Here is a 138,980-nt window from a genome sequence, read left to right as displayed (position 1 = left end):
CACTTAACTCCCTTGACTTGGGAAGATAAACACATCTAAACAAATGGTTGTTGTTTTGTATAGCATAGTACATATGGTTTGGACAATAACATAATATAAGCACATAGAGTAACAGGTTTAACAAATTTCATAATTTCACCATAGTTAATCAAAATAGTGTTTTGTAGAAATATACAGATATTAACATATGATGTACTTGTCTAAAGTCTAACATGCATCAAGATTGACAGCCAGAATGCACTTTGCACAGGTGACAAGACAACTGTTTGGGGTTTCTTCTAGTACCGTAGTTTGTCCAATCAGAGAATCTTCCATAATTTCATCCAAGCTTGGAACTTCACGTCTTATTAGGATAGACTAAATCAAGAGCCGTAAGCAGTGATCGAAAATAAGCATGAAAGCCAAGGTCCTTGCCATAAGCCTAATGTTACAAGTTAAGCTACAGAGAGCCACGAGCTTCATACCACTCAAGTGAATCTCATTTGCATTTGGTGTATCTCTTGATCATATAATGCTAATATTATCGATGCGATAAACTAATCTGATAAACTTGGTATCATCATCCAATAAATATGCAAATGAGGTCGCCTAGCAGTAAATTACTTTCAAGTTCCATACATCAATGGGATGCTTTGTTTGTCAATAAACTAAATGCTTCTAAGGATGGCGTGCTCTCCCAGTGTACTTGTGTTTCTGTAGACAAACATGGCTGCAAATCGCCATACACTTACATAATACAACTGTTAGTCCTAACTTATATTTATGAAAACACACAAGGGTATCGCTTAAGCAAGTATTCTGAGCCAGTGGAATAAACTTGCTCTCGGCTAATCATTGTCTGGAATAATATTAAGGCTACATTCTACAGAAAAAGATGCCAAGAGAAAAGTTCAGTTCTTAAACATCTCTGGCACACAATTTTATCACTGAAACAATTTCATGTATCTAATTTCTATTGTTGGTTCCACTCCTGCCATCCCCACGGTCAACAGTTTTGTCCAGCCTTTGTTTCCCTCCTTCATAGTAAAAACACATTCCCATCAAATAATGCACTTCCTTAAAGTTGTTGATTTTAATAAAGTGGAACTTGGACAACAATCCATACACTCAGTGTTTGAAATAATTCTAAAACCCAACAAGACCGTCAGGCAGGTGACATAAGTGTTCCCTGCCCGCTGTCATACAATATAAATATTGAAAAACCGAAAGAAACTAAGAGACAAAAAATCACATCTTGATTTAGTTGAAATAATGAAAAAAAATTCTTGAGAATCTACAAGGAGTCATAATAAAACTGAATATGTAAGTAGCCTTAAAATTATCTGACAGGAGGAAAATTTCACAGACTAATTACCAGCCACAGGCAGGTGGTCAGGCAGTTATTACAGACCCTGCATATACTGAAAGCTAATCATGCATTCCACAAGCCTAATGTTCAAAATAAAGATTTCTGGGATCTGAGATTCAAATACTATAGAGCAAACCTCAAGGACCCCAGGTTCCCCTTATTTCGAACACTGCAACATTATTGACCAAGTTTACTCACTCAACGATTTCCAACTCTCAAATCTTGAAAGAGTCTCTGCATATATAGAATTCTCTGATAATCCCATGAGTTGTGACTAGAACAAGACTTCTACCTCAGGCAAGCCAGCATGACAAGCCAGCATGACAAGCCAACACGACAAGCCAACACAACTGTCAAGACCCCTGCAGATGATTGCATATACCCATCCATAAATACATGTACACTATGTCCAACAGCCTACATTACGCTCCTAATCCACACAATACAAACAAACCACTCTTAGCATGTTAAGCCTGGCAAATTTGAGGTATTTATTCAAATTCCTGAAATTAATGATTTCTTGGTGATGTATACTGTATGGTACTACAGTTACCATGGTTACCATGTGTAAATGATGTAAGTTCTACGATCAGTGTGATTACTTGGCAACACAGACAAATGTACGTTTACGTTGCTTGAAACCTTGGAGTATATATATTCATATTTCTTCTTTGATGAAAACACTTTGAATGAGGTTGAAGTCATACAAAAGAAAAGATCAGAATAATAATAAACAAAGAATGAAACATAAACATGATATATAAAAATATCAAGAATATTTAGTGGTTATGCTGTGCACATATATATCTGTTGAGGCTATTATGAATTGTCACAATCTCACTAAAATCAGATATTTTACTCCGATATGATACCTCTATGCATGAAGACAGAAGGTTGTGTTAGCTGAACCAAGAGCAAACTTTGACCGTCCAATCAAATTAAAGGATGCACAGGTTTGTGAGCCAATCGGACACTAGCTTTCTAAAACTATTTAGCCTAGATTCACCTCAATTCAGAAATTTTGATTGTGCCAAAGAACACTGCCATAACACATAAACATACCCTCCATAGTAACCCTTTTGGTTGTAGATGCCGTGGCTAAAAAAAACAGCAGTATGCATGTCCACTGTATTAAAGCATAGTGTTATTTTTTCGCATTAGGATTTCCTCGATCATATTTGAGATAGAGAAATCAGATATGTTATCTGAATGCTTTGGTCACTCATACTGAGAATTAAGAAGACTTGACACTGACAGGCTGACTAGAAAGTTCACCTTACACAACCTCCTATGGAGGATCTCCGATCCACAGAGAGGTATTGTATCGGTATAAAAGATCTGGTTTTAATGAGATCAGAATTATTACATTCACATTCATTTCTGACAAAATTTGGTACACATACCAGCATAGAGTACCATAGAGTTTCAAAGTTAATCTGAAGCCAAAATGAAAGTTGATTCATCATGTTCATTGTCATAAATGAAAATGCAATAATTCATTAATACCCTACAACATTTAAAAGAGAAATTTTACAAATCCCAAATAAAATCATGAATCTATGTATCAAGATGATGTGCTATACACCAGCAGCATGGCATTACAGCCATGGCAATATGTGACTGTTCCAAAAAGATCTGCATGACGTGAATGCATCAGTGAAGTCCTTGAGTCTTGTGAAAAAAATTTTTTCCCATAGAAGTTTCATGTCAAGCATGACACACAATCAGGGACCATCTCAAATTGTCCTGTTATCCCAAAACACTGGATCAACATCTTAAAAAACTCTTAATAACCAACATATTGAAAAACACAAAAAAAGTAACAAGATTCATATTCACATATCCTGCATCACTTATTGCAAAAGACAATTTGAATTAGTAGCTTGATAAATTTTGTGACAGTCCCTCATCAAAATGACATGCTTCTCAGTTTGTGCAATGGGAAGGACAGACACTGATAAGATCACAACACTATTGATGTCTGTTGTCCTTCTCCTGACAGACAGAATTCAGAGGTCCGTTCGTGTGTACCACGGTGTGCGCTGGTAGACCATAAGACTTGTCCGTCACACTGTTAACAGGGTCATATAAGGGTGTCTTCCACGACCCTGAGTCCCCAACATCTTCCGTCACCACCAGCAGGAGTTCCTTGTCGCCATCCTCCAGCTGGTCCTGAAGGAACTCCTTGACCGCTGACTCATCACCAATCAGCTCTGGACAGTCCAGCTTTGAGTCCAGGTTGAGGTATTGGTCTTGCACTTTCCGAACAGAAATCCAGTGTTTCCTGTGAAGGGGCAATCGCACAAAGCCCCACTTATAGTCTGTAGGAATATTCAAGATGAAGCCCATGATGTTCTCTATTTTCAAGCAGTCGATGGTCCTGCAACAAAATACATGAAAGGCGTCTTATCTTTCTTTACTCGGTCCAACCCAATTTACCAGGAATGTCATGGATGTCATATGCTTCAAACTCAACCTGCCTGGCTAGCAGACAGCAGAGACAAATAACAAATTTTTCGGGGGCCTGCGGCACAAAACAATCTTAATGCTAAGACTAGCATATATAGGAGTTAGATTGTTATAGCACTAAGATGGCTTTGTGCAAGTGGACCCTGACAAATATTGGTTCAACTTCATAAATTTCTGTGGTGTCCATTTTGCCAATTGATTGACACATTTTTCTAACATGGCATTGAGAAAAAAAATTAGTTTTCAAGAAAAGTATTCATACACAGTGAAAAGTCAAGAGGATTTCCAGAAACCAATCTCATCTAAAGTTTTTCAACCAGATTGTACCACAAACTCCAATTCATTTCCTAATCATGCTAATGGCCCATTTCTCCTGTTCCTGATGTTTTTTCAGGCCAGTCAATCAAAGACATAGATTATCCATGTATACAGCATAGTCAAAATTTCCTGATCACATATAGTGATGTACCTGGGTCTATCAATGTTCAAGTCCTGGGAACTCGCAGTAATACATTGAGGGGTGAAGGTGTGGAAAAGGGGGGTCCAGGCTGGGACAATGGCACGCTTTACTTTCCATGAATTTTTCAGATGTTATATAATGTTAAGCCAATTATAAATTGGGATTTCAAGACTGAAGAAAATCTACCATTGACACCATGATCTTTGAGCGTACTTCATACCAGAATAGAAATGTCAGTTATCAGTGGTCATATGCATGCTGCAATCTACAATTTTGATAAAATTATTTATTAAAAAATTATTTATTAAAACAGCCTTACAGCATCCCATAGGAAATGCAGCATAAATTATAGGGCTATAACGATTCATTGATACCTACAAAACCATCAATACTTAGGTACACATGATACATGAATCATCAGTTTCTGAGATCGAGATACACTATAAATAGAACAGGAACTTATAGAGTTACCTCCTGAAGAGAAGCTGCATTGCACCACCTGTTAGCATGGCTGAACACAAGGATGTGGTAGGTGAGGACGTGCTGACTAACTGTTAACTTTAATAACTATCCCTTCATTTTAAACAGTTCTTTGCTAAAGGTTTTGAGATAACAATAAATAAATGTATGAAGGAAGAGATTTTAGAGCTGTAATTCAGTGATTTAATCATTTCTTACTAACTGATGTGGTGTGTTGTGATACCAGTAGTATCGTCAGTCCGTATCTTGATAAGAATCATATTGCACCTATTCTACCACGGATCATCACGGGTGAGCAAAGTCTGCCGTAGTGAAGGGGGACGTAATGAAGATGTATAAGGCATATACTTACTTTCTTTTATCGAACCAGATAGTGTCATATCCTTTTCTCTGAAGTGCCGCCATGATAACGTTTACATCATAGTTACCAAGTCCCAACAAACTTCGATGAGGATTGATGAAACTTGAAGGTGAGAGCCTGTGAAAAATCAAACTTAAAACAGAAGTGGGAATAAAGTTGATAGCTGAAGTTCTACTCTAATTCAGCTACACACTACTGATCATGCTGTTTATGCTTGCAATCAAAAGAAGAGCAGGACACAGTAACAATAAGTTAGTTCATCCCTGATTATCCAATTTCTACCTCTCAATCCTATTTTGATAAATATTCTAGACTCATTTGTTTCAGAAGTGGCATCACTGCCCCCAGCTCTCCTTCCTCTAACTTAGGAGACACTTTCTCTTGCTCCCCTGTGTGATTTGCCTGGACAGCTATTTCTAGCATCATGCCATTCGATTTATGCCCAAAATAATAGCAAATGGGTCTAGGGTATTTATCATAATCGAGGATATAATCGAGGATGAACTAACAGCTGCATAATTGTAACCATGTTCTGCTCTGCTTCTTCTTTCAATAACATATTTCTCTCTCATACATAGTTTTGAATCACTCCTACAATAAGTTTAGTAACTTCTCATCAGCTGTTCCCTGTGTTTGATGCTGATGCTGCAAAGCCAAAGTTACATCTTCATCCTAGATTGAAAATTTGTCCAATTTCAATATACACAAAAAACTTTACTTCCACCACATACCAGCTGCATAACATATTTCTTACTGATTAACAGTTAGCAGGGTAAAAAGTTAGCATACATAAAAAAGATATTAAATGTCATACTGCATACCACATAGTATGGCCAAAAATCATGTGAAATTCATGTTTCATGTAGATCTTCACGATCTTTAGACTCTAAATTCAAGCACTTTTTAAGCAGTTTCTAAGCATGCTAAGGAAAAACATTTGTTTTCAAGGACCTCTTTTATTCATCCAAAAGAACATCCTGAATACACAATAGCACAAAAGTGGGATATGTTTAGCACTTTAAACTGAGATTTGGCAATAACATTTTAACACCAACACAAAATAATGAAGCTAACTTTCTGCCCTCTGCTACCATGGTTGACATAACGTTCATGACCTACTTTCGTTTTCATGTGATAAATAAACTACCGATATATTCAGTCATACAGTAGGCAAAGAATTTAGCACACATAACCCATAATAGGCAGTGACAGGAAGTAACCAACGCATTATAATTTTCAGTAGTGATTTTGTCATATCTAGCCTGACATTATTTACATTCTCGCACTTTTCATACACTGTCAATGAGATTTGAGCACTTTTCCAGCACTTTGATGGTATAACAGCAGAATTATGTACTTTTCCCCTGACATGGTGAAATTCAAACACTTTCCAAATCAGTGCAAACCCTGAACATGCTGAATGGGGAAAAAGAACATATCCAATATGCAGATAAACACACTGCACGGACTAACTCCTTGGGTGGAAGCTGAAATCAGATATGTTTTCATACAATTGATTTATGAAAACAGCCTTAGTTTTGTAAGTCATAGTAACCATGGTAAAAACAAACTAAATATAATTGCCTTATATTCATATGTTGATTCAAGTTTTCTATACAAAATTTTTATTCATAAAATTTGTTTATGGAAGGTAGATCATATGATAACAATGATAAAGAGACAATATGCCATTATTCAGTTGAACTGGTATTAACCTGAAACCATAACACTTTTTCTGGATAGTATCTTCTTTATTTTAGTATTCATCTGATGAAGGAGCAAGAAGTGGCTAAGGAGCAAGAAGTAGCTATGATATGTCATGACAAAGAATATAAGAAGTTGCTATCCATAAAAGTGTCATGTATTCATGGTCTTCCAACTTCTAAATGCCTGTCAAAGACTTTGGTACTACCCTATGCTAAATTATAGTCTACATTCTTGATATTGTCATTGCTATTTAAGGGTACGGCTACATTATTTTCATGATGCAGTTCAGGCTTACTGTAAGCATTCACATTAATTCATGAGTTCCAGTTTTCAAACTTTGTTCTTGTCAAGAGATATCTCAACACGGTTAGAAATTAATCATTACTTTCACTACTTAGCAAAAATCATCTGTGACAGAGTTGCCACCAACCTAAAAGTTAAAGTGGTAGACCACAGTGTTAGAAATTGGAACTCGTCCTATGGTCCTTGCCAAACTGCCCAATAAGGACTAGTAGAAATTTGCCATTTTTAAGGGTTTGCTATATGTTATCATTATAACTGAAAATGTTAGTTTCTACCACTGAGACCACAAGGACAAGTCATCAGTCCTTCCTGAATTGTACTAGTCTCAGACAAGCAATCTTCTGTTAATTTCGACCCATGTTATCAAGGTAAAGTTAAATCCTTAGTTTGTTGTCTAATTCTTTACAACATCAACATAATCAAAATGGTCTTAAATAATTACCTTGTACAAATTTCATCCAGGTCCTTCTTGGTGAATGCATTTTTCTGCTGGAAGAGGTTGTTCAAGGCATGCATTGCACACAGCTCCTTTATTTGGCGTTCATGGTAAACCCCTGTGTCAACTTCTTCTGGCTCCCCCATTGTGCCGCACCTTGCAATATGCAGGCCCATGCCAAGTACCCCACATTCAATCTACCACCCCCCAGACAATGGCACTGTAACATAGAGAAACACATTCTTCAGAACCTTAAACATGAAAATTAGTGTCTAATTACCATGGTTACCATGTCAAAAAGAAAAGCGTGAGTGAGTGAGTATGGTTTTACGTCGCTTTTAGCAATATTCCAGCAATATCACGGCGGGGGGACACCAGAAATGGGCTCCACACATTGTACCCATGTCGGGAATCGAACCCAGGTCTTCGGCGTGACGAGCGAACGCTTTAACCACTGGGCTACCCCATCGCCCCCAAAAAGAAAAGAGGAAATGAGAGTTGAAAAAGTATCAACATGATAAAAAAAATCAATCAATAGTGGAATCTGTCAAAACATGCCTCAGACAAATCCAGATTTCTGTAAATACCAAACCTCATTCAGTCCCAAATTCACTTTGACAGATAACTATTAATATTTCATTCAACTAAAGACCTATATGGATGAATGTACATCTTTCTTTCAACCTCAATTATATTTCTTATTTCTTTATCTCTGCTGAAGTTCCACTGGGGTGGTGGGGTAGCCTAGTGGTTAAAGTGTTTGCTCATCACGCCAAAGGTCCGGGTTTGATTCCCATATGGGTGCAATGTGTGAAGCACATTTCTGGTGTCACCCGCCGTGATATTGCTGGCATATTGCTGAAAGCAGCGTCAAATTCAACTCACGCACTTACTATAGTCCCACTGATCCGAACCTCTGTCTAAACAGGACTAACCTTTCAATTCCTCAGAAGTATTAAAAGACATGGTAAGCATGGTACTGTAAGCCTTGTGGGCTAACATCAATCTCCCTTTCTTTCTTACACATTTTACACTGAACAATGAACAAGGTGAGGTGAGGTGAAATCACTGCACTTATATCTTGCATATAGCGACGTGCATGTACGTGTGTGTTTGTGTGGCTCATTGTACTAGTCCGCACTGATGCCAATTAATAGTGCTAGCTCACTGAGATACCATGCCGCAGTTAATTATAAATACCCAACTCAGACACAGTATACTGACTCCGAGCCAACCAGTCCTTGTTTTAGCCCCTTAATGCCGAGCGCCAGAACCCTGGACCTTCCGCTCTCCGGGCGGACGCTCTACCACTAGACCACGGAGGCGGTCGATCAATCAACAAGATAAGATTCTTTTTCAGATTTATAAAAATAAACAAATCATTCTGCAAATCAATCTCTCAAGGGGAAACAACACTCCATGTTTGAAAATATTGAAATGAGGATCGGCTTTTTCTTTGCGGATTCAAAATTTGCTAATTATGGACTATTATTTCGTTTGGTTTGATATGTGTTCGGCAGTATTCTCGCTGTGCTAACCAATCAGAATCAAGCATTCATCAATGTCATGGTAGAATTTCAAATAGGCACTCCACGCCCAGATATGGGTGTATTCCGTCTGCTTTAGCATGTTTAGTATACCTAAACACTAACTTTTGAAAAATCCACTGAGCAAGATAACAGTGATTAATCAATCAACGGATAATCGGTTAATCCTTTGATCTATCTTTTCCGCAACTCAACTGACCATTCCTCTCTTGCTGCACTGGCATATTACATAACAAGTAATACATTCACCACATCAGACTTCAATTTATAACCCAATCTTAGATTAATTAATCACCCAAGACAAGAGAAATGCCAATCATGAACCACTGATTCAACTATTGCTATATATCCTTGACACCCTCAGAGGCAGGGGTGAAAGGTATTGAGTTATCGTTGTCTGCCAATCCGCATGGTTCTAGCACTAATCTGCTAATTGTACCTGTACAAAGTCAGTAACAGGCATCAAGTAAATGACGACAAATACACACGTGTAGGTCATGCCATAAAGTACGAATGACAAGAAGGGAGTAGTAATTGTACTACATGCAATTTGCTTGAAAAATAAGGGCTACTGCTATTTTGAGTGTGCGAAATGAATTTCATTTTTACATACATATTAATTACACGCATTTGCTGTACATTAACCTCATAACTGCACATACACATTTACACAGACAGATTTGCAAGGTGAAAGGTTATAGTAAGCATCATTGCATCAAATGCAAGGATTCAAGGGAATTACCCCTTGCTGTCAACTAAGTCCCACAATTGCACCCTCGGTGGTCCAAAGCCCAGTCGTTGGGTCGCGGATGCTATTTGGCATCTAAACAACTGAGAGTTGGGGTGTTGTTTCTCTTAAGTTCGGTGCATAAGTTTAGACTACACTCACCAAATCAACCAATGCATACTTTCTATATTTCTCAGAACTTTCATCTTTTCATGCTAAGAATGACAGAACACTTGAATCGTTTTTTCAGTTACTAACACAATATCAGTTAGGCTAATTTACATCAAATACTATGTGCACCGACGTAAATTCATTCAATATACATCTAATAAACGCTTTTTTGTAAATATTAATCACAAATCAAACTTCATTATCAAAAGGGCCCCAGCAACACACATGCTTCAACTTATGTTTTGTAAACGGCATAATCATATTGTTCACAAACAATGGGCTTTGGTGGGGTCTCATAATTACCAAGAATGATGTAATGTGTCGTAAATCGGTCGAACATAATCGTATTGACAGTTCAAATGTCACAAAATGAGAGCACAACAAATCCAATCACTAAACCGGAAGCGGTAACGATTGTAGGATCGCAAGGAATATAAAAATTCATTTTCGTCTCATAATAGTTATAACGTTATTGTCGTATTCCTTTAACATACATTATAATTCTACAAGATCATATGTGCAATTCTAGGTGCCTGAAATATTTCTTTTACATTGATATGCAATCGAGCTCACCACTGCCGAACAATTTAATTGTTACTTCCGGTTGTAAAATAGTGATGACATGGTGGTGAAAGCAGACAGCGACAAAAGTTATTGAGTGTTTCTGTTGCAACCATAAGCAAGGTATGTTTCAGTACTATTGCACCAGCAGCAAAGTTCGCCAGACAACATACATAGTCTGATCGTTTTGTAGTACAGGGCAGTTTAATGTATGAAGCCTTCGTAGTAGCAAAGAAGCCAAGACAAACTTGGTCGCTTGATTCGATGTGGACAGAGACGATATATGCACCATACGTGTTTGGGGATGTGACATGAATTTCTAAAAAGGAAATTTAATTGTGTAGATAGTGAAATGTGAAGAACGGTCATCAAAGTCAATGATTTACACCTGACAGTAAATAATCAGGTATGCGTTCGTCCATACATGGCCAGTAAGCAGCTGCTAAGTGGTCCAATTATGGTAGTCGAGCCACATGCGTTCAACAGCTGTCGTGACAATGTACATTCATCATTAACATGATTAAGAAAATAGTGATTTATTAGAAATCTTTTAACACCTGTTTTTTGTATACGTATTTAAGAAATGTTGAAGTGATTTACTTGCAGCATTTGTGGTCAAATGAAAATGCAAACTATATATGTTCTTGTGTATATTGATGAAGTCTGTTTACTTTCAACTCTTATCTATCATGCCAATGTATCGAAATATTCTGTTATATATATTAAGTCACTAATCATGTCAATATTCATTCCACCATGTTCTCTTAGGTAAGGAAATTATATATCTAATAATATGTGTATGTGATTTTACATTTTCTTCATTTCAGACTGTTTTGTTGATTGACTTATTTTATGACAATTCTTAATAGTTTATTCACTTTTCTTCAGGTCTGACCACTTCACAGGTGTTTCTTCAACACCTATCAGTAACAAACATGATTTTAAGGATATGAAAAGAACTTATGTTAATGAAGAACACTTTTTGCCTACATTTTAATCCATCAATCATACAGTCTACTTCCTGATTAAGTGCACACCTTATCCCTTGAAAGTGAAGAGGATATTCTGATCAAGAAACTGATTTGTTTGTAACTGTTGAAAGAGAAGAGCTAGTATTTGCCAATAGCATCATGGCATTTGCAGTTGATTGCAATGGTCGTGACTCTCCAAGTTTGGAGAATGGAGAGAATCTGTTTGGACCAGAAGAGGAAGTTGATATTGATATGGAAATTGCACCATTGGTATCAAAGGTATGTATCAATCAGTGATGGATATTTTAGATTTTTTAGAATGTATAATGACAATAATGTAAGAAGTTCTTATGACGTGATACTGATACCTATTTTGGCTATGGTCATGATGATCAGTACAGGATGTAACCGTGGTAACACTGACAATGACTTCAAATTATATTAAAGTTATAATGGTGATGATGAATCATACAGGGTTTGCTGCAATCTTAGTAGAAAATATGCAACCTTTTTTCCCCACTCAATATTCTTCCTCAGTTGTGATGCAGATTGTTCAGTCTATCAAAATCAATAAGTTGATTGCACTATACAGTCAGAATATTAAAATCTGAAACAGACGTAAAATACAACCAATATCAGCTTTATTTAAAACTGGAAAACCCAACGCCAATAAACAGAACAACCTTCCTGGCAAGCTATCAGTGGCAGCCACTCAGAATTAACCACCAATTCTTGCCCACTAGTGTGCTTGTATTTGCTACAGCACTTGGAACTCCCACAACAAGCCAATCAAGAAAGTACACATAAAAAAATATCAAGTCCAAAATTATGCAGTATAAAGCTGACACAAAAAGATGCAAGTATTGCATTCCGTTTAATGATAATTAATTTTCAGAAGTTTTCCATCACACAATAGTATCACATTGACAAAATCTAAAATCTAGCTTTGATCATGCTGATGTTATTTGGTTTCAAATAAACAAGGGATCATACTACCTCAAAGTGCGAGACAGCAGGCTAACAGTAATGAGTTGATGTTTGCAACTCAATTTAATTTGTTATTGTTTCAGATAACCCTTTGTGGTTAAAAAAAACTAAAAAACATATAATTTTTTGTTCGTACAGTACTGACCAGCAAGTCACATATGAATAGTTATAATATTATATAGCAGATGCTTCCTTAGTTATGTCATTTTCTTAGTTTATGTCAATAAGAAAATGAAATAACAAATACACTACCATTTACTTAGATCAACAACTGTGCAGATAGTAGATAAGTATGTGCAATATAATTTAAAAGCAGCATTAGTGAAAGAAGATAATGTTTTAGATTAAGAAAATAATGTGAGTTGGTGAGTCCGGTTTAACATCACCTTGAATAGTATTCCGGTTATTGCAAGGCGTGTCAGCTTAATGGGGGGGGGAGTGATGCCGGTCTTAGACATTTACCATTTTGGTGAAACCCACAGGCATGGGTATGGTTCTAGCAAATCTAGAAACAGGATTCAAACATATGATCATAAATTTCTGGCATGCCCAAGGGACCTAACTCTGCACAAACGAATTGCGGTGCATTAGATGACTGGGTCACCCGTGCCCAGTCTAAGTTGGTAAACAGAACCTTAATCCATAAGTAAATCAAGCCCCCAGTTTTAACATGCTTTGGCACTGAGCATTACTAGGATGCTAATTAGTAGATTCACAATAATTCACAAGCTAATTCTTTTGTCATTCTGCAACATGCAAGCTCCAACTAGATGTGACGTCAATATTTTGGGTCATTGCACTCCTAGTTATCACCCCACCTTTGTTCATTTTCTATGCTAATATTAATAATAAATGTTGTATTTCTCATGTTTATTGGTGTTTGCCTGGGCATAACATCAGTTATTACCATATTGTCATGAATTTGGAAGGCCTTTAGTTACCATGGTTACAATATGTACAATTTTGGAATTTTTATTAATATTTGTTTCAAACTTGGGGTCAAATGTAAAACATGCAAGATGACTATTTACTGCTCATAAATACTGCCGATGTCCAGTAGAGAGATGGAATGATTTTAATCGCCATGTCACAAATTTGAAAGAGTTTGTTTTTGTTGCAAACCGACAGGTTTCTGTACCAGCCAGGTCAAACTATATCGCAGCCACGTTTCATTCGATTTGTCGTTCACTGAAGCATAAACCTGGTGTGTGTCTTTAGTAGGATGACTTTTGACTCAACATTCACTCACCTACTTTTAACATGTTTAATGAGAATGTCAATTAGACCCTCTGGGCTTATGCCTAAAGGATTATGATAATGAGAATCCATCATGTTCATGGTACTGTCATGTTGGTCTGTTTTGGTTTATACTTGCTGTCACCAATAGTTTAGCTCACCAAGGCTTGCTAAATACAATGGTTATTCCTAATACAGGATATCTACCATCCTAAAACACACTCACATGATAACCTCTATTTATCCATTCTAACATTAAATAGATTGACACAATAGCAGATAACAGCATGAAGACATCCATCATAGTATATAGGTCAAAACTGTAAGCTTACATACAAAGCAATCAGCATGATCAGGAAGTGGAGGTCACCATTTTATTAATTTTTACGTGAAGTTTACATGATAATTAATATGGCATGCCAGACACCTTTGATCATGAGAGTGAATCATAGTTTGCTCTGATTATGTTCTAGGCTCTATCACTGTAATCAGCACAATGCTCATGCTTGTAGGTCTGAGACCTGCTTCACATCGGCATCGGTAGAAACCAACATTGTTAGTCCACTAGTCCTTATAATGATAACATACAGAAAAACCCTTTAAAATGACAATTTCTTTACTAGTCCTTATGATACCTTAAGTATTGGACTACAGGACTAGTGCCAATTTCTGACTCTGCATCAGGCTTTTCCCCCCACATCAAATTGTCACTCTATGATATAACTGAAATACAGTTCATAGCGGCATTTCACCCTCTTCATAAAACTTTCTTGTTGTGTAGAATGCCCTTGTGAGCCCTACCAATGAGGAATATGAGTCTCTCCTGGAAGAGATCAAATCTCGGGCAGAGGATGGACAGGGAGAGACGATATTTGAGATTGGGACTGGAGGTATGTGAAAAGTTTAATGATGCTGTTTGCACAACAAATGCATATTACCTGAAATATTTTATTATGTGTCTCTGAGCATGCAGAGAGGAGAAACTTCCAACTAAGATTATGATATTTTGAAAATTTATCATTAATTTCATTATGTTTGTGTGGATTTCAGTTTTAAAGAATACTTAAAATAGGTAAAGTTATGACATCACACCAAAGTTAATCATATTTGTCTTTTCTGTTTGTTGTTTAACGCCACACTCAGCTATATTCCAGCCATATGACGGTGGTCTGTAAATAATCAAGTCTGGCCCAAACAATCCAGTGATTGACATCATGAGCATCAATCTAAACAATTGAGATAAGATGAAATGCATATACCAAGTCAGCAAGCCTGACAACCCGATCCCGTTAGTCGCCTTTTACAACAAGTTGCCTCTTGCTGAAGACCTATTCTAACCCGGATCTTCACGGGTCTTATCAGTACTTACCATATCGATAAACTCACACCCTGAACAGAAATGATTCTTGCTTGGGCTAATGTAAATTGGGTATGTAAGTGGATATTAGGATGTAGGAACAGCTGGTTTCAGAGTGTTATCATAAGGGCCACCAAATTAGCAGCAATATCACAGCACACAAAGCTTTCATCAAGCTGTTCATGTTTCCTGTTTGTGGGGTAGCTTAGTGGTTAAAGTGTTCGCTCGTCATGCTGAAGACACGGGTTCCATTCACTGCATGGGTACAGTGAGTGGAGCCCATTTTCTGGTGTCCCCTGCCGTGGCATTGCTGGAATGTTGCTAAAAGCCGCATAAAGCACAACACTCACTCAACTCTTTCATGTGTGTTGCAATTGGTGAAAATTAGCCCAGGGCTGTTATACTACAGGTATGTACAACCAGCAGTTTAAGATGTATGTAAAAAGTTACCTGAAGCCATGTAAATGTTATGTCTTGACCCCTACAGAGGGAGAGAAGCCTGGGTTGAATGACCCCGACTTCCAGGCGTCTGCAGCCACTCTGAAGAGCATTGCTGAAACACTACAGATGGAAATTGTACCACTAAGGGAGAGAACTGCTGCAGAGGGGAAAACAGCTGAATTCCTTCTCAGGAAAAGATTAGACTCTGAGGATTTCATGGAAGTCAGGTGAGCTTTTATTTTTACTGAATGAGTATTCTTTTTCTGAGTCTGTTTCTATGAGTCAGTGATGTGTATTTTAGGTTTTCATGATTCACAGATGTATCAATGCATCACAAACTTACACCTGCCAATAGGATACATGATACATGATATGTGTCAATGTTTTAATTATGTATCAAAGAAATATTAAAACTTTTGCAACTACTCAGGGGACCTTGCAGCTACCACACACAATTACACCACTCAAAAGGAAGTTAATGAACACATTTTTTCATGTGACTAAAGTTAATCTGTCATCTGTACAGATTAAGTATAGTCATATGAAAAAGTCAAGGGTTCTTTAGCTGCTTTTGAGTAGTATATATACTCAATCTAATTGCATAATGTTATTAGGACAAGCTTAGATTATCCAGTCATGCAGGTTTTGATGGTGCAAACCGTTGGTTAGCCTGTCCACAGGGAACATGTGCATTATGTTGATAAACACTAGTAGACAGTGCAATAATATCATGATACATGCCGTACACGGCTGCAAGAATCATGATATGTATGAATGATATTGCAACACCCCCATTGTGTTTATAGTTGTATACCTGTAACATGCTGCTTGTCACTCAATTCTCCAGGGTAGTTAGCAGGAGGGAGGGTTTGACTTCTTTGCAATGGGGAATTGGGTACAGAGTCAGTCTATTATTTAGCCACTAGTCTTAAGCCCGAGTTTACTAACATTCTGTTCCGTCTAGTATGCTCAGGTTATAGCAAACCATATGATAACACTCAGCTTTGCTGAAAATGAAGGCTGGTAAAAGATGGTACTTGTTGTTACCCTGCCTGGCACTAGGCAGTAAGGAGATAAAACAAGGACTGGTAGGTCCGGAGTCTGTAACCTGGGTCTGAGTTGTTTATCCCTTGTTAAACTGCAGTTATCTCTGTGTCCTAGCACTAATGTTAGTTAAAAACCAGCATTATTCCAGAAAGGTAGAAGCAGCCACACCCACATGTGTGTATGTCGCTATATAAGTGTAATAATCTTGAACATGATGTTAAACCCCTTTTCACTTCACCTCACAGATGTGTCTTTCTGTTTCAGAGTGGCAGTTGTGGGGAATGTAGATGCCGGGAAGAGCACCCTCCTGGGTGTGTTGACCCACGGGGAGCTGGACAATGGTAGGGGTGTGGCCCGACAGAAACTGTTCCGACACAAGCACGAGATGGAGTCCGGCAGAACCAGCAGCGTCGGCAACGACATTCTGGGCTTCGACACAACAGGAAACGTTGTCAACAAGCCCGACCATGGGCATCTAGACTGGATCAAGATATGTGAAGAAGCAGCTAAAGTATGTACACAGGGTGATAGGCAGGATGTTGAGAAGGATTTATGTACATGATGTACTAGCAATGCTAGAGGCATTTGTTTAATGAGGGATCATTTTGTGATATCATGACAAAAGAACACCTTGGATAAAACGAAACACAATACACGTAACTGCAGCATTGACTTGTATTAGCAGTGATCACTTCATAGCATTCAATTGATAACATTTCATAACATTCATTTAAGTATAATAAAGTTGATCTGTCACTGCTGATTGTGTTGATTCGCCACAATTGTGTTGATTCACCGCTGATTGCGTACGGCCAATTGTCAGTGACACTTGACACTGAGTGAGATTTCTCAGTTCGTTATACACGTCATCAATTAGTGATAGATGGGCTTGTCAGTGATCAGATATCAGTTCGCTATATCTGTTAGTTTGCTGTTGAGAGTTTGTTATGTATGTAAATTGTATATGATACATATGTATTATCATGATATGATTATCATGATTATGTAGGAGATAAATCAGGGAATTTTTAACAGTTCGTTGTATCGGTTTGTTCGCTCTATCCGTGTTTGTTATATTCTGTTAATGTACACCAACCAATACCCTTTATACAACAGTGATGCTCAAGCTACAAAAATAAGATTTACACAAGATAAATGGCCTTGGTTTGTGGGGTTTTGACCTGGCCGTCAGTTGTGGCCTTGAACAGGAAGTGAAAAGTGATGTTTGATGAATTGTTCACTTTCTTCAAGTGTGTGAGATACTTGGGACTCTAGTATTTATTTGGCTGTGCTCTGATACAGACCTTTGACAAATATTCTGTCCTTGATCATTAGTATACAGAAGTAAGTTCACTCATAGTGATGGTGGAGTTAGATCACTTTGATTTCAGGTTTACAAATATTGAAATAGTTTTTATGAATTATAAATTTCAACAGACATGTTTCAAGATTAACATTAGCAAACTGTAGTATGAATGGTTAACTACAGTTGTGAGTCACAAATATTGACAACTGGATTGTCTGGTCCAAACTTGATTACTTGTAGACCGCTGTCATGTAGCTGTTTGGCATTAAACAAGAAACAAACAAATATTTATGAAGACTGATAATGTTTCACCCACATTTTCTTCCAGGTTATTACTTTCATAGATCTTGCTGGGCACGAGAAATACCTGAAGACTACTGTGTTTGGGATGACTGGTCATGCCCCTGACTTTGCCATGTTGATGGTAGGTACTAGGGCTTGCTGTAGTGTTGATTCACACCATGCAGGGTTAGAACTTAACACTAACCCACTAGCCCAGGCCTAGTACAAATTCCTTCAGGCAAATAAAAATTTCCACATTGTTTTAACATTTCAAGACCATTTTATCTTTACCCGGGTTTAGTAAAGCTTTTGAGTTTAGTATCAAACCTGGATATTACAGTAATAACCAATGCATGTCTATATTGCACTCTGTCTATCCAATTTATGGACAAAAGCATGTTTATTATAAATGCCTGTGCTCATGGGTTTCACAGAAATGGTTAACGTCTGAGACCTTCCTCACTTCAGGCTTTCCTCCCACATCAAGCTGACACACTGTGATATAACTTGAATACTGTTATAGAGTTGTTAAACCCAACTCACTCACTTAATATTGTAATATAAATGCATCAGTGTGCATTCAAATGACTTTCTCAGCAGAGCTGCCTTGGAAATACAAGTATAACTGAAGCTGCCTTTCAGGTGCTAGAAAGGGAATTCCGTTGTAACATACTTAGGTCACATGTTACTTTAGGTCCTCCAGCCTTTGGGTATCTCTTGATGGCTTCCTTTAATTTGAGATTGGGCTCACATTCTTAAGTCTACAAACTATGTGTTTATCATGTCTAAAGTTCTGTATCATGTATATAAACGATGTGTTTATCGTGTCTTAAGTTCTGTATGAACCATGTGTTTATCGTGTCTTAAGTTCTGTATGAACCATGTGTTTATCGTGTTTTAAGTTCTGTATGAACCATTTGTTTATCATGTCTTAAGTTCTGTATGAACCATGTGTTTATCCTGTCTTAAGTTCTGTATGAACCATGTGTTTATCCTGTCTTAAGTTCTGTATGAACCATGTGTTTATCCTGTCTTAAGTTCTGTATGAACCGTGTGTTTATCGTGTCTTAAGTTCTGTATGAACCGTGTGTTTATCGTGTCTTAAGTTCTGTATGAACCATGTGTTTATCATGTCTTAAGTTCTGTATGAACCATGTGTTTATCCTGTCTTAAGTTCTGTATGAACCATGTGTTTATCCTGTCTTAAGTTCTGTATGAACCATGTGTATATCATGTCTTAAGTTCTGTATGAACCACATGTTTATCCTGTCTTAAGTTCTGTATGAACCATGTGTTTATCATGTCTTAAGTTCTGTATGAACCATGTGTTTATCATGTCTTAAGTTCTGTATGAACCATGTGTTTATCATGTCTTAAGTTCTGTATGAACCATGTGTTTATCCTGTCTTAAGTTCTGTATGAACCATGTGTTTATCATGTCTTAAGATCTGTCCAAACCTCGGTTCATTATGTCTTAAGTTCATAGTTGAGTATGCACCATGTGTTTATCATGTCTTAAATTCTGTATGGACCATTTGTGTATCATGTCTTAAGTTCTGTATGAACCATGTGTTTATCATGTCTTAAGTTCTGTGTGAACCATGTGTTTATCCTGTCTTAAGTTCTGTATGAATCATGTGTTTATCATGTCTTAAGTTCTGTATGAACCATGTGTTTATCATGTCTTAAGTTCTGTATGAACCATGTGTTTATCATGTCTTAAGTTCTGTATGAACCATGTGTTTATCATGTCTTAAGTTCTGTATGAACCATGTGTTTATCCTGTCTTAAGTTCTGTATGAACCATGTGTTTATCATGTCTTAAGTTCTGTATGAACCATGTGTTTATCATGTCTTAAGATCTGTCCAAACCTCGGTTCATTATGTCTTAAGTTCATAGTTGAGTATGCACCATGTGTTTATCATGTCTTAAATTCTGTATGGACCATTTGTGTATCATGTCTTTAGCATGTTAAGGTCTGTCCAAACTATGTGTTTATCATGTCTTAAGTCCTGTATGAACCATGTGTTTATCATGTTTACAGGTCGGCTCCAATGCTGGAGTCATCGGCATGACAAAGGAACACCTCGGTCTTGCACTTGCTCTCAACGTTCCCGTGTTTGTCGTCGTCACAAAGATCGACATGTGTCCTCCCAATGTGTTACAAGACACACTCAAGTTGTTACAGAGAATATTGAAATCACCAGGATGTCGGAAGATACCAGTTCTTGTTCAAAACCGAGATGATGTAGTTTGTTCAGCAACCAACTTCACATCTGAAAGGTACGTTACTTGGGTAATAAGTCTTGAAATCATGACATTGTTACCTTAATCAGTTTGGTCTGAAGTATTGCTAAATGCAGCATGAAACAAAAAAACAAGCAATAGGAAAACCAGAGCAAGTTCTTACTAATGGGGGAGCATGGATGGCCCAGTTGTCTTAGGTGCTGCAATTCACTGTGCAGAGTTACAACCCATGAGTGTGGGTTCAAATCCCAGTTTGCCCCAATTATGTTTCTAGGTTTGTCAGCACCATACCTGTGCTTGTGGGTTTCACCAAAGTTGTAACACCTGGCCCACTACTGGCTTTCCTCCCACATCCAGTGATATAACTGGAATACTGTTCGAAGCAGCGTTATACTTAACTCACTCACACTCACACTGACTAATGGGGTTTCAGCTTACATCTCACTGTAATATTTTTCATGCAACATGTGCCATAGCCCATCTTCCCGAGACAAGAGCGTTAACTGACTTTTAAATGTCCAGTTTCCACCCTTGCCAAACTAGGCTGGAATTACTGGACTCAATCGTAGCGCCACCAGTGGCTATTACCAGTTACGTCCCTTCTAAGCCTCTCCTATGGACCAATCAGATTCCACTGCTCGTATCACTTGCGTTTCCGCCCAGTCAGAACGATCTGATCGATAATCAAAGTCTATACTGTGATAAAACGGGTCTTACATCGCGAAATGCATCAAACCATGTGAGCACCTTGATTGAAAACATTTGGAATATATCTGCTGACAACAAGTTGGCGGTGCACATGCTTTGCAAATCCTGCAATCGTCGTAATCTGCACTACAGTTTACGAACCAAATTTCGATTTTGGTGCACAATTTTTATTGGACTATGCATAGACTCATTAGTCCAGCCAAAATGTAACTCCATAATACCAGTCTAGTTCAGCAAGAGTGGAAACTGGACTTTTATTGTCAGTTAACTCTCTTGCTTCGGGAAGATGGCCATAGCCTTGCGACCATCTACTCACACATTGTCTCAATATCAGGCAATAGTAGCATTCACACAGAATTAATGCCAGGAGTATGGCTCTTATGTCTTCAAGGAGTTGCACACAGCCTCTTTTCATTGCAACCCATGCTTGTCGTAAGAGGCGACTTACAGGATCGGGTTGTCAGACTTGCTGACTTGGTTGATACATGTCAAACCCATGAACCTGGTGTTGCTTCTGTTCATCATGTTCATGATACACATTATATGTTGTTTCATCTTTATTCAGGATGTGCCCAATCTTCCAAGTATCCAATGTCACAGGGGAAAATCTAGATTTGTTAAAAATGTTCCTCAACTTGTTATCAACGCGAGTGAAATGTGACATGCAGAAGCCAGCTGAGTTCCAGATAGACGACACATTCTCAGTACCTGTAAGTAGCCCTAGGGGAAATAGCCATGGTTATTTATCATGGAAAATGATGCTGAACAATAGGATGAAAATGATGCTGAAGATTTAACCTGTTTAAAGTAAAACAATATCAAGTTCCAAGATACAATTAAATATTCCTTCCTTGGTCAGCCACAAAGTTTTTACCAAAAGAAATTAAAATACCAAAAGACGTTAAAAGATAGTACTTGTTGTTAACCTGCATGGCGCTCAGCATTAAGGGGCTAAAACAAGGACTGGTCGGCTTGGAGTCAGTATACTGTGTCTGAGTGGGGTATTCATGTATAACTGCGACATCGGCCCGGACAAGTACAATGAGCCACACACACGTGTATGCACATCGCTATATAAGTCTAATAATCAATGTTAAACCCTATTTCACCTCAGCTACGGGGTGATGTACATAATGAATATGTAATATTGTCTCTTGTATATTGTTCTGAACAATGATTGTCTGGAAGGTTGGGTTTCTGGACTAACAGGATCCTGCCTCACAATTCACTGGACTTGTTTACTGGCAATGTTTTTGTGACAGAATTGGCTCGGAGTTAGTATACTGTATTCATGTTTAACTAAGGGTTGCCTCAGTTATGTTTTGGCTGTCATATCTTCTATAACTTAGACCATGTCACTGACACTGTTAGTTTGGTTGCAGGGTGTAGGGACAGTGGTTTCAGGGACGTTACTCCAAGGCTACATACGACTGAATGACACATTACTCCTGGGGCCCGATGCACTAGGGCAGTTCATGCCTATTGTTGTCAAGAGCATACACAGGAAGAGGATGCCGGTGAAAGAGGTCAGAGGAGGTCAGACTGCATCATTTGCCCTAAAAAAGGTGAGGAAATGTTTCATGTCACACGCAGCAGTATTCCACCAGTAACAGCAGCCTGTAAATATTCAAGTCAGGACAAGACAAACCAGTGATTGATATTATGAGCAACAGTCAGTGATGTCTGGGTACAATGGCCGCAAACAACCATGTCACCCAAACTGACCACCACCCATTGAGTTGCGAGGCGGTCGGGTAGCCTTGTGGTTAAAGCGTTTGCTCGTCATGCCAAAGATCCGGGTTCAATTCCCGACATGGGTACTATGAGTGAAGCCCATTTCTGGTGTCCCCCGCCATGATTTTGCTGGAATATTGCGAAAATCGGCGTAAAACCATACTCACTCACTCACTCCTTTAAGTTGCCTCTTAACGACCAGCATAGGTTGCTGGGGATTAGTGATAATCAAAGTGTTTGTGTCACTTTGGAAGTCACAACAGTACATTTGTTGTGCATCTGACTTATTTGAAGTGTGAATTGTTTCTTTCATCTGTTTCCATGAGGTGGTGTTTGAGTTTGAATCTCAACATTTTTCATTGTGTGAATCCCACTTTTTGTGTCACCCACATGATATTTCTAGAATATTGCTAAACGTGGAGTAAACCACATTCACAGAAGAATCCTGTCTTCCTGTGTATAATTTAAATGTGAAATTTGTAACCTTGTGAAATGACCATTGAGAAATTGATGCTTTCACACTTGGTAATTCACATAAAAATAAAAAAACAATCTTAAAACGTTCAGTTTAACAATATTGTCATTGGTTTTAGATTAAGAGGTCGTCAATACGAAAAGGAATGGTGATGGTAGCACCCCGACTAGAGCCCAAGGCATGCTGGGAGTTTGAGGGAGAGATTCTTGTTCTACATCATCCGACAACAATAAGTGTTCGTTATCAAGCAATGGGTAAGCGTTTTGTTACGTTTATTTATCATACCTCAAATAAGAATCTTGCAGTTCTATTGATTAATCTGTACCATGTGACGAAACCTAACATTTCAATGTTGAACCCAAATCCTGTTACTCACACTGACCTCGGATATTTACGTACATAATCAGTATTAACCTGTGACAGGATGAATATTGAAACTTTCATGGTTCGAAGCTAAGTATCTGTAATAAAACAGAGCACGGTCTCAAGGTTTCTTAAACTTTAAAGTACACAACAAATGATTACTCTTGACGAAATCAATATGTGAAAACAAGGAGGCCCGCCCCCTTTGGCGGTCTGATCACTGCGGCCTAGGTCAGTTCAGAAACAAAACCTGTTTGTTGTTTAACGCCGCACTCAGCAATATTCCAGCTATATGACAGCGGTCTGTAAATAATCGAGTCTGGACCCGACAATCTAGTGATTGATATCATGAGCATCGATCCATGCAATTAGGATATGATGACATGCATAAACCAAGTCAACGAGCCTGACCACTCGATCCTGTCTGTCACCTCTTACGACAAGCATGGTTTGCTGAAGACCAATTCTAACCCGGATCTTCATGGGTCGAACAGATGATGTACACAGATACCGTGATCAGTTTGTTTTAACCAAGTAAAATATACAAAATAAGATGCCTCCTTCCCAACTTAGTTTTATATTTGTTGATGAAAATGTAATAACTAATATCTTGCTATGGTCTGACATTCAGTTTTCAGAGTATTGTAGCTGCTTTCGAATAACTTTCCATATTTTTCAAAGTGACTAGGGTAAAATTGAGATGTTTGTGTAGCTACACATGTACCCTATATATCTAATCTTCATATATATCACTAATCTCACTTTAACATGTTTAAAGAAACCTTTTTGATGGATATCTAAATAGTTAATTTATTGTGACCCATAGTTATCATTGAGGTGGGGGGGGGGGGGGGGGGGGGGCATGCGTGACCCAGTCGTCTAAGGCGCAGCTATTCGCTGTGAAGAGTTACGTCCCATGGGCATACCAGAAACCTATGATTGTGGGTTTAAATCCTGATTTGCCCCGATTATGTTTCTCGTGGGTTTAATCAAAGTAGTAAACGTCTGTGATCTGCATCACTTCGGGCTTCCCTCCCAGGTCAAGCTGACATGCCGTGATATGCTTGGAATACTGTTCAAAGCAGCATTAACCAAAGTAATTTGCTTGCTCAGAAACCCTTGATAGGGTTCGGATCCCATCTCACCCTGAGTTTGTTTCTAGGTTTGTCAGCACCATACCCATGCTCTCAGATTTCCCTGAAGTGGTCTGAAACCTGCTTCACTTCGGGCTTTCCCCTGGCATGAAGTTAACATTCTGTGATAAAACTGATATACTGTTCAAAGAGCTGTTTAACTGAACTCACACACTCACACATCGTTGTCATATTTCTCTATGTTATTTTCAGTCCATGTAGGGAGTGTAAGACAGACAGCCACAATATTAACAATGACTGGAGACCACTTAAGAACAGGAGACAAAGCCATTGTCCGGTTCCGCTTCATCAAGAACCCGGAGTACCTGAAGACTGACATGCGGATGGTGTTCCGTGAGGGCAGAACAAAGGCAGTCGGGAACATCACCAAGCTGTTCCCCCACATCAGCGCAGTTGCACAGAACACGCGGCAACAGAGGGCAACCAAAAAGGCGCAAGAGAGCAAACACCAGATTAATCCTCAGAACGAGCCTCAGAAACCTAGCAAACGGAACCGAAGATCAAGACATCGGCATGACGATCACCATGACGACGGGAAGGAGAACACAGACCATGGGAGTCCAATTGTGAATGCCAGTGTAGTGAATGCCACCTCTGCAGCAAGCACATCCAAAGCACCATGAACAGTTAGCACAATTGGTGATGGCCATATTTTATAAGTTGATACACATTGGTATGACATGAGTTTGTGCATCTGCTGATCACATAAATGAAATTTAACTAAGGAATCTATGTGTACAGATGAGAAGTATTTATACATTGTGTGGTATATCCTTGAAATTATTGTTTTTAATTAATTGTGATAACTAACAAGAAAAACAAGACCTAAACGTGTGACTATCCTTGGACAGATTAGGGTAAAACAGCATCCCTATGTGGCAGCAATACTAACTATGAATATTTATTCTTTCCTTTACAGTCTTCACTCTTCACTCTTTACATGTACATGTTCTGTTAACCTCCCTACAGCTTGCTTTATTTTTAGCGATGGTATTATGAGCAGAATAATTTGCCTGTTACAATCATCATCAAAAATGAAAGTAACTGAGACCATTGTCTTATTTAATTAATATGTTTTTACCCCCGAATTAAAGGGTTGGTGGTCAAAATAAAGTAATAATACTTTCTTAAAACATTGGATTTTATTAACAACTTTTTAGGAGTGTAAGGTAGGGAAGTAAATGTGGGAGTGTTTTAATGAAGTGTAAAGGGATACTCTCCTTCCAATTTTGATCTACATACACTTCGAATTTTATTTTGCATTACAGAAATTAGTTCACTAGCATGGTTAAAAGGAATGCATGCATTTAAGAAATTTGTGAAATTTCACCTTTGGATATCCACTAATTAACAAATTTCTGAAAACCCCTGCCTCAAATGGGATCTCTCGCAAGCTTGACTGATACAGTGTGTTATCGCACTCTTATGACACAGACTAGTGGTGGAATTATCTCCCCTTGGCTGCTTGTTACTGTCCTGCTCACCAGGCCAGTGTGATGAAGCTGAGATGATGCTGACCACAAGCCCTACTCACTCTGGACAGTGCCTGGCATGTTTCCTATATTAATGAAGTCTCAAAGAGCAGAATTTATGATGTTTTGCAGACATCAGAGATAATTCTGTCCTTTGTCTTCGTAATTGACGTGATGGCGCTTGAGGTATATTATTCATTGAAATGAAATTTTATCCTCGTCTTATAATCAAAGAGTGGGCACGGATGGCACAGTCATTGTCAGTGTGCAGAGCTACATCCCTTAGGCGTGTTGTGATCCTATAATTTTGGGTTTGAATTCCAGATTTGTGCTCATGATGATAATTGATTTTTCAGCTCCAAACCTATGTGGGTTTCACCAAAACTGTAAACGTCTGAAAACTGCATGATATTGGGCTTTTCTCTCTCAGAAAACTGACACTGATTTAAATGAAACACTGTTTAAATCTGCAGACAACCACAATTCACTAAATAATGAAAATGAGATGGGCATTTTGTTTATGACAATTACGTGTTTGGATGAATCATTTGAGATGAGATTTGTTTAGAAGTTTTAAGGAAGACATACTTGTAATGTTCTGATAGTTTGCCATATTGTCTGAGTGGTATTTGTTAATTGAAACATTTTTATAAATGACAGCATTGAGAGTTACATGTGTCAGTATCCTGCATCTTCCCCAGGCAAGGGAGTTAACTGACTGTAAGTGTAAAAGTCCAGTTTCCACCCTTGCAGAACTGGAATGGAATGGGCTTGTACACCACGAGACCAAACCTTGAGGTGTGGCCATGAGCGTTCAACTAACTAAATCCTGTATTCCAGGCTACTGACACATGTTATGATTTTATCATTACGTATTCACGAAGACATTCACTTATTTGCAGTGAAATATGTTTATATGAAAATATCAGATCTGCCTTACCAGTGTTTTCGGTATGGAAACTCAAAATGTGAAAAGGGTCAATTACGACATAAGAAGCAGATCACGTCATATGAAAAACTTTGACGTCATGATATACAGATGGATGACCGAGTTGTATTGGTTTTTACAAGACGGCCACTGGCCACTCATATAGCTTGATTTTATTACAAGTAAGGATTAATTTAAATATTGTGAAAGTACTAATCGTTCATGTTTCGGGTAATCCTCGTAATTCAGTAGTTTGAGGATTGTTGATAAAAAATAAAATTACATATGGTTTGACTTTATTTCAACAGATGGATTCTGTCATTTGTAAAACATTTTTCTGTTGACAATCTTGACTCATGTACTTGGCATATCTAATGGCAGTATAAATGTGTTTTGAGCAAAACTGATGTGAACGGTGATCATTCTCAATGGCACACACTGCACCCAACTGTTTGAAAATAACATAATGTAGTTACAATGATCATGGGCTCATATGGCAGTCAGTAACAATAAAAAGTATAAACATAGGTCAATAAAAATGTTTTAGTGAAATACTTGTGTATACTTAAATTCAAAATGTGAACCCTTCCCCACAGAAGTACAATTTCAGAAACTTCAACTAAAAGATTTCTGCCATTTCTTACCGATCTGTTAAGCATGTATAGCGTGAGCATCTAGTCTGCTTGTGATCGGTGTGACTGTATATCACACCACAACCTAGACGGTGTTTATACTTTATTTCGTGTTTTTGTTAGGTTTTTAATGTGTGAAAACTTTATATGATACATTTATAGATCATTTACATTCATAGTCATTTTTATTTCATAAACAAAATGCAACTTAGAATTTAAGAGAAGTTTTGCTGTGAATTTGATTTGGTTATAAAGATGATATACATGAAAAGAGATTGAAAATGGTTCAGAGGCAAAATATTTAAACAAAATGATCAATATCAACAGTAAGAGATGGCTGTACAGGATTTGTTAATAAAATGTGTAATTATTAAGAGAAAATTCAGACATATGTAGTCCAATGTAGGAAGGGTGTTTGAGGAAATCCACAGAGATAAAATGACAAGACTATTTTAAAGTATTGGAGTAGCCGTGAGTTTAGCTTGACAGTTGCTTATGGAATATGCTCCTCTCTGTATTAGTGAATGAATGCCACTAATCTCTGTTATTTTACCATCGTCAATACCTCACTGGTTTGGATACACTACTCTTCTCCATCACCCGTGAACACATATGGCTGATTTTCAGTATAGTTTCTGTTTTTAACAAACAAATCAAGCCAAGGCCTGGTTCGAGTGAGGTCTTTTACCAATGTGCATTCAGATTACATACCAATGAAACACGTGAAGATCTGGGATAGAATAGGTCTTCAGCAACCCATGCTTGCCGTAAAAGGCGACTAATGTGATCGGGTGGTCAGATTTGCTGTCTTGGTGGATGCATGTCATCGTATCCCAATTGTGTAGATCGATGCTCATGTCAATTACCGGTACTTGATTGTCTGGTCAAGACTCGATTATTTATGAGTGTGCGGCGTTAAACAACAAACAACGTAACAATGTGCGCTTAGATTACATACCAATGAGTGCTCAGATTACATACCAACGTGCGCTCAGATTACATACCAACGTGCGCTCACATTACATACCAACGAGTGCTCAGATTACATACCAACGTGCACTCAGAATACATACCAATGGGTACTTAGATTCTATACCAATGAGTGCTCAGATTACATCACACAAGTGATATTTTCTTCCCACAGCGGCCGTCTACTCTACACAATGCTTCAGTATCCGGCACAGGTACAGCCTCATCACATTAGCATATCAGTTGTATGTATTCATGGATCATTGAGGAACCAAGTGTATACATACCCATGAAATATTCACCATGTTACTTTACAAGCTTGGCTCTGACAACTTGCATTTATATTTTAGTACGTTTCGATATAGGTTAAATTGCTCAGCTCTGTGTCGGCAGATTGCGTATCAGCTTGTGTGAAAGTTAAACATGCCCATTGTTCAACTCATGCCATTAAATGTTTTAAGAAATAAACCCATACTCACTTTCGCTTGTTGAAATTGTTTATAATGTGTTTGACATTGATATGTTAACAGATGAAAGTCTGATGCTTTTCCTCTGCCCTGGCAGAGTTGCATCCCTTGGGCATACCAGGATCTGGTGATTGTGGGTTTGAATCCCAGATTCGCCCTGAATATGGTTGTTAGTTTGTCTGCATCATACCCGTGCTTGTGTGTTTCACCAGAGTGGTAAATGTCTAAGACCTGCATCACTTTACGTGATGTGACTGAAATATTGTTCCAAGTGGCACTTACTCACACAAGCTTTTCATTTAACTTCAAGTTCTTCATTTTCAGGAGGGGCGGTCGGGTAGCCTAGTGGTTAAAGCGTTCGCTTGTCATGCCAAAGACCCGGGTTTGATTCCCGACATGGGTACAATGTGTGAACCCCATTTCTGGTGTCTCCCGCCATGATATTGCTGGAATATTGCTAAAAGCGGCGTAAAACCATACATACTCACTCACTCACTCATTTTTAGGACAAAATGAAATAGGACTGACACATGTTGTTCTGTTATCCAAACACACATAGTGACTACCCAATGAGCCAGGTCACATATAGTGACCACACAGCCAGATCATACATAGTGACCACCCATTCTTCATTATGTAGGGTCCAGGTATTGTGTCCTGAAGACCTACTTACACCCAGAAATAAAAACGATATAGAACAGGTTTGGTAAACATCAGCACTGCTATATATGAACTATACTACTGAAAAGAAGTCAACTTCTGATTTTTTTCATACAACTAGTTACTCTGCAAGATTAAGAAAATATCAGGTGTTTGTTAACTTTTTTGAGAAGTATATATGACTCACTAGTCATTGGTGAAACATTTCGCTGTGCATCCCTCTGCCATGCAAGGATCAGTAATCATGTGTTCAAATTCCAGTTTTGTCCTGATTATAATCCTTGGTCTTCAACAAAGAGACTCCCCAAGTTCAGGCTTCTACCCGAATCAATCCCGAAAGGCATGCTGGGTGAGAACTGCTGCCTAGCAACCAATGTAGATCATGGATCATGGTGGACAGGCACAGTGATTTGGTCATTGTACTGCGACTGCATGACTTGTTGCGCACAATTTTTATCACTGGATTGTCTGGTCCAGACTTGAATATTCACACGCTGCCATCGTTTAGCTGGAATATTGCTGAGTTCGGCGTTAAACAAAGAAAACAAATCCACACCAAGTCAATAAGGCATAATCAACTGAAATACAGCGGTGTGGGTGTCCGCGTCATCTAAAGCACCACTATTCCTTCAGCACAGTTGTGACCGAGGCGTGCCAGAAAACTGATCACATGCTTATTACGTTTCTAGGTTTGTCAGAACCATTCCCATGATCATAGGTTTCACCAAAAGTCAAAAGTCATTAAACCAACTCACTCAACTGAAATACTTTTCCAAAGCAGTGTTAAACTCAACTCTTTCACGCATTCACACAGCGTAGTCATGGTCCCAAAATATTTACAACTGATCTTTGATAAATCTTTTGAAAACAACAGAAACATTTATTAAGTGTAAGCTGTTTATTTAATAGAATATTAAAATCAACACATTAAAGACCAGTATTATTAGTTGCTAAGGATCAACTAATCAACTTTGGCACGTGAAGAAAATACATAACTTGTATTAGGAATATGCATTAGAAAAAGTAACTGACAAATTCTGATTAAAGATACTTGGCTACTGTTTTCACAAATACTGATATACCTAACTCAACTACAAAAGCAACGGTGATTATCTTAATTGACAAAATTCTAAAAATTGCTGGTCAAGCTGTAAATAGTATTTGGGCAAACAGTATCCTTGATTGAGCATTGTCTCATTCTGGGATGGAAACAATTTGTGATTTTTTATTCAGAAGTGGGAAGGCTCAACTTTAATAATAAGACAACTTCAAACAGGAATCATATTTTTTCCAAATTCCTGATTTTTGAGTCCGCAAACCAAGAAATAGAAAATAAAATGCCTCCTGTGCTTCTAAAGATTTACAAACTGTTAAATATGAACATGATTAGTTACTTTTTGGTTTTAGTATATACTGTATTCGACATAGTAAGCGCCCCGTTCTAATAAGCGCCCACGCCGATATTTGCTAATATATTGGATAGTGAACAATCCCATTTAGCACCCCTTCCGATTGATCAATGTACTCAAGACTTTTTTATTCGTGCATAATACGCACTCTTGTTTTATATGCACCCTTAATTATGGGCAATTAAATTCGGGAAAAATATATCTGTCATTATAATACGCACAGACTTTTCTTTTGTATTATTCAGGCTGTCAGCATAAACCACAAAAATTTCGATCTTTCAACTACTTTTTTTCACCAAACTTTTATTCTAATAAGAGCCCCCTATTTCTAATTTTGAGAACTCCCTGGGCGATTATTACGTCGAATACAGTATACTACAAACCACCCCATTCTTTCATGTTATGAAAGAATTAGGTGTTCTTTAATTTCTTTTGAGTGGTATATTAATCTGTCGGTCAAGGTTAACACAAATACACTGTATTCCATAATCAGTACAATAGTCGAAATGTCAACTCTATACGATAGTTTGACTATTTCAACAGCTTTACAAAACACTCGTAGCAACAGCTCATATCAAATGCAAAACATGCCACCAAAAAAACACCCTATGAAGATAATAAAATATCATTACAGTATCACATTAGGCAGCTGATCGTAGATGCAGAATAACAATAGGTATACAAGAGAGATTTGAATATTAAATAAATATTGCAACAATGAAACAAACAGCTGCCAACCATGCACTATAGGAGAGTTGTGCATCCTCACTGAGGTCTGGATATATCACACTAGGGTGCCAACACCCTGTTGGTACGACAGATGCCAAGCCCTGTCAAGTGGTATTCCAGATGCCACAGTGCAGTATGCTGGATGCCATGAAATATTCATTTCGTACACTTATGCCAATATTCCAGTGTTAAAAATAAGTGGTATGCCGGATGCCTAGACTCAGAGGGAGTTGGCACCCTCAAATATCCTACATCCCCTTTCTCCAAACTGTAATACTGTTTATGTTTTGTCTAGTGGTTTGCAACATGTATCAGGTGCCGAAACCATAACCAGAAATTCTAAGCAGTTGAGTTGCAGAACTTGTGCCCAAACTTCTGAAACTGGAGGTCAAAGATTTTCTATTGGAGTGAAATGCATCATGTTGGCTAATTTAACAAAACAATATTTGCAAACAGGATCATTCCAGTTTGCAAATATTGTTCTCTTAAATGAGGGAACGAAACTGAAGTGATGAGAAAGTCAGCTGTACCCATCACAGCTCTGAAGCCAGATATTTGGAGGTTTTCGGCCTAAAAATTTGTGTTAGTAGGTTGAAAAAATAAAAAATAGAATTGAAATTTCAAATTAGTTTTTTTGCAACCTCAAAGTGTTAAATGGGTAGGAAAAAAGTGGGGAAGGAGAAAAAGGAAATTCCTGGTCTTTTGATTTATTTTATATTATCTTAAATAGTGAATTAATATTGAAAGCAACAATAGTTTAAAACATTTTATATATTTCTGGTTAATGAAAGAAAAAACAACACTGCTGACTGTCATCTCTCAGTTGACATTTGCCCTGTAGATCACACTTTTAAACATACATTTCAAGGAAATTACATTGAGAGATGTAACCCTGTCTATCAAAATGCATGTGAAAGCCTTTGAACTCTACACTACCATAAAGGACAGAAAATAACATAACAGCACTAATACAGTCTGTTAATGTGTGATGTCACTGATAGAGGCCAAAGTATGGCCAAATGTATTTATATTCCAGTTTAGTAGACTGCTAAGTTTCATAAGAAATTGAGGACTATTACACATCTGTAGAGGCGTACCCATCTGGAGAGATCATTTTCTTAACTAATGGCAGTCACACATCATACATCGATAACGTGGCTCACATAACTTACACAGATCACATGATTTATATACTAACTTGACTCACCAACTCACTTAGATCACATGACACACATTAATCATATGACTAATGTAGACCACATGACTCAGATCACATTACTAACAAGGATGACATGACTCAAAACAATTCACAAGCCAACATGACACACATGGATCACATGACCCACCAACTCACATAGATCACATGACACACATTAATCATGTGACTAATGTAGATCACATGACTCAGATCACATTACTAACCAGGATGACATGACTCAAACAATTCACAAGCCAACATGACACACATGGATCACATGACCCACATATTTCACAAGACCCACATGGATCACACAGACTCAGACACATTACTTGACTCACTTGTGTGACAAATAACTCACCCACATGAAACAGCAATTCACAAGACATACAGCAGTACTTCTGTGGCGCAGTGACTGGAAGATACATGGTAGCATTGGAGACCTGCGGAGCTTGTTTCTGATGCCAGGTCGGTGAATATCAACCATAAACAATAGGGCTAGGACGGGTAACTCGGGTACTCGGGTCGGGTGGGCCCTGAGTAGGACCCGGGTACCCACAGGACTACCCGGACCTGTGGTTAGTAACGTGATATATTGTTTAATGACAAAAACTCACTATAGCTCAGTGGTTACACTACAAGTTCGCATTTCTTTTGACTTGTATACGTTTGAGTAAAGATAAAGCTTCAGTCAACTTCAGTGAACACATGATCTGGTTGTTTGATACATGTATCTAAATAGTTTTAGCCAGGGCTGCGGTAAAACAATTACCAATCAGACACTTTGTTCCCAACTCTTGAAACTTGCAGTGGGTATCCTGGTAGGGTCGGGTAATAGGAGGTGGGTACCCGGGTAGTAAATTTGGACCTGTCCCAGCCCTACACCTGAACATTTGCAAGCAGGACATTCATCATCGAGAAGATAACATGGATTTCCATTAATCATACACTTGTGTTTTGGATTATTTACTTGTAAAACCCCAGCTTCATCTTCTAAGCCAACATTCAAGCGGAAATAATATATTTTAAGAAATACAAATATATCACAACCAAATCCATGCTGATAATGTTTCCTAGTCAACCCTTGACCAATATTAAGTCAATGATAAGATCATTGAAAAATCACAACGTGTATCGGCAGCATTGAGCAGGATTTGTAGGAATGCATATTATGAAGATATATACTCCATGTAGCATAAACATCAACCTGAATTTGAACCCTTAAATTTTACATTTTGAAATTATTTTTTTATTAACAGACGTTTTTGCTGTGTTCTACACACTGCCTATCAAGATCCATTTCACAGAGCAGCACTAGTGCTACTAATGTTATATTAAAGAATGGAAGATACAATGTTGTAAAGCTCAAAATCCACTTCGCAAATACATCTGGTGAGTTTTGTGTTACTTAGTGTACAATTTCATGGAGTTATATTGTCTAATAGATCATCTTTGTTTGCAATGTCCTGGTTTGTAGTTTTGAGTGATAGAATGACGGGGGTAAAAGATTCTGTTCTTAAAAAATGTTCTTTCACCTAGTTTTTGTTTGTACAATTTTATGGGCGGCCATTCGGTCAAAAAATACAAAGTTGAAAAAAGGACAAAAGAAGAAATTAAGATCAAATATTACGAATAAAGAACTGTGAGTGCATGAGGAATGACGTAATACATTGTGCACCTCGGCATGCCGTTATCATATACATGGCCGAACAAGCCGATTAAAGTCGGAATGTTTTACAAATTGCAGCCCCATCTGGCGTTCTTTTTTGTCAACGTCCTTTTGTGCTCACTGACGTTCTTTATTGAAAACGTCCTTTCGTGCTCACTGACGTTCTTTCGTACACATTGTTCTTTCTTTTCTTATGACGTCTTTTCGTAACATTTGACTATTAATATTGCGTACTTTTGACATTTATTTCAACTTTGTATGTTTAACCCTCGTCTGTTTGTTTTGTATTTTGACCTTTAGTAGTAAGATTTAGTTCTTTATTCGTAATATTTAATCGTAATTGCGTACTTTTTGTCCTTTTTCAACTTTGTATTTTTTGACCGAATGGCCGCCCATACAATTTAACATTGGTGGATTTGTAAAAGATCGCCTGTTCCATAACTATTATTGGCAATCTTTGAGTACTCCCTGACATTTATTTGAAAGAAGACAAAACGGAATCAAAACAATCAAAGAAGACATCAGCATGCTTCTTCTGGAAGATCAGTGTCGGCCGCAGGCGGATGGCCACATCGCCACAACTCCCAACATGGATTCCTGGTAAAAAGAAAATACAGTGAGATTTGTTTCTCCAGTACAACATGGGGAAAAAAACAACACAAGGCTCTGTGGCTCACCTGAAATATGACAAAACAAATACAACTATGACAAGTATCTCTTAGATAAGCATGGAAACTTTCGTTCAAGTAACATCAGTAGCTTCTGAGAAAACTTGTAACCATTGCAGACACTTTGCACTAAGCTGAAAAGCATTGAGCAAGGGCCATAACTCTGCCAAAAAATAATTTACAGCACCAATTTTCAAAATCATTTAAGATCATGACCAGATATATCAGTGTGTAAAATTTAATTTCTCTCACTTAAATAGTTTTTTAGAAATTGTGTCCTCTTTGAGAAGTGGACAGACGGACGGACGGACGGAAAGACGGAAGGACAGATGGAAGAATGTTTCTCAGTCCCACCCTAATAATGACAGTCTTGTTTGAAGTCAGATTGGAATTCTTTTTGCACATTTTAGTGACACCATTCACACAAGTTTCCGCTCCATAGGCCTTGTACATTTATAGGAGATATGAAATATAGAGCCATAAGCTTCGGTACCTCTCATGATTTGTAAGAAATAATTTTATGACACTTCAACCTTATTTTGGTACAAACATCAATAGTGAGTTACACAAATATTGGTGCAAATGATTCTAAATTCTAGGTAAAAGAAAAAAGTATTACAAAACAAGGTTGAGTGGTAATAGTAATGCCTTGCACAAACTTGGACATTCTTCTGGTCATGCCCACAAAGTTTAAGCCCTATATATTTTTTTAAATATTTGTTAGAATGAAATTACAATAAAATCACACCGATTTTACCGAGATAAGATGTTTTCATAAAAAGGAACCTTCAAGCCATATTTCACCTTCATCAGTCAAGCAATATCAGAGGTGACAATATTAAAGAGCATGGTAAAAGTTCCAAGGTCTTTCCACTACAAAGGTCAATGTCAATGTCAGGGTTACTGTGTTTACAGGGTGATGTAAACCGCCTCTGTGGTTTAGTGGTAGAGCGTCCACCCGGAGAGCGGAAGATCTGGGGTTCCATCCCCCGCCGCGTCATACCAAAAGACGTTAGAAGATGGTACTTGTTGTTACCCTGTGTGGCGCTAGGCATTAGGGGGCTAAAACAAGGACTGGTCGGCTCAGAGTCAGTATATTGTGTCTGAGTGGGGTATTCATGTTTAACTGCTGCATGGTTTATCAGTGTGCTAGCACTATAAATCGGCATCAGTCCGGACTAGTACAAGCAGCCACACACATGTGCATGCACATCGCTATATAAGTCCAATAATCAATGTTAAACCCTATTTCACCTCACCTACAGGGTGATGTACATAATGAATATGTAATATTGTCCCTTGTATATTGTTCTGAACAATGATTGTCTGGAAGGTTGGGTTTCTAGACTAACAGGATCCTGCCTCACAATTTCACTGGACTTGTTCACTGGCAATGTTTTTGTGACAGAATTCACAATCATTTCACTTTAATTTGGTAATGATTCCGCTCGACTTATGATGATGGGCATCCCATACGTTACCTTTCTCTCTGAGTGCCAAGATCGCCTTGTCTCGAGTGGCAGAGTTGTTGAAGTCAATGGAACACAGGGATCCAAGGCCTCTGGCATTCTTTACCACCCCAGGAAACTTGGTCTGAATATGAAAGAATTAAAACTGAAATCAATCCTTGTAGGTGTGGGGAAATCAGAAGCTTCTTCTTAAGGTCTGCCCTGATGCAAGAAACATTTGATGCAGTTTGTGTCGAATATTTGTGATTGAATTTTCCGATCAATGGTGAACAAAGTCATTTTGTTATCCAGAACTTGCTTCCACATGTGACATCTCTCAAGGAGATATCACTGCGATATAATTGTTATCACAATACTTTGCAGATCATTGTAACTTCATCCTTTACCATGACGTTGCAGTGACATGACTGGTTAGAGTACTTTTTACACGCATTTAGTACTGATTACAAACTGAAAAAGTTGGAAGAATGATATTGGATGATAAATAGAATCTCACCCTCATGTCTTTTGCTACAAAACACATTAACAGTTGAAACTCATGTAGATATATTTCGTATCAATTGACACGAGGGTGAGCATTCATCACCACTCGCCCCTTGCCGTAATCTGCAAGAAGACTCATCCTCTATCGATGAATGTTAAGTGTGAAAATGCAACAAACCAATCAAAAACCAATCAAGTTCTTGGGTCAAAGAATGCCTCATGAAATATTTTTGATTTTACATATGTCTTGCATCTAAAAATATAGCTAAGGTACATTTAAATGTGTTCATCCATACTGTATAATACCATATGTCCCAATGTGCTTTAAATTGCATCTGAAATTATATAATATATGGGGAAATATATGTGAACCATTACGCAATGAGTTGACAATTGTTTTAGGTATGCCCCTTTGCGCTTAGGCTGAACCCGGTCGCAACAATGGCCACGAGAGGGGCACAAGCCACTATTCGGCTTGTCCCGGAATAACTCGAGTTGGTCACGAATGGAGGGTAAGATTCTCCATTAGTCTGTCACTATAGGATTTACACAATGTTGTCATTTTTCTGTCATTAGGCCAAAGTCACAGCCTAGGTTCAGCAGAAGATGCTTGTGTACATAGATACCTCTAATTATTGTCTGATAGAGAATTTATGAAAATATCATATACCCGGTACTTAAATGTGAAGACTGAGTTTTCCAAAGTTGAGAAAAGGGATATGTTCACTGAAGTGAACTTTACAACTGATGTTTCACTGCAATGAACATAAAACTTTGACGGAACTATAGTCATACAAGAGTGACCTACCCTCCAGTTGTCTCCCTTTATCATAAGTGTCTGGCCCGTACAAAAACTGTTGACTTCCTTTTTACTTTAATTCCACATTAACAAGGCAAAAAAATATAGATGGTCATTTGTGGAGTCAATATCGCTTCGACCCATTTGTTATTCTCTTGAAAATGTTTAGAAACTGTAAATTTCTCACTTAACTCATTAATCGAGACTTGAAAAAAAAGCGCCATTTTTGTTACTTGACCAGCGTGTATTCTTTCACTTCCAACAGTGAGCGGTTTAGTATTTTTCAAGTATATTTTTTGTTAGAGTTGATTTTGTACATAATAATAAACAGAATTTTCTTGACCATAAATATTTTTTGTTACTTATGTTTCTGGTTTTTTTTAAGATTTTGCAAACACGAAACTACGTTTTTAGTCACAAATACAAGGGGTGGCGAAATCTCCCTGTGTGTTAGGCAGGGAGAATTTCTGTTTCAAGGTTTTACATTTGTAATGAAATGATTTAATTTTCAGGTAGACAAATACACAAAAATTATATAATAAATAAGATATTCCACGTCTCTCATGAAATAACATGTATCTCTCATCTCATGACTGGGGAAAATGAGATATTTTCACTCATGGCTACATCACTCGTATATAGATCCACTTGTGAAAATATCTCCTTCCCCCCATCGCAAAATGAGAGAAACATGATATTTCACTCGACACATGAAATACCCTTTATATATTCTGCATTGATACTCACATGTTTCAAACTGGGTGTATAGATACAAATAGAAAAATATCAATTTGTTTTATTATGCCTATCGATTATAACCAAAGGCAATGTGATGCATAGATAGTTCAATTAATTGTTACACCCCAAGTATTAAGACATAAATTTAGGTGTAAAGTGGCAACTGAACGGAACTACCTGTGCATCCTTGAGCCCTTGCTGCAGGTACTCCCCTATGTTGGCCATGTTGGTCACAAGGTTCTGGCTCTTGATGACCTTCACCACTTCCTCCAGCAAGGTCACCTTGGCAGGGTCGCCAACCCACGTGTTGAATATGCGGAATCCCTGGAACATGGAAAAGATACAGAACTCAGACTATGCAAAATGTTTACCTCATTACTGCTTTGATGAGTCATTTCCATCATTACTGACAGATCTTTGTTTAAAAAGTTGTTTGCTGTCCAATTGGATTGTTTGCTGTACTAAAACATTGTGATGGCATACAATACACGACAGCAAAATTGAGACACATTAAACATGAAATTTGACAGTTGTCATTATAAGGGGCCAAATTTAAATTTGAACCCCTTATTTAAAAACGTTTTGGATACACCACTGATGCTTGCTACAACTAAAGGTTTTTGCTATTACTTCCAAAAACAGAAGCAGCTTCAGGTTTCATTATTGTAATTCCCTCCTCTGTGGCATACAAAAGAAGGATGCAGAAAAACTACAGTGTGTTCAGAATACAGCTGAAAGAATTCTGACAAGAACACCCAAGATAGAACACACAACTCCAATATTGACTGATCTAGTGAACTAGAAGGCAACTTAAACTACTACTAACGAGGCAATTCATAGCTTGGCTCCTGCAGACTTACAGGAACTGATAGTACCATACAAGCCTGCACATTCTCTCCGATCAAAAGATCAACATCTGCTAATGGCGCCAAAGTCACTTACCAAAACATATGGCAATAGGTCATTTTAACATGCTGGCGGATTGCTATAGAATAATCTGCCACAAGAAATCTGAGAAACAGAAAATCTGACAAACCTTAAAAATACACTCAAAACCTTTCTCCTCAAGAGAGCCTTTGGCTAAATCTATCATGGTCTAAGCGCATTTGAGCAGTTGTTAATTGGAAAATGTGCAAAACAAATTCTCAATTTGATGTAATTTAAAAGCTCTGTCACTGCTGTTTTCTGCCAGCTTCTGAAGTTTTAAAATATCACCAGGTATTTCCAGTACTAAAGCATTACTTCCAGACCTTGACCTTAATAAACCACTTTTTAGATTCACCAATTACGTCTCAGGACAGTCACAGGACAGACTGTATAAGTAAAAGTGCAACAGTAAATCCCAATGAATGATACATCCATGTTTCATATTAACTTCAAAAATGACCTTGACCTTGATAGACATGACACCAACATTTTATGTTGTAGTATCTGTAATGATACATGCAATTACAAAGTCATACGCCTGTAGTAGTATTTATGCCTCAGAAACTGACCATCCTAAACCATGTTTAGGAAAACTAACCTTGACCTTTGACCAAACCTGGTCCCCATTCTAGAGAAGCCATAGACCAAAGACATATATACGTCTTTGCATAGGCCAAGGTTAGTGGTCAATGCATGAATAGTGATCTGAAGAGTAACGACAAACCTTCTTGTGAGGTTTTCCCACTCATGACCTTGCCTTTCATGTGCCAAAAGAATTCCCCATTTGGAAGTCCATGGAAGAATAATCCCTAATGTCAATAATCCGTGCATAGCAGACATCAGAAACATCTCTGGCAGTGCCGGTCGAATTCCAACAAAACCTTAAGGCAGTCTCATTTCACGGGGCTATACAAAAAAAATAGGATGAAGGACTCAGCATGTACTGTCCATTTATTGTTGTGGTATCAATATGTATGTCACGCACTATTGTGATGCCCCGAGCTATCAAGTGGTGTTGATGGCAAGGATTCTATCACCTCTTTTGGTCTGTATTGCTCTCTATAATAGAATCCCCCTGTCAGCATCTTCTTGGCAAAGGACACTGTGTCTGGGGGCTCCCTCAGATTCCAGTGCTCATGAGCCCAGAACTTCCCCGTGGATGCACAACCAGTCTGAACTTCATCAATCAACAGGCCGATACTGTTCTGGAAATGTCGTCAAAGAAGACATTAGATGAACCATTTCTCACATGCTCCTACAGAAATCAAGCATATTCAGATATTACAGAAGTATTTCCTGGTGCCAAGTTTCTAACAAGAAATTCAAAAGTAAATCAACCAAGCTCCTCATAGTGATGGCCCACGAGTGGAACTGTCTATACTTTCACTGCCACCTGTCACAGCTCCCCACTCTGCTAGGTGCTTTATAACCATGCATGGAATTGATTAATTAACTAATAAATAAACAACTAATTAACTGTTATGTTAACACACAAGTGATGACTTCCACCCACTTTAAATAGGTTTGTAAGTATCATGTAATCAGTATTGTGAGAATGTAAATGGCAAGATGGCTACTCTATCAAACCAAATAGTTTAAAAAGACAAAGGGGCATAACTCTATACACCATTTATTTTTCTTCACATATGTTTATTTCATCTCATATACAAAAGTTTTAAGAGGTTACTATAAATGAATATTTTTCGCTCTTTTTTTCGTTTTGCCACAATTTTGAAAACAAATTCCATAAACTATTTAATATAGGGATCGTTTGTCATTTTCTGTCTTTTTTAAAAATCATCACACAATGGACAATCCATTAAGAGGACACATCAGTGTAGTTAACCCCAAAGCAATATGATTTATTTGTCTGTTTGTTGTTGCACTCAGCAAGATATTGCAGCTATATGCCTGTCGATAATAGAGTCTCGACCAGACAAACCAGAGACTGATACTATGGACAACAAGGGAACAATGACATGTAATCAACCATGTGACAACACATGACCCATCAAATCCATTCACAATCTTGTCAAGCATTGGCAGGTGGCTGGGGAACAAGTCTAACCCAAAATCCCCAAAGGTAAACCAAAGATAACACAATAACATACAAACACAATTTTCCAACATATTAGCTACACCTAATTTTTTCCTTTACCCGCCTCTCTAGCAATATCTTGTAAACCCACATTCCGGCGCAGTGGTGACAAAAAGCCACTGCCATAGGCTAATTTGCAGAACATTTGACCTGACTTTTCTCATGTTTGTAAACAAACATAATTATTATGAAATCAGAAATGACTGGCCTATGCAAGCCTTTCAGAGAGATCTACATATTGTTAAGCATAATTATACAGAAATGCTACTACAACTGCAACAGTGAAGTGCATTACAATATTTCTTATACACCAAAGTGGCAGTATCGCTAGCTCTCTGCAGGTCGCCGAAGAGCGGCGCCATACAACCAATGTAAACAAAGGATAACTATGCATAACTACTCAAATGGAAATAGTTTTTCACATTTTAGGGTCTCCCTTTACCCACCTCTCTAGTAATATCCTGTAAACCCTGGAAGAAGTATGGAGTGGCGTGGTTGTCTCCCCCTTCACACTGTATGGGCTCCACAGCAATTCCCACCACAGGTCGGCCTTTCTTCTGATATATCTCTATCAGGTCTCTAACCTGTACAAACACACTGGGTCACACCGAAGGCCTTCTTTGCATGTATTCATTCACAACGGATATTCAAGTCACTAAGTTTGGTTATCGCCATTTGGACAGTATGTGAGTTACATCCCAGAATGTCAGTTTAATATGGGGGTGTGGGGGGGAGGGGGCGCAAATCTGGGAATAGAAACCACGACCATAGGTTTCGGTATCACTTAAGTGACAGCGAATTGTGAAGCTTAAGGCAACCCATGCCCCCAAGAATATTTAAAGCCTATAAGCAGTGTTCAAAATAAGCGACTGCCCTTATAAATATTAGGTCCGTGGTGGGTAGATTGTGTGTGAGGCCGATAGCTTCAAATTTGTATGGGTTCTGCAGTAAATTTGCATCTCGATTTATTTATCACAATATGCTGCATGGATTTTTTTTGGCAACTTTTTAGACTTTGAACACTGCCTATTATACAAATAATTACTCTTGCGAAAACATGGCCCAGAGGGCCTGATCCCTGAGGTGATCTGATCGGACCGAGGAAATGTATTGTTTCGTCACATGGTACGGATTAACCAATGGAATTGCAAGATTTTTAACGTATAACAAAAGACATACAGGGTATCCCTACTCTGATGGTTTGAGTCAATGCAATAGTACATGAAAAGTTTGAAGTGAAAATAAGGTGTTTCTTATCAGATACTGACAATAGGGCTGGAACAAGTCCAAATTTACTACCCGGGTATCCGACCCCCTATTACAAGACCCTACCTGGGTACCCACTGCAAATCTCAAGAGTAGGGAACAAAGTGTCTGATTGGTAATTGTTTTACCACAGCCCTGGCTAAAACTATTTAGATACATGTATCAAACAATGAGATCATGTGTTCACTGAAGTTGACTGAAGCTTTATCTTAACTCAAACATATACAAGTCAAAAGGAATGTGTGCATCGTCAGAAAGAAAAGTGAACATTAGCGACTTGTAGTGTAACCACTCAGCTAGAATAAGTTTTTGTCATCAAACAATATATCACGTGACTAACCACGGGTCCGGATAGTCCCGTGGGTACCCGGGTCCTACTCAGGGCCCAGCCAACCCGAGTACCCGAGTTACCCGTCCCAGCCCTGACAACCCAGTCAACTCTTGTGATATTACAGTTCTTATATATCACATCGAACTGTAAATAATCAAGTCTAAGAAAAGTCGACCTCTGTCAATCCGTTGCTACACAAAACTGACCTCTGCCAAGCATCTTTCTTCTTCCGCCCTGTTCTCCTGTACGAAGTCCTCCAGTGGGTATCTCAGCTCAGGGAAGGAGGCTGCCGGCCAGAGAGGTGTTGGGAAATCCAACTTGTGGATTGCTTTAGAATGTGTTACTGCAAGCGCACCTGTGAACAGTAATGGAATCAGAAATAAACATTTTATCAAGGGATGTGTGTAGCAGCCATAAAATGTCTGAGTCCAGTGTTGGTATTCGAACCACGGACCTTCTCATCAGAGGTCTGACGCCTTGTCCACATGACCAAAGATGTTAACCCTGTCAGCAAGCTGACAAGGTGAGGATGTCATCTGTGGGATGACCACGCCCTGCTACATTGTCAAGAAACAATCACATCAATCAACTCTTCATATTTACATATTATAGAAGTGTCCAGTTTGGATTAAAATATAAAAAATAAAAGAATTTAAATTTCAAAATCTGGAATCTTACATTTCCTGCATTCAGCATTATATTGCTTATAGCAGGTGCAGGTGAAAGTGTAAGAGTGAATATTATCGTACCCTATTTTTTATCCCGGGGATGAAATTCTCTAGTGTAAGGATGATTCTCCCTAGTGAATTTGGACCCATACCAATATGTTTCATCCTATCCTATACTATACTCTAGAGTAAATCCAATCTCATTAAAATCAGATCTTAGTTCTCGTTATCACTAAACAAAGATCTGAGGACATCCCATTACGGGTCACGTCAGAACGACCTTTCATCCGACCAATCAAAGCGTCGATTACCAGATCATGAAAGTGACAGTCGGAATATGTTTTCTAATCATGCAACCTCGAAAAAGTTATATTCCGGATATTCCGAAGAACAGTTACGGCCCATACGACTGATTCCATCAAAATTATCGTCTGTCGCTCGCTTCCGTGAGATAAACATTTGAACAGAGGAGGCATTGCACAGTTTGTTGGAAGCACTGCCATACAATCTCAACTACTGTAAACAGGGAATTTTTTGCGACCGTTTTATTATTGCGAGTTTTGCGAACGAGACTCAATCGCAAAAATTAAAAACGCAAAAATAAGTATAGATAATACATACATACTTTATTCATTGCAACACGTCATCAAATGTTGAAATCATCAACCAGAACCACAAGTTACTCTATAAGTTAAAAACACAAATGAATGCAGAATGGTCACACAATACATCACAAATGACAGTGGGAACAGACCAATTAGTGTCACTGTTACCTCACTTGATTGCGTCAGTGTCCTTTGCAATTTTGTCAACACAGGAAACAAGCCATCTTGCGTGAATCGGTTTCATGACACTGGTCAACTTTCCAGCCAACTCAGATTAACTAGCTTCGGAGAGAAGCTGTCTATTGTTTGGTTATCGAGGGGTCATCTCAACACAGCAACTCGCAAAAATATCTGGTCGCAGTATTGTCTTTGGAGTGGTATTCGCAATATTTTAACGGTGCAGAAATAAAGCTGTTTACAGTATATATTAGACATTCCGGAATGTTCGTTTGTTCAGTTTTCAAAATTTTAATTGAGAACTGTGTCAACTTTTTTTTCAAGCGTGGTCTGAAATGGAAGTCGCCAGGCTGAAACGAGTGCCGTAAAGCTAGAGAAAGCTGCTTTCTTATTGGCTGATGTCGACTTCTTGTTAGTCATTTCAGTGGTTGGTCAAAGTTTGCAAAAGGTCGTTCTGACGTGACCTGTAATGGGATGTCCTCAGATCTTTGTTTAGCGGCAGCGAGAATTTAGATCTGATTTTAATGAGATTGGAGTAAAACTTCCCCCGGGATAATATTTTGGTAGGATATAATCCTTGCTTACAAAAGCACGAGTCCACTGCATATTAACACATCTAAAGCTGACAGATCTCAAATCACAAGGTGGGTTGGGGCTGCCTTGCAATGCACACTTGTCCAAACCTCTTTTGGTACAATATGTACAGCCTATCCTTTTGTCATAATGCTTGGATATTGCTAAATATGTTGTAAAACCACACTCACTCAAGTAAGGAAAAACAACAAATATCTGCAGCATTTTAATGCTGATGCTTCCTGTTGCATCCTAACCCATAGTTCTGCCGTGGAATGCCCCTTTGAAGCTGAGGATGCTGAGATCAGGGCTGCCAGGAGGCTGGTTCATCACACAGCTACTCAACTCCTCCTTGGTTGGGGGAGCCCCGCCCCGCTGCCGTGCCTAAGGATTTTATGATGAATAGATTCAGTTACAATTCTTTCCTGGTTTGAGGATATTTTTGTAAAATATTTGGGTTAGAGGTGAATTTGAAGCCATTTCAAATGTTTGGTCCTGTTCTTAAAAAGTGCTTTCAGATTTGTATTTTTTTAAGGTTTGTGGATTTTTAAACACAAATAGAAAGTTGTTTGCATTTGACCCATTTACAACTTTTCCTGAATGCCCCAAAATTTCACACCAGAAGAATGCATAAATCGTGTTGACCTTACCAAATCAGGTGACAGCTGACCTGACCTATATCAATCTATATTCATCTATGATCTCAAATGCTTTTGAAAGCAGTACAGTCATGTCCTGTGCCTGAAGTTACTGTAACAAGTACCAGTTGGATGACTTCAATCCAGGTAGCCACAACATATGTCTAATAAATGACCAGTCAAAACAGAAGATCCTATGCCTCTATTTTCCATAATAAAGTAAAATGCATTCCGGTTTAATGACCTTGGCCCACAGTTTCAGCCAATCACAGGTTTGATTATTTCCAGAGACCATATGCCAGTATATGGTCTCTGTTATTTCTAACACAGGGGTTAATTCAGTACACAAAGTACATGTAGTAGAATTACCATTCCTGAAACTTGGTTTGGTTCAATTCCTAGATTCATAATCATACTATATTCATATTATGATCCTTAGTTTTAAGCTTAAGTCAAGTGAAGGTTGACAAAACCTCACCACTTCAATGCCACACCCTAAGGATGACACATTTGATACTACAATGAACACTTCTTGAGTTATTGTGAACATGGTACATATTTGACCATTATGCTTTGAATTAAGGTGAAAATGAATATATATGTTAGGCCCCACGACTAACTACAGTCGAGGCTCACTTATCCGGACACTTGTATTTTCAGAAATATTGTCAGTTATCTCCCCTACCCAAATTCTACGGTGGCAGAAAAACTCTCAATTACATAATGCAGAAGCATATTCGAGTATTATGCACAGTGTAAAAACTACATCGAATCCCTTCAGCAAATTTAGGTTAACCAATAGGTGATAACTATGTATCATATCGGGAATAATATATTCCAATATCGTGTTATTTAGTTGCAGTCATTACTATATACATTTAAAATGTTATTTATGATTAATGATAATTTTCATGCATTAACTGTTTGATGAATAACCATTGAGAACCATCCTTGCTGTTTATATGTTTACACTGGAGTTCTACAGCAGGTACCCAGGTAGGGTCAGTTAGAGGGGGTTGGGTACCCGTGTAGTAACTTTGGACTTGTCCCAGCCGTACTTACCTTGTATGCAATGAACAAGGCTTTCTGAGCATGCTCAACGGAACATGCGCCACACGCCATCGTCTGAACCTCGGACATCCCTGGGGGAGCTACCTGGAGGAGGGAACATCATAACTTCCAATGGGCTGAATCTCAGTGCTCATGCAAATCTTGCAATAACCTGAATACTATATGTATCATCCAATACTGGTTTCAAGAAGAGATACATACAGTAGAAGTTAACTGTTTCCGACCTTGCCGAACTAGGCTGGAATTATGGAGTTATATTTTTGCTGGACTTACGAGTCTATGCATAGTCTAATCAAATCGTGTAACAAAATCAACATCCGGTTCGTAAACTGCCATGCAGATTTCGATCAATTTCAGGATTTACAGAGCATGTGTACTGTCAACAGATATTTTCCAAATCTTTTCATTCTTTTGATCAAGGTGCTCAAGTGATTTGGCACACTTCAATTTGATACTTCTTGCCATCAATATCTGACAATCCCGCCATAGGTCACCGTTGGTGAAATATCTCATCAGCCAATCAGCGCAATTTTTTTTAATTTCTCAGTACAAGCAAGTGCAGCATTTTGATACAGCATATCAGACTTTTTATCTCAAAAATGGGCAGTACCAAATGGAGACAAATAACAGCAGTTCCATGTTATGGATATGTTACACCCTGTCATTTCAGCCTTGCTTCTGTATCACTTCTCCTACATCAAACATGAGCAAAACTGCTGGAACACTACGAAGCTAACTTGTGTTAGAAAAGCTGAAATCTGATTGGACAGAAAAACAACTTATCTTTCATCTTGAAGACGCGGTAATAATGATCTCCTGTGGAGGGTTGTCATATTTGGATGGAGAGAGTTATCAAATTAAGGTAAAATATTATTTTGACTTTTCATACCCAAATTAACCTTTATCAAGAATTCTTCAAGTAGTGTAATACATATTCCTAAAGAAGAATGTCAAAATAACATTATTTAAATCTGTCAAGAAAAACTTTCAACATATATGGTATTTTTTAACACATTTACTGTACACTGTATACAGCCTTATTTGCACTGGGTGTTACAATATTAGGCCACAACAAATCAATTATTAGATTAGATCAGAAAATACACCTCAGTATAATTTATGTACCACTTCTGTCACTCTAAATTAACGTCTCCCCAAGGACTTGCAGCATTCTGAACAGCTGCATATGATGAAAATGACTTGTCCTGAATCCAACTCCCAGTGTCAAACTAACATCCCGCAACATTAAACCCTGATGAACCCCAAAAATGTGTGATTGTATTATACACAAGAAAATCTGGAAGGACACAATGTACTAATGAATGTCATTGACTTTTACCACTGAATATATCTGGCTGAAACTTCATATACAGGCCAGTCTAGTGATGAACTGGTGCCTTTTGATGATTTGGGATGTTGAAAAATACTGAACAGCATCATTGTTTTCTTAACTGAACTGAAGGTATCCAATGGCAATGAACCAACAGTGGGGTAAAATTAGCCAAACAAATTGCACCAGGGGGATATGTCATCTCCTGATGACTCTTGTTTAATTATTTAAAAGTTATTCTATTCCTCCTACCTTCAAGTATTTTAGGAATAAAAATGTGTTAAACACAAAAATAGTTTGTGGTCTCATGCAAATACCAGAATATATTTCAGGAATAAAAATGTGTAAAACACAAAAAGATTTTGAGGTCCCTGGCAAATACCAGAAATAATCATCCTCATTGAGTTTTGATCACATGGTTTTAATCTGGGTAAGACTCGACAGACAGCTGACTGCCAGCAGTAATATTTAGCAGTGACCTTGGTCAATAGCACTTTCAATACTACATCTGTGTTGTTTTTCTTTCCGTTCCTGCTGACAATATACGTACGCTGAACACGCTGCTAAATATAGCCGCGCAGTCACCTGACTGCCAATCCTCAGTCGGATCGTGGCCATCTGATCAAAACTCGATGATGTTGTTTATCACTAAGAATATGGACATTTCTTGAAAAGCTCACTTTGCATTTTTTGTCATTATTCCTTATCAGTGGAATGGTTTGTTTTCACTTTACAAGTATTAGCACACATGTAGCTATCTTTGTTAGTTATTCATTGCAATATTTCTTGTTTCTATTTCAAGTGGCGACAATCACAGCAGCCTTTATGCAGGCCAATCAATGTTTTTCTGTCTTTGAGGATTCATATCGTGTAAGGTCATTATGCTAACTACAGCTAGGTTGTGTTTTTCCAAACATTTTAAATTGGACTCATCAGTGTAAGTTATAAATTATTTTTAACTCTTGGGACTATAAATTGAGTCCAAGTCAACCATGAATTTAAAAAAACAAGTTCAACACATCTTGGTTGAAACAGTCTGCAGCTAGGGACCGGCCTGTGAGTTCGACAACCAGATTTTGACAATTCCAAGTTCGATTGAGTGAGTGACTGAGTTGGGTTTAACACCGCTTTGAACAGTATTCCAGTTATATCACTGCATGTCAGCTTAATGTGGGATCAACGCGATGCAGGTCTTAGACGTTTACCACTTTGGTCAAACCGACGAGTATGGGTATGGTGCTGACAAACCTAGAAACATAATCAGGGTGACACAGAATTTGAACCCACGATCATAGGTTTCTGGAATGCCCATGGGACGCAACTCTGCACAATGAATTGCCACACCTTAGACGACTGGGCCACCTGTGCCCCCACCGAATTTGAGACAACAAGGATCAACTGTTCTTGTTATTAACATGAAACTTTGGGACGATATAACCTTGCATTCAGGGTCACCTTGCCAGTGTGCTGTCAGTAAGGAAACCTTGAAGGTTAAGATTGCCCAACAGTGCAGTTAGTGAAAGATATAAAATAATCAAAAAGTTTAGAGATTATAGTTGTGGTGTCTGCATTTATTTGAAACTTTAAATTGACTTTCAATGCAGTGTTTAAATTACCTGCCTGCCCGACAGACCAAGGCAGTCTATTTTGCTGACAGAAGGTCAGTTTTGAAAAGTTGCATGCCCGATGGTCGGGTTGTTATTGAATTCACTAAATTACCTAATCCTCTAGTTGTAATTTAATGTAACAGATAAATTGATTGTAAATGTTAAACACATTATTGATGAATAAAATTTTAATGAGCTAAAGTTGGTAATCCACCAGTTTATTTATATTTTTCTCTATGCCATAGTCTACCTTTATCCAGCTATATCATGACAGCCTGCAAATAAACGTGAATGGCCAGACAAACCAGTGGTTGACAGCATGAGCTCAGACCCATGGCATCTGGATCGGATGACACACAATCAGCCAAGTCACACAAGGCGTGGTTCAACAGGAGGAGGATGGATAGTCTATAGTGCTTAGAGAGGTTGCTCATCGGATAAAAAACAACACTTACAAGTGTTCCAAGCTATACTCACTCACTCAATCACTCAAAGCAGTGAACCTATTAAACCAGATATTATAAGTGAGTGAGTATGGTTTTACGCAGTTTTTTGCTATATTCCAGTAATATGACAGCGGGGGACACCAGAAACGGGCTTCACAATTTGCACCCATGAGGGGAATTGAACCCGGGTCTTTGGTGTGATGAGCGAGAGCTTTAACCACAAGGCCACCCCAACGCCCCTTAACCAGACATTAATCTTGACTAGGTTAGATAACCTGAATAGACAATGGGAACTGACACATATGCTGAACAGATTTAACAACCAACTTTCTTATCACTATACAAAACTCATACAATCTCAAATCTATATTTTCCAACACAGATTACTTTTCCTAAACTCTATTAAAGAATCTTTCTTATTCTCAAGTTTGCACTGATTGATGCTTGGCTGCAGATAATACATTAAGTGAAAATATATCACCTTGTACAAAATTAAAATAAATTGGATGAAAAGTGCACAGAAAATATTCTAATCAATTTGCCACAGTCATATATGTACATTTTGATATTGCCTTAACAATCAGTATGTACAAATAGGATGTCAAATGATTTCAAAATAATATTCCTTTTTGAAATCCTCGAAACTGCGGCAACAGCTATTCAAATGATTCATGATCCAGTATTCACATTTGAATCACTTCCTGAATTGATGAAAAAAATCCAGCCTAGTGCTGATGATCCTTTATAGCTTTCTTCCAGTGAAAGAATTCTACAGTGGCGCCAACACCTGTCATTCTGCTGGCCAATAATCAATGAGAGCAGGGTAACATCTAATTGCTTCTGGCCACGATATTGAGCGATAGCTTGGCCGTTAGCGTATGGAGGAATTAAGCCAAAGATCAATAAAAAATTCAATAAATTCTTCCGAGTGATGGGGAATCATTTCACATGTTCAATAATCTCTTGGTAGATTTTGTTTAAACTGCAAGGCCCTCGGATTTCTCGACTTGAGGAGCAGACGGGTTAGGGTGAAAGAGCTAAGACGATCGATAGAAAGGAGTTTGTGATGCCAGGCGACATTCTGGGATCCTGTTAGCCCTGCGAAGTGTGCAGACTTGAATCATACAGGTTATATGAAATCAGCGGGACTGTGTCCAATAATGAAGGATATGACACTTTGCTGTGTCCTGCCATACAAACTGTATAAGCTTCAGGATGGAAATATTCTATTTCGAATTCTAGCTTGATATGAAACACATCCATCAAAGTTATTTATTAACACTCCAGACCCGCGAAGATCATATCATATCCCATTTGCGTAGATCGATGCTCATGATGTCAATCACTGGATTGTCTGGTCCAGACTTGATTATTTTCAGACTGCTGTCATAATGCTGGAATACTGCTCAGTGTGGCATTGAACAACAGACAAACAAACATATTAACGCTTTAAAGGAAGCATTTGCTGGAGCAGGTGGAAAAGAACAAACAAAGTCAAGATGTCAATGCAACTCTAATGGCTAAAAATAAAGCAATAGCACTGTAGCTCACCTGGATATGTACTCAACACTTTAAAATGCCAATACTTAACAAAAGAGGATGCCAGCATTGCCATTGAATATTTTCAGCCTAAATACTTATGACAAATGTATTAACAAATATGAAACAAGTAACTAAATATCTAAATGTTACTAAATGTTGTTGCAATACTCAACAGTTGAATTTACTATTAACAAAGTTTCAACTCTGAGCCTTGTATAGCTTCAAAGGAGAATAATTTCATCTGATGCCATACCATGTTTCCAAGAAACACACTAATGATTTGAAAACAATATATCATAATAAGATTGAGTTGTATTTTAGCCATATTGTGATCATCATAACAAAAACATACATGCAAAGTTCAGCTTGTTTACAGGGCCCAAAATGTGTTTTGTTAAAATGCAAGAGCATAACAGTGCACTTTGAGCAGAAATGGCTGACTATATATAATATAGCTTTACAATATGGCTTCCATAGGGGCCATATTGAAAATCAGGTTCAAACCTTTCGAACAAATTCAGATGTCATCATTGGTGGGACCAAGTTTGAGATATTTCAGCTTCATTGGTCAAGAGGTTTGCTGAGAAGTGGATGTATATAGTGTTTTTAGAGAATACAGGAGCATGGTATGAAAGTCTAAAATTTCCCCAAAATTGGCCATGCTCTTAAATTCTGCATTTAAGCATTGTGAAATAATCTATGAGCATCGTCTAAAGTGCAGAAAGTCAAATAAAGATCAAAATTAAATGTCTCAAGAAAAATGGAACATTTGTGTCAAGTCCCATTACTAGCTACACATATACCAAATTGCATTACATTCGACTGAGCTAAAAACGGCTAAAGAGTAACTATAAAATAATTAAAGCAATTTTTGTGGCCTTTGGATAAATGGAAAACCTTTAAAAAACTGTAACTTACAGCTAAAAGAGTTTTCCGCAGCTTCTCGGCCCAGTCCTTGGGGGGAAACACACCGAGGGCAGGTCTGTTGATGAAGTGGCCCTGAAAGATGGGATTCTACGTTTCAGTATCTCTCATCAAAACATTGTCTAAATCAGAAAAAATAACAGTCATAGATTTTATTCTTTTTAATGTGTTAAAATGATGAGAAGGACCAGTGATCTAAGTCACGAAAACACAATAGTTATGCCCCCTAGGCATACAAGGATCTGAAGCTTGCGGGTGAACAACACACATTTGTCCCTATTATGATCCCACCAATCCGTGCTAATAGGCAGTGTCACTTTCGTTATCTCATCTACATATCATAGGGGTCAGCCAAATATCATCAATATACAGTGTTGTCTTGCTATTACACCCTTCAATATAGTGCTAATCCAGTTATAGCTGCAGCAACGTACGGCTCCCAAAATTAATGTACATTTTTAATAAACTCAAGTTTTACACTGACACAATGTTTTTCCCCCATCGCAAAAAACATTACCAGCTATCGCTACCAGAATGTAGATCAGGTGGACACAATGGCAGTTCAGTTTGAAAGTGTTTACAAGGTAAAACACGGTGACCAGGCTGACAGGCATCTTCAGGCTTGAGTCACTGATTTCACTACCCTCAATACCCTCCTTGGTCACTCCTGCTGACAAACACCATGACAGAACAACAACACTGCTGACTATGATTATGATTGGCATGATTATGTCAGAATAAAAAACATACTTACCAGATTCTCTGGTTTCTGCATGACTGCCATCAGATTGGGATGATTGTAGCCTACAACATCATTGTAAAATAATGCGAGAGGGTACTTCTATCTGATTGCTTGAAAAACATTGCTAAATGGTGTAAGAAGACCAAATATTTGCCAAACCTGAATACTTTTCCTGAGAAATACAAATAAGTTCAATTTGCATAAAATTTTGAGAACATGTAGAGTCATGAAAGTTACATTTATTACATACTACTCAAAAGAAATTAAAGAACATCTGAATCTTTCATATTACTATAGTTAATCTGTAGAAATGTATAGTAAAATGAAAGAATCAAGTGTTCCTTTACTTCTTTTGAGTAGTATATATTCCATTCGATTAGGATTTGAAAATTTGAAGCTTGTAAACAGATATTATGGTTGTAATGGAAGCAAATGACACCATCCATGGTGTGAATATATCATTGCATTCCACAGTGACATCTTTGTTTTATTGTGTCCACAAAGAGTGCTACAGAAAAAATATCCTTGAAGGTGAGCTACTAAACTATTGGGGTCTACTGAATAAGTGTGTCAGTTTAGGTTAATAAATATAGTACAACAAGCAAGAAGAGTTCATCAATTACAGCAAAGTACACATGGCACTACTGTAAATGAACAGGTGCTGAGTTGGTCAATACTGCTCCATGGGTGCAGCAACAAATAGCATGAGAAGACGAGGTAAAACCCAGTATTACAACTAGAGCTGTGCATCTACTGCCACTGTTAACATGTCTAATCGATAGATACTTGCATCTGCAGGAATTAACTGAACGTGATTGGATATCTCTCGGAAATGTCTGGAACATGTTTCCTTACATCTGTAGGAAATGTCTGGAACATGTTTCTCAGCATCTGAAGGAAATGTCTGGAACATGTTTCCCAGAATCTGTAGGAAATGTCTGGAACATGTTTCCCATCATCTGTAGAAAATGTCTGGAACATGTTTCCCATCATCTGTAGGAAATGTCTGCAACATGATTCCTTGCACCTGTAGGAAATGTCTGGAACATGTTTCCCAGCATCTGGAGGAAATGTCTGGAACATGTTTCCCAGCATCTGGAGGAAATGTCTGGAACATGTTTCCCATCATCTGTAGGAAATGTCTGGAACATGTTTCCCAGCATCTGTAGGAAATGTCTGGAACATGTTTCCCAGCATCTGTAGGAAATGTCTGGAACATGTTTCCCACCATCTGTAGGAAATGTCTGGAACATGTTTCCCATCATCTGTATGAAATGCATAGAATATGATTCCTTGCATCTGTAGGAAACGTCAGGAATATGTTTCTTATCATCTGTATGAAATGCCTGGAATATGTTTCCCATAATCTGGAGGAAATGTCTGGAACATGATTCCTTGTATCTGTAGAAAATGTCTGGAACATGATTCCTTGTATCTGTAGGAAATGTCTGGAACATGTTTCCCATCATCTGTAGGAAATGTCTGGAACATGTTTCCCATCATCTGGAGGAAATGTCTGGAACATGTTTCCAAGCATCTGTAGGAAATGTCTGGAACATGTTTCCCATCATAGGTAGGAAATGTCTAGAACATGTTTCCTTGCATCTGTAGGAAATGTCTGGAACATGTTTCCCATCATCTGTAGAAAATGTCTGGAACATGTTTCCCACCATCTGAGGGAAATGTCTGGAACATGTTTCCAAGAATCTGTGGGAAATGTCTGGAACATGTTTCTCAGCATCTGTAGGAAATGTCTGGAACATGTTTCCAAGCGTCTGTAGGAAATGTCTGGAACATGTTTCCCATCATCTGTAGGAAATGTCTGGAACATGTTTCCCACCATCTGAGGAAAATGTCTGGAACATGTTTCCCATCATCTGTAGGAAATGTCTGGAACATGTTTCCCACCATTTGAGGGAAATGTCTGGAACATGTTTCCCAGCATCTGTAGGAAATGTCTGGAACATGTTTCCCATCATCTGTAGCAAATGTCTGGAACATGTGTCCCATCATCTGTATGAAATGCATGGAATATGATTCCTTGCATCTGTAGGAAACGTCTGGAACATTTTTCCCATCATCTGTAGGAAATGTCTGGAACATGTTTCCCATTATCTGGAGGAAATGTCTGGAAAATGTTTCCTTGCATCTGTAGGAAATGTCTGGAACATGATTCCTCGCATCTGTAGGAAACATCTGGAACATTTTCCCATCATCTGTAGGAAATGCCTGGAACATGATAACTCGCATCTGTAGGAAATGTCTGGAACATGTTTCCTTGCATCTGTAGGAAATGTCTGGAACATGTTTCCCATCATCTGTAGGAAATGTCTGGAACATGTTTCCCATCATCTGGAGGAAATGTCTGGAACATGTTTCCAAGCATCTGTAGGAAATGTCTGGAACATGTTTCCCATCATAGGTAGGAAATGTCTAGAACATGTTTCCTTGCATCTGTAGGAAATGTCTGGAACATGTTTCCCATCATCTGTAGGAAATGTCTGGAACATGTTTCCCAGAATCTGTAGGAAATGTCTGGAACATGTTTCCCACCATCTGAGGGAAATGTCTGGAACATGTTTCCAAGAATCTGTGGGAAATGTCTGGAACATGTTTCTCAGCATCTGTAGGAAATGTCTGGAACATGTTTCCAAGCGTCTGTAGGAAATGTCTGGAACATGTTTCCCATCATCTGTTGGAAATGTCTGTAACATGATTCCCAGCATCTGGAGGAAATGTCTGGAACATGTTTCCCATCATCTGTAGGAAATGTCTGGAACATGTTTCCCACCATCTGAGGAAAATGTCTGGAACATGTTTCCCATCATCTGTAGGAAATGTCTGGAACATGTTTCCCACCATTTGAGGGAAATGTCTGGAACATGTTTCCAAGCATCTGTAGGAAATGTCTGGAACATGTTTCCCATCATCTGTATGAAATGCATAGAATATGATTCCTTGCATCTGTAGGAAACGTCAGGAATATGTTTCTTATCATCTGTATGAAATGCCTGGAATATGTTTCCCATAATCTGGAGGAAATGTCTGGAACATGATTCCTTGTATCTGTAGAAAATGTCTGGAACATGATTCCTTGTATCTGTAGGAAATGTCTGGAACATGTTTCCCATCATCTGTAGGAAATGTCTGGAACATGTTTCTCATCATCTGGAGGAAATGTCTGGAACATGTTTCCAAGCATCTGTAGGAAATGTCTGGAACATGTTTCCCATCATAGGTAGGAAATGTCTAGAACATGTTTCCTTGCATCTGTAGGAAATGTCTGGAACATGTTTCCCATCATCTGTAGAAAATGTCTGGAACATGTTTCCCAGAATCTGTAGGAAATGTCTGGAACATGTTTCCCACCATCTGAGGGAAATGTCTGGAACATGTTTCCAAGAATCTGTGGGAAATGTCTGGAACATGTTTCTCAGCATCTGTAGGAAATGTCTGGAACATGTTTCCAAGCGTCTGTAGGAAATGTCTGGAACATGTTTCCCATCATCTGTTGGAAATGTCTGTAACATGATTCCCAGCATCTGGAGGAAATGTCTGGAACATGTTTCCCATCATCTGTAGGAAATGTCTGGAACATGTTTCCCACCATCTGAGGAAAATGTCTGGAACATGTTTCCCATCATCTGTAGGAAATGTCTGGAACATGTTTCCCACCATTTGAGGGAAATGTCTGGAACATGTTTCCCAGCATCTGTAGCAAATGTCTGGAACATGTGTCCCATCATCTGTATGAAATGCATGGAATATGATTCCTTGCATCTGTAGGAAACGTCTGGAACATTTTTCCCATCATCTGTAGGAAATGTCTGGAACATGTTTCCCATTATCTGGAGGAAATGTCTGGAAAATGTTTCCTTGCATCTGTAGGAAATGTCTGGAACATGATTCCTCGCATCTGTAGGAAACATCTGGAACATTTTCCCATCATCTGTAGGAAATGCCTGGAACATGATAACTCGCATCTGTAGGAAATGTCTGGAACATGTTTCCAAGCGTCTGTAGGAAATGTCTGGAACATGTTTCCCATCATCTGTTGGAAATGTCTGTAACATGATTCCCAGCATCTGGAGGAAATGTCTGGAACATGTTTCCCATCATCTGTAGGAAATGTCTGGAACATGTTTCCCACCATCTGAGGAAAATGTCTGGAACATGTTTCCCAGAATCTGTAGGAAATGTCTGGAACATGTTTCCCATCATCTGTAGGAAATGTCTGGAACATGTTTACCATCATCTGTAGGAAATGTCTGAAACATGTTTCCAATCATCTGTAGGAAATGTCTGAAACATGTTTCCAAATGAATTCCAAATAACAAGTAGCCAAGTGAGATTGACTTACCGATGGGTATTGAAGCAATCTGAGTGTACAAATCCAGAAGAACGTTGTCATCAGCATCAGTGATGTAGTTGCCATGGCTTCTGTCATAGTCCACAAAGAACTGAACAGCCTCAGAGTTCTAGGTCAAACCAATCTTTTGTGAGTGTTACATTAGGTAGTCCTGCATATGTAAAACATGCAACAATCATCTAAAGAATATGTGCTGAGTGTAATTATATTGTCTGTTTGTTGTTAAACACTGAACTCAGCAATATTACAGCTATAAGACGTGGGCTTCACACATTTCTGCAACTGGGATACAATGACATCCATCAACCAAGTCAGCAAGCCTGACCGATCCCATTAGTTGCCACTTATGACAAGCATGGTTGCCTTTTATGGCAAGCATGGATTGCTGAAGACCTTTTTTAAATCAGAACTTCAAGTGTAGAGAGTCATTATGTGTCAAATATGTACATAAATGAAACACTAATGAAGGCATGAAAACAATACCATGTAACCATCAATATCAGGGTTCAAAATGATTTGCATTAAAGTGCCAGTTGATGGTTAAACAATTAACCACAGAGTTAAACATGTTAAATAAGTTCCCAGTACCATTACTGTTTTAGTCACTTGTTTGTAATAAAATTCCCACATGATGTCAAATATATGACACCATTCTTTCGCACAAGTAAACTGGACAAACACATTGAAACTGATAACTATATGAACATGATTACTGCTTCAAATATCTTCAAATAAGGCTTATTCTTGGTGACACTACATTTGTTTGTTTGTTGTTTAATGCCGCACTCAGCAATATTCCAGCTATATGACGGCGGTCTGTAAATAATCAAGTCTGGACCAGACAATCCAGTGATTGACATCATGATCCACGTAATTGGGACACGATGACATGCATCAACCAAGTCAGCGAGTCTGACCACCCAATCCCATTAGTCGCCTCTTAAGACTAGCATAGTCGCTTTTTACAGCAAGCATGGGTTGCTGAAGAGCTATTCTACCCCGGATCTTCAGGTGACACCACATACCAAAGCGCACACCTTAACATCTTCATGAGTGTAAAGCTGTAAAGATCCGGGTTAGAATAGGCCTTCAGCAACCCATGCTTGTCGTAAGTGGCAAGTAATGGGATCGGGTGGGCAGAATATCCAAATTGAATAGATCGATGCTCATGATGTCTGGTCCAGACTCAATTAATGACAGACTGCTGTCATATTGCTAGAATATTGCTGAAGGCGGCGTCAAAGAACAAATAGAAAAATCATTGTGCCTTGTGGCACACTAGAAACAAACAATATTTAGCTTCATACTGCTGCTTTGTCATAGCACTTGTCTCATATGATGTATGCTGTGTTATGACAATCCCTATTGTTTACGCAACAAGGTTTCAACAAGCTTGTTGCCATGGGCCATGTTCTGGGATATGATTAACCTATGCAAAGATACCAACTCAAAGATAAGCTGTATTATTATGTATCATTTCACAAATACATTTCACATTTTATTATCTCAACTTTAATTAGATGTCAAACCAGGATGGGTCAACACTTTGTTGTATTGTCTTTGTTGTAGGTTTTATAATCACATATACATCAGGCATAACAATTTGAAAATAATTTGTATTTTTGTAGGGCTTGTGTCAAAATTGGAATCCATTCAAACGATTTTACTTTGAAGTGAATTTTGATAATTACATCTTGAACAAAGTGTTGTGATACATATCATATTTCATATCCATATATATTCTTGACTAGTTATTGTATAATGATAATACTGCCCTTTTCAATCTATACAATACAGTTCTCCCCTGTCAAAGAACTATCAGGTCACCTGTATTGATTCCAGATCCCTTAGAAGCTCCTTGGATCTGGGACCCGGGATGGCAGTCTTCACCATTGGCGCCGCAGGCTCATCATCCACTGGCCGAACATTCACAGCAGGTGCAGCAGCCCGACATCGAACTGACTCTGATGAAAGTGAATGATAAATACACAATAAAACCTGTTTATACTGTCAGGAGTTAATGATCAAATATTGCTTAACAGATAATTGTCTGGTTCCAAATAATATTTTTAATAGGACTGCAATGTCTGCTTAGCTCCAGTCAGATAAAGTCAGATTACCAGAGGAATGTTCTTGGAAACTATACCTGGAATCACACACAAAATTTAAGCCGAGGTATGATCTGAATCATGGTGGTAAAGAAATTTACATGGATCATTTCTGAAAACTGACATCTGATTGGCTCGGGAACCCACACATACTTCATTAAGAATTGGGTGGTCAAATTTTGCTCAGGGTTCGATAAAGCCTCCTCAGACATCCTTGACCAGACAACCCAGTGATTGACATCATGAGCACCATCCACGCAGTTTGGATATGATGACGTGCATCAACCAAGTCAGAGAGCCTGACCACCCGATCTCGTAAGTCTCCTCTCACAACAAGCATAGTCGATTTTACGGCAAGCATGGGTTGCTGAAGATCTATTCTACCATGGATCTTCACGGGTCTGTATGATACGGGAGTAAATGATCTGATTTTAATAAGACTTGGCTAGTATGGTGAATACAGATGTGAAGTTATATGAGTCAAAAGTTGTTTATTTATTTCATAACTCGCAAACTTGTCCTTCATAGACAATCAGTCCCATGCCAGACACTTCACCTTACATTCAGAGTGGCTGTTTAAAGTATGAAACTCATTACAATTCTGTGAGCAAGTAAACAAAATTGAGTTCTCTTCAGACATTTCAGACACCCAGATATTAGACAACTGACATATCAACCATTCTTAATTCTTCAATATGTTTTAAAAAAAGTAATCTGCTCATGTAAATACAGCAAAACGGTTATTAAGTGTCCTAATTGATAATGTCAACAACGTAAAAAGTGAGCAGGGCTCACTACTACCCCCGACTTCGACTTCAACACATTTCTCTGTTCAAAACATGAAAATGCAATATTTTCTCAGAAAATCCCCTTATCAAAATCAAACTTTTCATGCAAAAGTTTTCAAGTTATAGGTCACACAAATGTTTAAGCAAAACATTTCTAAGTCCAAAAAAGGAAAAAAAGTTTTTCAGAAAATCCAAACATTGAAATCAAACTACACACACACATATTGGTATAGAAAGTGTTCACCAAGTTTGAAAAAGACCTATGAAGGAGTTTTCAAGTTATAGGTTGCACACAAATTGTCTGCAGAAGGACGGATGGATGGAAGGACAGATGACAGGACTGACAGAATTCCAAGGTGTAACTATATACCCCACCCTTTCAGGTCAGGGGTATAATAATCACAGACTGGACTTGATTTATAAATGTGTAAGATAAAACACATCAGAAGGTTTAAAACCAGAATCCAATGGATAAACCAAGTCAGCCCTGAAGTTTATCCCGAAGTTGTGGGACTTAAATCTCTTAGAAAGGATATGTGTTTTATCCAACTTATAAACTGAAAAAGGAAACTCAAAGCAACATTAATTAACATTTTTTTTGTTTCATACTATCCATGTACCTTAGGAAAGGGGGGTAAGATATCTGTTGCTGGCATACGGTTCTTGAAAAAAATTCTTCAAAGCATTGTGATTTATCAGCGCTTCTGTAGCCTTGTGGTACACTCACTGGGCTAAAGATACAAAGGTTGTGTGTTCGATCCGGGGGAATATAAAGAACACAATTGTCATTTGATTTTACATTTCAGTATCTTGTGTTCAGATGCAAAACATCATATATAACAAGAAACATTCATATGTTACCCGGGATAACATAACCCCGGGATATTATATAAAATCCTAGGGATATTACAACATCCCTGTTTATGACAGGAAACTTGATTTAACTTGCATATAGTGCATGTCTACATGAAAACACAGTTGCACCAGACACAACAAGGTTGCACCCTGGTCCCATTTTTTCATCAATCTCATTAAAATCAAATGTAAGTTCTTGCTGCCGCTAAACAAAGATCTGAGGACATCCCGCCACGCTCACGTCAGAACAACTTTTACCTACCACTGAAACAACTAACAAGAAGTCGACACCAGCCAATTAGAAAGCAGCCTTCTCGAGCTTTACGGCATTCGTTTCAACCTGGCGACTTCTATTACAGACTATGCTTGAAATATGTGTTGACACAGTTCTCGATTAAAATTTTGAAAACTGAACAAACGAACATTCCGGAATGTCTAATATATGGTTGAGATTGTATGGCAGTGCTTTCCACATATTGTGCAACGCTTCCTTTGTTCAAATGTTTATCCCACGGAAGCGAGAGATAGACGATAATTTTGCCATAACTGTCGTTCAGAATACCCCATGTTAACGTTTTCGTTTTAGAAAACACATTCCGACTGTCACTTTCATGATCTGGTAAGCGACATTCTACTTGGTCCGATGAAAGGTCGTTCTGACATGACCCTTATGGGATGTCCTCATATCGTTGTTTAGCGACAGCGGGAACTAAGATCTTATATTAATGAGATTGATTTATTTATGGAAAATTGAAACATAGGCCATGTCCTTGTGTCCGGGGGATGGGGGTTGAAGTTTATGGCAGTATTGCTCCCAGACCTGGTGAGTAGCCAGGTGCGCGGGAGCTATGCCCGATTTTTTAAAAGTACTGATTTAACTTCGAAATTAGTAAAATTTCGAAGTTAAATCAGTACTTTTAAAAAATCTGCCATCTGCCATCTTGTTTATTTGACTTACTGATTTTTGCCATTGACTTATTACATTTCTTGGTGTGAATGTTGTCCAAACTGCACGAAATTGCAATGCAATCAAATATTTTTTAATTTCTTGGGGGGCATGCCCCCTGACCCCCCTACACTTTTACTCTTTTTTTCAGGAAAACCTGCTCACATCCCTGAATTATACACAACACAGAGATTAGTGATGTAGTATGGGACAAAAACCTAAGAGGTATTGAGTGTGTTCAAAGGTCATTCTAGTGTGGGCATGTAAGGGTTAGGCAGACATACTTGGTGCATGTTGGCATAGATATAAAATTGCATTTTTCAATAATAGGCTGTTTGATGACGTCAGGCCCATGGAAGCATGACACATTATACATAACACAGAGATTAGTGATGTAGTATGGGACAAAAACCTAAGAGGTATTGAGTGTGTTCAAAGGTCATTCTAGTGTGGGCATGTAAGGGTTAGGCAAACATACTTGGTGCATGTTGGCATAAATATTAAATTGCATTTTTTTAATAATAGGCTGCTTTGGTGCATGTATTATATAGTTAAATGGAGCCTTGTTACTGCTATATACTAAATCATATTAAACCATTATGCAGACATCACATTATTGTTATGGCAGTTAATTTTGAGCCAGGAATTCACTTGCCATTCCAAACCTTTATTATAAACAAGTAAACCTATAGGTCATTATGTAAAGTTACAGATAAATTATATGTGACCAACCATGTGATAAGTACGGAAGCCTTTTAGGGCCATTTGTTCTTTTCAAGATACTAACTTGAAATTTCAAGATGTTAACGGTATGTTGAAATTAATTTCAACTTAATATCTTGAAATTTCAACTTCAGCATCTTGTAATTTCAACTTTATAACTTGAAATTTCCAGATAATAAGTTGAAATTTCAAGAAGGAAATCAAAAACAAATGGCTCTAAATGGCTTCCATGGATAAGGGACCTCATGGGTGAAAAATCACTTTTTGACTTTTATTATATTGGCCATTATCAAAATTTGTACCCTTTTGGTCCTGTTGAACAAATGCGAAGTTGAAATTTCAAGATGCTATGTTGAAATTTCAAGATACATAAGTTGAAATTTCAAGATACTAACTTGAAATTTCACGATACTAACTTGAAATTTCAAGATATTTACTGTATGTTGAAATTTCAAGTCAATACCTTGAAATTTCCACTTAAAATCTTGAAATTTCAAGATAATAAGATGAAATTTCAAGAAGAATCTGTTGATGCTGAACATAGAATCTCCTGATTTCTATTTTTACAGAGTTTTGTTAATAATTGGAGAGTCCAATTTCATTTTTATTGTCACCAGCAAAAATTCTTTTTTGACAAATTATTATATATTAAAAAAAATAATATTCCATCTTAATGATGGTGGCCTTTCTACATCAGAAAAAACAGTGACAGATATCCAACACCGTTGGGAGTGATATTCAACACCTTTGGGAATGATATCCAACACCATTAGGACTGATATTCAAAAACGTTGGGACTGATATCCAACACTGTAGGACTGATATTTAACACCTTTGGGACTGATATCCAACACCGTTGGGACTGATATCCAAAACTGTTGGGACTGATATCCAACACCGTTGAGACAGATATCCAACACCGTTATTATATAAATAATAATGATTAACTATTTTTTTATTTCATCGTACCCAAGCCAAATCTGTAAACAATAGTAATCTGAGGCTGAATAATTTTGTGTAAAAATAAATTGGGTCTTACAAAACATAAAGTGTTAGATGTAGTTTAATGTTGACTGATACATGTTGATAAGGACGGTAATTGATTATTTTATAATCATCTATTGTCAAAAGTGAGGAAAGTGGCATTTATTTTATATTTCTTTCAAAGAAAGAACACAATGAATTTAATGTTTAATATTGGGCGAGACAAGATGCTTTACTCTCCAGGGATGTTGCAGTTATATAATAACTAAATCAATACTTGGGTATTACTATACCATGGCCAACTGTTGAATACCGTATCGCAATGTACAATAGCATACTTATACATTACACAATCAGCTGGTAATATACATCACAATAGTAAACGGTTTAACGTATGATAAACATGTTATTGACCTCAGGATTAAGTAGCTTTACAAACATAGAAGCTTTTTTGTAGTTCTTGAAAACCTTCGAATTCCTGTGGTCTAACCATCCGATCCATTAAGTCTTGCATAGCATATATATAGGTCCCTGGGGACTATAATAACCATGAATCCTGACAGATGAATAACTTAAACATCAGGTCATTATCCCTAGCCATAAATATCAAGGTCATCATCATAAATATCAAGGTTGTTATCCCTATCTCTATGGCCATGCTGACCTTTGGCCTACATGTCACATGTCTGTCAGTGCTCAGGTTCTAGTGAGGCCTGGTTCAAAAACTTGACCTGTTTTGAATGATTTGACCTGAATATTTCTGCACCCAGAAATGTGGGCCAAGGAAACCGTTCAGCATGCCATGGAGGTGTCCTAACATAAAACTAGTTTTAGGAAAACTATATTTGTCACAAAAGATTCCTTCCATACGCTATTTGGCATAATGTTGTATGTTTGCCTTCTAAACAAATTAAAGATCTTCTGAAAACTAGTAATGCTGTAATATCCTGTACCCAGTCTCACTGTTGTAACTGGCACTCTACACAAGAGGGAACAGCAGTAGAGAGAATTGCCGTTCTGTATCTGCATGTATAGCATCAGTTGATGTGCCAAAGGACCTTATTCTGTATGCCTGCTCTGAGATCAGGGTTGAAAAATTATTTTTTTATAATTAGAATTAAATAATGATTAACTATTTTTTTATTTCATCGTACCCAAGCCAAATCTGTAAAAAAAAAGCAAATTTATTGATTTTCAAAGATGCTGATTAAGAGTAATTTCAGTTCATTTATTTAAAATGCCATTGCTAACTTAAGATATTTTCAACAGAAAATCAGACATATGATAAAACCAAGTGAGGTATGGTTTCTTTTACTCCTCAGTATATATGTTGTATGATTATAGGCAGAGTTTTGTAGTTGCTTTACAGCCCCTGGTTACGCTGTTATTGTTTTGAATAGTCTTTTTATGGTTACATGCAAGTTTTTGAAACAGGTCTGTGATGGTCGAGTTTTTTATGGTCATTTGTTGACATGTTTATATATGGTCTAAATGTATGAATTATTATTGCATTACTTTATATAGTCACGATATGGTTGAAATACTGCCAATGTGGCTTTAAATTTTAACTCGCACTCTCCCACCTTCATATGTTTATGCCAGCGATTTTTTTTAAAGTCGTTAAATATGCCAATGTGAACATTGTATAATCAGTGGAATAATCATGTTACCGTGCCCTCTTTAAATTATGCATTCCAGTATTGCACACGTCCACACGCTCTGTCACAGATATGAATATTCTATTACGGACAACATTTATTAGGAACACCTGTGATCTGTTGTAGGATCTGTGTTCTCTTCTGGAAATTACTGATGGTTTTTTCAAGTTTTTCAATTTATTAATATTTATTAGTGGATTTTATTTATCATCACTCGTTGATATATTTGATATCAAAAGACACTCAGGTGAGATTGTATATGTAGCAGAACACAGGTCTCTTTCAAAGCTTCGTAGAAAGAACGTGCTTAATTGAACCTAGAAAATTGTGAAAGGTAGACATAAGGGAAGTTGACTATTGGAAAGTTGAAGTCATCCATCTTGTACAGCGGCAGTGTGGAGAGGTTTTGGGCATACAATAACATTTACACAGGACAACCATTTCAAATGTGATTGAAAAGACATAACTGTCCGACATAAATAATATTTCAATCATTAAAACACGACTTTTAAATCGCAGAACATATTCCAAGGTAATTAGTTTTATGTCACTTCGTGTCCTACGTCTGGCGATGACACCAGCATTATTTGTGTTGACAAAGGAAAGCATATCAAAGTACTTATGAATGTCCCCCTTCGCAGTGTAGCCTGTCTACAGCTTCACACATGCTAATACCATTCAAATGATTCATAATAGAAGAAATGTGAAATTAGTTTTGTCGTTATATTTTGTAAGATATTCACCAACAATTTGTCTTATGTGACAGGCCCAACTTAATCTCGCCTCTTGTCTTACCTACCCATCACCCTGCTCAGGTGAATTTGTACCCATAACAATAGGGGTGAGACTAGGAGGAGGACCCCCGAATAAACCACCTGGTGCCCCGGATGTGTCGACAGAAAAATAAGGTTAAAAAATCTGAAGCAGAAGCAGGTAGACTGTCCATTGTCCCGATTGTTGAAACTGCACAGCGCGTCACACGCCAGGAACCCATTTTAACCCCAGTAAGGGGAATCGCCCCAGTTGTTTAGGGAAGATTTCGCCTGTCGTTTTTTATTGTCTGTTTTATGCTTTCCTTTTGTCAAATTATTTTCGGTCCACCATTTGTGATTAAGCATGCCCCCAATGAACTAAAATCTGTAAAGTTGCTATGCTTTAGACTCAGTTGTTAAGTTCGTAAGTTTTAACTCTGTAAGTCAACTGACTTTTTTCGGCAAAACATTTTGTTTTTAAAACATGACACAAATGTGATTGTCACTGTAATCTTGTGTTTACTACCCAACATTTGTTAGAACAAAGTCCTATGCATTATGTACGAATCTGATAAATATGTGACTACGAAAAACTGTTTTGTGTTGTAGGATGTCGTGGAGTCTGACATTTTAACAACCTTCAAAAGTAATGTTTGGAATCCCTCCGAATCATTCTATTTAGAGATGGAGTCAAAGTCCAACCCAAAGGATCTCCTTAAAGATGAGATACAGTGTGCAGGAACAGAGGTGAATAGGGAGGGCGTAGTGTTGGCCACATTGATGGGATTTATCACCATATAGTATAGACTTGACATTTCTTTTCCTGTCGTGTGCATGAAAAAATGACAGTTGAATTTTTTTCGAATGTTTGAATTACAAATTTTAACTTTATTTAGGGACTGGTCACTTCTTATTGGGGTCAGGGGCTGAGGGGTCTTTTTGGGGGGTCCATGAAAAATTGTTCCACACCACAGTGTATACAGATAACAAGATAACAGACATCAGAATGTCAATGTGAGATAAGCTCAAAGTGACGAAGACAAATAGCCATTCTCACGGACTACACATAAAGGGTGGCCTATTGGTCTAAGGCGACGAAATGCACAGTGCAGAGTTACAGCCATAAGCAGTACTTGAATGTGCATATCGTGTGTTCGAATTTCACATTTCTCCCGATGGTCGGTGGGTTTCACCAAAGTGAAAACTGTCTACAGTTGAAATCTATTTGGCTATTTTTGTCCTACATAAAGTGAGAGAGTTGGGTTTAACGCCGCTTTCAACAGTATTCCAGTTATATCGTGGCGTGTCAGCTTAATTGCTCCCCCCTTATAGAAAACATTTTTCCTTGGGAAAGTTAACTTAAACTTGATACTTGACAATTGACATTACTAGTAGTGCAGTGTTAATTAACACTAATGAGGAAATATATCTTACAAAAAATAAAGTGATAGATGTAGTTTAACGTTGACTGATACATGTTGATAAGTACGGTAATTGGTTATTTGATAAACATCTATTGTCAAAAGTGAGGAAAGTGGCATTTATTTTATATTTCTTTCAAAGAAAGAACACAATGAATTTAATGATTAATATTGGGCGAGACAAGATGCTTTATTCTCCAGGGATGTTGCAGTTATATTATAACTAAATCAATACTTAGGTATTACTATACCATGGCCAATTGTTGAATACCATATCGCAATGTACAATAGCATACTTATACATTACACAATCAGCTGGTAATATACATCACCATACTAAACGGTTTAACGTATGATAAACATGTTATTGACACCCAAAGACATGCAAAGAAAGGGTTCTGACAGCTATCGACATTGGAAGTGATGAGTTAAAACTTACGAATATGCGGCCCCCTCGCAACACTTTGTAATGTGCATCTTGCGAGCGATCTTCCAACATTCTTTAGAGACGCCATATCGGTTCGAATGATTTTGAGCAGCAACAGTCACCGCAACCGAACACTTTGATGCAATTCACCGTTATACGAGATTGACTGGTCTACTCGAGTTAACCTCTCTCGCTGCTACCACGTGTTTAGCATAAGCAGTAAACATCAATGGCCATACACGCCGTACTTCAGTTATCGCCCTTTGACCATTTGACACATTTGAGCTGCTTTACTGGCTGAATCCAGAATTTCCAGTCGAAGTTGGTTGTTCGTTAAAGGTCTATTGTGAGTGTGGTTCGTGCGCTTGCGTTAACGCCTATTTATTCAAAACACGATTTACAAATTCTCATCGCGCTTATATATAAGCTGCTGATTAAGATGGTTTTTATTGAGTAAACATAATGACGATGATTTCTGTATGAATTATAGTCATGATCGCGTGCCATTAGTGCACAGGGCCACGGATAGCCATACTATACTGATTGTACTGATTACATGTGCATTAGTGCATGTTTTTAGACAAACAGAAGAAAACGACGATTTAATAATCCCACGTCACACATGAATGTTTCAAACATCGCCTGAAGATGTTTAACAAACATGTACGAAAGATTGATTTAAAAAACACACACCTAAACATAAAGGTATTCATCGAAAGCTCATTCTAAACGCTGCGTAATCTCCACGCGAGGCTTTCATCGTGGTGACGAATGGCTCGTCCCCAATTCGAAGGCAAGGCAATCAGAATGCACGTCAGGATATGGGTACTTCGATCAATATACTTTTTTTCTTTTTGGGGGCGTGGGTGGGTGGGTGGGGGCAATATGCGTCTGTTGTGAAACAATGTAGATTGTCAGTTCGCAGTTCGACACCACAGTGTATACAGATAACAAGATAACAGACATGTGAACATAGAAGTATCAGAATGTCAATATGAGATAAGATCAAAGTGACGAAGACAAATAGCCATTCTAACGGACTGTTGACCCGTGAAGATTCCGGGATAGAATTGGTCTTCAGCAACCCATACTTGCCGTAAGAGGCGACTATGCTTGTCGTAAAAGGCGACTAACGGGATCGATGCTCATGATGTCAATCACTGGATTGTCTGGCCCAGACTCGGTTATTATACAGACCGCCGTCATATAGCTGGAATATTGCTGAGTGCGGCGTTAAACAACAAACAACAACAACTCACGGACTGTGTATAAAGAGTGGCCTATTGGTGTAAGGCGACGAAATGCGCAGTGCAGAGTTACGGCCCTAAGCAGTACTTGGATGTGCATATCGTGCGTTCGAATTTCACATTCGTCCCGATGGTCGGTTGGGTTCACCAAAGTGAAAACTGTCTACAGCTGAAATCTATTTAGCTATTTTTGTCCTACATAAAGTGAGTGAGTTGGGTTTAACGCCGATTTCAACAGTATTCCAGTTATATCGCGGCGTGTCAGCTTAATTGCTCCCCCCTTATAGAAAACATTTTTCCTTGTGAAAGTTAACTTGAACTTGATACTTATACAAATATTTGCCACCCATGCTTGTCGTAAAATGCGACTATGCTTGTCGTAAGATGAGACTAGGAGACTAACGGGATCGGGTGGTCAGGCTCGCTTACAGACTCGATTACATGTATTTACAAACCGCCGTCATATAGTTGGAATATTGCTGAGTGCGGCGTTAAACAGACAAGGTCACGTGAAGGTTTAATATCGTGGTTGTGTAAACTTGTGAGTGAATATGCACATAAATATTCGGCTGATTATGCTTCTAGGTTTGTCAGCACCATACCCGTGCTCGTGGGTTTCACCAAGGTGGTAAACGTCTGAAACCTGCATCACTTCTGGTTTTCCCCCAACATTAAGCTGACACGCCGCGATATAACTGGAATACTGTTAAAAGCGGCGTTAAACCCAACTCACTCACTTTGTGATAATGACAGCAGGCGTTAAATTTCTGTCTGATCAAGATCGAGAATAAAAGTTATTTTATGGGGTGTAAATAGCATTCTACCATGACATTGAAGAATGCTGATTCTGATTGGTTAAAAAGTGGTATCCTTTTTCCCACTGAAACCTCTTTTAAATATACTGAGTCAAATTAAAAACTTCACATTTTTAAAAGTAATCCCATATATGATATACAACGGACAAATGTATCAGAGAAGGTAATTTTGAATCATTAATGTCAAAAGAAGGATTTTAATTAACGGTGGTAACCATAATTTGTTCCAAGCACCTACGTTATTCGGTAATAACATCAACAGTTTAAATCATAAGTCCTAAGCACGAGAATCAAGTTCAGTAGCGTGTATGGCCACCATGTGCGTTGACAACTGCCACACAACGCCTCCGCATGGACCTTGTGATGCTTGTAAACACATGATTTGGAAGACGACGCCATTGTTGCTGCAAAATGGTGCCAAGATCTTGCAAATTCTGTGGTTGGTTCTGGAGAGTGCGCAGACTTCTGCCAAGAGCATCCCAGACGTGTTCGATGGGATTGAGGTCGGGAGACCTTGACGGCCAGTCCATGACGTTGACTCCCGCATTCTGAAGGAAATTCCTTGTCAAAATTGCTGTGTGTAGTCTGGCATTGTCGTGTTGGAAGATCAAACCGGGTCCATGTGCTGCCATAAAAGGCAGAAGTTCTGGTGCCAGTACCTGGTCGCGGTAAGCAGCAGCGTTGAGGTTGCCACGGATGACAAGAAGCCTGGAACGTGCATTGCCACAGAAAGCATCCCACACCATGACACTTCCGCCTCGAAATCTGTCAACCTCTTGTACACAACACTGGGCGTAACGTTCATGACGGCGCCTCCACACCCTCGCACTACCATCAGCAAATCGAAGATTAAATCGGGATTCATCACTTAAGACGACTTGATTCCAATTCCTCTGAGTCCATCGTAAGTGTCGCTGTGCCCACAATTGACGTTGACGTCTGTGTAATTGAGTCAGAATCGGCCCGCAGTATGGCCGTCGTGCTTGAAGGTGAGCAGTTCTCAGACGGTTTCGAACAGTTTGCGCACTCAGTCTACCCCTAAACAGTTCATTTCTGGTTGATGTAGCCATCAAAAATCGGTTACGGAGGTGAAGTAAGACAATCTGACGATCCTCTGCATGTGACGTCACACGTGGTCGACCTGGCCGAGGGCGATCAGCGGTGGTACCCGTTTGCTGTAGACGCGTCTCATAAACAGTCCGTTGACTACAACCCATTGTCCTTGCGACTTCAGCTACGGACGTTCCCGTCTGCAACATGCCGATGGCACGTTCACGTTGCACATTTGAAAGGCGTGGCATGACAAATGGCCGTAAAGATTTTTGTTTACTTGCGTTTTTCTTTTTTTGTTAATGACTGCTAACACGTAAACAGGTGCGGTATTATGGCCACGTGACCAGTTGCACGTGAAAAAACACTTTTGCCACTATAGTGCTGTGCACATGATTTTGATCGATTCACCTGCACAAAAACGGGTGTTTTCTGAATACAATACGTGGCCATTACTGTTTAAATACACAATTAGGGCCCACAATGATAACTGGTCAAAATGTTAAAATTTTAGGAAGTTTTTAATTTGGTTCAGTATATAATAAGCCTTTTAACACCAAAACCGTGCGTATGAATACATCGATAGCCTTCATTTCGATCCATAACAAAATGGCCGCCGATCACCCATAAGAACTGTATACCATATCGGTATTGCCACTATTTAAACTAGCGGGCAAAAGAAAGGCCACCAAATAAATAATGGTCGTCAGTTTTCAACAAATTTGCCAAACAGCACGAAAACAGTTGGGAACACATAGCTTGAATGCTATGTTCCATGTGAACATGTGCACGTGCTTCACGTGATTTGCGAGAAAAGTGAATTTAATCTCTACAAAATGCAAAATGTACACAAAGTTACCCGTATAGAATTTTGGTATAAAACATGAGCAGAATCGTACTCTCTCATCACAAGAAACCGTTCAAAACAACGAACATGCCTCGACTTACCTTATGGTGGTGGTAGTGTCATGGTCTGGGGTGGCATCTGCGGGGACCAGAAGACAGATCTGGTTATCATCGACGAAAATCTCACTGCACGTCGTTACATTTATGAGGTTTTGGGGCCTGTGGTACTGCCTTTCCTGCAACGACACCCACGGACGCTGTTTCAGCAGGACAACGCCGACCCTAACACAGCTCGAGTCACTAGCAACTTTCAGAACGCCAACAACGTGACCGTATTACAATGGCCAGCCAGATCACCGGACCTGTCGCCCATAGAGCACCTCTGGGACCAACTTGGACGCAGGATTCGCAAACGCCAACAGCCGCCATTGACGAGGGATGCCTTGGCAATTGGACTGCAGGAAGAATGGCGTAGGATCCCTAATCAGGATGTCAGGAGACTCGTGTACTCAGTTCGACGTCGTGTTGGGGCCTGCACCGTTGCTGGAGGGGGTCACATCCAATATTGTGCAATGTGTGTAGTACAGGACTTTAAAAGAGATCGACGTCGATTCTGCTGGTGTGATCGAATACTGGACAGTGCACCCAGCATGATAAACGTGTCTGCAGAACTTTAAGTACATAGTTTTTTATCTTGTCATTTTCAAATACCGTTTTTGAATAATTGTTTGGGTTTTTTTTATAATAAAACTAAAACTAGAACTGTTGCTAGAATTTGCGTCTGTTTTGTTTTAGACCAGAAAGTTGTTTGCTGGCGTTTCTTTTGCCCATTATTTTGTTAGACGCTTGGTCTCCAATACAAGCCCCGAGGTTACAAACGGCTCTCGCGAAATGAATATATGATAGAGGAAATACGGTACATTTGATATCGGATGTTTTTGACGACGATATTTGTGTCCTAGTCCACAAGCCTGGCCGCTTCGATGATTAGATTACAAGACTTAACGAAGGCAAATCTTTTGCATACAAATGGTAACGTTTATGAAACCCTAAGGGCCATGCTAGGTGGTGAACAGGCAATTGAAACAATCAACAATGAATCCAAAGCCAAAACGATTTTGAATAGATGAGATATCCAAACACACACACACACACACACACACACACATACACATATATATAATTGACAAGCATAGATGCCTTTTAAGGCAAGCATGGGTTGCTGAAGACGTATTCTAGCCCGGATCTTCACGGGTCCCGAAATTAAAGAAGTACCTCGATAACTTAATAGAGTTTCCAACCTCGTTGGACCAATGATAAAGACACAGTTCAGTTTTCTTGATTTGCAGAGGCTTTATTACACTTGACGATACACCGGCCTCGATCACAACACATGCGGGCGGCCATCTAGTTAGGGATACCCGACCATGCTACTTCCGGCCTGACATTCGCAAAACTTCGTATTTCCATCAATCGGAATAACTCGGAAATGAACATACTAACATCTCCCCTCCTTTGGAAGAAAAAAGAAAAAGGAAAAAGAAAGAGAGTATGTCTCCTTTAACTCAAATTATATTAAACGATTGTAACCATTAAAAGTTCTCAACAGCTGCAATGATCAGATAGTTAATGTATCTGCTTAGTTCCCACAGGCACTGTCTGTATATGCAACTGCATCTAATAGTCTTGCCTCAAAGTTCATGACAGTAATTCATGCTTGTCCATGTGGACAATTATTACATCAATTCACTCAAGCATTATATAGTCATTGTATCATAAAGGCAATCTTTTTTCCCTGAGTGGACGTTTTACTGAGCAAGTCTCTTCAGATATCTTGGTAATATCTGTAACACTTTCTGTAGGTTGAAAACCTGGCTGTGATTGTTCTACATTCTGTGTAATGTTAGGGCTGGCTTTGGCTGTTACACTTCGATCTGTCACAGGTTTCATGGGTGAACTTGGTACAGCTGTTTGGACTTCGGCATTCTTCAAGATCAATTGATTATGCGCCCTCTGTGATAAGTTGTAGTAGTTTGATGGTGGTGGCGCAGCTGCTTGCTTGATTTGCACATGGTTTCTTCTCAGTGTGCTACCATGGGTTTTTATTGTGTAAGACCTTGTATTGTCCTTGTGGATGACTTGCCCATATGCCCAAGGTTTACCTCTCTGGTTTGGTGGAGGTTTAGCATACACATAACTGCCAGTTTCTATTGGTTCATGCTCTGTACCAGACAATCTATTGTACTGAGTCTTGTTAGAGATTCTTTTGCCCCTGATCTCTCTATCAACTATTTCGGGATCCACTACCTGGGGCTGCAGAAGTTGATTTTGTGTCGACAGCAAAGTCCTTGTGCGACGATTCATCATGCGTTGTGCAGGTGAATAGGTATGTCCCTTTTGAGGAGTATATCTGTAGTTCAAGAATGCCAGTTCTTTGTCATCAGATTTCTTCATCATAGCTTTTGCCACTTTGACAGCTGACTCAGCCTTTCCGTTTCCTTTTGGATGATATGGTGAAGACGTTGTGTGCTTGAAGTGATACTGCTGAGCAAAGTCTTCATATTCTTTGCTGATGAACTGAGGTCCATTGTCTGTATGACAAACACTTGGAATTTCATAGCGAGAGAAATGAGCCTTTGTTTTGGCTATCACTGTAGCGGAGAGAGTGTCTTCCAATTCGTCAACCTCAATCCAATCAGAGAAGTGACAAACTGTGACAAGGTAAGTCTTTTTCTCACAGGCAAATAAATCTTGACTTATAATTTGCCAGGACATGGTGGGTATTGGCAAAGACTTCATGGGTTCTTTGGGTGCTTCATTTCCATACTGTGCACATGTTCCACACGCACTGCACATATCATGAATAGAGTTCCTCATCCCAGGCCAAAAGAGGACCTCTCGGGCCATTCGTATGTTTGATTCAGCTCCAAAGTGATTCAAGTGTATCTTTTCCAGCATCTCTCTGTACATGCTCTTTGGGATCATCACAAGTGGACCTTTGTATATGATCCCATTCCTGATGCTAAGTTCATCTCTATAGCCCCAGTAGGAGGCCAAAGCTTGATCCAGTAGGTTTCTGTCATCTGGCCATCCATGACCTATCAGTGTATACAACTTAGACATCAATGGATCTTTCGCAGTTTCCTCTCGGAGTCTGGTCTCAGTTTCTTCATGGAGATGTGGATTGTGCTCATCATATTCGTGTTCTAGACGGAATACTTCATACCCTGTCACCTTGACATTGATTGGAGTTGGTAGTGCTGCTCGTGACAGTGTGTCTGCAAGATGAAGTGATGTCCCTTTTCTGTACTTGACAGTGAAGTGATAGCGTTGTAGTTTTAACAACATTCTTTGTAGCCTTGCAGGGGCCTTGTTCAGTGGCTTCTTCATGATTGTTTCCAATGGCTGATGATCAGTATGTACTTCAATGTCTGCCTTTCCGTACATCCACTGGTCAAACTTGGCAAATGCATTGCATATCGCAAGACACTCCTTCTCAATTTGGGAATATCTCTGTTCTGTCGCATTCATGCTGCAGGATGTGAATGCTGCTGGGTGAAGTTTTCCATTAGCATCAGGCTGAAGTAAGGCACCACCAAGACCTTCCTCACTAGCATCCACTTGCAATACCACATTCTTTTGCAGGTCATAATAACTTAGCACAGGTGCTGTTGATATAAGTTGTTTGGCCTGATTGAATGCAGTTTCTTGTGTTGACGCCCAAGAGAATGGTACACCTCCCTGTGTGAGCATTGTGAGAGGGCGAATTGTTGCACTCAGATTTTCACAGAAGGGTGATAAGTAGTTGACCATCCCTATGAATCTCAGGAGCCCAGCCTTGTTGCGTGGAGGAGGCATTTCTGTGATCGCAGCAACCTTGTCTGGGTCCATTTTCATTCCTTTGTCAGTAATTATGTTGCCGACAAATTTCAGTTCCTTCATTTTGAACTTCAGTTTAGAAGGTTGGCACTTGATATTTTTCGTCAAGCATCTTTCCATTAACGCTATAAAGCGTCGATCATGATCCTGTTCCGCCTCCTCATATGTGTTTGATATATATGAGTATGTCATCAGTCATTGATATGGTTCCAACAAGACCTTCCAGTGCAGCAGATAGTCTTATTTGGAACTCCTCAGGTGCACTTGTAATTCCAAATGGCAGGCGTAGCCATCTATACCTGTCATAAGACGTGTGCATCGTAGTCATGAAAGATGATTCTTCATCCAAAGGAATATGAAGAAAACCATCACGGACATCTACCAGTGAAAAACACTTGGCGTTGCATAATTTGTGAAGCTGTTCATTGAGTGTCGGCATTTGACATATTGGTCAAAGGATGGCTTTGTTCACAGTTTGACTGGGATCTATGCATACCCTGAACTTTTTTGGAGTTGCTCTAATTAGAACATTTGAGCACCATGGTGTTGGCTCATCCACCTTTGCTAGTATACCAGCTTCTACATATTTATCAATTGCAATCTTTTCCTTTTCCCTTTTCGCTACAGGAACTCTGTGTATTGGCATCTGTATGGGAACAACATCAGTTTTCACCTTGAAATGAACTGGAGGTCCCAGGGACCCTGCCCCTTCAAAATTTTCTGGTTATTCCTTCAGCACGTTGTGCTTAGTGAGTTGACCAGGTGGAGGTAACATCCTTTTCCTTGTTACTACATTAGGCTCTGATAGTGCTGGAGGTGGCATAGTGCATTGTCCAGGCACCTTGCTGTGTATAGTCTCAAGATGATTGCATGCACATAGACTACTGGGATCTGTAATTTCCATTTGTTTCTTTTTACTTTTCACATGGATTCATTTGAGTCTTGAAGATTTGATGAACCGCAGTCTGGTCTGCGTGCCTGAAACCCTGGTAAGTCTCCACCATCTGTAACATCTGCAACATCATGTACTTTAGAAGTCAAAGTAAATACCTCATCAGCTTCAATCTTTATCAGTCCAAGATTTTCACTGTCTTGGCCAGAAAGTAAAGCTGGCTTTCCTTTCAACTGATCATGGGGAAGTACTTGAAATGTCAAAAGTTCAAACTTGTTCTTTCGTTCACATATTAAACTGACTTGTCCTAACGGGTGAAGGGGCTTTGCATCACCATAAGGATCCAATATGAACGGGGATCTTTGAATAGTTGCCTCTGGAAACATATCTCTAACAGTCTGATCGGAAATGGTATTACACGTGGCTGCAGAATCTATCTGGTACTTTACTGGTGTAAACTTGTTTCCTGATGTTGATGTTGAGAGGTAGACAAAGTATTTCTTGCCACAGAACAGCCAACGATAAAAACGAAAATATATCAATAAACGAAAATAGAATTCATGTCAATACAAACACAGAATTTTTATGAATACCAAAATGCGCAATAGACATGTGTACCCTACTCACACACATGAGTCCCAAAGAGGGACAGGTCAGTCGAAATTGCTAAGGCAGAAGTCTACCTCTTAAATCACAATATGAATTCTTGGGACAGAACCATCAATGCCTGTTCCAAATTGAAAGCAAGCACCATGGCCCTTCAGCGATTAGGCTGTGACCGTAAAGGCCTCAATCCGCTAACAAGTTCAAAATTGTTAAAAATGGTGTCCTTACCCAAATCTACGTTTGGATGCGAGCTCTGGTCAGATTTAAATAAAACGGAATTAATTGCTCTTCAACATGCTCAGAGATTCTCTGTAAAACTTGTTCAAGGCCTACCTAAAACAACGCGAACAGATATCTGAAACGCTCTGATAGGATTCTATCCAATTGAATCTTACATAGATGCTTAAAAGTTGCTGTTTCTGGGGCAGCTGTGTAATAACCCAACACACTACCTCAGCAGAACATTGTTCACCACAGGCTTATTCCTGCTAAGAAATGGATGTTCCAAAAGGTCTCGTGGCTTTGTACCAAACATTGTTCAGATTCTACAGAAGTACAACATGTTTGAGCATCTAACAGCATTCATGGACACAGGGCAGTTTTGCAAACCATCACTCTGGAAGAAAAAGGCCAAGAAGCAAATCGAAGAACATCATGACTCGGAGTGGCAACAGCGTCTACAAACAGACCCGGACCTACACCATTTTTTAAAAATACACAACAAAATCAAACCTCACAAAGCATGGAAAGATGCTAAGCATTGGCCCTTACTAAAAGACTCCTGCAAATTTGTTGTGGACATGTGCGCACTCTGGCGGCCAGGCAAAGTACATGGTCACTGAGAATGTTGTGACAAAGGTTATAATGATCTTCTGGTCGATATGATATGCCACTTCAGAGCATCAGAATTCATCAGGGATCGTATGTGGTGTGAAATTGTCAACTGTTGTTCAGTAGAATTGAGGGTTACCTTACACTCCATGTGTGACGTTGACCTAGTGTGCAGTCTGCTGTCATGCATATCTCCTGTACAAGCGAATGAAGAAGACAATGAGCTGTTTGCAAGAACTGTGTTTGACACTAGATCCTGACCCTTAACCTAATCTTGTTATTTCTCTTGTTAATATCTGTATAACCGTAATGAATTGCATGTAACTCTCCTATGGAGGAATAAAGATGATAAAAATAACCTTCGTGGTGGTAGATGTGCGTATCATGCAGGCTACAAGTACTCTGTGAACAGAGAAGAGAACGACTGTGTGTAGTGGAACCGTCACGGGCCTCCTAGACGCAGACAGTATGTGGCAGTGGATTAGGGACTTGGACGCGAAAAGGACAAACACAAAATGCCTTTTAGAAAGTGGTCAAATTAACAAATGTTATTTTGGGGATATTGTGATATCATGCCTATTAGACTATATAAGACAGCTTTGACCTTATTCAAATAACTGTCAGACCTCGATAGGGGGAATTAGCTATTGGGAGCTAGCATTGAAACAAGAGAGGAGAGAACTGTGAGGTCCACAGGGTTAGTGCAAGCAAGTGTCGATATATCAACCAAATTAAATTAATTAATATAAAATAATGACATACAATGATAATGATTACAGTTTCAATCTAAATCTGGGAATAAAAGCAATGTACAGTAAACTACGGTTATAACGAACACGCTTATAACGAACTGACGGATATAACGAACTTATTTTTTGGTCCCGACTATTTGCTGTAGTTATGTTGTATATATGCTTATAACGAACTACGGTTATAACGAACTAAAATTAGTAGTCCCTTTGAGTTCGTTATAACCGTAGTTTACTGTATGTAATATTGGAGTATGTACGGTAACATTATACAATGGATGCAATATTTACCAGAGTAATGACGGTAATTCCAAATAACATTTCTTTCAGCTAAATTGAGTAATCGTCACATTTGAATAGAGCATTACGGTAAAACCTACATAATAATTCTATGTGTGGTATGGCGCGCCAACTTAGGCAACTATGGTAAAGCATTTATGACTATTAACATTAAATGAAAATAAACACATGGAGCATATAAGGTAGACTGCCCAAACTGTTTTAGATGAGGAACGGGGCAATTTACTATATATTCAAACACTTACTTCGTGATTATAAAACCTAAGAAATGCGAAATGCGTTGTTAAAGCCCATTCTGAGCAAAGATGCTCATATAGCCTTTGAACAGCGGACTGTCGGAAAATATGGGATAACCCATCTACGCATAAAATAAATCTTGCTTGTTGCATTTACAACCTGTACGTATTAGATTGAGTGTAACAATACGTCAGTACTAATTCAAACTTAACTTTAACATTTTCTAGACAATAATAACAATGAAATAAGAAGTTTATACATAAAGTAGAAATATTTAAATGTTTCTGTCTTTGAAACAAGAGAGGAGAGAGCTCTGAGGTCCTTAGGGTTTATTCAAGCAAGTGTGCTGAGGACTAACAGTTACATACCCCACAGCTCTACTCGTATCACATTAACAATCACTGATGTTGGAATTTCCGGCTAAGTTATCTCCCATAGGCTGTCAAAGTTGACTACACATGGCAGTGTGAGTGAGTGAGTTGGGTTTAACGCCGCTTTTAACAGTATTCCAGTTATATCACGGCGTGTCAGCGTAATGTGGGAGAAAAGCCCGAAGATGCAGGGCTTAGATGGTCTTAGGTCTTAGACGTTTACCACTTCGGTGAAACCCACGAGCACGGGTATGGTGCTGCCAAACCTAGAAACATAATCGGGGCAAACCGGGATTCGAAAGCACAATTATAGGTTTCTGGCGTGTCCAAGGAACGCAACTCTGCACAGCGAATTGCGGCGCTTTTGACGACTGGGCCACCCGTGCCCCTTCCCCTCCCTATGTGTAATATATATACTATATTTCTCCTGGATCTTCTTTTCGAGAATATATTATTGGATTTTCACAACAATGGAATTCAGAGGATATTATAATTTAACACTGTTTGTATGCTCTTTACATAACATACACATGTGAAATCAACACACTTAGGTCGTATTTCTCCAGTACCTGGTATCGACCGTTTCACTCATTTTCAACACAGTCTAACAGTTACATATGTCGTCTGTAGAAAGTATTCATATTTCAAATAAAGCAATCCAAATACAAACATTTCTTTAGGAAGTGATGAGTATGTCTTGTAGTGCATGTTGATTGATTTTCGATGTGGGTATTTAAAGATAACAAAGATATATATATCAAATTTATGATGTAGCTAAGTTATGTGCAGGTGTAAACAGTGTATTTTGAAGCCAACCAAAGAAGATCTTCAACACCTTCCACACAACTTATATCTGTTTTTCATGTATACGACGGCTACATGGGCAAGTATAACGGTAAACACAAACTTGTGTTTGTTAAAAATATGTGTGTGTGTGTGTGTGTCTGTGTGTGTGTGAGAGAGAGAGAGAGACTGAATGAGTATGTATGTATGTGTGTGTGAGAGGAAGAGGGTATGAGAGTTAGAGTGAATTAAAGAGTACCTTTCCACATAACCGCTCTTTGCGCATTTTGGCGTATTTTTAGGCACATACATTTTAGCCCAACTTTCACTTTCGTTTCGGCAAACCTCTTGGCTTATTAGAATCGCACAAGACTATACGTTCTATACAATTTTGTCTGTTTTGTCTACAGTGTTTCATCCTTACAGCTAATAATATCTGGGCGACAGCAGCATCGCAATATAGGCATCTGGCCAAATCCCAAGGTTTCCGAACATGAGACATAAATTCCTATGGATATTGTTAATCAGTGAAAGTTGCCCCTATATTGCTGTTCTGGTTTGTCCCAATTTCATGATCTGTACTCGGCAGAAGATTTCTGAATAGGTGGGGCTACCTTAAGATTTGGCACTTCTAAATTTTTATGTGGTGACAATTGTGACACGGGATATTTTTCGAGGATAGCTCTCTTGGACACTTTGTTATTGAAGAATTTTAATATTCCAATTAACTAGCTAAACGTTTCTAATGAAACAATGATTGTGGCTTCCTATTGATGGAGTTCGAATCGAGAATTGCCTTTCTTCTCTAAAACACAAGTGTCGCCACATAGGATATATTACGAGCACTTCACCATCTAATACCGGTAGTCGGACAAGGGATTGAGAGTGATCTCCCTTCGCCCCAGACAATATTCCACTCGTCTCTTCATTGTGGCCTTCCAGAAATCGACTTCACTGCTGTTCCTTTGGCCCGTGATCTTCAGAAAAAGCAGAGGGCATGCTTTTATACATAGGCTGTGGTCAGGTGCAAGTAAAAAGCCTATGTTGACACCTACTTGTATGCAAGAGTAGATTAATACAAATATGACGTAATATTCGTATCTGGCATTCTACAAAAATACATAAATGATAGAAGGGGTCTGAATTCGTCCCCTGTACGTCCACATCAGCGTTTTCAAAATGGAACGGACAATTGGATTTCTCTGACTGTGAGTGTGTGGGTGGGAAGGATTTTATCAGAAACAAATAAATTGTCTCAGAAATTGATTGAAAAATAATTATGCTTCAGACTGTTGAACAAAAAGAACATGTCGGCCACCAAAAATAAATTGTTGCAAGGTGTGTGTTTTTTAAAGAAAAGTTTTATTTAGGCTCATAGTTTATAACTGGTTTTGCATCCGTAGCTGAAAAAATATCTAGTCTCCCTCACATTCTTACTAGCCCGTGTCAGTTTGTCGAATGTAAAAGGTATTGTGAAGGCTGGTATAACAGAGGGTTCTTATATGGTATCGCTATTCGGCCCAGCCAGCGTTTAAGGTTAATGTCTAAAAGTGATGATCCATATGAAAATGAACAAAATTCGCCCTGTTCCGAGTAATGGAGGCACGAAAAACACCCAGTTTCACCAGCACGTTTTTCAAACTCTAAACTGATGTATGCAACGTTTCAGTTGTAAGTTACAACTTAAGCCTGGTGTTCAGACGAAATAAACCCGTCTGTTTTCAGCCTCTGCAATGCCATTAGGCTTGACCACGCCGGAAGCTGTCGATGAGCCTCGTTCTGAGTCCTCGAACTCCGTAACGTAGTTACCGTTGCCGTTACCCACGTCCCTTCTGTTTACAACAGAAAAACGATCGCATTTGCTCCGCTGACCTCTACGTTTCGCTCACTGCTGTATCTTTCCAAGTGTGCCTTCTTCCAAGATGAACACAAGGCTTCACATTCAAGGTATTTAAGGTCACAATTATTCCACTTAACAGTATTAAGATGTTAAATTAGATGTGAAATTGGTCGTTGTTAGGCAGCAGTATCGGGACTGAAGATGGCAGCCGCCATTTGCAATTGTCTTAATTGAAAAATTTGGATTGTAAACTTGACATGTGGTGCTTAGATGAAATCTGTTCGTTCATTATAGTGTCGAGCGTTGTAGTACAGATGTAAGATAACCTGTATTACGTGAAAAGCAGCTGTTTGGCCCATTTTATTGGTTAATGGTGGTCTTGCAGCACAGCCTGTAAAGCCCACATACACTTGGAATTCGCATTGTCAAAAGGCCGAGGTCTAGTGACATATTGTAGCTGTCAGAAGACGTAAGTTGTGATTTTTGTAAACGCAGCCGCCGGCGTACATTTAACTGAACCTAGCTTTCGTTTTTCTTTTTCAGCTCGGGAGGACATAATTCGCTATTATGGCACTCCTGCGGCTGTGAGTTTGTGGCCGTCTCAGGATGAGGAGTCCGACTGTGTATGTAGTTTTACATGCCCTCCCTGTCACTTCTTCCTTCTATTATAGCCCCTGTTTTATTGTACATTAAGTCTGCCCAGTCCCTATAATAAACTGTGATTCGTTTTCTTTGCAAACGTATCCCGTATTCTGTCTCACATGCCTCCCTTTGTCCCTCTCTCCACCCCCTCGATGTGTAGCGTTCCCTGGCTGTGTCCCCTTCCCGTTGTCCCGACCCCCTGAGCGTCTTCACTCCGTTCTGGGCCCGCCCTGTCTACGGTGAGACGCTCCCTGCCCCCGTCACCATTAACCACGCTGATCACTACCCTGCCCCAAGTGACGACGATGACAGTGACTACTGGGTGTACGAGGACGAGGACGACCACAGCTTTGTGGATGACAGAGAGATTCATCCCTTTAGAAAGGCGCTGACGAGAGCTGCTGCCTTCTTTAGGAAGATCTTCGCTTAGACTCCTTATCCTTTTAATGTCTGAATGTGTTCGAGTGAGTGAGTGAATGAGCATGTGTGTATGTATGTGTGCGTATGTGAGAATAAATGAAAGATTGAATGAGCATGTGTTCGTGTAAGTGTGTAAGTGTGCTAGTGTGTGTGTGTGTTAGTGTGTGTGTGTGTGTTTGTGTGTATGTGTGTCTGTGTGATGGACTGACTGAATGAGTATGTATGAATGTGTGTGTGATCTTCTCTTAGACTCCTTATCCTTTTAATGTCTGAATGTGTTCGAGTGAGTGAGAGAATGAGCATGTGTGTATGTATGTGTGCGTATGTGAGTGTAAATGAAAGATTGAATGAGCATGTGTTCGTGTTAGTGTGTTAGTGTGTAAGTGTGCTAATGTGTGTGTGTGTGTCTGTGTCTGTGTGTGTGTGTGTGTCTGTGTGTGTGTCTGTGTGTGTGACTGACTGAATGAGTATGTATGTATGTGTGTGTGAGAGGAAGAAGGTATGTATGTTAGAGATGAGAGTTAGAGTGAATTAACGAGTACATATATGTCTGTATAAGAGAGAGAGAGAGAGAGAGAGTACCTTTCCACATAACCGCTCTTTGTGCATTTTGGCGTATTTTTAGGCACATACATTTTGGCCCAACTTTCACTTTCGTTTCGGCAAATCTCTTGGCTTATTAGAATCGCACAAGACTATACGTTCTATACAATTTTGGCCCGTTTTTGGATCTCTCTTGAGGCATATTACTTTCGGCTTTTTGTTATCTGAATAAATGTTTCTGTAATGTATACACAAGTTGTCTGTTTTGTCTACAGTGTTTCATCCTTACAGCTAATAATATCTGGGCGACAGCAGCATCGCAATATAGGCATCTGGCCAAATCCCAAGGTTCCCGAACATGAGACATAAATTCATATGGATATTGTTAATCAGTGAAAGTTGCCCCTATATTGCTGTTCTGCTGTGTCCCAATTTCATGATCTGTACTCGGCAGAAGATTTCTGAATAGGTGGGGCTACCTTAAGATTTGGCACTTCTAAATTTTTATGTGGTGACAATTGTGACACGGGATATTTTCCGAGGATAGCTCTCTTGGACACTTTGTTATTGAAGAATTTTAATATTCCAATTAACTAGCTAAACGTTTCTAATGAAACAATGATTGTGGCTTCCTATTGATGGAGTTCGAATCGAGAATTGCCTTTCTTCTCTAAAACACAAGTGTCGCCACATAGGATATATTACGAGCACTTCACCATCTAATACCGGTAGTCGGACAAGGGATTGAGAGTGATCTCCCTTCGCCCCAGACAATATTGGATTCCACTCGTCTCTTCATTGTGGCCTTCCAGAAATCGACTTCACTGCTGTTCCTTTGGCCCGTGATCTTCAGAAAAAGCAGAGGGCATGCTTTTATACATAGGCTGTGGTCAGGTGCAAGTAAAAAGCCTATGTTGACACCTACTTGTATGCAAGAGTAGATTAATACAAATATGACGTAATATTCGTATCTGGCATTCTACAAAAATACATAAATGATAGAAGGGGTCTGAATTCGTCCCCTGTACGTCCACATCAGCGTTTTCAAAATGGAACGGACAATTGGATTTCTCTGACTGTGAGTGTGTGGGTGGGAAGGATTTTATCAGAAACAAATAAATTGTCTCAGAAATTGATTGGAAAATAATTATGCTTCAGACTGTTGAACAAAAAGAACATGTCGGCCACCAAAAATAAATTGTTGCAAGGTGTGTGTTTTTTAAAGAAAAGTTTTATTTAGGCTCATAGTTTATAACTGGTTTTGCATCCGTAGCTGAAAAAATATCTAGTCTCCCTCACATTCTTACTAGCCCGTGTCAGTTTGTCGAATGTAAAAGGTATTGTGAAGGCTGGTATAACAGAGGGTTCTTATATGGTATCGCTATTCGGCCCAGCCAGCGTTTAAGGTTAATGTCTAAAAGTGATGATCCATATGAAAATGAACAAAATTCGCCCTGTTCCGAGTAATGGAGGCACGAAAAACACCCAGTTTCACCAGCACGTTTTTCAAACTCTAAACTGATGTATGCAACGTTTCAGTTGTAAGTTACAACTTAAGCCTGGTGTTCAGACGAAATAAACCCGTCTGTTTTCAGCCTCTGCAATGCCATTAGGCTTGACCACGCCGGAAGCTGTCGATGAGCCTCGTTCTGAGTCCTCGAACTCCGTAACGTAGTTACCGTTGCCGTTACCCACGTCCCTTCTGTTTACAACAGAAAAACGATCGCATTTGCTCCGCTGACCTCTACGTTTCGCTCACTGCTGTATCTTTCCAAGTGTGCCTTCTTCCAAGATGAACACAAGGCTTCACATTCAAGGTATTTAAGGTCACAATTATTCCACTTAACAGTATTAAGATGTTAAATTAGATGTGAAATTGGTCGTTGTTAGGCAGCAGTATCGGGACTGAAGATGGCAGCCGCCATTTGCAATTGTCTTAATTGAAAAATTTGGATTGTAAACTTGACATGTGGTGCTTAGATGAAATCTGTTCGTTCATTATAGTGTCGAGCGTTGTAGTACAGATGTAAGATAACCTGTATTACGTGAAAAGCAGCTGTTTGGCCCATTTTATTGGTTAATGGTGGTCTTGCAGCACAGCCTGTAAAGCCCACATACACTTGGAATTCGCATTGTCAAAAGGCCGAGGTCTAGTGACATATTGTAGCTGTCAGAAGACGTAAGTTGTGATTTTTGTAAACGCAGCCGCCGGCGTACATTTAACTGAACCTAGCTTTCGTTTTTCTTTTTCAGCTCGGGAGGACATAATTCGCTATTATGGCACTCCTGCGGCTGTGAGTTTGTGGCCGTCTCAGGATGAGGAGTCCGACTGTGTATGTAGTTTTACATGCCCTCCCTGTCACTTCTTCCTTCTATTATAGCCCCTGTTTTATTGTACATTAAGTCTGCCCAGTCCCTATAATAAACTGTGATTCGTTTTCTTTGCAAACGTATCCCGTATTCTGTCTCACATGCCTCCCTTTGTCCCTCTCTCCACCCCCTCGATGTGTAGCGTTCCCTGGCTGTGTCCCCTTCCCGTTGTCCCGACCCCCTGAGCGTCTTCACTCCGTTCTGGGCCCGCCCTGTCTACGGTGAGACGCTCCCTGCCCCCGTCACCATTAACCACGCTGATCACTACCCTGCCCCAAGTGACGACGATGACAGTGACTACTGGGTGTACGAGGACGAGGACGACCACAGCTTTGTGGATGACAGAGAGATTCATCCCTTTAGAAAGGCGCTGACGAGAGCTGCTGCCTTCTTTAGGAAGATCTTCGCTTAGACTCCTTATCCTTTTAATGTCTGAATGTGTTCGAGTGAGTGAGTGAATGAGCATGTGTGTATGTATGTGTGCGTATGTGAGAATAAATGAAAGATTGAATGAGCATGTGTTCGTGTAAGTGTGTAAGTGTGCTAGTGTGTGTGTGTGTTAGTGTGTGTGTGTGTGTGTTTGTGTGTATGTGTGTCTGTGTGATGGACTGACTGAATGAGTATGTATGAATGTGTGTGTGATCTTCTCTTAGACTCCTTATCCTTTTAATGTCTGAATGTGTTCGAGTGAGTGAGAGAATGAGCATGTGTGTATGTATGTGTGCGTATGTGAGTGTAAATGAAAGATTGAATGAGCATGTGTTCGTGTTAGTGTATTAGTGTGTAAGTGTGCTAATGTGTGTGTGTGTGTCTGTGTCTGTGTGTGTGTGTGTGTCTGTGTGTGTGTCTGTGTGTGTGACTGACTGAATGAGTATGTATGTATGTGTGTGTGAGAGGAAGAAGGTATGTATGTTAGAGATGAGAGTTAGAGTGAATTAACGAGTACATATATGTCTGTATAAGAGAGAGAGAGAGAGAGAGTACCTTTCCACATAACCGCTCTTTGTGCATTTTGGCGTATTTTTAGGCACATACATTTTGGCCCAACTTTCACTTTCGTTTCGGCAAATCTCTTGGCTTATTAGAATCGCACAAGACTATACGTTCTATACAATTTTGGCCCGTTTTTGGATCTCTCTTGAGGCATATTACTTTCGGCTTTCTGTTATCTGAATAAATGTTTCTGTAATGTATACACAAGTTGTCTGTTTTGTCTACAGTGTTTCATCCTTACAGCTAATAATATCTGGGCGACAGCAGCATCGCAATATAGGCATCTGGCCAAATCCCAAGGTTCCCGAACATGAGACATAAATTCATATGGATATTGTTAATCAGTGAAAGTTGCCCCTATATTGCTGTTCTGCTGTGTCCCAATTTCATGATCTGTACTCGGCAGAAGATTTCTGAATAGGTGGGGCTACCTTAAGATTTGGCACTTCTAAATTTTTATGTGGTGACAATTGTGACACGGGATATTTTCCGAGGATAGCTCTCTTGGACACTTTGTTATTGAAGAATTTTAATATTCCAATTAACTAGCTAAACGTTTCTAATGAAACAATGATTGTGGCTTCCTATTGATGGAGTTCGAATCGAGAATTGCCTTTCTTCTCTAAAACACAAGTGTCGCCACATAGGATATATTACGAGCACTTCACCATCTAATACCGGTAGTCGGACAAGGGATTGAGAGTGATCTCCCTTCGCCCCAGACAATATTGGATTCCACTCGTCTCTTCATTGTGGCCTTCCAGAAATCGACTTCACTGCTGTTCCTTTGGCCCGTGATCTTCAGAAAAAGCAGAGGGCATGCTTTTATACATAGGCTGTGGTCAGGTGCAAGTAAAAAGCCTATGTTGACACCTACTTGTATGCAAGAGTAGATTAATACAAATATGACGTAATATTCGTATCTGGCATTCTACAAAAATACATAAATGATAGAAGGGGTCTGAATTCGTCCCCTGTACGTCCACATCAGCGTTTTCAAAATGGAACGGACAATTGGATTTCTCTGACTGTGAGTGTGTGGGTGGGAAGGATTTTATCAGAAACAAATAAATTGTCTCAGAAATTGATTGGAAAATAATTATGCTTCAGACTGTTGAACAAAAAGAACATGTCGGCCACCAAAAATAAATTGTTGCAAGGTGTGTGTTTTTTAAAGAAAAGTTTTATTTAGGCTCATAGTTTATAACTGGTTTTGCATCCGTAGCTGAAAAAATATCTAGTCTCCCTCACATTCTTACTAGCCCGTGTCAGTTTGTCGAATGTAAAAGGTATTGTGAAGGCTGGTATAACAGAGGGTTCTTATATGGTATCGCTATTCGGCCCAGCCAGCGTTTAAGGTTAATGTCTACAAGTGATGATCCATATGAAAATGAACAAAATTCGCCCTGTTCCGAGTAATGGAGGCACGAAAAACACCCAGTTTCACCAGCACGTTTTTCAAACTCTAAACTGATGTATGCAACGTTTCAGTTGTAAGTTACAACTTAAGCCTGGTGTTCAGACGAAATAAACCCGTCTGTTTTCAGCCTCTGCAATGCCATTAGGCTTGACCACGCCGGAAGCTGTCGATGAGCCTCGTTCTGAGTCCTCGAACTCCGTAACGTAGTTACCGTTGCCGTTACCCACGTCCCTTCTGTTTACAACAGAAAAACGATCGCATTTGCTCCGCTGACCTCTACGTTTCGCTCACTGCTGTATCTTTCCAAGTGTGCCTTCTTCCAAGATGAACACAAGGCTTCACATTCAAGGTATTTAAGGTCACAATTATTCCACTTAACAGTATTAAGATGTTAAATTAGATGTGAAATTGGTCGTTGTTAGGCAGCAGTATCGGGACTGAAGATGGCGGCCGCCATTTGCAATTGTCTTAATTGAAAAATTTGGATTGTAAACTTGACATGTGGTGCTTAGATGAAATCTGTTCGTTCATTATAGTGTCGAGCTTTGTAGTACAGATGTAAGATAACCTGTATTACGTGAAAAGCAGCTGTTTGGCCCATTTTATTGGTTAATGGTGGTCTTGCAGCACAGCCTGTAAAGCCCACATGCACTTGGAATTCGCATTGTCAAAAGGCCGAGGTCTAGTGACATATTGTAGCTGTCAGAAGACGTAAGTTGTGATTTTTGTAACCGCAGCCGCCGGCGTACATTTAACTGAACCTAGCTTTCGTTTTTCTTTTTCAGCTCGGGAGGACATAATTCGCTATTATGGCACTCCTGCGGCTGTGAGTTTGTGGCCGTCTCAGGATGAGGAGTCCGACTGTGTATGTAGTTTTACATGCCCTCCCTGTCACTTCTTCCTTCTATTATAGCCCCTGTTTTATTGTACATTAAGTCTGCCCAGTTCCTATAATAAACTGTGATTCGTTTTCTTTGCAAACGTATCCCGTATTCTGTCTCACATGCCTCCCTTTGTCCCTCCTTCCACCCCCCTGATGTGTAGCGTTCCCTGGCTGTGTCCCCTTCCCGTTGTCCCGACCCCCTGAGCGTCTTCACTCCGTTCTGGGCCCGCCCTGTCTACGGTGAGACGCTCCCTGCCCCCGTCACCATTAACCACGCTGATCACTACCCTGCCCCAAGTGACGACGATGACAGTGACTACTGGGTGTACGAGGACGAGGACGACCACAGCTTTGTGGATGACAGAGAGATTCATCCCTTTAGAAAGGCGCTGACGAGAGCTGCTGCCTTCTTTAGGAAGATCTTCGCTTAGACTCCTTATCCTTTTAATGTCTGAATGTGTTCGAGTGAGTGAGTGAATGAGCATGTGTGTATGTATGTGTGCGTATGTGAGAGTAAATGAAAGATTGAATGAGCATGTGTTCGTGTAAGTGTGTAAGTGTGCTAGTGTGTGTGTGTGTGTGTGTGTGTTTGTGTGTATGTGTGTCTGTGTGATGGACTGACTGAATGAGTATGTATGAATGTGTGTGTGATCTTCTCTTAGACTCCTTATCCTTTTAATGTCTGAATGTGTTCGAGTGAGTGAGAGAATGAGCATGTGTGTATGTATGTGTGCGTATGTGAGTGTAAATGAAAGATTGAATGAGCATGTGTTCGTGTTAGTGTGTTAGTGTGTAAGTGTGCTAATGTGTGTGTGTGTGTCTGTGTCTGTGTGTGTGTGTGTGTCTGTGTGTGTGTCTGTGTGTGTGACTGACTGAATGAGTATGTATGTATGTGTGTGTGAGAGGAAGAAGGTATGTATGTTAGAGATGAGAGTTAGAGTGAATTAACGAGTACATATATGTCTGTATAAGAGAGAGAGAGAGAGTACCTTTCCACATAACCGCTCTTTGTGCATTTTGGCGTATTTTTAGGCACATACATTTTGGCCCAACTTTCACTTTCGTTTCGGCAAACCTCTTGGCTTATTAGAATCGCACAAGACTATACGTTCTATACAATTTTGGCCCGTTTTTGGATCTCTCTTGAGGCATATTACTTTCGGCTTTCTGTTATCTGAATAAATGTTTCTGTAATGTATACACAAGTTGTCTGTTTTGTCTACAGTGTTTCATCCTTACAGCTAATAATATCTGGGCGACAGCAGCATCGCAATATAGGCATCTGGCCAAATCCCAAGGTTCCCGAACATGAGACATAAATTCATATGGATATTGTTAATCAGTGAAAGTTGCCCCTATATTGCTGTTCTGCTGTGTCCCAATTTCATGATCTGTACTCGGCAGAAGATTTCTGAATAGGTGGGGCTACCTTAAGATTTGACACTTCTAAATTTTTATGTGGCGACAATTGTGACACGGGATATTTTCCGAGGATAGCTCTCTTGGACACTTTGTTATTGAAGAATTTTAATATTCCAATTAACTAGCTAAACTTTTCTAATGAAACAATGATTGTGGCTTCCTATTGATGGAGTTCGAATCGAGAATTGCCTTTCTTCTCTAAAACACAAGTGTCGCCACATAGGATATATTACGAGCACTTCACCATCTAATACCGGTAGTCGGACAAGGGATTGAGAGTGATCTCCCTTCGCCCCAGACAATATTGGATTCCACTCGTCTCTTCATTGTGGCCTTCCAGAAATCGACTTCACTGCTGTTCCTTTGGCCCGTGATCTTCAGAAAAAGCAGAGGGCATGCTTTTATACATAGGCTGTGGTCAGGTGCAAGTAAAAAGCCTATGTTGACACCTACTTGTGTGCAAGAGTAGATTAATACAAATATGACGTAATATTCGTATCTGGCATTCTACAAAAATACATAAATGATAGAAGGGGTCTGAATTCGTCCCCTGTACGTCCACATCAGCGTTTTCAAAATGGAACGGACAATTGGATTTCTCTGACTGTGAGTGTGTGGGTGGGAAGGATTTTATCAGAAACAAATAAATTGTCTCAGAAATTGATTGGAAAATAATTATGCTTCAGACTGTTGAACAAAAAGAACATGTCGGCCACCAAAAATAAATTGTTGCAAGGTGTGTGTTTTTTAAAGAAAAGTTTTATTTAGGCTCATAGTTTATAACTGGTTTTGCATCCGTAGCTGAAAAAATATCTAGTCTCCCTCACATTCTTACTAGCCCACTAGCCCGTGTCAGTTTGTCGAATGTAAAAGGTATTGTGAAGACTGGTATAACAGAGGGTTCTTATATGGTATCGCTATTCGGCCCAGCCAACGTTTAAGGTTAATGTCTACAAGTGATGATCCATATGAAAATGAACAAAATTCGCCCTGTTCCGAGTAATGGAGGCACGAAAAACACCCAGTTTCACCAGCACGTTTTTCAAACTCTAAACTGATGTATGCAACGTTTCAGTTGTAAGTTACAACTTAAGCCTGGTGTTCAGACGAAATAAACCCGTCTGTTTTCAGCCTCTGCAATGCCATTAGGCTTGACCACGCCGGAAGCTGTCGATGAGCCTCGTTCTGAGTCCTCGAACTCCGTAACGTAGTTACCGTTGCCGTTACCCACGTCCCTTCTGTTTACAACAGAAAAACGATCGCATTTGCTCCGCTGACCTCTACGTTTCGCTCACTGCTGTATCTTTCCAAGTGTGCCTTCTTCCAAGATGAACACAAGGCTTCACATTCAAGGTATTTAAGGTCACAATTATTCCACTTAACAGTATTAAGATGTTAAATTAGATGTGAAATTGGTCGTTGTTAGGCAGCAGTATCGGGACTGAAGATGGCGGCCGCCATTTGCAATTGTCTTAATTGAAAAATTTGGATTGTAAACATGACGTGGTGCTTAGATGAAACCTGTTCGTTCATTATAGTGTCGAGCGATGTAGTACAGATGTAAGATAACCTGTATTACGTGAAAAGCATCTGTTTGGCCCATTTTATTGGTTAATGGTGGTATTGCAGCACAGCCTGTAAAGCCAACATACACTTGAAATTCGCATTGTCAAAAGGCCGAGGTCTAATGACATATTGTAGCTGTCAGAAGACGTAAGTTGTGATTTTGTAAACGCAGCCGCCGGCGTACATTTAACTGAACCTAGCTTTCGTTTTTCTTTTTCAGCTCGGGAGGACATAATTCGCTATTATGGCACTCCTGCGGCTGTGAGTTTATGGCCGTCTCAGGATGAGGAGTCCGACTGTGTATGTAGTTTTACATGCCCTCCCTGTCACTTCTTCCTTCTATTATAGCCCCTGTTTTATTGTACATTAAGTCTGCCCAGTTCCTATAATAAACTGTGATTCGTTTTCTTTGCAAACGTATCCCGTATTCTGTCTCACATGCCTCCCTTTGTCCCTCCTTCCACCCCCCTGATGTGTAGCGTTCCCTGGCTGTGTCCCCTTCCCGTTGTCCCGACCCCCTGAGCGTCTTCACTCCGTTCTGGGCCCGCCCTGTCTACGGTGAGACGCTCCCTGCCCCCGTCACCATTAACCACGCTGATCACTACCCTGCCCCAAGTGACGACGATGACAGTGACTACTGGGTGTACGAGGACGAGGACGACCACAGCTTTGTGGATGACAGAGAGATTCATCCCTTTAGAAAGGCGCTGACGAGAGCTGCTGCCTTCTTTAGGAAGATCTTCTCTTAGACTCCTTATCCTTTTAATGCTGAATGTGTTCGAGTGAGTGAGTGAATGAGCATGTGTGTATGTATGTGTGCGTATGTGAGAGTAAATGAAAGATTGAATGAGCATGTGTTCGTGTAAGTGTGTAAGTGTGCTAGTATGTGTGTGTGTTAGTGTGTGTTTGTGTGTATGTGTGTCTGTGTGATGGACTGACTGAATGAGTATGTATGAATGTGTGTGTGATCTTCTCTTAGACTCCTTATCCTTTTAATGTCTGAATGTGTTCGAGTGAGTGAGAGAATGAGCATGTGTGTATGTATGTGTGCGTATGTGAGTGTAAATGAAAGATTGAATGAGCATGTGTTCGTGTTAGTGTGTTAGTGTGCTAATGTGTGTGTGTGTGTGTCTGTGTGTGTGTGTGTGTGTCTGTGTGTGTGACTGACTGAATGAGTATGTATGTATGTGTGTGTGAGAGGAAGAAGGTATGTATGTTAGAGATGAGAGTTAGAGTGAATTAACGAGTACATATATGTCTGTATAAGAGAGAGAGAGAGAGAGAGAGAGAGAGAGAGAGAGAGAGAGTACCTTTCCACATAACCGCTCTTTGTGCATTTTGGCGTATTTTTAGGCACATACATTTTGGCCCAACTTTCACTTTCGTTTCGGCAAACCTCTTGGCTTATTAGAATCGCACAAGACTATACGTTCTATACAATTTTGGCTCGTTTTTGGATCTCTCTTGAGGCATATTACTTTCGGCTTTCTGTTATCTGAATAAATGTTTCTGTAATGTATACACAAGTTGTCTGTTTTGTCTACAGTGTTTCATCCTTACAGCTAATAATATCTGGGCGACAGCAGCATCGCAATATAGGCATCTGGCCAAATCCCAAGGTTCCCGAACATGAGACATAAATTCATATGGATATTGTTAATCAGTGAAAGTTGCCCCTATATTGCTGTTCTGCTGTGTCCCAATTTCATGATCTGTACTCGGCAGAAGATTTCTGAATAGGTGGGGCTACCTTAAGATTTGACACTTCTAAATTTTTATGTGGCGACAATTGTGACACGGGATATTTTCCGAGGATAGCTCTCTTGGACACTTTGTTATTGAAGAATTTTAATATTCCAATTAACTAGCTAAACTTTTCTAATGAAACAATGATTGTGGCTTCCTATTGATGGAGTTCGAATCGAGAATTGCCTTTCTTCTCTAAAACACAAGTGTCGCCACATAGGATATATTACGAGCACTTCACCATCTAATACCGGTAGTCGGACAAGGGATTGAGAGTGATCTCCCTTCGCCCCAGACAATATTGGATTCCACTCGTCTCTTCATTGTGGCCTTCCAGAAATCGACTTCACTGCTGTTCCTTTGGCCCGTGATCTTCAGAAAAAGCAGAGGGCATGCTTTTATACATAGGCTGTGGTCAGGTGCAAGTAAAAAGCCTATGTTGACACCTACTTGTGTGCAAGAGTAGATTAATACAAATATGACGTAATATTCGTATCTGGCATTCTACAAAAATACATAAATGATAGAAGGGGTCTGAATTCGTCCCCTGTACGTCCACATCAGCGTTTTCAAAATGGAACGGACAATTGGATTTCTCTGACTGTGAGTGTGTGGGTGGGAAGGATTTTATCAGAAACAAATAAATTGTCTCAGAAATTGATTGGAAAATAATTATGCTTCAGACTGTTGAACAAAAAGAACATGTCGGCCACCAAAAATAAATTGTTGCAAGGTGTGTGTTTTTTAAAGAAAAGTTTTATTTAGGCTCATAGTTTATAACTGGTTTTGCATCCGTAGCTGAAAAAATATCTAGTCTCCCTCACATTCTTACTAGCCCACTAGCCCGTGTCAGTTTGTCGAATGTAAAAGGTATTGTGAAGACTGGTATAACAGAGGGTTCTTATATGGTATCGCTATTCGGCCCAGCCAACGTTTAAGGTTAATGTCTACAAGTGATGATCCATATGAAAATGAACAAAATTCGCCCTGTTCCGAGTAATGGAGGCACGAAAAACACCCAGTTTCACCAGCACGTTTTTCAAACTCTAAACTGATGTATGCAACGTTTCAGTTGTAAGTTACAACTTAAGCCTGGTGTTCAGACGAAATAAACCCGTCTGTTTTCAGCCTCTGCAATGCCATTAGGCTTGACCACGCCGGAAGCTGTCGATGAGCCTCGTTCTGAGTCCTCGAACTCCGTAACGTAGTTACCGTTGCCGTTACCCACGTCCCTTCTGTTTACAACAGAAAAACGATCGCATTTGCTCCGCTGACCTCTACGTTTCGCTCACTGCTGTATCTTTCCAAGTGTGCCTTCTTCCAAGATGAACACAAGGCTTCACATTCAAGGTATTTAAGGTCACAATTATTCCACTTAACAGTATTAAGATGTTAAATTAGATGTGAAATTGGTCGTTGTTAGGCAGCAGTATCGGGACTGAAGATGGCGGCCGCCATTTGCAATTGTCTTACCCCCTGGATGCCAGAGGGACATATATGTCCCTCCTCTACAGCCCTCACTTTGAAGTCGAATAAAATTCAAAATACATCACCCACACAACTACACTTTACAGTTTTGAATAAGGTGTGAAATTCCCTGTTCTGTGATATCATCCACTGGCATTTTAGGCGAAGCAAAAGTACTGAACATGACCTCTGAAAATTAGGTACATCGTAAATGTCGCCATTTTTTACACATTACTAAATCACCACTCAAGGCGTTATTTACAGCATGTTTTGAAATCTAAATTTCGCATATTTACTCGGAGAAATGAATTTCAAAAATAGCATATTAGTGATCACGGGTATCTTTCTTTTATGAAATCACCAATGTTCATTCCAAAACGTCTCCGATAACCCGAGAATCGATTAGAATGTTTTGGAAAAAACGAAAACACGAACGCCGAAGTGAACTTTTCGCCATATTGGATAGTGTTTACAAAAACACGTTTGAGGTGCACCGGTTATGAGACGCCTGTAACATCAAGTATATTTCAAACTTATCTGCTATACCTACATCCTTGAATTCCTCATACATTTTAGAATCAAATGACCAGTGGTCTTTGTCACCAATACAAAGTGGCTAGATGAAATTAAGCAAAATAATTTAGGTGTGAAAACGAACGCTGTGCTCGAAAAACTGCACATGGTTGAAATGTAAACAAAGCAAAATTCAGATTCTACAGTGTAGCATATTCTCCTATTTTGAGCTATCCATTCGTCTATTCGTTCAAGATATTGGCTCAACATTTTCAGAATATGCATGGGGAGAGAATCGTAAGAAGAATTAGGGAATTTCAAATAGATACATTGCAATGATTTGATATTTTCAACAGAAGTTGTCAAAGTTACCGTTCTTGTTGACGCCATGACTGACGCAAAATCACGCACAACGACAACGGTATTTATCGGAATTTCTGACTATTTCCGTTTGTTTCAATGAAAATTATGACAACAAATAACAGTACATAGACTATCAGAATGTATCTGATTACTTACATGTCACATTTATGTTTATACGATCCCTGAATCAACGAAAGTCCCCTCGTACAATCCCGCGTACTGTTGAAAGTGTACACGCCATTTTGTAAAAGTGGGTCACAGGTAGTGATGTCATACGTCAACATTGTTGTACATATTTGGTAATTTCTTTGAGGTGAAGGTCCTTGAATGAGAGTGCACACGATCACTGTATCGTGCTGTTTACAGTCTCAGTTATGGTGTATATTTTGCATGTCTTTTTAAAAAAATTCACACAATTAATTTCACTTTGGATATTTGTCAATGTTCAAAATGAAATCATACGTACATATAGGCCACAACATGTATGAACGAACCTTTGATAATCTCCTGTTTGTTTGAACATTGTTTACATAGCAATGTGATAGGTTTAAAGTGTCGACTACGATATTTCTTTCCTGTGGACAAGTGTTACAAGATGAAGTGTAAATGTACCTGCAGCATGTACGCATTTCTTGGGATGTGTAATAAGTCAATATTATAAGTTCATATAACCAATGTCCATGAATAGCCGTTTCATTTTATTTTATAACTAAAACTGAATATATTACTTTAACAAAATGGATAATATTTTTCGGTAAAATATATGCACACATTCCTGAAATGTCTTGGTCTTGGATTTGTCTTTTATGTCGTTGGATACAGAGAACAGTGATATCTAACGATTCGCCAGGTGCGCGTTAGTCACAAACAATTTACGAATTATTCCTCTCGTTTTGCATTATATAATCAATGGTTACAAAAAAAAATTCAATGTTGTGATCACAGGATAGTAAACAGTTTACTTTATTTCTCCAGGAATTGTAAAATGTATAAATATATAACACATGCCAGGTACCCCGTTGGTTCAAACGTATACGATTATCCTGATAATTCTATACCAAAAGAGCTTTCTTTGCATCTTTTATTGTGTAAGAAAAAATAACATAATCATGAACAAATATGTGTCCAATATTGAATATAGTTTTGGTTGTTTTGAAATATTCTTTTGGGAATTTCATTACGTAAGCTGATGCCAAACAGGTGCGTGTCTTGTCCAATTAAGATACACGATAAACTATCTAATTGTTTACATATTCAAGACATTATTTACTTGGTGAGAGCAGTCATTTTATGTTGTGTCGAAAAAGCGTCAAATTCCGTTCCACACATCGAGATTTTCCATACCATGAACGAAAATTAGGGGAGATATATATTAATCAAAATACCAGTGTCGTCTTTTTCCGACGTTATCAAAGACATAAAACCAGCCATGACGTCAAAAGGAATCGTGTTATTTTTAGGGTATTTCATTACATTTGGTGATAGGGCTTGTGCTCCATGAATAATGATGCAACATTAGTCAAATTACACTTACACAATCAGGAGAATGTTGGAATGTAAGGACTAAGTTATAGCTAAGATAAGGCCATCCTTTTTATGAAGTACGATTTCATCATTTCTTATGGGTATATTTTATAACTAAACGTGTACAGTTTCAATATCGATATTTGTGTTGGAATAGTTTGGTTCCTCCTGAACAAAACACCACGAAAATATTTTGTCCGTTCTCACAGCTAATTCTCACCAAGTGACCTGAGTTACAACAAAGTAGAGCTAAGCATAGCGAAGTTATGCCCCCTTTTCTTTGTACGTGTGTAACCTCTCTGTCACCTTTTGACGTCATAGAGAAAAATCAGTTTTCGTCATTTACGGCTTGCTATTTTTGGAATTGAATGTATGTCGTTATACATACGCATATAACTCCATTTGATATGTAGTTATGTCGTTCAGATATTAGGCAGTATTTTGTTCGCTCACAGTTTCCGTAAAGCTTCTTAATAAAAAAAATTGTCGCACAGTACTTTTATCGGTGTACGATAAAAAGCGGAGAAATTTACTGTTTTTCAACGCAGAATAAATTCTCGGACAACACTTAGGAGTGTCTTTTTTAAAAACAGGTTTGATATTTACAGTTAAATTTGCACCATCAAGTAAGACATTTAATATTCTCCACCTCTGCGTAATTTTATAGCTAGAGGTAGATCCAGTGCCGCGTGAGCGCAATTCTCGCACAACCTTCACCTTTCCGATCTTAGGAAAATGTGCATCAGAGAAAAAAACTCGGCATCCAGAGGGTTAATTGAAAAATTTGGATTGTAAACTTGACGTGGTGCTTAGATGAAACCTGTTCGTTCATTATAGTGTCGAGCGATGTAGTACAGATGTAAGATAACCTGTATTACGTGAAAAGCAGCTTTTTGGCCCATTTTATTGGTTAATGGTGGTATTGCAGCACAGCCTGTAAAGCCCACATACACTTGGAATTCGCATTGTCAAAAGGCCGAGGTCTAATGACATATTGTAGCTGTCAGAAGACGTAAGTTGTGATTTTGTAAACGCAGCCGCCGGCGTACATTTAACTGAACCTAGCTTTCGTTTTTCTTTTTCAGCTCGGGAGGACATAATTCGCTATTATGGCACTCCTGCGGCTGTGAGTTTGTGGCCGTCTCAGGATGAGGAGTCCGACTGTGTATGTAGTTTTACATGCCCTCCCTGTCACTTCTTCCTTCTATTATAGCCCCTGTTTTATTGTACATTAAGTCTGCCCAGTTCCTATAATAAACTGTGATTCGTTTTCTTTGCAAACGTATCCCGTATTCTGTCTCACATGCCTCCCTTTGTCCCTCCTTCCACCCCCTCGATGTGTAGCGTTCCCTGGCTGTGTCCCCTTCCCGTTGTCCCGACCCCCTGAGCGTCTTCACTCCGTTCTGGGCCCGCCCTGTCTACGGTGAGACGCTCCCTGCCCCCGTCACCATTAACCACGCTGATCACTACCCTGCCCCAAGTGACGACGATGACAGTGACTACTGGGTGTACGAGGACGAGGACGACCACAGCTTTGTGGATGACAGAGAGATTCATCCCTTTAGAAAGGCGCTGACGAGAGCTGCTGCCTTCTTTAGGAAGATCTTCTCTTAGACTCCTTATCCTTTTACTGCTGAATGTGTTCGAGTGAGTGAGTGAATGAGCATGTGTGTATGTATGTGTGCGTATGTGAGAGTAAATGAAAGATTGAATGAGCATGTGTTCGTGTAAGTGTGTAAGTGTGCTAGTGTGTGTATGTTAGTGTGTCAGTGTGTCTGTGTGTTTGTGTGTCTGTGTGATTGACTGACTGAATGAGTATGTATGTATGTGTGTGTGATCTTCTCTTAGACTCCTTATCCTTTTAATGTCTGAATGTGTTCGAATGAGTGAGAGAATGAGCATCTGTGTATGTATGTGTGCGTATGTGAGTGTAAATGAAAGATTGAATGAGCATGTGTTCGTGTTAGTGTGTTAGTTTGCTAATGTGTGTGTGTGTGTGTGTGTCTGTGTGTGTCTGTCTGTCTGTGTGTGTGTGTGTGTGTGTGTGTGTGTGTGTGTGTGTGTGTGTGTGTGTGACTGAATGAGTATGTATGTATGTGTGTGTGAGAGGAAGAAGGTAGGTATGTTAGAGATGAGAGTTAGAGTGAATTAACGAGTACATATATGTCTGTATAAGAGAGAGAGAGGGAGACAGAGAGAGAAAGAGAGAGAGAGTACCTTTCCACATAACCGCTCTTTGTGCATTTTGGCGTATTTTTAGGCACATACATTTTGGCCCAACTTTCACTTTCGTTTCGGCAAACCTCTTGGCTTATTAGAATCGCACAAGACTATACGTTCTATACAATTTTGGCCCGTTTTTGGATCTCTCTTGAGGCATATTACTTTCGGCTTTCTGTTATCTGAATAAATGTTTCTGTAATGTATACACAAGTTGTCTGTTTTGTCTACAGTGTTTCATCCTTACAGCTAATAATATCTGGGCGACAGCAGCATCGCAATATAGGCATCTGGCCAAATCCCAAGGTTCCCGAACATGAGACATAAATTCCTATGGATATTGTTAATCAGTGAAAGTTGCCCCTACATTGCTGTTCTGCTGTGTCCCAATTTCATGATCTGTACTCGGCAGAAGATTTCTGAATAGGTGGGGCTACCTTAAGATTTGACACTTCTAAATTTTTATGTGGCGACAATTGTGACACGGGATATTTTCCGAGGATAGCTCTCTTGGACACTTTGTTATTGAAAAATTTTAATATTCCAATTAACTAGCTAAACTTTTCTAATGAAACAATGATTATGGCTTCCTATTGATGGAGTTCGAATCGAGAATTGCCTTTCTTCTCTAAAACACAAGTGTCGCCACATAGAATATATTACGAGCACTTCACCATCTAATACCGGTAGTCGGACAAGGGATTGAGAGTGATCTCCCTTCGCCCCAGACAATATTGGATTCCACTCGTCTCTTCATTGTGGCCTTCCAGAAATCGACTTCACTGCTGTTCCTTTGGCCTGTGATCTTCAGAAAAAGCAGAGGGCATGCTTTTATACATAGGCTGTGGTCAGGTGCAAGTAAAACGCCTATGTTGACACCTACTTGTATGCAAGAGTAGATTAATACAAATATGACGTAATATTCGTATCTGGCATTCTACAAAAATACATAAATGATAGAAGGGGTCTGAATTCGTCCCCTGTACGTCCACATCAGCGTTTTCAAAATGGAACGGACAATTGGATTTCTCTGACTGTGAGTGTGTGGGTGGGAAGCTTAAGGATTTTATCAGAAACAAATAAATTGTCTCAGAAATTGATTGGAAAATAATTATGCTTCAGACTGTTGAACAAAAAGAACATGTCGGCCACCAAAAATAAATTGTTGCAAGGTGTGTGTTTTTTAAAGAAAAGTTTTATTTAGGCTCATAGTTTATAACTGGTTTTGCATCCATAGCTGAAAAAATATCTAGTCTCCCTCACATTCTTACTAGCCCACTAGCCCGTGTCAGTTTGTCGAATGTAAAAGGTATTGTGAAGGCTGGTATAACAGAGGGTTCTTATATGGCATCGCTATTCGGCCCAGCCAACGTTTCAGGTTAATGTCTACAAGTGATGATCCATATGAAAATGAACAAAATTCTCCCTGTTCCGAGTAATGGAGGCACGAAAAACACCCAGTTTCACCAGCACGTTTTTTCAAACTCTAAACTGATGTATGCAACGTTTCAGTTGTAAGTTACAACTTAAGCCTGGTGTTCAGACGAAATAAACCCGCCTGTTTTCAGCCTCTGCAATGCCATTAGGCTTGACCACGCCGGAAGCTGTCGATGAGCCTCGTTCTGAGTCCTCGAACTCCGTAACGTAGTTACCGTTGCCGTTACCCACGTCCCTTCTGTTTACAACAGAAAAACGATCGCATTTGCTCCGCTGACCTCTACGTTTCGCTCACTGCTGTATCTTTCCAAGTGTGCCTTCTTCCAAGATGAACACAAGGCTTCACATTCAAGGTATTTAAGGTCACAATTATTCCACTTAACAGTATTAAGATGTTAATATAGATGTGAAATTGGTCGTTGTTAGGCAGCAGTATCGGGACTGAAGATGGCGGCCGCCATTTGCAATTGTCTTAATTGAAAAATTTGGATTGTAAACTTGACATGTGGTGCTTAGATGAAACCTGTTCGTTCATTATAGTGTCGAGCGTTGTAGTACAGATGTAAGATAACCTGTATTACGTGAAAAGCAGCTGTTTGGCCCATTTTATTGGTTAATGGTGGTCTTGCAGCACAGCCTGTAAAGCCCACATACACTTGGAATTCGCATTGTCAAAAGGCCGAGGTCTAATGACATATTGTAGCTGTCAGAAGACGTAAGTTGTGATTTTGTAAACGCAGCCGCCGGCGTACATTTAACTGAACCTAGCTTTCGTTTTTCTTTTTCAGCTCGGGAGGACATAATTCGCTATTATGGCACTCCTGCGGCTGTGAGTTTGTGGCCGTCTCAGGATGAGGAGTCCGACTGTGTATGTAGTTTTACATGCCCTCCCTGTCACTTCTTCCTTCTATTATAGCCCCTGTTTTATTGTACATTAAGTCTGCCCAGTCCCTATAATAAACTGTGATTCGTTTTCTTTGCAAACGTATCCCGTATTCTGTCTCACATGCCTCCCTTTGTCCCTCCTTCCACCCCCTCGATGTGTAGCGTTCCCTGGCTGTGTCCCCTTCCCGTTGTCCCGCGCCCCTGAGCGTCTTCACTCCGTTCTGGGCCCGCCCTGTCTACGGTGAGACGCTCCCTGCCCCCGTCACCATTAACCACGCTGATCACTACCCTGCCCCAAGTGACGACGATGACAGTGACTACTGGGTGTACGAGGACGAGGACGACCACAGCTTTGTGGATGACAGAGAGATTCATCCCTTTAGAAAGGCGCTGACGAGAGCTGCTGCCTTCTTTAGGAAGATCTTCTCTTAGACTCCTTATCCTTTTACTGCTGAATGTGTTCGAGTGAGTGAGTGAATGAGCATGTGTGTATGTATGTGTGCGTATGTGAGAGTAAATGAAAGATTGAATGAGCATGTGTTCGTGTAAATGTGTAAGTGTGCTAGTGTGTGTGTGTTAGTGTGTCAGTGTGTGTGTGTGTGTGTGTGTGTGTGTGTTTGTGTGTCTGTGTGATTGACTGACTGAATGAGTATGTATGTATGTGTGTGTGATCTTCTCTTAGACTCCTTATCCTTTTAATGTCTGAATGTGTTCGAGTGAGTGAGTGAATGAGCATGTGTGAATGTATGTGTGCGTATGTGAGTGTAAATGAAAGATTGAATGAGCATGTGTTCGTGTTAGTGTGTAAGTGTGCTAATGTGTCTGTGTGTCTGTGTGATTGACTGACTGAATGAGTATGTATGTATGTGTGTGTGATCTTCTCTTAGACTCCTTATCCTTTTAATGTCTGAATGTGTTGGAGTGAGTGAGTGAATGAGCATGTGTGTATGTATGTGTGCGTATGTGAGTGTAAATGAAAGATTGAATGAGCATGTGTTCGTGTTAGTGTGTAAGTGTGCTAATGTGTGTGTGTGTCTGTGTGTGTGTCTGTGTGTGTGACTGACTGAATGAGTATGTATGTATGTGTGTGTGAGAGGAAGAAGGTATGTATGTTAGAGATGAGAGTTAGAGTGAATTAACGAGTACATATATGTCTGTATAAGACACAGAGAGAGAGAGAGTGAGAGAGAGAGAGAGTACCTTTCCACATAACCGCTCTTTGTGCATTTTGGCGTATTTTTAGGCACATACATTTTGGCCCAACTTTCACTTTCGTTTCGGCAAACCTCTTGGCTTATTAGAATCGCACAAGACTATACGTTCTATACAATTTTGGCCCGTTTTTGGATCTCTCTTGAGACATATTACTTTCGGCTTTCTGTTATCTGAATAAATGTTTCTGTAATGTATACACAAGTTGTCTGTTTTGTCTACAGTGTTTCATCCTTACAGCTAATAATATCTGGGCGACAGCAGCATCGCAATATAGGCATCTGGCCAAATCCCAAGGTTCCCGAACATGAGACATAAATTCCTATGGATATTGTTAATCAGTGAAAGTTGCCCCTACATTGCTGTTCTGCTGTGTCCCAATTTCATGATCTGTACTCGGCAGAAGATTTCTGAATAGGTGGGGCTACCTTAAGATTTGACACTTCTAAATTTTTATGTGGCGACAATTGTGACACGGGATATTTTCCGAGGATAGCTCTCTTGGACACTTTGTTATTGAAGAATTTTAATATTCCAATTAACTAGCTAAACTTTTCTAATGAAACAATGATTGTGGCTTCCTATTGATGGAGTTCGAATCGAGAATTGCCTTTCTTCTCTAAAACACAAGTGTCGCCACATAGAATATATTACGAGCACTTCACCATCTAATACCGGTAGTCGGACAAGGGATTGAGAGTGATCTCCCTTCGCCCCAGACAATATTGGATGCCACTCGTCTAATCATTGTGGCCTTCCAGAAATCGACTTCACTGCTGTTCCTTTGGCCTGTGATCTTCAGAAAAAGCAGAGGGCATGCTTTTATACATAGGCTGTGGTCAGGTGCAAGTAAAACGCCTATGTTGACACCTACTTGTATGCAAGAGTAGATTAATACAAATATGACGTAATATTCGTATCTGGCATTCTACAAAAATACATAAATGATAGAAGGGGTCTGAATTCGTCCCCTGTACGTCCACATCAGCGTTTTCAAAATGGAACGGACAATTGGATTTCTCTGACTGTGAGTGTGTGGGTGGGAAGGATTTTATCAGAAACAAATAAATTGTCTCAGAAATTGATTGGAAAATAATTATGCTTTAGACTGTTGAACAAAAAGAACATGTCGGCCACCAAAAATAAATTGTTGCAAGGTGTGTGTTTTTTAAAGAAAAGTTTTATTTAGGCTCATAGTTTATAACTGGTTTTGCATCCGTAGCTGAAAAAATATCTAGTCTCCCTCACATTCTTACTAGCCCACTAGCCCGTGTCAGTTTGTCGAATGTAAAAGGTATTGTGAAGGCTGGTATAACAGAGGGTTCTTATATGGTATCGCTATTCGGCCCAGCCACGTGGCCAACGTTTCAGGTTAATGTCTACAAGTGATGATCCATATGAAAATGAACAAAATTCGCCCTGTTCCGAGTAATGGAGGCACGAAAAACACCCAGTTTCACCAGCACGTTTTTTCAAACTCTAAACTGATGTATGCAACGTTTCAGTTGTAAGTTACAACTTAAGCCTGGTGTTCAGACGAAATAAACCCGTCTGTTTTCAGCCTCTGCAATGCCATTAGGCTTGACCACGCCGGAAGCTGTCGATGAGCCTCGTTCTGAGTCCTCGAACTCCGTAACGTAGTTACCGTTGCCGTTACCCACGTCCCTTCTGTTTACAACAGAAAAACGATCGCATTTGCTCCGCTGACCTCTACGTTTCGCTCACTGCTGTATCTTTCCAAGTGTGCCTTCTTCCAAGATGAACACAAGGCTTCACATTCAAGGTATTTAAGGTCACAATTATTCCACTTAACAGTATTAAGATGTTAATATAGATGTGAAATTGGTCGTTGTTAGGCAGCAGTATCGGGACTGAAGATGGCGGCCGCCATTTGCAATTGTCTTAATTGAAAAATTTGGATTGTAAACATGACATGTGGTGCTTAGATGAAACCTGTTCGTTCATTATAGTGTCGAGCGATGTAGTACAGATGTAAGATAACCTGTATTACGTGAAAAGCATCTGTTTGACCCATTTTATTGGTTTATGGTGGTCTTGCAGCACAGCCTGTAAAGCCCACATACACTTGAAATTCGCATTGTCAAAAGGCCGAGGTCTAGTGACATATTGTAGCTGTCAGAAGACGTAAGTTGTGATTTTGTAAACGCAGCCGCCGGCGTACATTTAACTGAACCTAGCTTTCGTTTTTCTTTTTCAGCTCGGGAGGACATAATTCGCTATTATGGCACTCCTGCGGCTGTGAGTTTGTGGCCGTCTCAGGATGAGGAGTCCGACTGTGTATGTAGTTTTACATGCCCTCCCTGTCACTTCTTCCTTCTATTATAGCCCCTGATTTATTGTACATTAAGTCTGCCCAGTCCCTATAATAAACTGTGATTCGTTTTCTTTGCAAACGTATCCCGTATTCTGTCTCACATACCTCCCTTTGTCCCTCCTTCCACCCCCTCGATGTGTAGCGTTCCCTGGCTGTGTCCCCTTCCCGTTGTCCCGACCCCCTGAGCGTCTTCACTCCGTTCTGGGCCCGCCCTGTCTACGGTGAGACGCTCCCTGCCCCCGTCACCATTAACCACGCTGATCACTACCCTGCCCCAAGTGACGACGATGACAGTGACTACTGGGTGTACGAGGACGAGGACGACCACAGCTTTGTGGATGACAGAGAGATTCATCCCTTTAGAAAGGCGCTGACGAGAGCTGCTGCCTTCTTTAGGAAGATCTTCTCTTAGACTCCTTATCCTTTTACTGCTGAATGTGTTCGAGTGAGTGAGTGAATGAGCATGTGTGTATGTATGTGTGCGTATGTGAGAGTAAATGAAAGATTGAATGAGCATGTGTTCGTGTAAGTGTGTAAGTGTGCTAGTGTGTGTGTGTTAGTGTGTGTGTGTGTGTTTGTGTGTATGTGTGTCTGTGTGATGGACTGACTGAATGAGTATGTATGAATGTGTGTGTGATCTTCTCTTAGACTCCTTATCCTTTTAATGTCTGAATGTGTTCGAGTGAGTGAGAGAATGAGCATGTGTGTATGTATGTGTGCGTATGTGAGTGTAAATGAAAGATTGAATGAGCATGTGTTCGTGTTAGTGTATTAGTGTGTAAGTGTGCTAATGTGTGTGTGTGTCTGTGTGTCTGTGTGTGTGACTGACTGAATGAGTATGTATGTATGTGTGTGTGAGAGGAAGAAGGTATGTATGTTAGAGATGAGAGTTAGAGTGAATTAACGAGTACATATATGTCTGTATAAGAGAGAGAGAGAGAGAGAGAGAGAGAGAGAGTACCTTTCCACATAACTGCTCTTTGTGCATTTTGGCGTATTTTTAGGCACATACATTTTGGCCCAACTTTCACTTTCGTTTCGGCAAACCTCTTGGCTTATTAGAATCGCACAAGACTATACGTTCTATACAATTTTGGCCCGTTTTTGGATCTCTCTTGAGGCATATTACTTTCGGCTTTCTGTGATCTGAATAAATGTTTCTGTAATGTATACACAAGTTGTCTGTTTTGTCTACAGTGTTTCATCCTTACAGCTAATAATATCTGGGCGACAGCAGCATCGCAATATAGGCATCTGGCCAAATCCCAAGGTTCCCGAACACGAGACATAAATTCATATGGATATTGTTAATCAGTGAAAGTTGCCCCTATATTGCTGTTCTGCTGTGTCCCAATTTCATGATCTGTACTCGGCAGAAGATTTCTGAATAGGTGGGGCTACCTTAAGATTTGACACTTCTAAATTTTTATGTGGCGACAATTGTGACACGGGATATTTTCCGAGGATAGCTCTCTTGGACACTTTGTTATTGAAGAATTTTAATATTCCAATTAACTAGCTAAACTTTTCTAATGAAACAATGATTGTGGCTTCCTATTGATGGAGTTCGAATCGAGAATTGCCTTTCTTCTCTAAAACACAAGTGTCGCCACATAGGATATATTACGAGCACTTCACCATCTAATACCGGTAGTCGGACAAGGGATTGAGAGTGATCTCCCTTCGCCCCAGACAATATTGGATTCCACTCGTCTCTTCATTGTGGCCTTCCAGAAATCGACTTCACTGCTGTTCCTTTGGCCCGTGATCTTCAGAAAAAGCAGAGGGCATGCTTTTATACATAGGCTGTGGTCAGGTGCAAGTAAAACGCCTATGTTGACACCTACTTGTATGCAAGAGTAGATTAATACAAATATGACGTACTATTCGTATCTGGCATTCTACAAAAATACATAAATGATAGAAGGGGTCTGAATTCGTCCCCTGTACGTCCACATCAGCGTTTTCAAAATGGAACGGACAATTGGATTTCTCTGACTGTGAGTGTGTGGGTGGGAAGGATTTTATCAGAAACAAATAAATTGTCTCAGAAATTGATTGGAAAATAATTATGCTTCAGACTGTTGAACAAAAAGAACATGTCGGCCACCAAAAATAAATTGTTGCAAGGTGTGTGTTTTTTAAAGAAAAGTTTTATTTAGGCTCATAGTTTATAACTGGTTTTGCATCCATAGCTGAAAAAATATCTAGTCTCCCTCACATTCTTACTAGCCCACTAGCCCGTGTCAGTTTGTCGAATGTAAAAGGTATTGTGAAGGCTGGTATAACAGAGGGTTCTTATATGGTATCGCTATTCGGCCCAGCCACGTGGCCAACGTTTCAGGTTAATGTCTACAAGTGATGATCCATATGAAAATGAACAAAATTCGCCCTGTTCCGAATAATGGAGGCACGAAAAACACCCAGTTTCACCAGCACGTTTTTTCAAACTCTAAACTGATGTATGCAACGTTTCAGTTGTAAGTTACAACTTAAGCCTGGTGTTCAGACGAAATAAACCCGTCTGTTTTCAGCCTCTGCAATGCCATTAGGCTTGACCACGCCGGAAGCTGTCGATGAGCCTCGTTCTGAGTCCTCGAACTCCGTAACGTAGTTACCGTTGCCGTTACCCACGTCCCTTCTGTTTACAACAGAAAAACGATCGCATTTGCTCCGCTGACCTCTACGTTTCGCTCACTGCTGTATCTTTCCAAGTGTGCCTTCTTCCAAGATGAACACAAGGCTTCACATTCAAGGTATTTAAGGTCACAATTATTCCACTTAACAGTATTAAGATGTTAATATAGATGTGAAATTGGTCGTTGTTAGGCAGCAGTATCGGGACTGAAGATGGCGGCCGCCATTTGCAATTGTCTTAATTGAAAAATTTGGATTGTAAACTTGACATGTGGTGCTTAGATGAAACCTGTTCGTTCATTATAGTGTCGAGCGTTGTAGTACAGATGTAAGATAACCTGTATTACGTGAAAAGCAGCTGTTTGGCCCATTTTATTGGTTAATGGTGGTCTTGCAGCACAGCCTGTAAAGCCCACATACACTTGGAATTCGCATTGTCAAAAGGCCGAGGTCTAATGACATATTGTAGCTGTCAGAAGACGTAAGTTGTGATTTTGTAAACGCAGCCGCCGGCGTACATTTAACTGAACCTAGCTTTCGTTTTTCTTTTTCAGCTCGGGAGGACATAATTCGCTATTATGGCACTCCTGCGGCTGTGAGTTTGTGGCCGTCTCAGGATGAGGAGTCCGACTGTGTATGTAGTTTTACATGCCCTCCCTGTCACTTCTTCCTTCTATTATAGCCCCTGTTTTATTGTACATTAAGTCTGCCCAGTCCCTATAATAAACTGTGATTCGTTTTCTTTGCAAACGTATCCCGTATTCTGTCTCACATGCCTCCCTTTGTCCCTCCTTCCACCCCCTCGATGTGTAGCGTTCCCTGGCTGTGTCCCCTTCCCGTTGTCCCGACCCCCTGAGCGTCTTCACTCCGTTCTGGGCCCGCCCTGTCTACGGTGAGACGCTCCCTGCCCCCGTCACCATTAACCACGCTGATCACTACCCTGCCCCAAGTGACGACGATGACAGTGACTACTGGGTGTACGAGGACGAGGACGACCACAGCTTTGTGGATGACAGAGAGATTCATCCCTTTAGAAAGGCGCTGACGAGAGCTGCTGCCTTCTTTAGGAAGATCTTCTCTTAGACTCCTTATCCTTTTACTGCTGAATGTGTTCGAGTGAGTGAGTGAATGAGCATGTGTGTATGTATGTGTGCGTATGTGAGAGTAAATGAAAGATTGAATGAGCATGTGTTCGTGTAAATGTGTAAGTGTGCTAGTGTGTGTGTGTTAGTGTGTCAGTGTGTGTGTGTGTGTGTGTGTGTGTGTGTGTTTGTGTGTCTGTGTGATTGACTGACTGAATGAGTATGTATGTATGTGTGTGTGATCTTCTCTTAGACTCCTTATCCTTTTAATGTCTGAATGTGTTCGAGTGAGTGAGTGAATGAGCATGTGTGAATGTATGTGTGCGTATGTGAGTGTAAATGAAAGATTGAATGAGCATGTGTTCGTGTTAGTGTGTAAGTGTGCTAATGTGTCTGTGTGTCTGTGTGATTGACTGACTGAATGAGTATGTATGTATGTGTGTGTGATCTTCTCTTAGACTCCTTATCCTTTTAATGTCTGAATGTGTTGGAGTGAGTGAGTGAATGAGCATGTGTGTATGTATGTGTGCGTATGTGAGTGTAAATGAAAGATTGAATGAGCATGTGTTCGTGTTAGTGTGTAAGTGTGCTAATGTGTGTGTGTGTCTGTGTGTGTGTCTGTGTGTGTGACTGACTGAATGAGTATGTATGTATGTGTGTGTGAGAGGAAGAAGGTATGTATGTTAGAGATGAGAGTTAGAGTGAATTAACGAGTACATATATGTCTGTATAAGACACAGAGAGAGAGAGAGTGAGAGAGAGAGAGAGTACCTTTCCACATAACCGCTCTTTGTGCATTTTGGCGTATTTTTAGGCACATACATTTTGGCCCAACTTTCACTTTCGTTTCGGCAAACCTCTTGGCTTATTAGAATCGCACAAGACTATACGTTCTATACAATTTTGGCCCGTTTTTGGATCTCTCTTGAGACATATTACTTTCGGCTTTCTGTTATCTGAATAAATGTTTCTGTAATGTATACACAAGTTGTCTGTTTTGTCTACAGTGTTTCATCCTTACAGCTAATAATATCTGGGCGACAGCAGCATCGCAATATAGGCATCTGGCCAAATCCCAAGGTTCCCGAACATGAGACATAAATTCCTATGGATATTGTTAATCAGTGAAAGTTGCCCCTACATTGCTGTTCTGCTGTGTCCCAATTTCATGATCTGTACTCGGCAGAAGATTTCTGAATAGGTGGGGCTACCTTAAGATTTGACACTTCTAAATTTTTATGTGGCGACAATTGTGACACGGGATATTTTCCGAGGATAGCTCTCTTGGACACTTTGTTATTGAAGAATTTTAATATTCCAATTAACTAGCTAAACTTTTCTAATGAAACAATGATTGTGGCTTCCTATTGATGGAGTTCGAATCGAGAATTGCCTTTCTTCTCTAAAACACAAGTGTCGCCACATAGAATATATTACGAGCACTTCACCATCTAATACCGGTAGTCGGACAAGGGATTGAGAGTGATCTCCCTTCGCCCCAGACAATATTGGATGCCACTCGTCTAATCATTGTGGCCTTCCAGAAATCGACTTCACTGCTGTTCCTTTGGCCTGTGATCTTCAGAAAAAGCAGAGGGCATGCTTTTATACATAGGCTATGGTCAGGTGCAAGTAAAACGCCTATGTTGACACCTACTTGTATGCAAGAGTAGATTAATACAAATATGACGTAATATTCGTATCTGGCATTCTACAAAAATACATAAATGATAGAAGGGGTCTGAATTCGTCCCCTGTACGTCCACATCAGCGTTTTCAAAATGGAACGGACAATTGGATTTCTCTGACTGTGAGTGTGTGGGTGGGAAGGATTTTATCAGAAACAAATAAATTGTCTCAGAAATTGATTGGAAAATAATTATGCTTCAGACTGTTGAACAAAAAGAACATGTCGGCCACCAAAAATAAATTGTTGCAAGGTGTGTGTTTTTTAAAGAAAAGTTTTATTTAGGCTCATAGTTTATAACTGGTTTTGCATCCGTAGCTGAAAAAATATCTAGTCTCCCTCACATTCTTACTAGCCCACTAGCCCGTGTCAGTTTGTCGAATGTAAAAGGTATTGTGAAGGCTGGTATAACAGAGGGTTCTTATATGGTATCGCTATTCGGCCCAGCCACGTGGCCAACGTTTCAGGTTAATGTCTACAAGTGATGATCCATATGAAAATGAACAAAATTCGCCCTGTTCCGAGTAATGGAGGCACGAAAAACACCCAGTTTCACCAGCACGTTTTTTCAAACTCTAAACTGATGTATGCAACGTTTCAGTTGTAAGTTACAACTTAAGCCTGGTGTTCAGACGAAATAAACCCGTCTGTTTTCAGCCTCTGCAATGCCATTAGGCTTGACCACGCCGGAAGCTGTCGATGAGCCTCGTTCTGAGTCCTCGAACTCCGTAACGTAGTTACCGTTGCCGTTACCCACGTCCCTTCTGTTTACAACAGAAAAACGATCGCATTTGCTCCGCTGACCTCTACGTTTCGCTCACTGCTGTATCTTTCCAAGTGTGCCTTCTTCCAAGATGAACACAAGGCTTCACATTCAAGGTATTTAAGGTCACAATTATTCCACTTAACAGTATTAAGATGTTAATATAGATGTGAAATTGGTCGTTGTTAGGCAGCAGTATCGGGACTGAAGATGGCGGCCGCCATTTGCAATTGTCTTAATTGAAAAATTTGGATTGTAAACATGACATGTGGTGCTTAGATGAAACCTGTTCGTTCATTATAGTGTCGAGCGATGTAGTACAGATGTAAGATAACCTGTATTACGTGAAAAGCATCTGTTTGACCCATTTTATTGGTTTATGGTGGTCTTGCAGCACAGCCTGTAAAGCCCACATACACTTGAAATTCGCATTGTCAAAAGGCCGAGGTCTAGTGACATATTGTAGCTGTCAGAAGACGTAAGTTGTGATTTTGTAAACGCAGCCGCCGGCGTACATTTAACTGAACCTAGCTTTCGTTTTTCTTTTTCAGCTCGGGAGGACATAATTCGCTATTATGGCACTCCTGCGGCTGTGAGTTTGTGGCCGTCTCAGGATGAGGAGTCCGACTGTGTATGTAGTTTTACATGCCCTCCCTGTCACTTCTTCCTTCTATTATAGCCCCTGATTTATTGTACATTAAGTCTGCCCAGTCCCTATAATAAACTGTGATTCGTTTTCTTTGCAAACGTATCCCGTATTCTGTCTCACATACCTCCCTTTGTCCCTCCTTCCACCCCCTCGATGTGTAGCGTTCCCTGGCTGTGTCCCCTTCCCGTTGTCCCGACCCCCTGAGCGTCTTCACTCCGTTCTGGGCCCGCCCTGTCTACGGTGAGACGCTCCCTGCCCCCGTCACCATTAACCACGCTGATCACTACCCTGCCCCAAGTGACGACGATGACAGTGACTACTGGGTGTACGAGGACGAGGACGACCACAGCTTTGTGGATGACAGAGAGATTCATCCCTTTAGAAAGGCGCTGACGAGAGCTGCTGCCTTCTTTAGGAAGATCTTCTCTTAGACTCCTTATCCTTTTACTGCTGAATGTGTTCGAGTGAGTGAGTGAATGAGCATGTGTGTATGTATGTGTGCGTATGTGAGAGTAAATGAAAGATTGAATGAGCATGTGTTCGTGTAAGTGTGTAAGTGTGCTAGTGTGTGTGTGTTAGTGTGTGTGTGTGTGTTTGTGTGTATGTGTGTCTGTGTGATGGACTGACTGAATGAGTATGTATGAATGTGTGTGTGATCTTCTCTTAGACTCCTTATCCTTTTAATGTCTGAATGTGTTCGAGTGAGTGAGAGAATGAGCATGTGTGTATGTATGTGTGCGTATGTGAGTGTAAATGAAAGATTGAATGAGCATGTGTTCGTGTTAGTGTATTAGTGTGTAAGTGTGCTAATGTGTGTGTGTGTCTGTGTGTCTGTGTGTGTGACTGACTGAATGAGTATGTATGTATGTGTGTGTGAGAGGAAGAAGGTATGTATGTTAGAGATGAGAGTTAGAGTGAATTAACGAGTACATATATGTCTGTATAAGAGAGAGAGAGAGAGAGAGAGAGAGAGAGAGAGAGAGTACCTTTCCACATAACTGCTCTTTGTGCATTTTGGCGTATTTTTAGGCACATACATTTTGGCCCAACTTTCACTTTCGTTTCGGCAAACCTCTTGGCTTATTAGAATCGCACAAGACTATACGTTCTATACAATTTTGGCCCGTTTTTGGATCTCTCTTGAGGCATATTACTTTCGGCTTTCTGTGATCTGAATAAATGTTTCTGTAATGTATACACAAGTTGTCTGTTTTGTCTACAGTGTTTCATCCTTACAGCTAATAATATCTGGGCGACAGCAGCATCGCAATATAGGCATCTGGCCAAATCCCAAGGTTCCCGAACACGAGACATAAATTCATATGGATATTGTTAATCAGTGAAAGTTGCCCCTATATTGCTGTTCTGCTGTGTCCCAATTTCATGATCTGTACTCGGCAGAAGATTTCTGAATAGGTGGGGCTACCTTAAGATTTGACACTTCTAAATTTTTATGTGGCGACAATTGTGACACGGGATATTTTCCGAGGATAGCTCTCTTGGACACTTTGTTATTGAAGAATTTTAATATTCCAATTAACTAGCTAAACTTTTCTAATGAAACAATGATTGTGGCTTCCTATTGATGGAGTTCGAATCGAGAATTGCCTTTCTTCTCTAAAACACAAGTGTCGCCACATAGGATATATTACGAGCACTTCACCATCTAATACCGGTAGTCGGACAAGGGATTGAGAGTGATCTCCCTTCGACCCAGACAATATTGGATTCCACTCGTCTCTTCATTGTGGCCTTCCAGAAATCGACTTCACTGCTGTTCCTTTGGCCCGTGATCTTCAGAAAAAGCAGAGGGCATGCTTTTATACATAGGCTGTGGTCAGGTGCAAGTAAAACGCCTATGTTGACACCTACTTGTATGCAAGAGTAGATTAATACAAATATGACGTACTATTCGTATCTGGCATTCTACAAAAATACATAAATGATAGAAGGGGTCTGAATTCGTCCCCTGTACGTCCACATCAGCGTTTTCAAAATGGAACGGACAATTGGATTTCTCTGACTGTGAGTGTGTGGGTGGGAAGGATTTTATCAGAAACAAATAAATTGTCTCAGAAATTGATTGGAAAATAATTATGCTTCAGACTGTTGAACAAAAAGAACATGTCGGCCACCAAAAATAAATTGTTGCAAGGTGTGTGTTTTTTAAAGAAAAGTTTTATTTAGGCTCATAGTTTATAACTGGTTTTGCATCCATAGCTGAAAAAATATCTAGTCTCCCTCACATTCTTACTAGCCCACTAGCCCGTGTCAGTTTGTCGAATGTAAAAGGTATTGTGAAGGCTGGTATAACAGAGGGTTCTTATATGGTATCGCTATTCGGCCCAGCCACGTGGCCAACGTTTCAGGTTAATGTCTACAAGTGATGATCCATATGAAAATGAACAAAATTCGCCCTGTTCCGAATAATGGAGGCACGAAAAACACCCAGTTTCACCAGCACGTTTTTTCAAACTCTAAACTGATGTATGCAACGTTTCAGTTGTAAGTTACAACTTAAGCCTGGTGTTCAGACGAAATAAACCCGTCTGTTTTCAGCCTCTGCAATGCCATTAGGCTTGACCACGCCGGAAGCTGTCGATGAGCCTCGTTCTGAGTCCTCGAACTCCGTAACGTAGTTACCGTTGCCGTTACCCACGTCCCTTCTGTTTACAACAGAAAAACGATCGCATTTGCTCCGCTGACCTCTACGTTTCGCTCACTGCTGTATCTTTCCAAGTGTGCCTTCTTCCAAGATGAACACAAGGCTTCACATTCAAGGTATTTAAGGTCACAATTATTCCACTTAACAGTATTAAGATGTTAATATAGATGTGAAATTGGTCGTTGTTAGGCAGCAGTATCGGGACTGAAGATGGCGGCCGCCATTTGCAATTGTCTTAATTGAAAAATTTGGATTGTAAACTTGACATGTGGTGCTTAGATGAAACCTGTTCGTTCATTATAGTGTCGAGCGTTGTAGTACAGATGTAAGATAACCTGTATTACGTGAAAAGCAGCTGTTTGGCCCATTTTATTGGTTAATGGTGGTCTTGCAGCACAGCCTGTAAAGCCCACATACACTTGGAATTCGCATTGTCAAAAGGCCGAGGTCTAATGACATATTGTAGCTGTCAGAAGACGTAAGTTGTGATTTTGTAAACGCAGCCGCCGGCGTACATTTAACTGAACCTAGCTTTCGTTTTTCTTTTTCAGCTCGGGAGGACATAATTCGCTATTATGGCACTCCTGCGGCTGTGAGTTTGTGGCCGTCTCAGGATGAGGAGTCCGACTGTGTATGTAGTTTTACATGCCCTCCCTGTCACTTCTTCCTTCTATTATAGCCCCTGTTTTATTGTACATTAAGTCTGCCCAGTCCCTATAATAAACTGTGATTCGTTTTCTTTGCAAACGTATCCCGTATTCTGTCTCACATGCCTCCCTTTGTCCCTCCTTCCACCCCCTCGATGTGTAGCGTTCCCTGGCTGTGTCCCCTTCCCGTTGTCCCGCGCCCCTGAGCGTCTTCACTCCGTTCTGGGCCCGCCCTGTCTACGGTGAGACGCTCCCTGCCCCCGTCACCATTAACCACGCTGATCACTACCCTGCCCCAAGTGACGACGATGACAGTGACTACTGGGTGTACGAGGACGAGGACGACCACAGCTTTGTGGATGACAGAGAGATTCATCCCTTTAGAAAGGCGCTGACGAGAGCTGCTGCCTTCTTTAGGAAGATCTTCTCTTAGACTCCTTATCCTTTTACTGCTGAATGTGTTCGAGTGAGTGAGTGAATGAGCATGTGTGTATGTATGTGTGCGTATGTGAGAGTAAATGAAAGATTGAATGAGCATGTGTTCGTGTAAATGTGTAAGTGTGCTAGTGTGTGTGTGTGTTAGTGTGTCAGTGTGTGTGTGTGTGTGTGTGTGTCTGTGTGATTGACTGACTGAATGAGTATGTATGTATGTGTGTGTGATCTTCTCTTAGACTCCTTATCCTTTTAATGTCTGAATGTGTTCGAGTGAGTGAGTGAATGAGCATGTGTGAATGTATGTGTGCGTATGTGAGTGTAAATGAAAGATTGAATGAGCATGTGTTCGTGTTAGTGTGTAAGTGTGCTAATGTGTCTGTGTGTCTGTGTGATTGACTGACTGAATGAGTATGTATGAATGTGTGTGTGATCTTCTCTTAGACTCCTTATCCTTTTAATGTCTGAATGTGTTGGAGTGAGTGAGTGAATGAGCATGTGTGTATGTATGTGTGCGTATGTGAGTGTAAATGAAAGATTGAATGAGCATGTGTTCGTGTTAGTGTGTAAGTGTGCTAATGTGTGTGTGTGTCTGTGTGTGTGTCTGTGTGTGTGACTGACTGAATGAGTATGTATGTATGTGTGTGTGAGAGGAAGAAGGTATGTATGTTAGAGATGAGAGTTAGAGTGAATTAACGAGTACATATATGTCTGTATAAGACACAGAGAGAGAGAGAGTGAGAGAGAGAGAGAGTACCTTTCCACATAACCGCTCTTTGTGCATTTTGGCGTATTTTTAGGCACATACATTTTGGCCCAACTTTCACTTTCGTTTCGGCAAACCTCTTGGCTTATTAGAATCGCACAAGACTATACGTTCTATACAATTTTGGCCCGTTTTTGGATCTCTCTTGAGACATATTACTTTCGGCTTTCTGTTATCTGAATAAATGTTTCTGTAATGTATACACAAGTTGTCTGTTTTGTCTACAGTGTTTCATCCTTACAGCTAATAATATCTGGGCGACAGCAGCATCGCAATATAGGCATCTGGCCAAATCCCAAGGTTCCCGAACACGAGACATAAATTCATATGGATATTGTTAATCAGTGAAAGTTGCCCCTATATTGCTGTTCTGCTGTGTCCCAATTTCATGATCTGTACTCGGCAGAAGATTTCTGAATAGGTGGGGCTACCTTAAGATTTGACACTTCTAAATTTTTATGTGGCGACAATTGTGACACGGGATATTTTCCGAGGATAGCTCTCTTGGACACTTTGTTATTGAAGAATTTTAATATTCCAATTAACTAGCTAAACTTTTCTAATGAAACAATGATTGTGGCTTCCTATTGATGGAGTTCGAATCGAGAATTGCCTTTCTTCTCTAAAACACAAGTGTCGCCACATAGGATATATTACGAGCACTTCACCATCTAATACCGGTAGTCGGACAAGGGATTGAGAGTGATCTCCCTTCGACCCAGACAATATTGGATTCCACTCGTCTCTTCATTGTGGCCTTCCAGAAATCGACTTCACTGCTGTTCCTTTGGCCCGTGATCTTCAGAAAAAGCAGAGGGCATGCTTTTATACATAGGCTGTGGTCAGGTGCAAGTAAAACGCCTATGTTGACACCTACTTGTATGCAAGAGTAGATTAATACAAATATGACGTACTATTCGTATCTGGCATTCTACAAAAATACATAAATGATAGAAGGGGTCTGAATTCGTCCCCTGTACGTCCACATCAGCGTTTTCAAAATGGAACGGACAATTGGATTTCTCTGACTGTGAGTGTGTGGGTGGGAAGGATTTTATCAGAAACAAATAAATTGTCTCAGAAATTGATTGGAAAATAATTATGCTTCAGACTGTTGAACAAAAAGAACATGTCGGCCACCAAAAATAAATTGTTGCAAGGTGTGTGTTTTTTAAAGAAAAGTTTTATTTAGGCTCATAGTTTATAACTGGTTTTGCATCCATAGCTGAAAAAATATCTAGTCTCCCTCACATTCTTACTAGCCCACTAGCCCGTGTCAGTTTGTCGAATGTAAAAGGTATTGTGAAGGCTGGTATAACAGAGGGTTCTTATATGGTATCGCTATTCGGCCCAGCCACGTGGCCAACGTTTCAGGTTAATGTCTACAAGTGATGATCCATATGAAAATGAACAAAATTTGCCCTGTTCCGAATAATGGAGGCACGAAAAACACCCAGTTTCACCAGCACGTTTTTTCAAACTCTAAACTGATGTATGCAACGTTTCAGTTGTAAGTTACAACTTAAGCCTGGTGTTCAGACGAAATAAACCCGTCTGTTTTCAGCCTCTGCAATGCCATTAGGCTTGACCACGCCGGAAGCTGTCGATGAGCCTCGTTCTGAGTCCTCGAACTCCGTAACGTAGTTACCGTTGCCGTTACCCACGTCCCTTCTGTTTACAACAGAAAAACGATCGCATTTGCTCCGCTGACCTCTACGTTTCGCTCACTGCTGTATCTTTCCAAGTGTGCCTTCTTCCAAGATGAACACAAGGCTTCACATTCAAGGTATTTAAGGTCACAATTATTCCACTTAACAGTATTAAGATGTTAATATAGATGTGAAATTGGTCGTTGTTAGGCAGCAGTATCGGGACTGAAGATGGCGGCCGCCATTTGCAATTGTCTTAATTGAAAAATTTGGATTGTAAACTTGACATGTGGTGCTTAGATGAAACCTGTTCGTTCATTATAGTGTCGAGCGTTGTAGTACAGATGTAAGATAACCTGTATTACGTGAAAAGCAGCTGTTTGGCCCATTTTATTGGTTAATGGTGGTCTTGCAGCACAGCCTGTAAAGCCCACATACACTTGGAATTCGCATTGTCAAAAGGCCGAGGTCTAATGACATATTGTAGCTGTCAGAAGACGTAAGTTGTGATTTTGTAAACGCAGCCGCCGGCGTACATTTAACTGAACCTAGCTTTCGTTTTTCTTTTTCAGCTCGGGAGGACATAATTCGCTATTATGGCACTCCTGCGGCTGTGAGTTTGTGGCCGTCTCAGGATGAGGAGTCCGACTGTGTATGTAGTTTTACATGCCCTCCCTGTCACTTCTTCCTTCTATTATAGCCCCTGTTTTATTGTACATTAAGTCTGCCCAGTCCCTATAATAAACTGTGATTCGTTTTCTTTGCAAACGTATCCCGTATTCTGTCTCACATGCCTCCCTTTGTCCCTCCTTCCACCCCCTCGATGTGTAGCGTTCCCTGGCTGTGTCCCCTTCCCGTTGTCCCGCGCCCCTGAGCGTCTTCACTCCGTTCTGGGCCCGCCCTGTCTACGGTGAGACGCTCCCTGCCCCCGTCACCATTAACCACGCTGATCACTACCCTGCCCCAAGTGACGACGATGACAGTGACTACTGGGTGTACGAGGACGAGGACGACCACAGCTTTGTGGATGACAGAGAGATTCATCCCTTTAGAAAGGCGCTGACGAGAGCTGCTGCCTTCTTTAGGAAGATCTTCTCTTAGACTCCTTATCCTTTTACTGCTGAATGTGTTCGAGTGAGTGAGTGAATGAGCATGTGTGTATGTATGTGTGCGTATGTGAGAGTAAATGAAAGATTGAATGAGCATGTGTTCGTGTAAATGTGTAAGTGTGCTAGTGTGTGTGTGTGTTAGTGTGTCAGTGTGTGTGTGTGTGTGTGTGTCTGTGTGATTGACTGACTGAATGAGTATGTATGTATGTGTGTGTGATCTTCTCTTAGACTCCTTATCCTTTTAATGTCTGAATGTGTTCGAGTGAGTGAGTGAATGAGCATGTGTGAATGTATGTGTGCGTATGTGAGTGTAAATGAAAGATTGAATGAGCATGTGTTCGTGTTAGTGTGTAAGTGTGCTAATGTGTCTGTGTGTCTGTGTGATTGACTGACTGAATGAGTATGTATGTATGTGTGTGTGATCTTCTCTTAGACTCCTTATCCTTTTAATGTCTGAATGTGTTGGAGTGAGTGAGTGAATGAGCATGTGTGTATGTATGTGTGCGTATGTGAGTGTAAATGAAAGATTGAATGAGCATGTGTTCGTGTTAGTGTGTAAGTGTGCTAATGTGTGTGTGTGTCTGTGTGTGTGTCTGTGTGTGTGACTGACTGAATGAGTATGTATGTATGTGTGTGTGAGAGGAAGAAGGTATGTATGTTAGAGATGAGAGTTAGAGTGAATTAACGAGTACATATATGTCTGTATAAGACACAGAGAGAGAGAGAGAGTGAGAGAGAGAGAGAGTACCTTTCCACATAACCGCTCTTTGTGCATTTTGGCGTATTTTTAGGCACATACATTTTGGCCCAACTTTCACTTTCGTTTCGGCAAACCTCTTGGCTTATTAGAATCGCACAAGACTATACGTTCTATACAATTTTGGCCCGTTTTTGGATCTCTCTTGAGACATATTACTTTCGGCTTTCTGTTATCTGAATAAATGTTTCTGTAATGTATACACAAGTTGTCTGTTTTGTCTACAGTGTTTCATCCTTACAGCTAATAATATCTGGGCGACAGCAGCATCGCAATATAGGCATCTGGCCAAATCCCAAGGTTCCCGAACATGAGACATAAATTCCTATGGATATTGTTAATCAGTGAAAGTTGCCCCTACATTGCTGTTCTGCTGTGTCCCAATTTCATGATCTGTACTCGGCAGAAGATTTCTGAATAGGTGGGGCTACCTTAAGATTTGATACTTCTAAATTTTTATGTGGCGACAATTGTGACACGGGATATTTTCCGAGGATAGCTCTCTTGGACACTTTGTTATTGAAGAATTTTAATATTCCAATTAACTAGCTAAACTTTTCTAATGAAACAATGATTGTGGCTTCCTATTGATGGAGTTCGAATCGAGAATTGCCTTTCTTCTCTAAAACACAAGTGTCGCCACATAGGATATATTACGAGCACTTCACCATCTAATACCGGTAGTCGGACAAGGGATTGAGAGTGATCTCCCTTCGCCCCAGACAATATTGGATGCCACTCGTCTCTTCATTGTGGCCTTCCAGAAATCGACTTCACTGCTGTTCCTTTGGCCTGTGATCTTCAGAAAAAGCAGAGGGCATGCTTTTATACATAGGCTGTGGTCAGGTGCAAGTAAAAAGCCTATGTTGACACCTACTTGTATGCAAGAGTAGATTAATACAAATATGACGTAATATTCGTATCTGGCATTCTACAAAAATACATAAATGATAGAAGGGGTCTGAATTCGTCCCCTGTACGTCCACATCAGCGTTTTCAAAATGGAACGGACAATTGGATTTCTCTGACTGTGAGTGTGTGGGTGGGAAGGATTTTATCAGAAACAAATAAATTGTCTCAGAAATTGATTGGAAAATAATTATGCTTCAGACTGTTGAACAAAAAGAACATGTCGGCCACCAAAAATAAATTGTTGCAAGGTGTGTGTTTTTTAAAGAAAAGTTTTATTTAGGCTCATAGTTTATAACTGGTTTTGCATCCGTAGCTGAAAAAATATCTAGTCTCCCTCACATTCTTACTAGCCCACTAGCCCGTGTCAGTTTGTCGAATGTAAAAGGTATTGTGAAGGCTGGTATAACAGAGGGTTCTTATATGGTATCGCTATTCGGCCCAGCCACGTGGCCAACGTTTCAGGTTAATGTCTACAAGTGATGATCCATATGAAAATGAACAAAATTCGCCCTGTTCCGAGTAATGGAGGCACGAAAAACACCCAGTTTCACCAGCACGTTTTTTCAAACTCTAAACTGATGTATGCAACGTTTCAGTTGTAAGTTACAACTTAAGCCTGGTGTTCAGACGAAATAAACCCGTCTGTTTTCAGCCTCTGCAATGCCATTAGGCTTGACCACGCCGGAAGCTGTCGATGAGCCTCGTTCTGAGTCCTCGAACTCCGTAACGTAGTTACCGTTGCCGTTACCCACGTCCCTTCTGTTTACAACAGAAAAACGATCGCATTTGCTCCGCTGACCTCTACGTTTCGCTCACTGCTGTATCTTTCCAAGTGTGCCTTCTTCCAAGATGAACACAAGGCTTCACATTCAAGGTATTTAAGGTCACAATTATTCCACTTAACAGTATTAAGATGTTAATATAGATGTGAAATTGGTCGTTGTTAGGCAGCAGTATCGGGACTGAAGATGGCGGCCGCCATTTGCAATTGTCTTAATTGAAAAATTTGGATTGTAAACTTGACATGTGGTGCTTAGATGAAACCTGTTCGTTCATTATAGTGTCGAGCGATGTAGTACAGATGTAAGATAACCTGTATTACGTGAAAAGCAGCTGTTTGACCCATTTTATTGGTTAATGGTGGTATTGCAGCACAGCCTGTAAAGCCCACATACACTTGAAATTCGCATTGTCAAAAGGCCGAGGTCTAGTGACATATTGTAGCTGTCAGAAGACGTAAGTTGTGATTTTGTAAACGCAGCCGCCGGCGTACATTTAACTGAACCTAGCTTTCGTTTTTCTTTTTCAGCTCGGGAGGACATAATTCGCTATTATGGCACTCCTGCGGCTGTGAGTTTGTGGCCGTCTCAGGATGAGGAGTCCGACTGTGTATGTAGTTTTACATGCCCTCCCTGTCACTTCTTCCTTCTATTATAGCCCCTGTTTTATTGTACATTAAGTCTGCCCAGTCCCTATAATAAACTGTGATTCGTTTTCTTTGCAAACGTATCCCGTATTCTGTCTCACATACCTCCCTTTGTCCCTCCTTCCACCCCCTCGATGTGTAGCGTTCCCTGGCTGTGTCCCCTTCCCGTTGTCCCGACCCCCTGAGCGTCTTCACTCCGTTCTGGGCCCGCCCTGTCTACGGTGAGACGCTCCCTGCCCCCGTCACCATTAACCACGCTGATCACTACCCTGCCCCAAGTGACGACGATGACAGTGACTACTGGGTGTACGAGGACGAGGACGACCACAGCTTTGTGGATGACAGAGAGATTCATCCCTTTAGAAAGGCGCTGACGAGAGCTGCTGCCTTCTTTAGGAAGATCTTCTCTTAGACTCCTTATCCTTTTACTGCTGAATGTGTTCGAGTGAGTGAGTGAATGAGCATGTGTGTATGTATGTGTGCGTATGTGAGAGTAAATGAAAGATTGAATGAGCATGTGTTCGTGTAAGTGTGTAAGTGTGCTAGTGTGTGTGTGTTAGTGTGTGTGTGTGTGTTTGTGTGTATGTGTGTCTGTGTGATTGACTGACTGAATGAGTATGTATGAATGTGTGTGTGATCTTCTCTTAGACTCCTTATCCTTTTAATGTCTGAATGTGTTCGAGTGAGTGAGAGAATGAGCATGTGTGTATGTATGTGTGCGTATGTGAGTGTAAATGAAAGATTGAATGAGCATGTGTTCGTGTTAGTGTATTAGTGTGTAAGTGTGCTAATGTGTGTGTGTGTGTCTGTGTGTCTGTGTGTGTGACTGACTGAATGAGTATGTATGTATGTGTGTGTGAGAGGAAGAAGGTATGTATGTTAGAGATGAGAGTTAGAGTGAATTAACGAGTACATATATGTCTGTATAAGAGAGAGAGAGAGAGAGAGAGAGAGAGAGAGAGAGAGAGAGAGAGAGAGAGAGAGAGTACCTTTCCACATAACTGCTCTTTGTGCATTTTGGCGTATTTTTAGGCACATACATTTTGGCCCAACTTTCACTTTCGTTTCGGCAAACCTCTTGGCTTATTAGAATCGCACAAGACTATACGTTCTATACAATTTTGGCCCGTTTTTGGATCTCTCTTGAGGCATATTACTTTCGGCTTTCTGTGATCTGAATAAATGTTTCTGTAATGTATACACAAGTTGTCTGTTTTGTCTACAGTGTTTCATCCTTACAGCTAATAATATCTGGGCGACAGCAGCATCGCAATATAGGCATCTGGCCAAATCCCAAGGTTCCCGAACACGAGACATAAATTCATATGGATATTGTTAATCAGTGAAAGTTGCCCCTATATTGCTGTTCTGCTGTGTCCCAATTTCATGATCTGTACTCGGCAGAAGATTTCTGAATAGGTGGGGCTACCTTAAGATTTGACACTTCTAAATTTTTATGTGGCGACAATTGTGACACGGGATATTTTCCGAGGATAGCTCTCTTGGACACTTTGTTATTGAAGAATTTTAATATTCCAATAAACTAGCTAAACTTTTCTAATGAAACAATGATTGTGGCTTCCTATTGATGGAGTTCGAATCGAGAATTGCCTTTCTTCTCTAAAACACAAGTGTCGCCACATAGGATATATTACGAGCACTTCACCATCTAATACCGGTAGTCGGACAAGGGATTGAGAGTGATCTCCCTTCGCCCCAGACAATATTGGATTCCACTCGTCTCTTCATTGTGGCCTTCCAGAAATCGACTTCACTGCTGTTCCTTTGGCCTGTGATCTTCAGAAAAAGCAGAGGGCATGCTTTTATACATAGGCTGTGGTCAGGTGCAAGTAAAACGCCTATGTTGACACCTACTTGTATGCAAGAGTAGATTAATACAAATATGACGTAATATTCGTATCTGGCATTCTACAAAAATACATAAATGATAGAAGGGGTCTGAATTCGTCCCCTGTACGTCCACATCAGCGTTTTCAAAATGGAACGGACAATTGGATTTCTCTGACTGTGAGTGTGTGGGTGGGAAGGATTTTATCAGAAACAAATAAATTGTCTCAGAAATTGATTGGAAAATAATTATGCTTCAGACTGTTGAACAAAAAGAACATGTCGGCCACCAAAAATAAATTGTTGCAAGGTGTGTGTTTTTTAAAGAAAAGTTTTATTTAGGCTCATAGTTTATAACTGGTTTTGCATCCATAGCTGAAAAAATATCTAGTCTCCCTCACATTCTTACTAGCCCACTAGCCCGTGTCAGTTTGTCGAATGTAAAAGGTATTGTGAAGGCTGGTATAACAGAGGGTTCTTATATGGTATCGCTATTCGGCCCAGCCACGTGGCCAACGTTTCAGGTTAATGTCTACAAGTGATGATCCATATGAAAATGAACAAAATTCGCCCTGTTCCGAGTAATGGAGGCACGAAAAACACCCAGTTTCACCAGCACGTTTTTTTCAAACTCTAAACTGATGTATGCAACGTTTCAGTTGTAAGTTACAACTTAAGCCTGGTGTTCAGACGAAATAAACCCGTCTGTTTTCAGCCTCTGCAATGCCATTAGGCTTGACCACGCCGGAAGCTGTCGATGAGCCTCGTTCTGAGTCCTCGAACTCCGTAACATAGTTACCGTTGCCGTTACCCACGTCCCTTCTGTTTACAACAGAAAAACGATCGCATTTGCTCCGCTGACCTCTACGTTTCGCTCACTGCTGTATCTTTCCAAGTGTGCCTTCTTCCAAGATGAACACAAGGCTTCACATTCAAGGTATTTAAGGTCACAATTATTCCACTTAACAGTATTAAGATGTTAATATAGATGTGAAATTGGTCGTTGTTAGGCAGCAGTATCGGGACTGAAGATGGCGGCCGCCATTTGCAATTGTCTTAATTGAAAAATTTGGATTGTAAACTTGACATGTGGTGCTTAGATGAAACCTGTTCGTTCATTATAGTGTCGAGCGTTGTAGTACAGATGTAAGATAACCTGTATTACGTGAAAAGCAGCTGTTTGGCCCATTTTATTGGTTAATGGTGGTCTTGCAGCACAGCCTGTAAAGCCCACATACACTTGGAATTCGCATTGTCAAAAGGCCGAGGTCTAATGACATATTGTAGCTGTCAGAAGACGTAAGTTGTGATTTTGTAAACGCAGCCGCCGGCGTACATTTAACTGAACCTAGCTTTCGTTTTTCTTTTTCAGCTCGGGAGGACATAATTCGCTATTATGGCACTCCTGCGGCTGTGAGTTTGTGGCCGTCTCAGGATGAGGAGTCCGACTGTGTATGTAGTTTTACATGCCCTCCCTGTCACTTCTTCCTTCTATTATAGCCCCTGTTTTATTGTACATTAAGTCTGCCCAGTCCCTATAATAAACTGTGATTCGTTTTCTTTGCAAACGTATCCCGTATTCTGTCTCACATGCCTCCCTTTGTCCCTCCTTCCACCCCCTCGATGTGTAGCGTTCCCTGGCTGTGTCCCCTTCCCGTTGTCCCGACCCCCTGAGCGTCTTCACTCCGTTCTGGGCCCGCCCTGTCTACGGTGAGACGCTCCCTGCCCCCGTCACCATTAACCACGCTGATCACTACCCTGCCCCAAGTGACGACGATGACAGTGACTACTGGGTGTACGAGGACGAGGACGACCACAGCTTTGTGGATGATAGAGAGATTCATCCCTTTAGAAAGGCGCTGACGAGAGCTGCTGCCTTCTTTAGGAAGATCTTCTCTTAGACTCCTTATCCTTTTACTGCTGAATGTGTTCGAGTGAGTGAGTGAATGAGCATGTGTGTATGTATGTGTGCGTATGTGAGAGTAAATGAAAGATTGAATGAGCATGTGTTCGTGTAAGTGTGTAAGTGTGCTAGTGTGTGTGTGTGTGTGTCTGTGTGATTGACTGACTGAATGAGTATGTATGTATGTGTGTGTGATCTTCTCTTAGACTCCTTATCCTTTTAATGTCTGAATGTGTTGGAGTGAGTGAGTGAATGAGCATGTGTGTATGTATGTGTGCGTATGTGAGTGTAAATGAAAGATTGAATGAGCATGTGTTCGTGTTAGTGTGTTAGTGTGCTAATGTGTGTGTGTCTGTGTGTGTGTGTGTGTGTGTGTGTGTGTGTGTGACTGACTGAATGAGTATGTATGTATGTGTGTGTGAGAGGAAGAAGGTATGTATGTTAGAGATGAGAGTTAGAGTGAATTAACGAGTACATACATGTCTGTATAAGAGAGAGAGAGAGATAGAGAGAGAGGGAGAGAGAGAGAGAGAGTACCTTTCCACATAACCGCTCTTTGTGCATTTTGGCGTATTTTTAGGCACATACATTTGGGCCCAACTTTCACTTTCGTTTCGGCAAACCTCTTGGCTTATTAGAATCGCACAAGACTATACGTTCTATACAATTTTGGCCCGTTTTTTTATCTCTCTTGAGGCATATTACTTTCGGCTTTCTGTTATCTGAATAAATGTTTCTGTAATGTATACACAAGTTGTCTGTTTTGTCTACAGTGTTTCATCCTTACAGCTAATAATATCTGGGCGACAGCAGCATCGCAATATAGGCATCTGGCCAAATCCCAAGGTTCCCGAACATGAGACATAAATTCATATGGATATTGTTAATCAGTGAAAGTTGCCCCTATATTGCTGTTCTGCTGTGTCCCAATTTCATGATCTGTACTCGGCAGAAGATTTCTGAATAGGTGGGGCTACCTTAAGATTTGATACTTCTAAATTTTTATGTGGCGACAATTGTGACACGGGATATTTTCCGAGGATAGCTCTCTTGGACACTTTGTTATTGAAGAATTTTAATATTCCAATTAACTAGCTAAACTTTTCTAATGAAACAATGATTGTGGCTTCCTATTGATGGAGTTCGAATCGAGAATTGCCTTTCTTCTCTAAAACACAAGTGTCGCCACATAGGATATATTACGAGCACTTCACCATCTAATACCGGTAGTCGGACAAGGGATTGAGAGTGATCTCCCTTCGACCCAGACAATATTGGATTCTACTCGTCTCTTCATTGTGGCCTTCCAGAAATCGACTTCACTGCTGTTCCTTTGGCCCGTGATCTTCAGAAAAAGCAGAGGGCATGCTTTTATACATAGGCTGTGGTCAGGTGCAAGTAAAAAGCCTATGTTGACACCTACTTGTATGCAAGAGTAGATTAATACAAATATGACGTAATATTCGTATCTGGCATTCTACAAAAATACATAAATGATAGAAGGGGTCTGAATTCGTCCCCTATACGTCCACATCAGCGTTTTCAAAATGGAACGGACAATTGGATTTCTCTGACTGTGAGTGTGTGGGTGGGAAGGATTTTATCAGAAACAAATAAATTGTCTCAGAAATTGATTGGAAAATAATTATGCTTCAGACTGTTGAACAAAAAGAACATGTCGGCCACCAAAAATAAATTGTTGCAAGGTGTGTGTTTTTTAAAGAAAAGTTTTATTTAGGCTCATAGTTTATAACTGGTTTTGCATCCGTAGCTGAAAAAATATCTAGTCTCCCTCACATTCTTACTAGCCCACTAGCCCGTGTCAGATTGTCGAATGTGAAAGGTATTGTGAAGACTGGTATAACAGAGGGTTCTTATATGGCATCGCTATTCGGCCCAGCCAACGTTTAAGGTTAATGTCTACAAGTGATGATCCATATGAAAATGAACAAAATTCGCCCTGTTCCGAGTAATGGAGGCACGAAAAACACCCAGTTTCACCAGCACGTTTTTTCAAACTCTAAACTGATGTATGCAACGTTTCAGTTGTAAGTTACAACTTAAGCCTGGTGTTCAGACGAAATAAACCCGTCTGTTTTCAGCCTCTGCAATGCCATTAGGCTTGACCACGCCGGAAGCTGTCGATGAGCTTCGTTCTGAGTCCTCGAACTCCGTAACGTAGTTACCGTTGCCGTTACCCACGTCCCTTCTGTTTACAACAGAAAAACGATCGCATTTGCTCCGCTGACCTCTACGTTTCGCTCACTGCTGTATCTTTCCAAGTGTGCCTTCTTCCAAGATGAACACAAGGCTTCACATTCAAGGTATTTAAGGTCACAATTATTCCACTTAACAGTATTAAGATGTTAAATTAGATGTGAAATTGGTCGTTGTTAGGCAGCAGTATCGGGACTGAAGATGGCGGCCGCCATTTGCAATTGTCTTAATTAAAAAATTTGGATTGTAAACTTGACGTGGTGCTTAGATGTAACCTGTTCGTTCATTATAGTGTCGAGCGATGTAGTACAGATGTAAGATAACCTGTATTACGTGAAAAGCAGCTGTTTGGACCATTTTATTGGTTAATGGTGGTCTTGCAGCACAGCCTGTAAAGCCAACATACACTTGGAATTCGCATTGTCAAAAGGCTGAGGTCTAGTGACATATTGTAGCTGTCAGAAGACGTAAGTTGTGATTTTGTAAACGCAGCCGCCGGCGTACATTTAACTGAACCTAGCTTTCGTTTTTCTTTTTCAGCTCGGGAGGACATAATTCGCTATTATGGCACTCCTGCGGCTGTGAGTTTGTGGCCGTCTCAGGATGAGGAGTCCGACTGTGTATGTAGTTTTACATGCCCTCCCTGTCACTTCTTCCTTCTATTATAGCCCCTGTTTTATTGTACATTAAGTCTGCCCAGTCCCTATAATAAACTGTGATTCGTTTTCTTTGCAAACGTATCCCGTATTCTGTCTCACATGCCTCCCTTTGTCCCTCCTTCCACCCCCTCGATGTGTAGCGTTCCCTGGCTGTGTCCCCTTCCCGTTGTCCCGACCCCCTGAGCGTCTTCACTCCGTTCTGGGCCCGCCCTGTCTACGGTGAGACGCTCCCTGCCCCCGTCACCATTAACCACGCTGATCACTACCCTGCCCCAAGTGACGGCGATGACAGTGACTACTGGGTGTACGAGGACGAGGACGACCACAGCTTTGTGGATGACAGAGAGATTCATCCCTTTAGAAAGGCGCTGACGAGAGCTGCTGCCTTCTTTAGGAAGATCTTCTCTTAGACTCCTTATCCTTTTACTGCTGAATGTGTTCGAGTGAGTGAGTGAATGAGCATGTGTTCGTGTAAGTGTGTTAGTGTGTGTGTGTTAGTGTGTGTGTGTGATAAAACACGTGTTATTTTAAAGGGAAATATTAACATTTAGTCTGTTCGGCTGACTTATTCTCACTATTGTTTCCTGAATAAAATATAATTTAAAACACATTAGCTTACCTCTTGCTGAAATGCGTGGCACGGTTAATGTTAAATATCCATGTGAAATAAACCGAGATATTCTGTATTCAAATATTCTTTGTTTTTATGTTACACCAGATGTTGTTATCAAGCAATATGCCTGTGACCAACCATACACATATGAAAAATTCAATGCTAGAGAAAGAATAATTTCAACTTTCCAACGAAACCATTTCCATCTGGTGTAAACGTTAACAATAGCGGTAAAAAATATATCAATGGATAACTGAAAATCGATGAGCACTTACTGTAACATTATAAAGTGATATATAAATAGATATAATGCTATTGTATAGATGTATGCACAGACGTATTGATGAAACAATAAGTTTTGACAGCCCGGCCAAGTTACAACACCAAGTAAAATGTTATTGTATCTCAAGCTACTTCAGGCGTGACATCATTAACTTCTTTGATAGGCACTTAGAAGTTAGAGTACTAAGAATTTATGGATGAACAACTTCTTTATTACAATTAAGAGCGACGTTTCGGTGTAGGTTCTAACACCGTTATCAAGCAAGTGATTTTCAGAGTTACTGACTTACTTATATTGGAGATGTAACGTGCGCTTTCCGACTGCAAGCGTATGTCGCACACGGGCCCGGCCAGGCCATTTAATGTGTTTCCAAAAAGGGGAAAAGTGAGTTTGTGCAACGAAGGAGGGGGGCTTTAGGGGTTGCTTATATAGTAATTTTGAAATTTTGAGATTTGGAAAGAATGCCAAGAGTGGGTGGGGGACGAACTAAGGGAGCTGTGTGTGTTGGGTGGTTGTTAAATAAGGAAGTTTTGGTTTTAATATTTTATTTGGGGTTTAAATGCGACTAATTAGTCCTGTTTTAATTAGGTATATGCCTAAGGCTTTGAATTTTTCTAATTTATTTTGTGCATTTAGGACTGATTCTAGTATAAGTCCGGTTTTAAGATTTAGGGTGGTCTGTAGTGTTGTTCGGTGTGTTTGGTAGTGTGTGCAGTGAATGAGTACGTGTTCTGGTGTTTCTAGTTGTTTGCAATGTGGGCAGTTTCCTGTTGTGTGTAGATTAGCTATTTTACGGTGATTATTTAGTTTGGTGTGGCCTGTTTGTAGTTTAGTAATTATTCTGTCGATTTTTTTGAATGGGTGTAGTATTTTTGGTTTAGTTAGGGTTTTTTTTAGTACTTTCCTGATTTGGCTATTTGAGTTTTGGTATATGTTTGTTTAGTGACACTTTTGATTTCTGATTTTGAGCTGGGTAAGTTTAAGCTTATTTCTGGGAGTTTAAGGGATACTTTTGCTGCTTTATCTGCCTTTTCATTTCCAAAGATTCCTACATGGGCGGGGATCCAAATGAACTCTATTTGATTTATTAGTTTGGGGCGGTTTTTAATGTTTTTATTTTTGAGGGCTTGTAGTCCACTTACAGAGTGTAGTAAGCAAGTATATATACAAGTAGGAGGCAATGTTTATACAGTAGAGTAGATATTGTTATACTGGAGTAGAGAAACCTGTTATGACCACACAAGGGTAGTGATGACAATCATCGGTGAAGTCAGTGCCATAAACAAAGGAAGAAGCCAGTAAATAAACAACGGGATTATGTCTTGTTGATGTTGAGTTGATGGTACGCCGGGGGTATGTAATATCCTTGGTCACGGTTGATTGAGGGCTGAAGTCTTTTGATGTTGATGGCTTCTTGAAGCTTCCTGATCTTGAAGTCTTTGAGGTTGGTGGCGAGGGTTGTGACTCTCTCCCACTGGATGCTGTGGCTTGGGTTGTCACGGATGTGATCTGATAGAGCTGATTTAGAGTCATCTTTGGAGACTGAGATTTGATGTTCTTTAATTTGGGTTTGGAAGGGCCTATGTAAGCTTGTCCACAATTGCATGGAATGTGGTACACTGCTCCTGATGGTTCTAGCTTGTGGCTGGATGGTGGTTTCCCTGTGGCTTTAATTGTGTTCTGAATAGTATGACTCCTTTTGAAAACTACATCAATGTTGGCATGTTTCTTTAAGAGTCTCTGGATTTTGTGGCTAACTATTGTTAGAACCTACACCGAAACGTCGCTCTTAATTGTAATAAAAAAGTTGTTCATCCATAAATTCTTATCCTTACTTAGTGACATCATTAGCTAGTAGCAGTAGTAAGTGACGTACAGTTATAACACTAAGTATAACATTATTGCATCTCAAGGTCAGGTGCAGCAGCATTAGCTAGTAGAAGTACTAAGTGACGTACAGTTATAACACTAAGTATAACATTATTGTATCTCAAGCTAGGCCACGTGTAACATCATTAGCTAGTGGTAGTACCAAGTGACGTACAGTTGCAAAACACTAAGTATTACGTTATTGTATCTCAAGCTACGTTAGGTGTGACATCAATAGCTAGTAGTAGTACTAAGTGACGTACGGTTATAACACTAAGTATAACGTTATTGTATCTCAAGCTACATCAGGTGTGACATCAATAGCTAGTAGTAGTACTGAGTGACGTACGGTTATAACACTAAGTATAACGTTTTTGTATCTCAAGCTACGTCAGGTGTGACATCATTAGCTAGTAGTAGTACTAAGTGACGTACAGTTATAACACTAAGTATAACGTTATTGTATCTCAAGCTACGTCAGGTGTGACATCAATAGCTAGTAGTAGTACTGAGTGACGTCCAGTTATAACACTAAGTATAACGTTATTGTATCTCAAGCTACGTCAGGTGTGACATCAATAGCTAGTAGTAGTACTAAGTGACGTACGGTTATTACACTAAGTATAACGTTTTTGTATCTCAAGCTACGTCAGGTGTGACATCATTAGCTAGTAGTAGTTCTAAGTGACGTACAGTTATAACACTAAGTATAACGTTATTTTTTATCTCAAGCAAGGTCAGGTGCAACAGCATTAGCTAGTAGTAGTTCTAAGTGACGTTCAGTTATAACACTAAGTAAAATGTTATTGTATCTCAAGGTCAGGTATAACCTGTTTTCCTTCTTTCTCGGTGCAGATATCCATGAATTTACTAACGAACTTGATTACGATACTTGGCAAAGCATCATGCTGTCTTTCTTCCACTTCATATGGAATTTGAAGAAATACCATAATAAAAAAATATGTATATCTGCTAGATACCTTACTGCTCTCAAAATGTACCATATTCATAGCACTGTGTAACATGATTTCTTTGTATGTAGTCAAGTACTTTTATTGATGTATGGTAAATAATGTATTTGCCTATGTAAAATTAATTAATTCATTCATTAGCAAGTAGCAGTAGTCCAAAGTGATTAATAGTTACAGCACTAAGTATAACGTTATTGTATCTCATAAAACTAACGCCAGAGGTACATCCAGTTTTAATGACAATATTTAATTTAAAGTTAACCTTCTTTGAGAAGCATTTAGAAGTTGGAGTACTAAGCAAGTATAAGATATATGGATGTAATATGGAAGTTCATCTATATATCCTATCCTTACTTAAAGTTAAACATTTTTGTACGGATGAGATAGAAGTTGAAATAGGAAATGTTATATAATTATACACATTTTATGGGCCTTATTTAATTAAACCATTTTTAAAGAAATAGCGGGGAATAGCTGAGAAATAACTGTGAAACTGGACAGTGGGAAATTTATTATATGTGGTGATTGGCATTTAGTGTTCGGTGTAAACAAAGACACCTACAGTTACAAACACATTAATGGCCCAAAGGCTAGAAAAGAGGGACTGGAAATTATTTATAAACTAGATGTTAAGGACCAGTGGACAGAATCAAACCCAATGGAAAATAGATATACAAGGAGACAACCACTAAAACTGAGATTGTGACGTCACACTGGTAAGATGACGTCACTAGGATAGGTCATGCTACTGGGGGAAATAGCTAGTACCTTTCAAACAGAGAGAGAAACCATGAGCACAGATGTAAACGTGAATTCCTTTTGTTTCTGGAGCGGCAAGTGATGGTCAATTTTATACATACATCATTAAAGTGCATTGACATTTTCATATTTATTAACTACTCTAGTCCACTCAGCATATAATCATAATAATGCTACGGTATATTGGTTGCTGTATGATATTTCAATGATCATATTCATTGAACAGTCTTATAACATAAGTTAGTGTACAAAGAATAAATTACTTCTTAAACAGATACATTTCGACCTTATTTCATTCAAATACAGATATAGCTGAGAGACGCGTGTTTTACTGCATATAAGACACACACATTTACAATCGCCGTTGGCTATACACGAACATTACACAAAACACAATTAACGTTGTTCATTACATCATCAACGATGTATATGACACCTGGGCTCCCAACATCGAAGTAATAACAGTATAGCCGGAGGCAATGTTAGCTATTGGCCATACCTGACACGTTCGCCTACACGAGGGTTTTAAGTAATTAAAAAGGTGATTGCACAACTGGTGAAACCTAGCCCGTTCCATTATGGTTTTAAGGTGCATACTATATACATTATCAACACAGGACTCTACACTAGAGTTACGTTACAACAATGTCATAAACGATAAGGAACAGCAATCGTGACTATCAGTAAAGCTGACCGCGTAACGGCGTCCTTAGCAACGAAGGGAGTTAACTCTACATGATGTGCTTGCAATATTACAGGCAATATGAAGTTAAGGAAAACTTCAGCTATGTATACTGATATATTTTGGAACACAATATGGATATTAAACTATTTAGATAATTACATTAATCCTGCGCAGTACATGAATACATACACGAAATATTTCTCCTTTATATTGGGGCGTAATATTTATGGCACCAATTTTTAAATAAGACTTGACAGGTATCTCATACATTAGCATGCATTCGTTAAATTTTTTACCTTCTCTGGTTTCTGAGAAAACTTTCCATTTCCCCATTTCACACAGTTTACACAAAGTTGAAAAGCACTGTGCAATGGCCATAACTCTGTAAACAATGAATTCAAGACACCAATATACAAACTCATTTAAGATCATGACCAGTAATATCAGTGTGTAAAGTTTCAATTTTCTGACATTAAACAATTTTGAAACATTTGTCCCCATCGAGTGAGTGAGTGAGTTGGGTTTAACGCCGCTTTTCACATTATTCCAGGTATTTCACGGCGTGTCAGCTTAATGTGGGAGGAAAGCCCGAAGTGATGCAGGTCTAAGACGTTTACCACTTCGGTGAAACCCACGAGCACGGGTATGGTGCTGACAGACCTAAAAACATAATTGGGGCGAACCGGGATTCGAACCCACAATCATAGGTTTCTGGTGTGCCCAAGGGACGCAAATCTGCACAGTTAATCACGGCGCCTTAGACGACTGGGCCACCCGTGCCCCCACTTCCACAGGAGATATAGCTTGTCTGTGAACAAATGATATCTCAAAGAGAATCTACCAGAGTTCTTTCTTCACCACCCACTGGTCAGTTGACATAGGCCTTCAGGTTAAAATATTGAAATCTTACTCTTGTGATTCTGCTATAGCCTACATTTTTCCTAAAAACATATTTCTATTTATTTTATTCCAATACTGCCACGAAATAACAGCAAATACTGAACTCTTTAGTGAGGATGTGATCGAGTGCAAGGCCACAACATTCTATATCTGTGATGTCATAGTATAATAATGTGTACATAAATACAACATTGTTCACTTACTCCAACAATGGCAGCACTGCACTTGGTACACTTCGGGGCAAAGTACAGCTCGTAGTCTCGCTCGCAGTAGAGGTAGCCGTCCTCCCTTAGACGAGAAGCGGATGGATGGACAAACTCCATTCCTATTAGATAGAGAGGGGCAGGGGAAAGAGAGTCTGGCCACGCCGTGGAGAACATTATTCGGATGCTTGTGTTGTTGAGAGAGCCTCGTGGGGTGGTCCGAGCATCATGGTGTGGGGTGGAATTGTTCTTGCACAGAGGGTCGGCCCTGTGGTCTTCCAGAACATCGGTCCAGGGAGAGGCAATGGTGTCACAGCAGCTCGGTACGTTGATCAAGTCTTGAGACCACACGCCATACCTCATTTGGCACGTCGCCGCTACCACGAGTTTCAGCATGATTACGCCCGTGCCCACACTGCGAGAGCAACAAGAGACTTCCTCCAGCAGAATGGTGCAGAACCATGCAGTGGCCTGCCCTCAGTCCCGATTTAAATCCCATTGAGCACTTGTGGGGCGAGATTCAAAGACGGCTGAATGACGTCCGACCAAGGCCGACAACTGCAGCTGAACTGCGTCAGTGTGGGTGTTGCGGTACACTGATGTTCTTAGTCCATCATCTGTGGTTTGGAGGGACACGTCAAGGAAAGGAAGGTGTCGATTTGTTTCAGCCTCCATGGTGAACTGGATTCTCTGGTGCTGGGCGTTGAGATGTTGAGGAGCTCTGTGGGCTCGTTCTGGTGACACACAGACCAATACATCCAGTACAACTCCTGCCACCTTCCCCAGATAAACAAGCCATCACTGCCACCTTCACCCGACGTGCCAAATCCATTTGGCACCCTCATGCCCTCAGCAGTGAACTGGACCATCTCAAGGAAACCTTCACTTCCTCAACAGCTATCCTTCCCACCTAGTCTCCATAACCATCCGCAAGTCCCTCAAGAACTCCGACCCCAGGCCCAAACCAGCTCCATCGTACATCAAAATCACCATACCCTACCAAGGCCCTGTCACTCATCAGATTTCCCGCCTCATCAAGAATAAAGCCAACATAGATGTCACCTTCTCTAGCGGCAAGTCTATCAAGACCCATCTACAAGCAAATGACAGAGGCTCTAGCAGCGGGAGTCCCAACCCCCGAGGATGTATACACCTTGTCATAAATATCGCACCACCCACTTTTTTTCACTAAGTAAAACTGGATCTTTAACCTCATAAATATGGTGCTTAGAAAAGCACATTTAACTGTTTATATGGCCTCATGTGAGCGTTCAGTCAGAAAATTGACAACACAAGACAGAATTTGAGTACTAATTGAGGGTTTAATTGTAGCAAAC

At 39.8% G+C, this 138,980-nt stretch overlaps 16 protein-coding genes across 16 annotated transcripts; 14 read left to right on the top strand and 2 right to left on the bottom strand.

Annotated features, from left to right (window-relative positions):
- Window positions 1-305: 305 nt before the first annotated feature.
- Window positions 306-10,402, bottom strand: LOC139468068 (josephin-2-like). The gene is made up of 4 exons (XM_071249776.1): window positions 10,313-10,402; window positions 7,571-7,784; window positions 5,110-5,235; window positions 306-3,728 (listed from the first exon to the last, which is right to left on the bottom strand). The coding sequence occupies exons 2-4, from the start codon at window positions 7,738-7,740 to the stop codon at window positions 3,320-3,322; spliced, it is 705 nt and encodes a 234-aa protein (XP_071105877.1). The 5' UTR covers window positions 7,741-7,784; window positions 10,313-10,402; the 3' UTR covers window positions 306-3,319.
- A 213-nt stretch (window positions 10,403-10,615) lies between these two features.
- LOC139468067 (GTP-binding protein 1-like) lies at window positions 10,616-29,347 on the top strand. The gene is made up of 11 exons (XM_071249775.1): window positions 10,616-10,693; window positions 11,459-11,820; window positions 14,546-14,654; window positions 15,609-15,789; window positions 16,874-17,120; window positions 18,244-18,339; window positions 20,243-20,481; window positions 21,719-21,863; window positions 22,536-22,718; window positions 23,481-23,616; window positions 25,072-29,347. The coding sequence occupies exons 2-11, from the start codon at window positions 11,701-11,703 to the stop codon at window positions 25,500-25,502; spliced, it is 1,887 nt and encodes a 628-aa protein (XP_071105876.1). The 5' UTR covers window positions 10,616-10,693; window positions 11,459-11,700; the 3' UTR covers window positions 25,503-29,347.
- Window positions 29,348-35,389: 6,042 nt separating this feature from the next.
- LOC139469094 (4-aminobutyrate aminotransferase, mitochondrial-like) lies at window positions 35,390-69,370 on the bottom strand. Its single transcript, XM_071251222.1, has 13 exons — window positions 69,158-69,370; window positions 60,311-60,447; window positions 58,475-58,592; window positions 54,127-54,176; window positions 53,367-53,447; window positions 47,515-47,607; window positions 46,072-46,198; window positions 43,998-44,146; window positions 42,641-42,778; window positions 41,134-41,301; window positions 39,347-39,493; window positions 37,162-37,273; window positions 35,390-35,609 (listed from the first exon to the last, which is right to left on the bottom strand). The coding sequence occupies exons 1-13, from the start codon at window positions 69,231-69,233 to the stop codon at window positions 35,488-35,490; spliced, it is 1,518 nt and encodes a 505-aa protein (XP_071107323.1). The 5' UTR covers window positions 69,234-69,370; the 3' UTR covers window positions 35,390-35,487.
- Window positions 69,371-83,673: 14,303 nt separating this feature from the next.
- Window positions 83,674-84,663, top strand: LOC139468728 (uncharacterized). Its single transcript, XM_071250855.1, has 3 exons — window positions 83,674-83,698; window positions 84,135-84,214; window positions 84,394-84,663. The coding sequence occupies exons 1-3, from the start codon at window positions 83,674-83,676 to the stop codon at window positions 84,661-84,663; spliced, it is 375 nt and encodes a 124-aa protein (XP_071106956.1).
- Window positions 84,664-86,988: 2,325 nt separating this feature from the next.
- On the top strand, window positions 86,989-87,978 carry LOC139468742 (uncharacterized). The gene is made up of 3 exons (XM_071250869.1): window positions 86,989-87,013; window positions 87,450-87,529; window positions 87,709-87,978. The coding sequence occupies exons 1-3, from the start codon at window positions 86,989-86,991 to the stop codon at window positions 87,976-87,978; spliced, it is 375 nt and encodes a 124-aa protein (XP_071106970.1).
- A 2,325-nt stretch (window positions 87,979-90,303) lies between these two features.
- Window positions 90,304-91,293, top strand: LOC139468736 (uncharacterized). Its single transcript, XM_071250862.1, has 3 exons — window positions 90,304-90,328; window positions 90,765-90,844; window positions 91,024-91,293. The coding sequence occupies exons 1-3, from the start codon at window positions 90,304-90,306 to the stop codon at window positions 91,291-91,293; spliced, it is 375 nt and encodes a 124-aa protein (XP_071106963.1).
- A 2,319-nt stretch (window positions 91,294-93,612) lies between these two features.
- LOC139468411 (uncharacterized) lies at window positions 93,613-94,599 on the top strand. The gene is made up of 3 exons (XM_071250365.1): window positions 93,613-93,637; window positions 94,071-94,150; window positions 94,330-94,599. Exons 1-3 carry the CDS (start codon window positions 93,613-93,615, stop codon window positions 94,597-94,599), a joined length of 375 nt encoding a protein of 124 aa, XP_071106466.1.
- Window positions 94,600-103,448: 8,849 nt separating this feature from the next.
- LOC139468737 (uncharacterized) lies at window positions 103,449-104,437 on the top strand. Its single transcript, XM_071250863.1, has 3 exons — window positions 103,449-103,473; window positions 103,909-103,988; window positions 104,168-104,437. The coding sequence occupies exons 1-3, from the start codon at window positions 103,449-103,451 to the stop codon at window positions 104,435-104,437; spliced, it is 375 nt and encodes a 124-aa protein (XP_071106964.1).
- A 2,538-nt stretch (window positions 104,438-106,975) lies between these two features.
- LOC139468410 (uncharacterized) lies at window positions 106,976-107,964 on the top strand. Its single transcript, XM_071250364.1, has 3 exons — window positions 106,976-107,000; window positions 107,436-107,515; window positions 107,695-107,964. The coding sequence occupies exons 1-3, from the start codon at window positions 106,976-106,978 to the stop codon at window positions 107,962-107,964; spliced, it is 375 nt and encodes a 124-aa protein (XP_071106465.1).
- Window positions 107,965-110,283: 2,319 nt separating this feature from the next.
- LOC139468414 (uncharacterized) lies at window positions 110,284-111,272 on the top strand. The gene is made up of 3 exons (XM_071250367.1): window positions 110,284-110,308; window positions 110,744-110,823; window positions 111,003-111,272. The coding sequence occupies exons 1-3, from the start codon at window positions 110,284-110,286 to the stop codon at window positions 111,270-111,272; spliced, it is 375 nt and encodes a 124-aa protein (XP_071106468.1).
- Window positions 111,273-113,812: 2,540 nt separating this feature from the next.
- Window positions 113,813-114,801, top strand: LOC139468121 (uncharacterized). Its single transcript, XM_071249878.1, has 3 exons — window positions 113,813-113,837; window positions 114,273-114,352; window positions 114,532-114,801. The coding sequence occupies exons 1-3, from the start codon at window positions 113,813-113,815 to the stop codon at window positions 114,799-114,801; spliced, it is 375 nt and encodes a 124-aa protein (XP_071105979.1).
- A 2,325-nt stretch (window positions 114,802-117,126) lies between these two features.
- Window positions 117,127-118,115, top strand: LOC139468740 (uncharacterized). Its single transcript, XM_071250867.1, has 3 exons — window positions 117,127-117,151; window positions 117,587-117,666; window positions 117,846-118,115. The coding sequence occupies exons 1-3, from the start codon at window positions 117,127-117,129 to the stop codon at window positions 118,113-118,115; spliced, it is 375 nt and encodes a 124-aa protein (XP_071106968.1).
- Window positions 118,116-120,641: 2,526 nt separating this feature from the next.
- On the top strand, window positions 120,642-121,630 carry LOC139468730 (uncharacterized). Its single transcript, XM_071250857.1, has 3 exons — window positions 120,642-120,666; window positions 121,102-121,181; window positions 121,361-121,630. Exons 1-3 carry the CDS (start codon window positions 120,642-120,644, stop codon window positions 121,628-121,630), a joined length of 375 nt encoding a protein of 124 aa, XP_071106958.1.
- A 2,526-nt stretch (window positions 121,631-124,156) lies between these two features.
- LOC139468120 (uncharacterized) lies at window positions 124,157-125,145 on the top strand. Its single transcript, XM_071249877.1, has 3 exons — window positions 124,157-124,181; window positions 124,617-124,696; window positions 124,876-125,145. The coding sequence occupies exons 1-3, from the start codon at window positions 124,157-124,159 to the stop codon at window positions 125,143-125,145; spliced, it is 375 nt and encodes a 124-aa protein (XP_071105978.1).
- Window positions 125,146-127,493: 2,348 nt separating this feature from the next.
- LOC139468123 (uncharacterized) lies at window positions 127,494-128,482 on the top strand. Its single transcript, XM_071249879.1, has 3 exons — window positions 127,494-127,518; window positions 127,954-128,033; window positions 128,213-128,482. Exons 1-3 carry the CDS (start codon window positions 127,494-127,496, stop codon window positions 128,480-128,482), a joined length of 375 nt encoding a protein of 124 aa, XP_071105980.1.
- Window positions 128,483-130,783: 2,301 nt separating this feature from the next.
- Window positions 130,784-131,770, top strand: LOC139468731 (uncharacterized). Its single transcript, XM_071250858.1, has 3 exons — window positions 130,784-130,808; window positions 131,242-131,321; window positions 131,501-131,770. Exons 1-3 carry the CDS (start codon window positions 130,784-130,786, stop codon window positions 131,768-131,770), a joined length of 375 nt encoding a protein of 124 aa, XP_071106959.1.
- The last annotated feature ends 7,210 nt before the right edge of the window (window positions 131,771-138,980 follow it).

This window comes from Haliotis cracherodii, unplaced genomic scaffold (genome assembly GCF_022045235.1).
Source record: "Haliotis cracherodii isolate W230 unplaced genomic scaffold, xgHalCrac1.p SCAF_2, whole genome shotgun sequence".
Classification (NCBI taxonomy): Eukaryota; Metazoa; Mollusca; class Gastropoda; order Lepetellida; family Haliotidae; genus Haliotis; species Haliotis cracherodii.
The sequence above is the reverse complement of the archived record's forward strand: the minus strand, read 5'-3'. Positions and strand labels throughout refer to the sequence as shown.

Coding starts and splice junctions, on each gene's coding strand:
- LOC139468121 (XM_071249878.1), top strand. CDS start 113,813: ATGAACACAAGGCTTCACATTCAAG. Junction 113,838..114,272: donor CACAAGGCTTCACATTCAAG/GTATTTAAGGTC, acceptor TTTCTTTTTCAG/CTCGGGAGGACATAATTCGC. Junction 114,353..114,531: donor AGGATGAGGAGTCCGACTGT/GTATGTAGTTTT, acceptor CTCGATGTGTAG/CGTTCCCTGGCTGTGTCCCC.
- LOC139468730 (XM_071250857.1), top strand. CDS start 120,642: ATGAACACAAGGCTTCACATTCAAG. Junction 120,667..121,101: donor CACAAGGCTTCACATTCAAG/GTATTTAAGGTC, acceptor TTTCTTTTTCAG/CTCGGGAGGACATAATTCGC. Junction 121,182..121,360: donor AGGATGAGGAGTCCGACTGT/GTATGTAGTTTT, acceptor CTCGATGTGTAG/CGTTCCCTGGCTGTGTCCCC.
- LOC139468740 (XM_071250867.1), top strand. CDS start 117,127: ATGAACACAAGGCTTCACATTCAAG. Junction 117,152..117,586: donor CACAAGGCTTCACATTCAAG/GTATTTAAGGTC, acceptor TTTCTTTTTCAG/CTCGGGAGGACATAATTCGC. Junction 117,667..117,845: donor AGGATGAGGAGTCCGACTGT/GTATGTAGTTTT, acceptor CTCGATGTGTAG/CGTTCCCTGGCTGTGTCCCC.
- LOC139468068 (XM_071249776.1), bottom strand. CDS start 7,740: ATGGGCCTGCATATTGCAAGGTGCGGCACAATGGGGGAGCCAGAAGAA. Junction 5,236..7,570: donor CTGGATGAAATTTGTACAAG/GTAATTATTTAA, acceptor GATTTTTCACAG/GCTCTCACCTTCAAGTTTCA. Junction 3,729..5,109: donor ATCTGGTTCGATAAAAGAAA/GTAAGTATATGC, acceptor ATTTTGTTGCAG/GACCATCGACTGCTTGAAAA.
- LOC139468120 (XM_071249877.1), top strand. CDS start 124,157: ATGAACACAAGGCTTCACATTCAAG. Junction 124,182..124,616: donor CACAAGGCTTCACATTCAAG/GTATTTAAGGTC, acceptor TTTCTTTTTCAG/CTCGGGAGGACATAATTCGC. Junction 124,697..124,875: donor AGGATGAGGAGTCCGACTGT/GTATGTAGTTTT, acceptor CTCGATGTGTAG/CGTTCCCTGGCTGTGTCCCC.
- LOC139468414 (XM_071250367.1), top strand. CDS start 110,284: ATGAACACAAGGCTTCACATTCAAG. Junction 110,309..110,743: donor CACAAGGCTTCACATTCAAG/GTATTTAAGGTC, acceptor TTTCTTTTTCAG/CTCGGGAGGACATAATTCGC. Junction 110,824..111,002: donor AGGATGAGGAGTCCGACTGT/GTATGTAGTTTT, acceptor CTCGATGTGTAG/CGTTCCCTGGCTGTGTCCCC.
- LOC139468736 (XM_071250862.1), top strand. CDS start 90,304: ATGAACACAAGGCTTCACATTCAAG. Junction 90,329..90,764: donor CACAAGGCTTCACATTCAAG/GTATTTAAGGTC, acceptor TTTCTTTTTCAG/CTCGGGAGGACATAATTCGC. Junction 90,845..91,023: donor AGGATGAGGAGTCCGACTGT/GTATGTAGTTTT, acceptor CCTGATGTGTAG/CGTTCCCTGGCTGTGTCCCC.
- LOC139468123 (XM_071249879.1), top strand. CDS start 127,494: ATGAACACAAGGCTTCACATTCAAG. Junction 127,519..127,953: donor CACAAGGCTTCACATTCAAG/GTATTTAAGGTC, acceptor TTTCTTTTTCAG/CTCGGGAGGACATAATTCGC. Junction 128,034..128,212: donor AGGATGAGGAGTCCGACTGT/GTATGTAGTTTT, acceptor CTCGATGTGTAG/CGTTCCCTGGCTGTGTCCCC.
- LOC139468728 (XM_071250855.1), top strand. CDS start 83,674: ATGAACACAAGGCTTCACATTCAAG. Junction 83,699..84,134: donor CACAAGGCTTCACATTCAAG/GTATTTAAGGTC, acceptor TTTCTTTTTCAG/CTCGGGAGGACATAATTCGC. Junction 84,215..84,393: donor AGGATGAGGAGTCCGACTGT/GTATGTAGTTTT, acceptor CTCGATGTGTAG/CGTTCCCTGGCTGTGTCCCC.
- LOC139468742 (XM_071250869.1), top strand. CDS start 86,989: ATGAACACAAGGCTTCACATTCAAG. Junction 87,014..87,449: donor CACAAGGCTTCACATTCAAG/GTATTTAAGGTC, acceptor TTTCTTTTTCAG/CTCGGGAGGACATAATTCGC. Junction 87,530..87,708: donor AGGATGAGGAGTCCGACTGT/GTATGTAGTTTT, acceptor CTCGATGTGTAG/CGTTCCCTGGCTGTGTCCCC.
- LOC139468067 (XM_071249775.1), top strand. CDS start 11,701: ATGGCATTTGCAGTTGATTGCAATGGTCGTGACTCTCCAAGTTTGGAG. Junction 20,482..21,718: donor ACCAACTTCACATCTGAAAG/GTACGTTACTTG, acceptor ATCTTTATTCAG/GATGTGCCCAATCTTCCAAG. Junction 21,864..22,535: donor ACGACACATTCTCAGTACCT/GTAAGTAGCCCT, acceptor GTTTGGTTGCAG/GGTGTAGGGACAGTGGTTTC.
- LOC139468731 (XM_071250858.1), top strand. CDS start 130,784: ATGAACACAAGGCTTCACATTCAAG. Junction 130,809..131,241: donor CACAAGGCTTCACATTCAAG/GTATTTAAGGTC, acceptor TTTCTTTTTCAG/CTCGGGAGGACATAATTCGC. Junction 131,322..131,500: donor AGGATGAGGAGTCCGACTGT/GTATGTAGTTTT, acceptor CTCGATGTGTAG/CGTTCCCTGGCTGTGTCCCC.
- LOC139468411 (XM_071250365.1), top strand. CDS start 93,613: ATGAACACAAGGCTTCACATTCAAG. Junction 93,638..94,070: donor CACAAGGCTTCACATTCAAG/GTATTTAAGGTC, acceptor TTTCTTTTTCAG/CTCGGGAGGACATAATTCGC. Junction 94,151..94,329: donor AGGATGAGGAGTCCGACTGT/GTATGTAGTTTT, acceptor CCTGATGTGTAG/CGTTCCCTGGCTGTGTCCCC.
- LOC139469094 (XM_071251222.1), bottom strand. CDS start 69,233: ATGGCGTCTCTAAAGAATGTTGGAAGATCGCTCGCAAGATGCACATTA. Junction 53,448..54,126: donor TGCAGAAACCAGAGAATCTG/GTAAGTATGTTT, acceptor CCCATCTTTCAG/GGCCACTTCATCAACAGACC. Junction 41,302..42,640: donor TACAGGATATTACTAGAGAG/GTGGGTAAAGGG, acceptor CGACATTTCCAG/AACAGTATCGGCCTGTTGAT.
- LOC139468410 (XM_071250364.1), top strand. CDS start 106,976: ATGAACACAAGGCTTCACATTCAAG. Junction 107,001..107,435: donor CACAAGGCTTCACATTCAAG/GTATTTAAGGTC, acceptor TTTCTTTTTCAG/CTCGGGAGGACATAATTCGC. Junction 107,516..107,694: donor AGGATGAGGAGTCCGACTGT/GTATGTAGTTTT, acceptor CTCGATGTGTAG/CGTTCCCTGGCTGTGTCCCC.
- LOC139468737 (XM_071250863.1), top strand. CDS start 103,449: ATGAACACAAGGCTTCACATTCAAG. Junction 103,474..103,908: donor CACAAGGCTTCACATTCAAG/GTATTTAAGGTC, acceptor TTTCTTTTTCAG/CTCGGGAGGACATAATTCGC. Junction 103,989..104,167: donor AGGATGAGGAGTCCGACTGT/GTATGTAGTTTT, acceptor CTCGATGTGTAG/CGTTCCCTGGCTGTGTCCCC.